Consider the following 121,896-nt stretch of genomic DNA (forward strand, 5'->3'; position numbering starts at 1 on the left):
TTGCAGATACAATTTGTGTCATGTTGACCAAGTAGGACTTGAACCACAGTAAGGCCGTGTCATGAATGCCAAATACATGCTGGAGACGGTGAAGTAATATAGCATGGTCTATTGTGTCAAATGCTGCAGACAAATCAAGGACGGTGAGGACTCTAATCTTTCCCTATCCAATGCAGAGAGAATGTCATTAACTACTTTTAGAAGAGTAGTTTCAGTACTGTGGCAAGGGCGATATGCAGATTGTACATTGCTAAAAAGACTTTGAATTTAGATGAGATACAAACTGGGATAGAACAACCTTTTCTAAGATTTTTTATATGAATGGGATATATAAACTGGGCAGTAGTTCCTTAAATCGTTATGGTCTAGTGTTGGTTTCTTCAGCAGAGGCTTTACAACGGCAGTTTTGAAAAATGATGTGAATTCCCCGGATGAGAGAGTCGTATTAATAACATCAGTTAGCGAAGGCAATACTGGATCAAAGCACTCAAGCAGCAGTGATGTTGGAATTGGATCAAGTTCACATGACTTTGGTGCACTTTTCGTCGCGATTGTACGTACAAAATCCATAGAGACAGGTTCAAATGCTGCTAATGGTTGCCGCTCAAATTATGTATCCCAACTGTATGGTGACGACGAGTCAATTGAAATTGTGGTGTCAAGCTTATCTCTAATGGTTTGTACTTTGTCACGGAAGATATTTGCAAACATGTCCGGAAGGATGACAGGAGAGAAGGTAGTTGGAAGTGGTGTTGATTTGTTCCTTGACATTAGCTTGTTAGTAATCTCGAAGAGCTCTTTGCAGCTGAAACTTTCCATGATCTTAGTAGTGTAGTGGGCTGATTTCGCTGGATGGACTATATTTGTGACATTCTTCTTAGCGACTTCACAGATTTGCTTAAGAATAGTGAGTCTGGTGGAAAGCCAGAGCCTGACAGCTTTAGCAGTGCGAAGCTGGTCCCTCACAATGCTATACCATGGAGAACACTTTTGAATTGATACTCTGCACTTGGTAGCTGGGGCATGTTTGTCAAGCAATGAATGCAGACAGTTATCGAGTTGTTCTGCGGTAGGAGGTAAACAAGTTGTAAGGTTAGCTTGGATGTCGTGCCTTAGTTTGGTTCTATTTATCATACGGAGTTTTCTCTTAGTAGCAGATAAAGGTGGAGGGTTGGGGACTGATACGTCAAGATGGCATATAATGCAAAGGTGATCTGATGCAACGTCATGGGATACCAGGGAGGACCGTAGAATGAAGAATCCAGTCTAAAATGTGACCATGTTTATGGGTGGGTTGGTTAACTGACTGTTTGAGGTTGAAAACATTAATGGAATCTATGAGTTTTGATGTATTTGAGTTTCCGGGACAGTCAAAGTGAAAGTTGAAATCTCCAAGAATAATCAGGTTGCCACCTATCGAATTCCCATAGTCCAGGAGATTCGGAAACTGCTCCAAAATGAGAGTCAGCCAGCTTGTTTTTTTTCTATTAGGAGGAGGGCGGTATAGACAGAAAAAAGGGACTGACCTTTGCTCCATACATCTGCAGATACAACTATTTCTCTATTTGGATCGTAATGTGCTAAAGTTGGTGAAGATATTATTCATTTCTTGATATCACTAAAAGCTTTTTCTTGATCTGGACCCCAAGTCAACGAGTGTTTACCTTTTAAAAGCTCACGTAATGGTTTTAATGTTGGCTAAATTTGCCATGCTGATTTGCCTTACCGAGAAATCGTAATATCTCTGTTAGGCATTTCGGAGTTTCCATTTCAGTTATATCTTTGACTTTTTCCGGAAACAGATCGGCAACCATTTTCGTCATCAACATGAAATCTAATAGATGGTCTCTAAAATTCACAATTTTCAGCGTTCAAATTTACGCCGGCCTTTTGAAATGAGTTCATGACCATTTCTAGACTTTCGTCATGCTGTATCTGCGTTTCCTCAAAAACAAGAACATCGTCCATGAGACGGAGTGTTCAACCATGTCGCTCCAGATTTTCTGATAATCTTTTCTGGAAAAAAAAAAACTCATGCGCGGAACTTATTCCGAATGGAAGACGATTAAAATAAAACCTACCAAAAGGAGTAAAGAAAGTTGCAAGGCGGCGTGAATCTTCCGACAGGTTTATATGCCAAAAGCCTGAGTTTGTGTAAAGTTTGGTGAGAAACTTTGCACCTGCTAGTTTCGCAATGGATTCTTCAACTGATGGTAGTGCGTGGTTCTTTCTTTTACCCGATTCACTCAGTATAGTTAGATCCACGCAAATTCTTACCGTATCGGTTGGTTTCGGGACGACAACCAATGCCCCCCGCGCACCACTTAGTGGGCTCATCTACTTTTGAAATACCACCATTTCCATTCTATCCAGCTCCTCTTGAATTTTATTCAATAAAGGGATAGGAACATTTCTTGGGGTAGATAAGACATAAGGTTCGGCATTGTTGTCCAAGAGTTACGTTATAGAACCATTTTGTTTTCCCTAGACCTTTAAACAATTTTGGGAATTTCTCGCGATAATCCTTATCTAAATGTTTAGCTTTATCGTTTATTTTGCTTGCATTTTGGAAGTTTTTATCTGAGGCATTTACCGAAATATATTTACCTGTTCAATAATCTTGAAAGCCTGAATCAAGGGCCTGCCAAAGAGTGCATGGTTCAGTCTATTAACAACAAATATGTCTTGTACACGGAATGAATTGTTCGATTCCAGTCCACATTCAAATTTTCTCAGAACTTTAAGTTCAGAGTTTCCAGGTCCATACAGTTTTCCATCAGACTTTGATAGTTTTTGGTCTCCGATTTTTCGTAAATCCCTCTCAGGAATTACATCACATCAGCTCCAGTATCAATCTTGAATAAAAGTGAAGCGTTGTTCAATCTCACCCGCGTTGTTCACAGCTGAACCTTTTCTGGGCTCGTAGTCCCTGGAAATCCAGTTTCCGCTCTCGATTCTAATGTAAGAACTGCTGATTTTGACAAACAGCATAACGCTGCCTAGTGACCCCTTTTCTTGCACTTAAGTCATTCTGCTTCCTTTTCTGGACATTGGTCCCGAGAATGATTAACTTTGTTTCCGCATCTCATGCATCCTTTTTTGCTAGCATTATTCTGTTTTAACTTTTGGGATTTTATGTTTCTGCTTCCCATATTTCAATGAAGAGGATTTTACTGCATCCATTTCAGTCATTCGTTCTCCAATTGCTCGATTTGTTTATTATTGCTTTTTCACAGCCTCATTTTGTCGAGCTTGACTAACGGCAGACTGCAAATTGTCCGAGTCTGAATCTCGAAGTTCAACTACAAGTCTATTTCTTATCATTTCATCATGTAGTGGGCCGAAATTACAATGATCTGCTAACACATAGATAGCTGTAACAAAACTGTGCACTGTTTCTCCCTCTTCCTGTTTTCTTTGATTAAATTTTGCCCTTTTAAAACTTACATTCCTCTTTGGAATGAAATATCGCACGAATCTATCTGCCACGGGCTTCCACTCTTTTCTGTCAGGTTGAACGAAGACAAAATGTCATCAGCGTCGCTTCCCATGGAAAAATTCAAGGTATTTACTTGAATTTCTTCCTCTTCTCCACTAAGCCCATACGCTTAACTAAAGCGTTCAAAGCACTGAAACCACTTTTCCCAAGTTTCAGGTCTCGAAAATTCCAATTTGTCAGGATTTGTACATTGAAAGGAAGCCATTTTCAACTCTGATAATTTGAATCCCGAGTTTTTACAGCTGCCAACATGTAATGTCATTTGTTATTGAAGAATAACTGAAGAAGGCGTTCTATACTATTTTGTAAATACAATGTATCACTTAGGAAGGGGAGTAAAGACTGTCCTGAAAACAATTTTCCAAGGGAACATAAACCCTAGTGAATGGATAACATAAACCAGCTGTTGGTGCATATCAGTTCTAATCCAGAGTGGAATATCGGATTACTTTTACTGTCAATTGATATTTCAGAGCTACTTAGATTTTCGCTTACACTGCATTGGGATCAGCCCAGAATACACTCAAATGCCTAGCCCAGATTTTACTTGAGCTGGGATCAGCCTAGCACCAATTCCACTTGAGCTGGGATCAGCCCAGAATACACTGTAATGCTGGGATCATCCTAGTACTGATTGGGAAATCAGTCTTTTACAATGAGCTGGGATCAGCCTTGCACTAATTCTGCTTGAGCTGGGATCAGTCTAGCACCGATTGGGAATCAAGAGTCTTGTACATTCAGATTCTAGTCCATGAGTAGCCCCCACACAGAGAGCCATTTAAAAATATTTTAATTAAGTATTGATGTTATTTTAGTTATGAGTTTGATGTCACAGAATATTTGTAATAATGAAAATAGTGACATGTTTGAGAGAAAGGAAGAGAGAAAGAGACTGAATGCAGATACTCATACAATTCAGTACTGCTTGTTGTGCATAAATTGCATTCATTTAACTTCAGAAAGAAGAAAGAAAAAAAATTCAACTCAGCATCCTGAATGATACCACTCATTTAATACACGGCGAGGAAGAGTGGTCTGTTTGCATGTAAACTGCCATGATGATCCTAGAGACATGCAAATCTGCCAAGTTGGTAGTAGATTTGTGGAATAGTCCATTTTGATATAGGCGATTGAGTGCCATAGGTAAATAAACATCATGTATCATTTAATTTTCTTCAAACTATTTTAATTTTCTACTTAATGTTAGTTTATCATATAATCTGTCTAAAGTGTAAATAAAATATACATGCACTGGGATAATGAATAAAGACATCTAAATGTGAAAGGCGATCACTCCTTCAGAAATAATGAACTCTTTAACATGGCAGCATCAAAGAATTGCTATGAATGAACTAGAGTAACTGTCTTTGTGGATGTATCTTCAGTTGACATCCAAAACAAATAACTCTCACTGCTGCTGTTTCCACATCTGGTTTATTCACTGTGACATCGGCTGCTTGAAATGTGACATTTTTTTCTGTTCACAGGGATAGCAGGATTGGAATCGTAGAAAATCTAACATGAAAACTTTAATAAGCAGACCTAATGGTCTCAATAAATCTGACTTAATCTATTCAAGACACTTAACATGTATCTGTCTAGCAAATGGATACTACACTTTGCTGTTAACACTAAACAAATAATTTGTACACCTCAAAGTTCCAGCCTTTACTCAGACAACTCCTTCAGTTTTTCCAAGTCTGGTTAAATGTCATTGAATCTACACAATTTTCAATTCTTTTTTTTAAAACATAACATTGTCTGCAAATGTTTGAACATTTAAAAAATATCTGATGAAACTATGATGCTTCTTGCCAGATTAAAATATTCCTGTAAAGCCTCATCCTGCATGGCCTCCACAGGGTCCTCACTTCCTGCATGGCCTCCACAGGGTCATCACTTCCTGCATCGCCTCCATATGGGCCTCACTTTCTGCATGGCCTCCATATGGTTCTCACTTTTCATGTCATTCATTCCATCATCAATGTCTCATTCTATTTTGCTTGATATGTACATCACACATCATTCCTTTATCATTTCTTTTAAAGGAATTGTCATTTCTCTGTCCTCTTATTTCGATGGCAGCAGAGTCTTGGCTACTAATGACTCTCAACCTTCTTCCCCTGTCTCTGATTCAGATTCCTGTTCTGGCAGAGCATAACTACCATCTTCACGAGTTAAGATTTCTGAACTTTCTTGAAATTGCTCATTATGATGTCTTCAAGAAAAATGTAAATATTGTACGTTGATTGATTATTTTACATTTTTTCCACTTGCAGGCAACAAGTTTAACCATAAACGGCACAATGCTGACAGAATTTTGTCTGCCTTATCCAATCAGATTGTTGGATTATCAGAACCCCTTGGATTTGTACATATAAACCCTACATATTATAAATCATGTTTATAATGAGAGTTGGATCTTAACAATATGTATAGGATGAAGTTTTCGAGCAACATGTATGCAAAAACCCAATACTTACCAGCTGCATTATGCATTTGGTCTATGGGAATGCCCATGATATGAACAAGAAGCAATTCATTAGCAAAACTAGTGATTTATTTTGTACAATGGAAGTACAAAACAGGAAATCCCACATTCCCACTTCCTAGAAGCGACGCAATAACAAACTAAGCCAATCAGATACAAGATCACCTCATTAGCATGTGTGGATCTTGATCGTTATTGAACTTGTCCAAGATCTTGATGAAACATGACAGAGATATTGATGTGATAAACTTGTATTCCAATCTGGATCAAATTCAACAACAAGGCCTCCAAAGTGGAAAGAAACTTACAAGTAAACATTTTAGGTGGAAAACAGTGGATGACAGACACAGGCCATACTATAAACTCACTTGGCCTTAAATCCAGATGAGCTAATAAAAATGAAAAATGATCTCCACATTGGATTTAACAGTGTCAATAATGAATACAATTAATTAAAAAATACTCATTACTTTTATTAGCTGAACAAACATTTTTACGATAACAGATTGGTTTACATCTAATTTGGGTTGCATGTAATTTAATGTCACATGTACTATTTGATATTACATGTAATTTGGGTTATATGTAATTTGGGGTCACATATAATTTGATGTTAGACATTAAAAAAAAGCCAAGTCACTAAGTGGTCAGCGTGTCAGACTTTTCAAAACCAGAAGGTGCACATTCAAATTCTTCCCAAACCAGGTCAGGTCATTAACTATGGTGTGTCCTCAGGCAAGGCACTCTATTCCTATTGTCTTGGCAGAATTTAACCCATGATATCATGTACTAATGTGATATTAAACTCCATATAAATCTGATGTCAGAATTTCATCCAAAATGTTAGTTAAGTCTGAGGCTGAGAATGAAAATATTTATATAATGAATCTGAAAGTCTCAATAACAGGCGATTTTTGGTAAATATAAGTCCAACATTCAATATATATATATATATATATATATATATATATATATATATATATATATATATATATATATATATATATATATCTATATAGACTGCTCCAGTGGTGTGGGGGTTAGAGTATCTGCCTCAGATGTGGGAGGTCATGGGTTCGATCCCTGGTCGAGTCATACCAGAGACTTACAAAAATAGTACTAACAACTTCCTTGCTTGGCGCTCAGCATTAAGAGGTTAGTGTTAGGACTGGTCGGCCCGGTGTCAGGATAATGTGACTGGGTGGGACATCAAGCTACATGTCTGTGGCATGAAGCCTCAGTGCTAGACATCACTATAAACTGCCACTGTAGACATCGTAGCGATATGACTGAAAAATTGTTAAAGCTACATTAAAAATCCAAATCACACACACACACACACACACACACAATAAATATAACCATAGGCCCCATCAAAAGCTTATTTACAATGTTTATTGTGATACTCCTAAAACATGTTATTAGTAAGTGGCAACACAGATATAACATGGACAGCGTAACCCAAGAAAATGTTATGCTTCCTATAATAGCATTTAAAGACATGTCGGTTATTCGAAATATTAACCATGATAGTAAAACAGAAATCATGGCTTACATTAATTTTTAAACATAGTTCTGACACAAATGATCTTCACTAGCAAAGATCACAATCAAAACAAAAAAGAATTCTTAACAACTGTAAAACTTAAACCAGCAAGGAAAGCCCACACTTAGCTAATTGTAAGAAAAAAGAATGGCTGGCAAGGGAGAGCAAAAGTGCATATATGATCTATACTACTGCAAAAGATAGCTACAGTATGAAGTAAACAATTGAGTTTAAAAAAGTTTTACTTGTATGGTCTGCAAAAACATCACATTAGACCTCAAAATTACACATAAAATTAATTTAATTCAAGGTTAAAAAAGTACATACAATTATATTAACTTTCTAATAAAATCCAATGAGTATTTACATGAAAAATAGTATATACATTACAAAAAAAACTCTATAGCAAATCTTGTGATTATTAAACTATAATTGAAAAAATATGTTCATTGCTTCCAGAATTTAGGATCAACAATTTCTTAAACCCTAATATTCTTAGCAAAATTGTAACAAATGTACAATGTGTTCTTTAATAAACTCTAAGAAATAAGACCCAGTCACCTTTGACAAACTCCAAGACATAAGACCCAGTCACTTATGATAAAAATCAAGGACATGTTTGTTTATCTTGTTGCATTTGCAGGGAGTGTTCTCCACTGAATGACAGACTACCTATAAAATGAAATTTTCTCATGGTTGTTTGTTGTGAATTAAATCAGGCCGACAATGAAGCAGACCTTTAAATATACCAACTCATCAAGGGCATAAAATGCTGAAATAGTCTACAGCAGGTGTTGAATATACCAACTCATCAAGGACATGAAATGCTGAAATAGTCTACAGCACGATTTGAATATACCAACTCATCAAGGACATGAAATGCTGAAATAGTCTACAGCACGATTTGAATATACCAACTCATCAAGGACATGAAATGCTGAAATAATCTACAGCACGATTTGAATATACCAACTCATCAAGGACATGAAATGCTGAAATAGTCTACAGCAGGAGTTGAATATACCAACTCATCAAGGACATGAAATGCTGAAATAATCTACAGCAGGTGTTGAATATACCAACTCATCAAGGACATGAAATGCTGAAATAGTCTACAGCAGGTGTTGAATATACCAACTCATCAAGGACATGAAATGCTGAAATTGTCTACAGCAGGAGTTGAATATACCAACTCATCAAGGACATGAAATGCTGAAATAGTCTACAGCAGGTGTTGAATATACCAACTCATCAAGGACATGAAATGCTGAAATAGTCTACAGCAGGTGTTGAATATACCAACTCATCAAGGACATGAAATGCTGAAATAGTCTACAGCAGGAGTTGAATATACCAACTCATCAAGGACATGAAATGCTGAAATAATCTACAGCAGGTGTTGAATATACCAACTCATCAAGGACATGAAATGCTGAAATTGTCTACAGCAGGAGTTGAATATACCAACTCATCAAGGACATGAAATGCTGAAATAGTCTACAGCAGGAGTTGAATATACCAACTCATCAAGGACATGAAATACTGAAATAGTCTACAGCACGATTTGAATATACCAACTCATCAAGGACATGAAATGCTGAAATAATCTACAGCAGGTGTTGAATATACCAACTCATCAAGGACATAAATGCTGAAATTGTCTACAGCAGGAGTTGAATATACCAACTCATCAAGGACATGAAATGCTGACATTGTCTACAGCACTATTTGAATATACCAACTCATCAAGGACATAAATGCTGAAATTGTCTACAGCAGGAGTTGAATATACCAACTAATCAAGGACATGAAATGCTGAAATAGTCTACAGCAGGAGTTGAATATACCAACTCATCAAGGACATGAAATGCTGAAATAGTCTACAGCAGGAGTTGAATATACCAACTCATCAAGGACATGAAATGCTGAAATAATCTACAGCAGGTGTTGAATACACCAACTCATCAAGGACATGAAATGCTGAAATAGTCTACAGCAGGAGTTGAATATACCAACTCATCAAGGACATGAAATGCTGAAATAATCTACAGCAGGTGTTGAATATACCAACTCATCAAGGACATAAATGCTGAAATTGTCTACAGCAGGAGTTGAATATACCAACTCATCAAGGACATGAAATGCTGAAATAGTCTACAGCAGGTGTTGAATATACCAACTCATCAAGGACATGAAATGCTGAAATAGTCTACAGCAGGTGTTGAATATACCAACTCATCAAGGACATGAAATGCTGAAATAGTCTACAGCAGGAGTTGAATATACCAACTCATCAAGGACATGAAATGCTGAAATAATCTACAGCAGGTGTTGAATATACCAACTCATCAAGGACATGAAATGCTGAAATTGTCTACAGCAGGAGTTGAATATACCAACTCATCAAGGACATGAAATGCTGAAATAGTCTACAGCAGGAGTTGAATATACCAACTCATCAAGGACATGAAATACTGAAATAGTCTACAGCACGATTTGAATATACCAACTCATCAAGGACATGAAATGCTGAAATAATCTACAGCAGGTGTTGAATATACCAACTCATCAAGGACATAAATGCTGAAATTGTCTACAGCAGGAGTTGAATATACCAACTCATCAAGGACATGAAATGCTGACATTGTCTACAGCACTATTTGAATATACCAACTCATCAAGGACATAAATGCTGAAATTGTCTACAGCAGGAGTTGAATATACCAACTAATCAAGGACATGAAATGCTGAAATAGTCTACAGCAGGAGTTGAATATACCAACTCATCAAGGACATGAAATGCTGAAATAGTCTACAGCAGGAGTTGAATATACCAACTCATCAAGGACATGAAATGCTGAAATAATCTACAGCAGGTGTTGAATACACCAACTCATCAAGGACATGAAATGCTGAAATAGTCTACAGCAGGAGTTGAATATACCAACTCATCAAGGACATGAAATGCTGAAATAATCTACAGCAGGTGTTGAATATACCAACTCATCAAGGACATAAATGCTGAAATTGTCTACAGCAGGAGTTGAATATACCAACTCATCAAGGACATGAAATGCTGACATTGTCTACAGCACTATTTGAATATACCAACTCATCAAGGACTGGAAATGCTGAAATTGTCTACAGCTGGAGTTGAATATACCAACTCATCAAGGACATGAAATGCTGAAATAGTCTACAGCAGGAGTCGGCTACCTACAGCACCCATGCCACAAAGTAGAACATCAAGAGGTTTTGTGTAACATGTGAAGGGCAGCTAAAAATCTTGCTTTTAACATTGTTACTCTCTTACTGGTGGCACACAATCATTTTGTAATTAATCTGAAAAAAAGTGGCAATCTGCTATGTAAAAAAGGTTGCCGACCCCTGGTCTACAGCTATTCTGCACTCACTGATACTCCTACATGTAAGATGTCAACACTGATGTACATAACATTGGCTTATTAGATTATGTTGATTTAAGGAATAAGTGAACACATTGTACCAAGAAAACTGCTATTCAGCCCCTCAAGAAACCTCCAAAAACCTAAATGATCATTCAATAAGTCATATTTTAACTGTTGTAATAATCAACTCAATGACAAGTGCTCTCAAATTTTAGGCTTAAGTGCAGGTGTAATCCCGCTTGTTGTCTGTAATTCTCTACAACAGTCTTGATGCACAGTCTTATCGAAGAAAAAAGAATCAGTCACCAAACAGAGCTGTTATTATATTTTTGCCACAGAATGTGAATTTTTTGTCCCATCTGATTGTACTATAGCCTTGGCCATGTTTTTTTCCCCAACAAATGACTTGCACTGTTCTATATTCACAAGAATATAATGTCGGACAATATCCCACTACTGCCAAAGGGCAATACAGCTGTCAAGGAAAGAACCATTTTATGGAATGATGCTCTGACAATACCACTGATGGCAAACAAAGACAAACTAGGAATTTTAAAATATCAGCAAACAAATGTTGCAGCAATGCTTATGATGAATAAAACAACTGATGTACATGGCTTTCCCAAAATTTAACACAGAATCCTATCGCTATTGACAACAATGATTCTGCTGCTGTTTGCTGCAAGTAAAAGGTGCATACATGATCTCATCTATGATTGCAGTCAAGACAAAAATAATGTAATGAAATACTTTGATGGCCTGTTGAAGGCTGAATGGATGACAAACAATGGACATAGGGGATAGCATTATGAATTTCAACATCTAAGACAAAAATATGTGATAACACTTTGCTTTTCTTCCAACCTCTTGAATTTGTGCATGCATTCAAAAACAAATGATTACAATAAATGTACTCCCAAAAATCCACAAGAAAGTTGCATTACTGAGATGATGTGAATCATAACACAAGTCACTTAAGCACTGTAAAGTGTGGCAAAATATAGTAATAAGGTAGGAATGTTAATTATATATACATATGGAAAATACTTCTAATACCTCTTTAAAAACAGTTGCATTGCATTACATCAAGAGATTCATATATATCATGAATAATGTAACATTGACTAGTGTGTACATAATGTATAAGACTTAACAACTGTCCTTAAATACATGAATACTAAAAATGAAACCAACACAAGAATCCATGATAAAAGTTTACAACGAAATAAAAATAATAAAATTACTACCCTTGCACCAATGAAGCTGCGGAGACTGGTTCATGCACTTTTATGGATTTACAAAGATTTATTTACTTATCAGATGAAGAAAATCAGTCTAACATATGCTTGTCTGAATGCACACATTTTCACCTCGACAAAAAAAAGGTAGGTAAAAACATGAGCAACATTAAACAGTAAGCATAAAGTTAACTCTCATAAAAAAACACATTAAAGATCTACTGTGGGGAGTAATCACATTAAAAATTCAAAACCGATTTCAATAGATTAGATCCTGTGACTTTTATGTTTCAACCTCTCACAATGTCATCTATAAACAATTTTATAGGCTGACAGCATTTTCATCTTTGCCAGGTTTATGGCACATAAATGTCAACATAAAATGGATGATCAATAAATAAGACCTGTTTTCAAATTTAAATATTTCACTTCCTCTATCAAATAAAACAGCCAGAGGCTTTGTCAAGTCATGCTACAGGAGTTGTGCTAGTACACAGACTCTTACAGACCTGCCAACCTCTAAAAAGGGCACACAGACTATGAAAGAGCTGCCAACCCCTAAAGAGGACACTCAGACTATGAAATGGGTGCCAACCGTACAGAGGACACACAATGTCCAACCTGCCAACCCTACAGAGAGGACATACACTGACAGACCTGCCAACCTTACACAGGATATACTATGACAAACCTGCCCACACTACAGAGGACACACTAAGACAGACCTGCCAACCCTACAGAGGACACACAATGACAGACCTGCCAACCCTCAGAAAACATGGAATGTCAGACCTGCCAACCTAACAGAGGACACACTATGACAGACCTGCCAACCCAACAGAAGACACAATATGCTATGACAGACCTGCCAACCTAACAGAGGACACACTATGACAGACCTGTCAACCCTACAGAGGACATACAATGACAGACCTGCCAACCCTCAGAAAACATGGAATGACAAACCTGCCAACCTAACAGAGGACACACTGTGACAGACCTGCCAACCTAACGGAGGACACACTATGACAGACCTGCCAACCCTACTGAGGACATACAATGACAGACCTGCCAACCCTCAGAAAACATGGAATGACAGACCTGCCAACAGAAGACACAGACTACTATAGAACAGACAATCCTACAGAGCACACTGACTATGAAAAAGAACTCCTCACTGAGGCAGTTGATATTTTTCCCTAAGTTAAGCCAGTTTTCAGTAAAATATAATGAAATATTATGTACTGCCATTGTTGATGTAGAAAACCTGCAATTTAAAAGTTCAGTAAAATACACTTTGACCTGTATCAGCTCCAGTATAGTTTCAGAAACTGTAGTTCCAAAATCCATTGAAATCTATTACTTCCTGTTAAATCTCTGAACCTGATGTAGACTTTATGTTGCTTTTTTCTTATTGCGACATATACTGAAATCAAAATAATGTTATGTGCAAAAAATGCTACTGTTTCCCTTTCTGCATTTTCCCCAAATAAAGCCAAGTATATTATATATAATATATACTTGTACATCAGTTGATTGTTTGGGCTTTTTAAAGGGCTAATTCTTTGCCTTCAACATCTTATTGTTGGCTGGATATCAATATCAGACTAGGCTTTCTTGATCACATGGGCATTCTGTATGAAGATTAGATTAATGTATTTGAGGTACCCCTCAATTAAATTGTCTGGTTCCCTGACCAACTCTACTAGGTCTAATATGAATACTCACATTTGGACTGAACCTGGACAAGCCAATATCCAAGAATTTTGTATTTTCATACTATCTGCTATTCTGTAAAATGTCAGTAATTTTTATGGTTATTACTGTAAGAATTAATACAATATCATAAGAGTTTGCACCACACACACACACACACACACACACACACACACACACCCAGTTTTACTAAATGAAATTAATCTAAATTGACTTAAGAGTGAAATTTTACTTATCAATCAAATTTAATGAAAACTGAATGAAATGCCAAATACACCCTTCCCTCTATAACTTGCAAGCAATGGGATCCAGAAACATGTTGTTGTTGTAGGGTTTAACACCATTTTTCATACATGGCGGCCAGAATTAATGCTGGAGGAAGAACCCGGGAAATCCCCGGAAAGAACCACTGACCCTCGAGAAGCTACTGGCAAGCTTTCTCACATACCCACATTGGCCGATTCCGAGACACGAACCCACTCAGACTGAGGTGAGATGGCAGTGATCTGTAACGGAGAGTGCTTTAGACCACTTGGCCACTCAGGGCCACTCCAGAAACATGAACCATGGCTAAGTGAGGGGCCAAACTTCATAAGTGACAAATGAAAACGTTGCATCTTTGCTCTGGATAATTCATGATCATTCTCAGAGGTTCCAAACTTGATTTTATCAACCAATCACTTCCATTTAGCATTATGGGATTGTGTACTACTTGCAAGATTTACTCTTCTCCAAAACTGAAGACCCTGACAATGCGCAAAAACTTAGTCTGGTACCCTGATATTCACAAGTTATAAAAAGGATCTTAATAGCTTGTGAAAATGATCAGGGTACCAGACTAGTAAAATCTATGCACCTCCAAAACTGAAGATTTGGTGATGGAAGTACTCCAATGAGCATGAGCAATTTGATGCTTTGCAGAAGCATATGTTAACAAGCTTTTATTAAGAATTTTACTTATAATAAAAATCAAAACATATATTACATTGATCTTAGCAAGTCATCACAACAAATATCTGAAACTATTTTCTTAAGTTCTTAATGCACATGGCCAAAGGTTGACATAGGGATAATATCCAAAACTTGATAGCAAATTGCCAGACAGCAGAAATGCATACTTCGCAGTGATGGGGCAGAGTGAAGTGAATGTATGAGACTGCATGGGAGACTTTATCCGATTTGGTAGAATTATAATCTCCTTTGTCCCAAAAAAAATATCTGGATAGTGGAATTTACTATTATGGATATTAAAGTTAATAAATTGATGATGTGAATCATAACACAAGTTGACTATAGAGTAAGTTCTTAATCTGGGTTCTCAGAGATACACTTGCAGCATGACTGTCTCATGCTTGAATATATGAGGGCATATCACATTTACGATTACACTGATTCAAATTAAATAAAACTGGCAAGACCTTTCTAATTGGCTCCAAGCAGACATTTACCAACATTTTAGTTAATCAACATTTTGTGTTATTTACTGAAAAAAATATTTTTCTTAATATGAACTCTAATGGAATTCTGTGAATTTCATAATGAAGATTACAAATTTATGTTTTTGATGATAAAATAAGAGATATATCTAGCCATCACTTAATCATAATTTCAGCTTAAGTAAACAGTTTGTATTTTATATAAGAAAAACAGAGTGCAATCAATGATTGCATTACACACCTCTACATATCTTATAGCTGTCTCTAGTTGCCATATCAAACATTAAGTATTGTGAAGAAAAGAAGTCCAGACTAAAGTGATCATGATAATGAAATGTTTTCCACTTTTCTATTAACAAAATTTCTCCTTACATACTAGATTTAAAAGTTTAATTTTTCATTTTATAGCCAGTATTATGCTTATGTACCATTTAACCACACACCAACTTGCCTACCCACCAACTTGCCTACCTACCGACCCATTATGACAATGCATACACATAAAACAATATATCAAAGTAGATGTACTACAATGAGATGATAAAAACCAGAGATTAACATTTTTGCAATGTATTTTTTTTTAAACACTGTTTATTAAATCTGCTTCAGAATTTGTTATCATTGTCCACCAAGTGGTAGCTGGAGTTTACTGGATAAAAATCACAGGTTTTGATTACCCTTCAAGTGCCAGGCAGTATAAAAAATTAGCCCTATGGAAGAGCATGAAATATAGGTCACTGATCTATTATTTGAAACAAAAATGTTGAACTTGTCAAGATGCATAGAAGCATTTTTTGTTGTAAGGGTATGGTAATAATTAAATTATTCTAGAGTGAACAGTGTCTGAAAAATGAACATCAAACATAAGCTGTAATCAATGTCAGTGAAGATTAAAATCCAGGACATAACAACTTAGTCTTGCTCATCAAGATGAAGCCTTCAATCCAAGTTTCATGATTCTAGATAAATGAGTACGCACACATCAAGAAAATATCATGTAATCCTGAGCTCAGTCTTAATCCAGCATAATGTTAAATGATGGTCACAGTAACCTATTTTGCATAGAGGTGATACTAAGAGAAATGTATACATTCCTCTATTTTATTACCCAAGCAGGAGCAAAAAAGTCACAAATTTAACCAATAAAGTATAAAATATGGGTCACAGTGACCTTTTTTAAGAGATGCTGAGTATTTATCCAGATGCATCTTCTAAACAAGTTATAACAATTTTATCAATAGGTTAAAAGAACAATCAGGAGTTACATGCAAAAAATTGACATAAGTTAGTAAAATGTAAAATACAGGTCACACTGACCATTTGTTGTAAGGTTGTGGTACTAATAAAGATATATAAAATTATCTAGTTTGATGATTCTGGCATGAATACGGCTTTGTTGTTGTTTTGGGTTTAACACCATTTCTCAGCATAAGATAGGCTATACATGGCAGTCATGGATAAAGAACACTAAAAATCCAGTAAAGAATAAAAAACCTGTGGGAAGCTACTGGTAGCTCACATACCTGCATGACCCAAGCCTGAGACTCATACCTAGATGGACAGAGAAGAGATGGCAGCAATTGGTAAAGGCATGTTTTAGACCACTTGGGGAACCTGACTAATGCTTTAGACTGAACCCAAGCCAGTGAAGTGTGAAATATGGATCACAGTCCTCACAAGAGTAGGTAGCACTTATCATGATTTATCCCTAAACACATTTCATGATTCTACACATAACATATATATAACCTGAAGCACAAAATATCTCTCATGAGCTAAATGCAAAAGCTTAGCCTAAGCAAGAAAAAACTGAATGTAGGTCACAGTGACCTTCTTGGATGTAATGGTAGGGTCCAAATAGACATGCATCATCAACAAACATGTTCTAACAGTCATCTTTACATAGTGGTTACAATACCCATTCTAATTTCGCTTTGGTAGATTTAATATATTGGTCCCTTGCTTTCCACAGTCAGCGACCAAGTGTTTCTCGCTGCTTTTAATGGTCACTGAAGCATATCAATAGCGACTGCTCAATGCATGCAAATAATATGTTTGATGAAGGCATTGTCTAGATTCCGAAACAGCACATAAATTGACATGTAAACATTTCTCATCTCGCTTATACTCACCATACTCCAGTCAACTGTTGATGTAACTCTGAAGAGTAAATATGCCACATTCAAAAGTGTCAGTTTTTATCATTAGTACAAGAGGGTCAAAGCAATTTGTAACCTTAATGATGTTAACAGTTGCCATATTGTCTTAGCAGAAACAAGTTGCCTTTCTGACAATGACAGGAATTTGTTTAAAACTTTAATTTTTTACATTATATTAAAAACATTAATTTATTAAGATATATGAATTCATTCCATTTCATAATAATTGGGGTTATTTAACAAATGAAAAACTTGTCTGTAAATATAGGATCATGTATTAAAAACAATTGCCACATTAAGTTTTTTTTAAAGTCCATTCCCTATTCATCAAGGGTCTCAAACACATGCGGATTCTTTACATCTTGGTAATATCTGGTTAATCCAGATATTGCTTTGAAGTGTCAACATCTCTTTCCAAGCCTAATTTGGAAGCAACCATCTGATCTTGGTAGGGTGGGGTTAAGAAAAAATCCTGACCCAACAGCCATCAAATACCTTCAAAAAATATTTTTGCCCCAATTCTATAAAAAATATTTATCTTGAGATAAAATTATATCATGGCTCTAAAGAAAACACTGGCCCACCCACACCATGAACATTAAATGGTTGATCCCTCTATACAAGTTGTCAAAACAAAGAGTCAGTCCTCTGTTTCACAACTGCCTGTAAGCCATAAATTAGCGATGAAATAAATGTTTTGTCATGATGTCACTGTAATCTTTTTTTACTGTAACTGTATGTTACAAAAAGAGATGCAAGCCCTCACCAAGATGCATGATTCCATATATAAGAATATTTAAAAAGCGTGAAAAAAACCTAATGTACATAATCAAGACCCTTAGCGCCCTCTACAAGGCTATGAGACCCACTTCAAACTGTTGCCTAGGTCCTAGGCCCTAGAAAGTAAGAATGATGTTGTTGCAGGACTTAATGCCATTTTTCAGGACAAGATAGGCTACACATGCCATTTTTCAGGACAAGATAGGCTACACATGGTGGCCAGTAAAAGTGATGGAGAAAGAATCCAGGAAAACATCAGAGAAGAACCACCGACCCACAAGAAGTTACTGGCAAGCTTTCTCACATACCCATGTTGGCCGAGCCTGAGACTCAATCCCATGCAGACAGAGGTGAGATAGCAGTAATCCAGAACGGCGAGTGCTTTAGACCACTCAGGGGCCCTGAGGCAAGAATGATTGAGATTCAGTGTGGCTGTTAAGACGCATACAACACAATGTCAGGGGTGATATAATAGCAGTCTTCTACTTTGTACAGGATGGGCCCTGCGTGGTCATGTGGTTTAAAGTGCTTGCCCTTACCGACACAACCATCTCTCATCTCTGTCCAGTGGGCTTGGCTAGTGTGGGTATTTGAGAAAGCTTGCCAGGGCTTCCCATGGGTTGATGGTTCTTAGTTGGGTTTTGCCCGGTTCTTCCTCCGCCAGCTATACTGGTCACTGTGTCTTACCTATATTGTGCTCAAAAATGGTGTTAAACTCCACAGAACAACATTTTGTACAGGTGAGCTGAAAATGGGATTCACACCTGACTGTACATTACAAGCAGGTTTGCAAGCTATCCAGACCTGCATGCAAACATGAGGGATTGGTGTACATAATTACTCCTACTTGTCATAATGTGCAATAAAAAGTGCAAATAATGAAAATTAAAACACAATGATAAATTTACAGGCGCATTTATTAAGGGATTCATAATACTGTATACTTGGGGATAATAATAATGATAAATCCACAGCGTGAATTAAAACATATTAGGCATGTCTTCTCTGTTTCATCCTAAACATTCAGTCATAGAATAAGAAAATCTTACATTATCCAGGTATGTTAATTTTTTAATTAAATGGCAACAGACCCTCTATCTTCATGGGTTATGAAAGATAAGACAGTGCAAATGATCTGGGTTATTTTTGTATATGCTTTTGCTAACAATAATGCAGAATAATAAGCTATCCATCTTATTATTAACGCAAACTTCTCTACAAAACTTGATCTAGTGATCAACAACCAGACCAAGGGTATGAAAATGAATTAAAACCTGAACATATAAAATACACTAAATAATGCAAATTCACCATGCAATGGTGAAAATAACAATTTCTATCAAAATAAAGCAACATAATTCTTCAAAAAGGCCCACCCATCCAAACAGTCACAGAATACTGAATTTTGAGCTGAAGGCCAACATAGAAGCTGACTATTTTCAGCAGAATTACATCAAGTCCAATCTACTGTATAATGTTATGGAGTAATTTTCACACATTATATGGATAAGCACTTGACACTTATGTACAAAAAGCAAACAGGCTGAATTTCAAAAAATAACTTTGGAAACAAAGCTAATAAACAGAAACTGGAAAACCCCAATACCACTATGACCTAAAATGTATGTAACAGTGACCTACTTTTTCCTGAATATTATACTACTTGCTACAAAATCAAGTTGCATGACTTTGCATTTGCAGGCCAATATGTCCTAATAAACTCAGTTATGTGTCAAAATGTAATTTTACTGGCACAAATATTAATCAGTGTTGCTCAACATGTTAAAAACACTTTACTGGCACAAATATTATTCAATGTTGCTAGACAGGTTGAAACATTCTACTGGCATATATATATTATTCAATGTCGCTAGACAGGTTGAAACAGTCTACTGGCACAAAATATTGTGTTGCTACATGGGTTGAAAACACTATACTGGCACAAATATTATTCAGTGTTGCTACACAGGTTGAAAACACTGCTGTCACAAATATTAATTAGTGTAGCTAGAAAAGTTTAAAACACTCTATCCATAATTGCAAGTAACTGACAGGATTAATTCCATACCACATAACCATCTCTTCTGGAAGATCATAGTATTTTAATGTTCCTTCAAGGTCTCATTATTATTCTTGGATTTCATAAGTAGCTACTTCTTTAACACTTTATCATTAACATCATAAAAAAAACATGTTTTTCAATCAGTAGTAAAGGAAGCAATTGTGGACCCCCTTGCAAATTTCAATTTTGGGGCTCATTCCTATTATAAAAAAGTTGTTTGATTGGACTTTGAACCACCATGGGCCTATCACTATCCCAACAGTTGTGGGTGGGGGGGGCTGCTTGGGTGACTGTAACATCACTAATCAATGAAGAAAACAAAACCACTTATTCATTAACAACCAATGTGGATTGGATCATCTGCTGCAACATCTTCAGATTTTACATTTCTGAACCCATGAATGGATCAACTTAACACTTTCTGTTCTTATTGATAACAAGAAAGCTGCCAATGGCAGTATGGATGCATCATAAGCCACGGCTGGTCTAAATTTTATATGTGGTGTACTAATCTTTGTATATTTTTGAGTTCCTTTGCACAATAGATTGACAAATTTAAATACTAACTTGTGTGATTCCACATACAGTAAGCGACCAAGATAATATCCTAAATTCAAACCCTAACCAAGAGAAATTGAACTAAATGCAAAGATGCAGCACAAATGACTAGACTATGAAATATAGGTCTAAGCATCCTTGTGTTCAATGAATGATGAAGTACTCCTCAATCATGCAATTACATACTAAATTAGGTAGTTCCTAACCAAAGTGACCTACATTTCACTGAAAAGCACTGTACTTCACAACAAACATGTAAAAATGACCTAAATACAAATCCTATCCTAGCTCAACATAATGGACAGACATCATCAATCCATACATTGGATTTATTTTGAAGTTTAAGTATGGAGACATAATTCCACTTACTATATGATTACTTGTAACTTGACTCATTGTAAAAGTAGTGTACTGGATTGTTTTCCTTCTTTACCAGCTAAGTATAGTGTATTGAATTGTTTTCTTTCTTTACCAGGTAAGTATAGTGTACTGGTTTTCTTTCTACCAGTAAGTAGTGTACTGAATTATTTTCTTTCTTTACCAGGAATGTATAGTGTACTGGATTGTTTTCTTTCTTTACCAGGTATGTATAGTGTACTGGATTGTTTTCTTTCTTTACCAGGTAAGTACAGTGTACTGGATTGTTTTCTTTCTTTACCAGGTAATAGTGTACTGGATTGTTTTCCTTCTTTACCAGGTAAGTAAAGTGTACTGGATTGTTTTCTTTCTTTACCAGGTAAGTACAGTGTACTGGATTGTTTTCTTTCTTTACCAGGTAAGTATAGTGTACTGGATTGTTTTCCTTCTTTACCAGATAAGTAGAGTGCACTGGATTGTTTTCTTTCTTTACCAGGAATGTATAGTGTACTGGATTGTTTTCTTTCTTTACCAGGTAAGTAGAGTGCACTGGATTGTTTTCTTTCTTTACCAGGCAAGTAGAATGTACTGAATTGTTTTCTTTCTTCACCAGTAAAGTACAGTTTACTGGATTGTTTTCCTTCTTTACCAGGCAAGTAGAGCGCACTGGATTGTTTTCTTTCTTTACCAGGAATGTATAGTGTACTGGATTGTTTTCTTTCTTTACCAGGTAAGTATAGTGTACTGGATTGTTTTCTTTCTTTACCAGGTAAGTAAAGTGTACTGGATTGTTTTCTTTCTTTACCAGGTAAGTAAAGTGTACTGGATTGTTTTCTTTCTTTACCAGGTAAGTATAGTGTACTGGATTGTTTTCCTTCTTTACCAGGTAAGTAGAGTGCACTGGATTGTTTTCTTTCTTTACCAGGAATGTATAGTGTACTGGATTGTTTTCTTTCTTTACCAGGTAAGTAGATTGCACTGGATTGTTTTCTTTCTTTACCAGGAATGTATAGTGTACTGGATTGTTTTCTTTCTTTACCAGGTAAGTATAGTGTACTGGATTGTTTTCGTTCTTTACCAGGTAAGTACAGTGTACTGGATTGTTTTCTTTCTTTACGAGGTAAGTACAGTGTACTGGATTGTTTTCTTTCTTTACCAGGCAAGTAGAGTGTACTGAATTGTTTTCTTTCTTTACCAGGTAAGTAGAGTGCACTGGATTGTTTTCTTTCTTTACCAGGTAAGTATAGTGTACTGGATTGTTTTCTTTCTTTACCAGGCAAGTAGAGTGTACTGAATTGTTTTCTTTCTTTACCAGGCAAGTAGAGTGTACTGAATTGTTTTCTTTCTTCACCAGTAAAGTACAGTTTACTGGATTGTTTTGCTTCTTTACCAGGCAAGTAGAGTGCACTGGATTGTTTTCCTTCTCAACCAGGTAAGTATAGTGTATTGAATTGTTTTCTTTCTTTACCAGGTAAGTATAGTGTACTGAATTGTCTTCTTTCATTAACAAGTAACTACAGTATACTGGATTGTCTTCTTTCTTTAAGTACAATACAATGGATTGTTTTCTTGTACTGAATTATTTTATTTTTTTACCATGTAAGTACAATGTACTGGATTGTTTTCTTTCTTTACCAGGTAAGTACAGTATAGTGGAATGTTTTCTTTTTCTACCAGGTAAGTGCAGTATACCGAAATGTTTTCTTTCTTTACCAGGTAAGTACAGTATACTGGAATGTTTTCTTTTTCTACCAGGTAAGTGCAGTGTACCGAATTGTTTTCTTTCTTTACCAGGTAACTTGTATTTTTATAAAGATGACCTGAATTCCTTATTGCATAGAACCAATCCATATTTTGGTTGAGTGCAAAATATGGAACGTAGATCTCATTTTCTCCAAAAAGTGAAGCTGTAATTTTACAAACTTTGGATTCATCATGGGAACATTGTATTTACATAAATATAGGGTGGCATGTTACAAAGCTGCAATTTCCAGGTTAACAGTAGAAATGAATTCCAATGATTATAAAAACGCATGATTTTGAATGTTTAGCTATGTACAAAAAAATGAACACTTAAAACAATAAAATCTCATGTTTTTAAATGACTTCCATGACTGTTCCATGAAATAAATGCAGTCTCAAGCCATCTAAATGACTTCTGTTAACTCATCATGACTGTTCCATCTTCTACATATCCCATCAGACTGACTTTGTTGTAATGGCATATCTACGAGACCTTTATATGAGAAATAATTTACATTCTGCTGCCCTTAAGGGGCCGTAATTCTGGGTCCTCATAGCCCCTACTGTAAGGCACATCATCCATTGGATAGTTATCATCCAAAAAGCTGTACATGTGAGTCTCACCATATGGAGGTGCGCTCGGCTCTGGACGATGATAATCATATGGTTCTGTCTCATCCTGATCCTCTGGCTGGCCACAGCAAACTGAATGCAATCTCTACCATGAAAAACATATATTGTAAATTAATATTCAGTACTCCTAAAACTGACTGTTTACCCAATCATTTCAAATTCATTATTACAGATATTTCAAGAAATTTACTTTAAAAAGAATTTGAATTACATATGGCCCTAGTGAAGGCATGAAGTTTTTGAATATAAAACTTGCATGATTTCATTTCATTCACGTGAGTTTTCTACAGACTGACATGAAATTTATCAAGATATAGAGATACACATAACCAACCTTTCCAAATGATCCATGAGCCGACTGGTAACTGTGTATTGCTGCTGCTGGGATTGCAAGAAAGGGGGCACTAGCAAGGACCCAGCATAGGAGGTCAAATGTATCAGGTATTTTCTTCCCAAGATACCCTGGTCGTGTATCAATTGTAGACACAAAACAGTAAAGGAAAAATGCCTGAAAAAAAGATCAATGAGTTCTCATATATTCAATTACATAATGTATATACTCACTTATAAGTCAAGTCCAAATGCAAACTGCATAGACCCAAATCTGCAATCGCAAAATACACCATCAGATCTGGGTCTGTGCAGTTAGGAGTAATCAGTAGAACAAACAACACTGACATGGATCTGCAGGTGCATTAAGCTATGACAGATCAGGATCTTTGGTGATTGCAATCTGACTCGAATTATAAGGGTGTATATATAGTAATTCCTATAGACATGAGGGCTGGATGTCACTCAAGTGGAGAGTTAAAATATGTTATCTTGTTAATGAAAAATCAGAAATATGTTGTGAAAGGAGCATTTTTGTAAATCGTGTTTATCTTAAAATACCCATATAATTACATTAAGATTAGGAATTACTTTCTACTACCTCCAAATCCAGCCATCCCAGCAAGACCCCAAAAAATCTTTCCATCTATATATCATATTGATGACAGGAAGTAATTCTTACGGATTAACTCCCATTTATTCCAGCTAGATGGACCCACTGGTATCCTAGATGTAACCAGTTTAAGCTTGTGTGAAACCTTTAACGTGATGATCACATTGCCAAGTAAAGTCAGAAAGGATTGATAGTAATGAGAACAGATAAGTAGTTTCAGACAAACACAATTTACAAAAAAATTTTACTTTCTCCATCAAATACATTACCTGATCACACTAACATCAGGAGAACATGTTGGAGCAAGAGGAAATGCTAAAGCATCCAACCTCAACTTGCATTATCCTGTAGGAACATGATGATTGTGCTAATGAAACAATGAACTTGTCCTAATGTGAGCTTAGCACATCTGAAGACTATGTGTTTATGCACATACCAAGTAAAGAACTAAGGTATCATGCACCTGGTCATTGCCTTACAACCAAAAACATTGTGGATGAATCCAGTGACAGCTGTAAGGTCATGACCAAGGTTGAGAATGGGTGTAATGTATGGGACAAAGTAACTGTCTCAACAGCTACCTGTGGTCCAATGAGACTAAGTTCTCTCCTCTGCAAGGCCACATCACACAAATATAAGCTGGAGAAAACAGACTTGACATGCCAGCTAAATGACTCCACTCTGTCACAAACTCAGACATTAAAATCAACGACCATTCTCATGGTAACTGCTCATATTACATGAATCGAAATCCTTATGATTTGTACCTGATCATGTCAGAGTTAAAGCTCTTGCTTTCCTGCCTTATAACGTAGTAAGAGCCTTTTATGGCCATTCCAAACATAACATAATGTCATTAACATGACATCTGAAACCTGACACTTCCCATATGCATTCAAAGTGGAGGGGCAGCAGAAATGTGACTTCTATATCAAGTCCCACTAACACTGACTTAGCAATTATATTTTGATGGAAATTATACCAAAGACCAAACAAAACATGTGGCTAATCATTTTCCATGAGACATGGCACTTATTCAGAAAAATATTCACTATTTCCAAAGTAGGTTTTAGTCTTTTTGCCAGAGAAAACTGCTTTCAATTGTAAAATACAGATATATGGACAAGAGGTGTTACTTCCATGCACATTGACAAAGATTTAGTCAGTCATACAAACAGTAGAATGTTAGTAGAACCAACTCCTTCAAACATCAGCATCTATCACTGACAAGAATGTGGACTCATTAGCAATTTTGTATTAGTAGACCGACCGAGGCATGGTGTACCCTTTGCTGTAATTATTCAAATCAATGATTTTATCAAAGTGTGCTATGACTTTATTTATAGCATTGATATGACCAGAAATGGAAAAGCTAAGAATCTTTAACTAGGTTTTTCATGCTGTTCATGGAAGATGTAAAAGTGGCCCATGTTCTATTGTTGTTTTGGGTTCAATACCATTTGCAAAACAGGATATACATGGCAGCCAGTATAACTGGTGGAATAAGAAACCAGGAAAACCCCGGAAAGAACCACTGACCCAAGAGAAGCTACTGGCAGCTTTCTCACATACCCACAAAGGCCAAGCCTGAGATTTGAACCCACACCAACAGAGGCAAGTGCTTTAAACTACCTGGGGCTCTTACCCATGTTCTAGGTAAGCCACATTATACAAAGGTATGTTATGATAAGATATTTTCAGAATACTTCACAAACACACAACAATTAAGGAATTTCATGCTCAACATTATAAGCAGAATAGCTGTAAACTGAGGTACTTCAAGCAACACTATATCAATCTCAATTACCTCTACATGAAAACTGGACTTCAGTAGTTCTCACTTAGTCTTCAAGGCACCTACTACATCTTTGTATCTCACAGCATGTAGAGTGGAAGGGCTTCTGACAATCTGGTTTGTTGTGTGGTGAATACAGTAACTTTACATCTCCAAAATGCAAGGTTAAAGTTTGGGTCCTTTCATATATGGTTACTGACTGTCTTCTAATATCCACAATACAAAGAGAATGTTTGCTTGCCCCAAGAGAATAACCGAAACAATTCATACAGTGGATGAAAATCTCAGTATTTTCATGAGAGGTGAAGCCATGAGCAAAAATACTTACATTTTTCACCCACAAGATGAAATATATCCATTATTCAGGCAGATCGAGCAAACTGTCTTTATATTTTATGCTCAAATGTATTGACTAGCAATATGTATAAAAGACTGAAGTAGCGGCGTTTTTACTGTATCCTGCATGATGATATCAGTGGTTTACCATTTATGTTCTGCTGTTTCATGTACATTTGCACAGAAAATATCAGTAGTAACATAATTCTCCTTCCCAAATCAAAATTAAACAAAATTGGAAAAAAAACTTTGTTGAATTTCAACCCTGGCTGACTCGCACAAGGTGACCATATTTACCACTGGTGCACGAGAGCATCTTTGAACACTTCCAAAATGTCTTCATCATAACGTTATCATTGTCTATTAATGGACAGTGAAAAAATATTAATCGTATTTCACTCCAGATTATTTCTTTCTGAAAATCCAGTAATCATTGCCTAGCTTTAAAAAAAACGGTAGATTCAATAAGATGTTATATGAGTAAAATAAAAAAGGTCTCATTTTGCAAGCAGGATCACTTACAGATGATGTAACTGTGGCACAGCCAGCCCATATACCCATTATAACCCTCTCTGCAATTCCAAACTTCTGCCGCACTGCAAAAAAAGTAAAATTTGATTTCTGAATAGTTCAATCTTAAAATTTCAATGACAATTTTAGCATATTTTAAAATCAAAGCAAATACTCTGACTTTATCTGGTCATTAAAATTTTGAATGAAGAGAGCCTGTCCCATGAAAATAAAAACGTTGAATTTTGATTTGATTCTCATATTTACTCAACCTTGACATACAAACTGTTAGTTTTTGAGTCTGCTGGTCAAAATATTTAACTATATTTATGTTTACAAATCAAGGATACCCAAATTGCAGCCCTGAAATATCCACAGCAAACATGAAAAAGCCTATTTCCACAATGCAAAAAAACACACATAACACTTGCAAAGTTCACTGAAATGACTAAAAAAATCTAATTATATCTTCTATATATGCCTATGTTGTTCTTGTTGTTGTTGTGAGGTTTAATGCCATTTTTCAGCACACGATAGGCTATACATGGCGGCCAGTATTAATGATGGAGGAAGAACCCTTGAAAACCCTGGGAAGAACCACTGACCCATGAGAAGCTCCTGGTAAGCTTTCTCACACACACACATTGGCCGAATCCTATACTCGAACCCACGCAGAGGTGAGATGGCAATGATCCATAACAGCGAGTGCTTTAGACCACTCGGCCACTCGGGGCCCTATTTATGCCTACAAAGGGCTCTACTAAATATCAACTCTTGCCAAAAATTGATAGGCTTCTCTGTCCTGCAGGTTCAAGCAATCCCGAAACTTTTGTCCAAATCTGTGAGGCAGAACTAATGTTATAGTATGGAAGCCATTTTGTTCTTTCAGTCACACCTAATTTAACTTTTGACCTTGAAATCAACAGACTTCTTCCTTATCCCAAGTGCAAGTCATCCACAAAGTTTGGTCAATGTATGTGATGTAAACTAATATTATTGTGCAGAAACTTTTTTTCTTCCTTTAATCACAGTGAACTTTACCATAACCTTTGCCCTACTGACCCCAAAATCAATATGGTTCTTCTGTAGCCAAAGTGCAAGCCATCCACAAAGTTTGGTAACCACAGATGGTGAAGAATGAGTTCTTGTGCAGAATCCATTTTTCTTCTTTTTTGTCACAGAGAACTTGTCCTCAAAGCTTATAACCCCAAAATCACAGTGTTCTTCCCAACCCCAGTACAAGCCAGCCACAAAGTTTGATAGCTGTATAATAATGGGCAACTTAAGTTATTATGTGAAAACAATCTTTGCAAGAGACAAACAAAATGGATGGATCTCATAACATACTACCCTATGCCTTATGGTGGTGGTGGTGGGGAGCAGGTATAAAAACTACTTTCAACATTTGAACTTTTAGTAAATATAAGAAGTTTGTCCTATGGCAGTAATGAAGTTAGATTCATTAGTTCAGCACATTGCTGGCACAGAAGTGCTAAGTTCTTGGTGTATGTTCCACACAAACTGTGCATAATGACATCTAAATTCTGCAGATGAAACTGGATCCTGTTTTGACCAGTTGTCAAATATTGCATAAAGACCAGCTCTTGATGAATACAGACATATATACGTCAAAAGATTCAGGTGACAGGATATTCAAAATGGGGTTTTCTTGAGACTATTGAAATGGCACCAAAAAATGGCAGAATGTTTTACATGTCTTGTTCTCTGGATGTAAATCAACAGCTTAAGGCAGTGCTCAGCTAGTTTCTATGCTGATTCTGAATAAACAAGTCATTCTGCATATCTTTCCTGCAAGAGATCAGCAATAGATATATTTGGTCAAAGTTCCTTCACCATTCCATATGGTAAACTTAAATTTGTGTGTGTGATATACAAAAAATTAATGTAAGAAACTGGGAAATTTATATAAACCAAAACAAATTAAGAATACATCTAAACAGACAACAAAAAAGATTACATGCTTTACCTCACACAATATAAATCTCTAACAATATAGTGAATTGAGAATTGTGCAGATTAACCCCATTGTACTACAAAAATAACCAAACTAGTTATGATTACATGGTAAATAGGCTAGGTGATGACTTTGTTTAGTAACATTGTTCATGATGTATTACCTCATTTGGTTAAGATACCAGTATATACAAACTTTAGTCAAAATATAACATTAAGGAACATTAGGTACAAATTATTTTGATAGAGTGGTTTTTCATATGGATCACATAACTAGATACACTATAATACACAATGACCACAGAGGCAGGTTTGTTTGGCTGTGTAATAAGCAATGACAACAGACTTTATTTTGCTACATACTTATCATATACAATGACCACAGAGACAGTTCTTTTTGGGGGGGCTACATACTTATCATAAACAATGACCACAGAGACAGTTTTTTTTTGGGGGGGGGCTACAAACTTATCATAAACAATGACCACAGAGACAGTTTTTTGGGGGGCTACATACTTATCATAAACAATGACAACAGAGACAGGTTTTTTTTGGGGGGGGGGCTACAAACTTATCATAAACAATGACCACAGAGACAGATTTGTTTAACTACATACTTACCATACACAATGACAAGGGATAATCCATACAATGTTACAGTAATGAAAATCAGCTTGTGAATACACTGATCCATCAGTATGATGTAGTACATTCCGGCCTAAAAAGCAAAACAAATTCATAAAAATTTAGACTTTTATTCATGTATTAAAACGTAAGTTACTATGATTGACACAATAAAGCATATAGATGCTTGTTAATTACATTATCTATCCAACAGATTACAAAGCAACAGTATAAGTGGGCTTTAATATGAAAATAATTTTTGTTGCAAAATAAATCTTATCATTTATCAAACACCTGCACAGGATATATCCCTTTCAAAACATAGCCTGGAAATCTGAGGTAATTAATGCCATTAAAAGTTACTTAATATTGGTTTTTGTTAATGAAAATGCATGCACATCCTACTTTTGCAGTACTGTTTAAGCTGCTAAATGTTTTGTTTCAGCTCCTATCATTCTGTAAAGAATACAATTTATACTTGGTGTACATATGACTGATGTGAGAAGAAAAAGAGTGAATACATGATTATACATGTTTTTTCTGATATCAATATTTGCTTATTTGCTGAATCCTGATGGGGTCAATGAATCCTGAGCCCAATGGACAATGGTTTAACACACCAGAGGGATTCAATGAACACTGAAACCAGAATAAAATATGTATGATAACTAATCTTGAATAAAAACCACCAAAACTGTGAACTCTTCTGATGCAATTTAAAGTTTCCCTCCTGACAATGCTAATCAGGTACACTGGCTTTACTTGCACATTTTCCAGGGAGCTGCACACGTCTATCACCTGATGTAAAACAATCAATGTACATGAATATCTCACAAAAAGCCAACATTAAAGATCTATTGTGAGAGAAAAAATTACAAACCAATCAGCAAAACATCAGTCATTTCTGAGAAATAAAACAACTAGCCAATGTTTGGAAGGTAATTAGGATGAAATTACTCTGATTCTGGATCTTTTTTTGATTGATACACAAACAAGAATACACACCAGTTACTGTGATGCTGACGAGCTGAAACTCACTTCGCATGCATTATTATATTTCAATGACTCTACATCAATCTGATGTATTAAGGAAAGACAGCGCTTATTATTTAACTGCTTTGAAAGTTCTATTTTGTGTAACTGAAAAGCATGTTTTCAGCTGATATACATCATGTGGAACAAATAGTTCTGCACTGAACAAATAGCCATGTATGCAAACAAAAAGCCATGTATGTGAACAAACAGCGATGTATGTGAACAAACAGCCATGTATGTGAACAAATAGTGATGTATGTGAACATATAGCCATGTATGTGAACAAACAGTGATGTATGTGAACAAATAGCCATGTATGTGAACAAATAGCCATGTATGTGAACAAATAGCCATGTATGTGAACAAACAACCAATACATGAGCACACAGTCCTGCATATGAACAAACAGTACTGTATGTACATGCCTTTGTTGTGTGCAGGATACCAGCTCCCACTCCAAGACACATCAGGACAAAAGCTGTAAAGAAGTTAACACAAAGGCGGCGATTCTGAAACACGTCAACAGAGGTTGTTAGTGCATCCACTACATTGTCTGTTATTGTGAAAACTGTGAGCACCTGCAACAGATGGGAAATGTTAAGTTTATTAACTTTATGTGAAGTAATATAAATAATAATAAATTTTCAAGCAACAAACAGTAATCAAACACTTGTATGTATGTTCAGAAAAGTTTGTAATGCTTAATAAAGAGTTGTGAATTTTTAAGAATATAAAAAGACAATCAAGTCAGGATTATTTGTTACATAGAGGATTTGCTGCAGAAACTCCTTTTGACTCTATTTCTAAGATTGCTTATAAATAAAAATATATGAAATTACTTGGAACCTATTAAATATCAGGAAAATAATACAATTACCTGGGTTTGGCACACAGCCAAGCCAAACAAAAAGTTGTCATTAACATAGCAAGTATTTCCCACCACTAATAGCCCAAAATACACATTGTGTGTATATTGTTATGTATATTTAAATTGTTTCGGTTAGTTTTTAAATATTTTTTTATTCCATTACATGCTATTGTAATGTAACATTGTTTACTGGATTTGACATTGTCCAGAATTGAAACTTTGCATCTTGTTGCTGACCTTGTTCCAAAATCAGTGACAGTTTTGGTAAACAACTTTTTTTAATCTGTCTCAGAGTAAGAATCATTGAGCTGAGTCAAGGTTATACCCAGACTACGTCATGTGAGGTACATGTTAATTTGTAAACAAACTTCTATTTTTTCTAGAATGATGAACTCTTGACCCCCATCCAGGAATTTGTTTTGTGTTTTAGTTAGCCTTATAACTGATGTTATGATAAGAATTCTATCAGTCACGCTTTCACACTAATACATCAAGTTGTTTTATGTTGTGACCAGTTTGGGGCTGAATTTTTATTTTCTTCAAATTATTGAAATTCAAGTGATTGTTTTCCCTGGAAATACAAGTGCTCTATATTAATTCTGAAAAAAAGACATTTATACGGAATTCAAAAACTGGAAAAATATTTTCTGTGATTCAAAAACAGACTATTGACACATCAGTACACTGCTGACTACTGCATATGTCATCATCTTCCATCTTGGATTTTCATCGGGATTTGAACAGTGAGTCACTTAGAACTTTTTACTGATAGGACTTGTGTTTCAATTCTTGGATTACAATTTGAATTTAATTCACAATGAGGTAAGTTTTTTTTTTAATTTGTTTTACTTTGTAGTCTAGGGAAATAGATTATTTGTTAAAGTTTGCAAAACTTGTTGTCTTCACTCTCTTCTGTTACTTATTTTAAGAGCATAGACTCATGGCAATATACACATATATATTGTGTGCGTGCGTGCGTGCGTGCGTGTGTGTGTGTGTGTGTGTGTAATATGGCATGTTTGTCATTACTGGTTGGCTACTGAATTCATCTAATCTCTTGCTTATATCAAGTTTCAGTCAATATGGTTAAAATCTATTAAAAAGATAGTGTGTTCACATGCTTGTGAATTAACAATGCCTATGCTTAACATATTCAAGGGGGAATAACTCTACAAAACTCTATGTACAAATGTACTGATCACTGATCTTGTCTGAGATCTTGTTGAAATAAAACTTCACCAAATTTGGTAGATATTTAGAAATGATGTGTATTAGCAGTGCCTATGCTACAGCAATAAAAAAAAGTTGGTAACTGAGATGATGCTTCACTAAAACATTTTTTTTTAAATGTTGAAACTAGTGCATCTACAAGACAATACATTACATATGCCTATTTTAAGATGATCTAAGGCCCATAACTCTAAGACATACACCCAAATTGTGCTCATGATCAAACTCATCCAAGCTGTTGCAATGAAACTGGATGTCCAATTTGGTTGACGTCTAAGAACAAATGTTGCAAAATGTTGGGAGTACTGACACAATCAAGGATCAATCAAATTCAATAACATGAACACATTTACAGGGAAATGGATTTTGTTGTGCTTGACTCACTTAAATATCTGTTCCAAATAAGGAACATTGTACAGAAATTATGGAAAATGGTGCAATAACACAAAGCATAAAAAATGTAAAAGGAAAATGAGAGTTTTTTAAAGTTGGAAGGTCTGCAGTGGTTCAAAGTCATAAAATCTTCCTATCAGACCCTTGATAAAGGTGTATGTTGCCGAGTGACATTTTCTTCTCTGTCATTAGACTCTATTGTGAATTTGAATGAGAAGGCAAGCAAAGATGACTTAAAACAGGTCATAAATATAATAATCAACACTGATGTTGCACACCAATGTTGACTTAATTATTGTCCTTTCTCCTGAACTTTATTTTTCATCATTTGATAATGATGAAAGTTTATTGGCAATATTGACAAATTACTCTGAACTATACTGTTCATCATTTGTTAAGGGCAAATAAAATAATATATGTGGTTCTGGTTACACTGAATATTTTTTAGGGAAAGTGATTACGCCAAAAGTGTAATGGTTGGCATGTATGCATACATGCCAACCCCTGGCCCCTGGCGTGGAAAAAGTGTAATCCAAGTGGACAAAAAGAGTAATCCGAGCAGAAAAAGAGTAATCCACATATAACATGATCCAAATTCAATGAGCATATATACAAAATGATTTATTTACCCCTTCTGGTCTTTAAACATCAATTACTGCTTAGAATTTTCATATATAATATAGCACTTGAAGCTTTAAAAAGCAACAGTCTCTCATAATGCATTTTAAAACACTTTGTACCAACTGAGATTATGAATGTTTTGTACAACAGTAAAGCACTAAGTGCTGGATTAGAGAGCCTGGATCTGAATTCAGTTTTATTTTTGTTAACATTACTAAACAATCTCTCACATTCAGCATTAGAATGGTAAAGAATCAATACTCCTTTCACAACCTGACAAAAAAGAGGAAATATATATCTTCCAGTTATTGGATCTTTTAGCTGGGAAATAAGGGCCATTGATCATCAACTCTGTCCGCATGAAATACATTGTCAGGTAGAATGCCAACTTGATACTTCAGGGGTGCATCATATGACAGGTACAATCTGATATGTACAATGATGGAGAATTTTTTCAAAATATAAAATGCAACTCTTATGAATTCCAGTCATCACCGATGCATTATCAGCTGAAAACTCCATACAGTTCTGCCAACTTATGTTTATTGAAAGCATTATCAAGCAAATAAAAAATGCTTTTTCCAGTGGAATCTACTGTTCATTCTGGTGATGAGAGAAGAGCACTCTGACTTTGCCTTTTTCACTGTCAAAGTCTCTTACACAGACAGGGTACAACTTTTTGTCATCATAATCAATGCTCCTGTCTGTTGCAAGCCACAAGCCACAAACTTACCAGTGGGTTAAGTCCTTCTATGTACAGACAGAACAAGCCACAAACTTACCAGTGGGTTCAGTCCTTCTGTGTACAGACAGCACAAGCCACAAACTTACCAGAGACATTAGTCATGCTATGTACAGACGAAACAAGCGACAAACTTACCAGTGGGTTCAGTCCTTCTGTGTACAGACAACACAAGCCAAAAACTTACCAGAGACATTAGTCCTGCTATGTACAGACAGAGGTAGAAGAGGAAGGCGTAGACATGAGGGATCTCCAGACTATGAAAAGCTGAGGCCATCGTGGTGAATGGAACTGAAAAACCTGCATACAAAAAAAACTGATCTGGTCAGATCCAACGATGGGGGTACATTCTTATCAAATCAGACCAGTTTACTGTGTGATATAAATCATTATCATTTTATCAGTTGTTTATACAATACTCAAATTCTAGCAATTACTTACACATAGGTTTTGTTGTATATACATCATGTTTGTACTTGAAATCAAACATTTGTATGAATTCAAACAGAATTCATTTGCATGAGCTCAAAGTGAATTTATTTGTGTGGGCTCAAACATAATTTATTTGGATCAGCTCAAAGTGAATTTATTTGTATGGGCTCAAACATAATTTATTTGGATCAGCTCAAAGTGAATTTATTTGTGTGGGCTCAAACATAATTTATTTGGATCAGCTCAAAGTGAATTTATTTATGTGGGCTCAAACATAATTTATTTGGATCAGCTCAAAGTGAATTTATTTGTGTGGGCTCAAACATAATTTATTTGGATCAGCTCAAAGTGAATTTATTTGTGTGGGCTCAAACATAATTTATTTGGATCAGCTCAAAGTGAATTTATTTGTGTGGGCTCAAACATAATTTATTTGGATCAGCTCAAAGTGAATTTATTTGTGTGGGCTCAAACATAATTTATTTGGATCAGCTCAAAGTGAATTTACTTGTGTGGGCTCAAACATAATTTATCTGGATCAGCTCAAAAAGAATTCTCTTGCATGAGCTCAAACATAATTCATCTGTAGGAGTTCAAAAAATTTGTAGGAGTTCAAACAATTAAACAATTAATTTGTAGGAGTTCAAACAATTCATTTGTAGGAGTTCAAACAATTAATATGCAGGAGTTCAAACAATTAATTTGTAGGAGTTCAAACAGTTAAACAATTCATAGGTAGGAGTTCAAACAATTAATTTGTAGGAGTTCAAACAATTAAACAATTCATAGTTATGAGTTCAAACATAATTCATCTGTAGGAGTTCAAACAATTAATTTCTAGGAGTTCAAACAATTAAACAATTCAAAGGTAGGAGTGCAACAATTCATTTACATGGGACCAAACAATTCATTTGCATGAGCTAAAAGTAATGTAGCAGTATTATACTGTACATAAAACACCAATGTGGTCATGAGCTAAATACAAAAACAAAAGTCAGTAAAATAATTAATGAACGTCAAATGACTTTTTGTTGTATGGGTATGGTATAAAAATAACCATTTGGTTTTTAGCTAAACCCCAAACATAACTCAAGCTAGTATAATGTAACTTCATTTTAAATGTAGGTCACATTGACATTCTTTATTGATATACCTGGATCTCTCTCCTTATTGAATTCGTCTGAGAGCTTGATGATATCATCATGTAGTCCAAGTCTGATCAAAATCTGATCTGAAATATGTCCTCCTGAGTGATAACAGGGTCAACCAATCATATGCCAGATTACCTCATGAATATGAATGGATACAGGATCAAACCGAACCAAGATCTTGAAGACTTAAAGTGCATATCCTAAGTTTGATCAAAACTGGATCAGAAATAAGGCTTGCAAAGTTGTAACAAGCTCAGCCAATCAGATGCAAGATCAATTCATTAATAAGTGTGTATCTTGCTCATTATTAAGCTCATCCATGATCTTGATGATACAAGCCCACATTCCAAGTTTGATCAAAAGTGGGTCAAATATATGACCAGGAGGTATCAATCTCAGCCAGTCATATACAAGATATCTTCATATGTGTGGGTCTCGCTCATTCTTGAATTCATCCAAAATCCTAATAATATAAGCAAACATTCCAGGTTTGATCAAAACTGGATCAGAAATATGCATGCCTCCAAGGTGGCAACAAAGTCAAACAATCATTAAGTGCAGATCTCACTCATGATCAAATTAGTCTGAGATCTTGATAATACAAATCGACATTGCAAGTCTGATTGAGACAGAATCAGAAAATGGCTTTTATTGTGGTAACAACACAACTGTATACAAGACAGGCTATGAATAACAGATGCATAAGCTCAAGGAGAACAGAGTACATGAACCTCTATTATCCACAAGGCTAAATAATGACCGTTTTCTTTGTACCTCACAGATAATATCATGAATTAAGTAATTAGAAATGGATATACACCATAAATCATCATACATCATAATTTCCTGAATTGCTTTTTGATGGATAGATGCAGAAACAAATCCGATTTGTCCTGAAGACTCTTTCAAGGCCACAAGTTTAACCTGAATTTATCAATTCCAAAAGTATTAATTGTGATATATTTATCAAAAGACACTTAATCCATCAAACCAACTATTGTTTAGGTATCAGCAAAGTACATATCACCTATGAAGAGTAGAAAGACTGTGTCAGCCAAAATCACCCCACCTTTTTTTTAAAATGGAAAATGTTTGGTGTGTCTCTGTCTCTTGCTCTCACTTGTACCATTGGTGCCTTAAGGTGCATAGAAAATATATATTTGTGACAAGCCGGTGCAACTGTTGATACAATGCAATTAGCTCTGCAGAGTTGTCAATTCCAGGTCATACCATTTGCTGCCGACTTGATGCCTACTCTTGACCAATGTGACACTACACTATAAGTAAAAATTGTTTTCAAAAACATTTTGATTCATGAAAGTGCTGATGTCAGACTCTTTTTGGTTGGCTTACAAGCACTCACTCAGAAAATGGTGTTAAATAAAAAGAAAAAGCACAACAAGTCTGGAAAGGCTAAGGTCAACCTTGAATCTGCCGATGGTAAAGCTTATAATGGCTTAGAATCAGATCATGATAAACCCAACTATGGAGTTCCAAACCAATGGAACAAAAGTTCCAAATAAGATGGCTCAAGTTGCACAGTGGATTCTAAGCAAGGTTTTAATTGCAAGAATATTATTACAACTTCTCTCCATTTATTAACTCAATACTGTGAACAGCTGAGGGAGAGATGTCTCAATTTAACTTTCTGTGTTGCCTTGAGGAGCGGAAAGAATTAGAAAAATTTCCATCAAACCAAATTTTACGACAGAAATAATTCACCTTACCATAAACAGCAGATGTTTTGACAAGTGTCACTGTTCACTGTGGACTTTAAAACCTCCCCAAAATAACAAAACATCATTTAATTTAACCCTTCAATAATTAACAGGCCTTTCTCTGTCATACATTACCATTGACTTTCTGTGTTGCCTTGAGAAGTGTAATAAATGAGAAAAATTTCCATCAAACCCAATTTTACGTTCTCAGTCATACATTACCAAATGTCTTAAACTACTATCTGGCAGATGTGACTATCCATCTCCTTAAGAAAATTAGGATTAATTTTGTCAAGTGTTAAAGAGTTACTGTTCAATGTAACGCACAGTTTTGGTGATACATTTCCCGCCATGGTCTTGCAAATATGTTAATAATTACAGAGGAATCTTTAATCAAATATCTATAAGAGGTTACCTGATTAAAAATGTCCTTTGTTTATTATGGATCTTTAAATAGCTATCTTACTTATAGGAGCCCCCAGGTCTTGTTACGTTGAAGCACTAAGGTAGTCTAATGTATGCCAAGTAGAAACCCCCAGGTCTTGTTGACACATTAACCCCTGGAGGTTTCATCTGAAATTTGAGTAGAAAACACATTTTGAAAGCAATTTTTGTTGGCTATTTGGCTCGCACATGAACAGATGGGTAAAAGGTTGGGGTTTTTTTTATATTGCTTAATGGACCCATTACTTTTGTATCGAGACCAAATGTGTATCATACATGACCTCGACGCTACAGAGCTCAGCCGTAGGCTACTAACTCCTGCCACTTAAACTCGTCACCAGGGGTTAATGTGTTAAGCTGATGTTGTTGTAGGGTTTAATGCCATTTGTCAGCACACGATAGGCTATACATGGAGGCCAGTATTAATGGTGGAGGAAGAACCTGGGAAAACCCCCAATAAGAACCACCGACCCAAAAGAAACTACTGGTAAGGTTTTTCACATACCCACATTGGCCAAATCTGAGATTCAAACAAATAAAGACAGAGGTGAGATGGCAGTGATCTGTAATGGAGAGTGCTTTAGACCACACAGGGCCTCTTGTTAAGCTGAAAAACTCAGGTAGTCTAATGGATGCCAAGTAGAATTTCTTCAGGTCCTGTAAAGTTGAAGCACTCAGGTAGTCTAATGTATGCTAAGTAGAAACCCCCAGGTCTTGAAGCTTTCAAATATGCCATGTAGAAACCCCCAGGTCTTGATGAAGCTTTCATATATGCCATGTAGAAATCCCCAGGTCTTGTTGAAGCTTTCTTTCAAATATGCCATGTAGAAATCCTAAGGTCTTGTTGAAGCTTTCAAATATGCCATGTAGAAATCCTAAGGTCTTGTTGAAGCTTTCAAATATGCCATGTAGAAATCCTAAGGTCTTGTTGAAGCTTTCAGATATGCCATGTAGAAATCCCCAGGTCTTGTTGAAGCTTTCAAATATGCCATGTAGAAATCCCCAGGTCTTGTTGAAGCTTTCAAACATGCCATGTAGAAATCCCCAGGTCTTGTTAAGCTGAAGCACTCAAGCAGTCTAATGTATGCCGAGTAGAACCCCCCACGTCTTATTTAGTTGTAGCATTCGAGTAACCTATTGTTTGCACAGTAGGAACCCCAAAGCTTTGTTATATTGCTGCACTCATGAAGCCTGATGAATTAACAGTAAATGTGTGTGTGATTTAGACTTTTAATAAAGCTTTAACAATTTTAGTCATATCATCATGATGTCTGCAGTGTGGCAGTTTATAGTGATGTCTAGTACTGGGGCATCATTATTCTGACACCAGGCCAGCCAGAACCTAACACTAACCTCTTCATGCTGAGTGCCAAGTGAGGTAGCATCTAGTACCAATTTTATAAGTCTTTGGAAGACTCAATCCAGGTTTAAGCCCATGACCTCCCACATCCAAGGCGAATGTTGTAACAACTTAGGCCTGTGGAGTGGTCCCCAGTTAGAGTTATAGCACTCAAATAATCTGATGTATATCCAACAGCAGACTCCAGGTCTCCTTAACTTACAGCACTTAACCTCATGTATATCCAGTAGGAATCCCCAGTTCTCATTAAGTTACAGCACTTAAGTAACCTGATGTGTATCCAGTAGAAGCCCCTAGGTCTCATTAGGTTATAGCACTTAAGTAACCTGAGATATATATCCAGTAGGAGCCCCCAGGTCTCAATAAGTAACCTGATGTATATCCAGTAAGATCCCCCAGGTCTCATTAAGTTATAGCACTTAAGTAACCCAATTATATCCAGTAGGAGTCCCTAGGTCTCATTAAGTTATAGCACTTAAGTAACCTGAGATATATATCCAGTAGGATCCCCCAGGTCTCATTATGTTATAGCACTTAAGTAACCTGATGTATATCCAGCAGAAGCCCCCCCCGGTCTCATTAAGTTATAGCACTTAAGTAACCTGATGTGCATCTAGTAGGAGCCTCCAGGTCTCATTAAGTTATAGCACTCAAGTAACCTGATGAATATCCAGTAGAAGCCCCAATGTCTCATTAAGTTATAGCACTTACTTAACCTGATGTATAACCAGCAGAAGCCCCCAGGTCTCATTAAGTTATAGCACTTAAGTAACCTGATGTATATCCAGTAGGAGCCCCTATGTCTCATTAAGTTATAGCACTTATTTAAACTGATGTATAACCAGCAGAAGCCCCCAGGTCTCATTAAGTTATAGCACTTAAGTAACCTGATGTATATCCAGTAGGAGCCCCAAGGTCTCATTAAGTTATAGCACTTAAATAACCTGATGTATATCCAGTGGAAGCCCCCAGGTCTCATTAAGTTACAGCACTCAAGTAGCCTGATGTATATCCAGTAGAAGCCCCCAGGTCTCATTAAGTTATAGCACTCAAGTAACCTGATGTGTATCTAGTAGGAGCCCCCAGGTCTCATTAAGTTATAGCACTCAAGTAGCCTGATGTATATCCAGTAGAAGCCCCCAAGTCTCTTTAAGTTATAGCACTTAAGTAACCTGATGTGTATCTAGTAGGAGCTCCCAGATCTCATTAAGTTATAGCACTCAAGTAACCTGATGTATATCCAGTAGAAGCCCCCAGGTCTCATTAAGTTATAGCACTTAAGTAACCTGATGTATATCCAGTAGGAGCCCCCAGGTCTCATTAAATTATAGCACTTAAGTAACCTGATGTATATCCAGCAGGAACCCCCAGGTCTCATTTCAATGCAGCACAAGTATCCTTATGTGTGTCCAGTAGGAGCCCCAAGGTCTTGTTAAGTTACAGCCCTCAAGTAACATGATGTATATCCAGTAGGAGCCCCTAGATTTTGTTAATCTGTGACACTTAAGTAACCTGATGTATATCCAGTAGGACCCCCTAGATTTTATTAAGCTGTGGCACTCAAGGTAGCCTGATGAAAGCCACATATGGTCACTGTCAAAGATGAACAGCTATTTTTAACTTGCAGCTATGTTAAATATTGTCACGATAAATTAATACTGAATTTTCCCAAATAAGCAAACTTTCCAACATAGATTCAGTCTTACTGAAAACTAAATTTTAAGACTTGTATCTGAGTAGTATTTATTATAAAAGCTGCAAGATTCTGAATAAAGGTCCTAAATCCAGATTAGGTCAATAGTTGATCATCATCAATCTCTAGTGATTCTTGAATCAGTAATTATTATATCTTCATTCATAATTTCTGATCAAATGCATACTGAATGTGCAACAAATGTATGTTTGGTAAACAGTTTTAAACACTTCTACCCCATAAAGATACACTGAACCATGCAATGAATATCATGTCCACAACACAATACCCTGGTTTAGCTAAATGAATAATATTCCAGTATTGAGAATTCCTTACCTTATTTGAATGTATCTTCTTAATAAAAGCAATGCAAACTTTTTATTTTGGCAGGGTTCTTTGCGGCTGAACGTACATGTGTGATTTGGATTTTTAATGTAGCTTTAAAAAATGTTCAGTCATAAGATATCTGCAGAATGACAGTTTATAGTGATGTCTAGCACTGGGGCACAATGCCACAAACATGAAGCATCATATTTCACCCACGTTGTCCTGACACCAGGCCGACCAGTCCTAGCAATAACCTCTTAATGCTGAGCAGTAAACAAGGCAGCCACTTGTATAATTTTTATATGTCTTTGTTATGACTCAGCCATAGTTTGAACCCGTGACCTCCAGCATCAGAGGCTGATGCTCTAACCACTAGGCCACCGTAGTGGTAAATCATGGACGTGTAAATCATCCCAAAACTTTGATGAAGGTACATGGTGGAGAACTAAACGTCCTATGCAGAAACCATTCTTATTCTTTCAGTCACAGTGACCCTAACTTTTAACCTCAAATCAACAGAATTCTTCCTTCCTCCAGGAACAAACCATCCACAAAGATTGGTCCAGGTCTGTGATGACGAATTTTCTGCTTAGAAACTGTTTTCTTTCTTCGAGTCATAATGACCTTGATATTTAACCTTTTGACCCAAAATCATTAAAGGTTTTTCCTATCCCCAAGTGCAAGCAATTAATAACGTTTGGTCGAGGTCTGTGGTACATAACTGATGTTATTTTGCAGAAACCATTTTTATTTTTTCAATCACTGTGACTGAGTTTTGGCCCCAAAATCAAAAGGATTTGTATTTACCCATGTTTAGCCACTCACAACGTTTAGGAACTGCCAAGAGTGAAGAATGTGAGTTTATTGTACAGAAACAGAACTGGCAATGGATGGACGGACAGACATGCATTATAATATATCTTAATATTAACTGTCCTGATTGGGAACAGTACCTGGTTTGTCTGTCTCAGTCAGACAAGCATATGACTAGACTAATAGGTCTATTCTAGCTAGGCTGATTAGTAAATGACCTTTATATATCTACCCTGCTAAATTCTAACCCCTAATTCTGACATATGTCTCACCCTATGAAATACTGCAAACTCAGACCCCTAAACTTTCTAAAATTGAAGTGTGTATACATATATACGAAATGTTGGGCAAAAGGTTTAAAAACCATCCAACCAAATAATTCAAACTGTTCTCTAATTAGCATCCCATAAAATTTTTTTAGAAACACACTTTTGTGTTAAGGCCTAAAATTAGGGGGAAAAAAAAACAGAATCTTATACCTAAATGGCATAGGTCTATGGCTTCTCTGCCAAAGAAAGACTTGCCTTCAGCAAGCAAGCTGACCACACTGACCGCTGATGTGGCTTTTTTTACCTGTCCAGAGCAGTATACTTGACACACCTCCTGCATAAGCCAATCAGAAAGTGTCTCACAAAGCACAAGGCAATTATGAATTGAAAAGTACAACTTTCAACTATGAGGCCAAAAGCTTCAAGTCATTCTGCGAAATGTTTTGAAACACATACTTTATATATAAACAAGAATGCACAAGACCTAAGCAAAGAAGACGATACAAGTTTCTGGACATCATCTGCAAGGTCAGTCAAGTCGATGCTAAGTAATCAAGTTTCAAGATATGTGGTTTATTTCTGCCGTGACACTCTGCCAAATGATGGGCATATAAAATGTTGGTTGATAGAAATTTTATAACTTGGAACAAAAAGCATGAGATCACAATCGCATACAGTACCTTGATTTCAGCATGTACATTACTAGAATTTGTTCACTCCATAAAACAACAGCCTAATTAAAATAACTAATTATAAATGCTCTAACTTTATTCACTGGCCTGTTGCATAGTTCCTGAATCAACTTAATAACATCTCATGGAATATTATATGACTGTACTGCAAAAGGTTAACTCTTCAATGTAAACAATCTGTCATTTCCTGGGTGTAACCTGTATATAAATAATTTCATTTTATTTTACAGACAAAAAATAATGTCAACCGTGACATGATCAGCAGGATATTATTAATAAACCTTAAAAACTGCACAAATATTGAAACATTCTGAAAAATAGACTTCACTTGCTATTTTTAAAATACCGGCTATAAGCGGTGTTTTTGTTAACTTTCACAAAAAGGACCATACTGGGCAATCTAAGTGGATTCAGAGGTAAAATTACAGCTATACATAGCAACCCCTGTCTAACACGGACAAAATGACAGTTTACCTGGAAATTTGATGAAACTGTTGACCAAGTGTAGAATTTTCATTGCAGCATTAATACATGTCATCTGATTGCAACATATTTTATATATTGTAAATGCTAATAAACTTATCTATAATGGTCATGTTTTCTTTTTATATTTGATGCAATATTAATGGAATTATTACATAATAATCATCGAAAGTAACAGATTTCACACGTCATTGGAAATAAGCACTGATAATGCCACTGTCATGTGATACCTCTCTTCTTTGTTTAAAAATGCGGGTTATTAAAACCTTATGAATATTCATGAAATTTTCAATCCAATCAGAGATGTAAACAATTCAGTGAGTGGTTGTTGCACGTTCCTATGATATGCCTACACAGAGAAATAATCCCTCAAACTATACGCAGATTTGGCCAAAAGTTTGGCAATTTAAATAAATGCATCATATATCATCAAAATCAGCATATTCCAAGCTTTATTTTGCTACCAAATTTATAAATCGGAAATGTTTATAAACCAACCACAACGAGCATTGAATTTGTAAAACATTTGAATCTCCCAGTGTTGGCATTGACTGCCATATTTAAATTTTCGAACAGCTGATAATGTTATCTTTTCCACAACTGATGTTCCAAAATTAAACTTATTATTAATTTTGTACAAACTGGTGTGCCAGAAGAACATGCTAAGATGATTTTTTTAAAATACTTTTTATTGTATTAATGCTTGTTGTATGGTTTAGACAATATACAGTCACAAAATGAACATGCAAAGCTTAGATTTTCTTCCAATATAAATAGGGTCAAGTTGTCGATGCAGTAAATATCTGAACTGACAAACAGTCATCGGTTTTAAATATGTTCAGCCTTATATCCATTATGTTATTGCATTTGTTTAAATTTTGTAATGGGACATTGTCTGAGTGTGTGTGTGATTTACATTTTTAACATACTTTAACAATTTTTCAGCTACGATGTCTGCAGTTTGACAGTTTATAGTGATATCTAGCACTGGGGTTTCATGCCACAGACATGTAGCATGATGTCCCACCCAGTCATATTATCCTGATACCAGGCCGACCAGTCCTAACACTAACCTCTTAATGCTGAGCACCAAGCAAGGCAGCTGTTAGTACCATTTTTCTAAGTCTTTGGTATGACTTGGCTGGGGATGTGACATTGTCTGATAAAATAATGACAAAAAAATTGCATCACTATCAGGCAAATGCAATGTTTCAGTCTGACAATTTGTTTGTTTTTTACTTTGATGAGCGTAGCAAAGTAATTACACGCACACTTAAAGTGGGTTCTTAAATTTCCAATGTGTTGATAACATTTTATAGGATCATTGTTTCCAAAATACAAAACAAAAAAATACAAAGTCTCAAAGTAATAAATTATTTTGCAGGTATATGATATTGAAACGTTAGTTCTAAGTGAAAGAAGGCAGCATTCCCTGGTCCATTCTGCAAGGAGCTAAAAAAATATAACATCCCAGGATTTAGAAGATGAAACCAACATAAATCCTAATCATGAAATTAGGCCTTACAAAATTGTTTCAATGACAAATATGAATAAACATTGCATTTTTTTGTTTTTGAAGTTGCTTTACACACATATGAACTATTGCTAATGTGATATATTTGTATTAAGTTAACTGTCATAAAAGTTGTGAAATGTTTATATGCTTTTCATTTATAAATGAAAATACTGAAGTCACACAACAGATTTAATGAGAGCAATGAATTCACCATGAAAAATTGAAATCAGGATATCAAATGTCATAATAATATCTCAACAAAAAATAAATTAATAACATTTTTTGGGGAAAGAACATTTTACTTCATTTCCATGACTGCCACATAATCTGAATACATTTATAGAAGACACAAAGTCTAGAAAAGTTGCATAACTTTTTCTCTAACAGAGATATTTTTAAAAAAATTAAACTATTTTGGAAAGCTGTTAAACAGATCTATATGAATAAATCAAGTTTTTGGAGTTATTTCAATATCAGAAAAATTACTGGGGTTGAACTCTGCTACAAAGTAGTTAAAAACCAATCATTTAAGTCAAATAATGAGCTTCAGAGGAAATGTAAAACAGGGACAAACCATCAGTCATTACTTGTACATTTGATATTGACCTAACTGTCTAATAATATGTGACAAAAATCAACCTGTGAAGATGGATGGCAAATGTTAGTGCAAGAAGTGATTCCCTTCAAAGGTAAACCAGTTGCTCTACTGACACACACATTGCAAATACCAATGCAGTGAGTGCATACAGACTAATGACTCATCCTTCTTAAAGTACAAGGCAATTACTTCTTGGTAAGTGTCAACAGGAAGACAGGCAAATACCGATATGGAACTTCTTTTTTTCTTGGATACTAACAAATAAAGTGTATTAAAAAAACAATGTTGCTTTAATTATCAAGAATCACTGCACTCCATATTTTTTTCTACTCATCATTCTAAATGTGTTATAATGAATCATTTAACAAATATATCCTGCTTTCTATGTCTATATATCTTAATTTGTTATGGCATAAAATTACCAGTTTATATCATATTAGATTTTATATTAAATGGCATACAGTTATTACCAGTTTATGTCCATTGCATTTTAAAAGGCATACAGTTATTACCAGTTTATGTCCATTGCATTTTAAAAGGCATACAGTTATTACCAGTTTATGTCCATTGCATTTTAAATGGCATACAGTTATTACCAGTTTATGTCCATAGCATTTTAAACAACATAACAGTTATTACCAGTTTATGTCCATAGCATTTTAAATGGCATACAGTTATTACCAGTTTATGTCCATTGCATTTTAAACAACATACAGTTATTACTAGTTTATGTCTGTTGCATTTTAAATGACATATGGTTATTACCAATTTATGTCCATTGCATTTTAAATGACATGCAGTTATCACCAGTTTATGTCCATTGCATTTTAAATGGCATGCAGTTATCACCAGTTTATGTTCATTGCATTTTAAAAGGCATGCAGTTATCACCAGTTTCTGTCCATTGCATTTTAAATGGCATGCAGTTATCACCAGTTTATGTCCATAGCATTTTAAATGGCATACAGTTATTACCAGTTTATGTCCATTGCATTTTAAATGGCATACAGTTATTACCAGTTTATGTCCATTGCATTTTAAATGGCATACAGTTATTACCAGTTTATGTCCATTGCATTTTAAATGGCATACAGTTATTACCAGTTTATGTCCATAGCATTTTAAACAACATACAGTTATTACCAGTTTATGTCCATAGCATTTTAAATGGCATACAGTTATTACCAGTTTATGTCCATTGCATTTTAAATGGCATACAGTTATTACCAGTTTATGTCCATTGCATTTTAAATGGCATACAGTTATTACCAGTTTATGTCCATAGCATTTTAAACAACATACAGTTATTACCAGTTTATGTCCATAGCATTTTTAATGGCATACAGTTATTACCAGTTTATGTCCATTGCATTTTAAACAACATACAGTTATTACCAGTTTATGTCCATAGCATTTTAAATGGCATACAGTTATTACCAGTTTATGTCCATTGCATTTTAAACAACATACAGTTATTACTAGTTTATGTCTGTTGCATTTTAAATGACATATGGTTATTACCAATTTATGTCCATTGCATTTTAAATGACATGCAGTTATCACCAGTTTATGTCCATTGCATTTTAAATGGCATGCAGTTATCACCAGTTTATGTTCATTGCATTTTATATGGCATGCAGTTATCACCAGTTTCTGTCCATTGCATTTTAAATGGCATGCAGTTATCACCAGTTTATGTCTGTTGCATTTTAAATGGCATACGGTTATTACCAGTTTTTATATCAGTTTTGTTTAAAATGGCATACAGTAATTGCCAGTTTATATCATCAGTTTTATTTTCAATAGCATACAGTTATTACCAGTTAACACCATATCAGTTTCATTTTAAATGGCACACAGTTATTACCAGTTAATACCATGTCAGTTTCATTTTAAATGGTGTAGCTATTACCAGTTAATACTATATCAATTTCATTTATATAGCATACATTTATTACCAGTTTAAAACATGCCAGTTTTTATTTTAAATGACATACAGTTAAATGTCAGTTAAATGGCATAGTTATTACCAGTTAATACTACTTCAATTTCATTTATATGGCATACATTTATTACCAGTTTAAAACAAGCCAGTTTTTATTTTAAATGACATACGGTTAATTGTCATTTTATATCATCAGTTTCATTTTATATGACATATAGTTATTACCCGTTTTTATATCATCAGTTTCATTTTATATGACATAGAGTTATTACCCGTTTTTATATCAGTTTCATTTTATATGACATAGAGTTATTACCCGTTTTTATATCAGTTTCATTTTATACAACATACAGTTATTACCCATTTTTATATCATCAGTTTCATTTTATATGACATACAATTATTACCCATTTTTATATCTTCAGTTTCATTTTACATGGCATGCAGATACTGTTATTGCCAGTTAATACTATGTCAGTTTCATTTTAAATGGCATACTGTTATATTATCAGTTAATATCGTGTCAGTTTCATATTAAATGGCATACTGTTATTATGTGTTAATACAATGTCAATTTCATTTAAATAGTTCTTACCAGAAAATGCCATGTCATTTTCATTTTAAGTGGCATGTTTAAATGTAAACAATGTGAAGATATTTACACACACTTTATAATTCTAAAAATAAAAAAGTACAAGTCCTAAAATTAAACTAAATTTTATAAAAGAATGAATAAACCAAAGAAAGTGCAAATCTGATTAGATCATCTATGTATGGAAAGATACATGCTTACAAAATTTAAATTATCTCTGTCAAGTGTTTTTGTGTATAATCATGTTAACATGTTACCTAGGATGTATGGCAGTAAGGATGGACTGGACCAAAGCTAGATAACCCACTTTAAGCAGTTTAATGGTTTTGGTGTTATGGGGTTTAGTGCCATTTTTTCAACACATTATAGGCAATACTTGACAGCCAGTATGTGTGATGAAGGAAGAACCCGGAACAACCACGAGAAGAACCACTGACCCATCGGAAGCTACTGGCAAGCTTTCTCGCATACCTACAGTGATCAAGCTAAGACTCAAACCCACACTGACAGAGGTGAGATCGGAGTGATCTGCAAAGGCAAGCACTTAAGACCACTTGGCCACCAATGGCTCCTTTGAGCACCTTCATTAAACAGTATAGTATCTAGGACTTGCATCACATTTTCAAAAATCCTACCATCTTTGATGATCATTAAATCATCCTTAAAGGCCTAAACAAATTATAATTTATGAGAGATATATGAGTACAGACAATTTGTTAGGCTTTTCAGTTCAATAAAAGGATGGTTCAACCTTTGATGCATTTCACTGACCTTTGTAATATTACATTTTTGGATCAGCGGACACCTACTCACCACAGACTGAATACATCAGTCCCATGAGTCCACTAAAAGCAAGTTTTTACTGTAAAGATAGTGTACTTTAGACTAATTCAGACTGATGTTTGGAGTGCAAGGGAGCAGTCATTTTAGTTAGCTGTGTGCTTAGATTTACAATTTCCACAAGTACATTATCCAAAGAAATTTCAGCCACAGTACATGAAACTAACATAGAGGTATACCAACATTCTCTCCACTGTGCATGTTGCAAACGTAAACAACTTCACCATAGACTCACCACTTTCTCACAAGTTCATAATATCTGTAGAGTGCCCCCTTAAGGAACATATAAGTGTTAATATATGAATTAATTTTGTCTGTATGGCTGAAACATTTAAGATGCAAGCATCAAAACAGTACTTGTGAAAAATTCTCCTGTATTTCCCCCCCCCCCAATGAACAATATTTATTAGTGTCAGAGTCCTACACAAGCCCAGCCCACCCCCAATTTTATGAAGAAAAGTGAGATATTTTAAAAATGCACAGTACATTTTGTCATCAACATAGGATCCATTGTTATGCTGAAAGACATAATATGAAATTTTCCACAACTGTTCCTCAGATGTCACCGATAAATTTTACAGTTTGAAAATGGATGAAACAGATGAGGTTCATGGAGGTCAAAGGCCACAGATTAAAATATTTGGTTATTGTTTACCATGGATGAAAGTGTATTTGCTTTGTCATCATTTATTTCTTAATTTCAATACAAATACTTAACAATTTCACTATATATTTCTTTCACTTAATGCAAAGGTTTTAAATTTAAGTTGACTTCACCAATGTATTATAAGATGTCAAATTTTCCCATAATTAAGGTCATTACACACATACTACCTCAAGGTATATTGTGTAAGCAATAGCAAAATAAGCATAATTTGCTTATTTTTATGCATACAATCTGTGTTAATATACCAATTTGTTTAGAACATCATACATAATGATATGAAAATAAGAAAAAAATTGCAAAAATTTTCATATTTGTTTCAAGGTGGCATTCACCAGTCTTGTATTTTGCTTACGGTAACAAGACTGTCTCAGCAAGGCAGTTGATTTTTTCCAGTTTTTAATAAGATGTAATAAAATATGTTATGTTGGAAAACATGTATTTTAAAAGTTGGGATTCAAAACTGACGTAGCCAACCAGTCCTAATAATAACCTCTTAATGCTGAGTGCCTAGCAAGGTAGCTGTATGTATCATTTTTATAAGTCTTTGGTAAGACTTGGCTGGGGATCGAACCCACGACATCCTGTCATGCATCCAAGGCAGACGTTCTAAACACTAGGCCACTGGAGCAGTCCTAAGGTATTATGATTTGGTAATGTATTTGAAGACAAAGGATGGCCTCCAGAGTGGTCAATAACTCAGCCAACCAGATGCAATAGTATTTCATTAATATACATGGACCTTGTTCATTATCAAACTATTCAGATATCTAAATTTTTATTGTAAAAGCAGATCAGAGTGATAACAAGCTCTGCTGATAAGATGCAAGATCTTGATGATATAAGCAAATATTCAGAGTTTTATCAAAATCAAGTCAGAAGTATAGCCTCCAGAGAGGTAACTAGGTTAACCAGTCAGATGCAAGATCACCTCATTTGAATTTTTGTGGATATCACAGATCATGAAAATAATCTGAGATCTTGATGATCTTAGAAAATATTCAGAGTTTTATCAAAATCATGTCAGAAGTATAGCCTCCAGAGAGGTAACTAGGTTAACCAATCAGATGCAAGATCGCCTCATAATAATGCATGCATCTCACTCATTATCAAACTTGTTTAAGACTTTGATGACCTCATGCATGGATTGCACTTATTATCAAACTTGTGTGAGATTTTGATGATATCATGCTTGGATCTCACTCATTATCAAACTTGTTTGAGATTTTGATGACCTCATACATGGATTGCACTTACTATCAAACTTGTGTGAGATTTTGATGATATCATGCTTGGATCTCACTCATTATCAAACTAGTTTGAGATTTTGATGACCTCATACATGGATTGCACTTACTATCAAACTTGTGTGAGATTTTGATGATATCATGCTTGGATCTCACTCATTATCAAATTTGTTTGAGATTTTGACTACATAAACCCATATTCCAAATTTTAAAAATTTGATCATGAAATATAGACTGGAGAGCATTAATAAAGAATTGTTGATGAAACTACATAATGCATGTAGCATGATGCATAACAGATGAGGTCATACAACAGGCTAACTAAAGATACAATAGCATGAAATATGGATCACAATTACCTATTTTTTAATCAGTATGTATTACTTAACAAAATGCATGCCTTAACCAAGTTTCATGATTCCAGGTTTAACGATATCTATATATGGTGCAAGTATTGTTATTCCTGGTTTAACAATATCTATACATGGTGCAAGTATCATGATTCCTGGTTTAACGATATCTATACATGGTGCAAGTATCATAATTCCCAGATTAATGGTATCTATACATGGTACAAGTATCATGATTCCTGGTTTAACAATATCTATACATGGTGCAATTATCATAATTCCCAGATAAATGGTATCTATACACGGTGCAAGTATCATGATTCCCAGATTAATGGTATCTATACATGGTGCAAGTATCATGATTCCTGGTTTAACAATATCTATACATGGTGCAATTATCATAATTCCCAGATTAATGGTATCTATACACGGTGCAAGTATCATGATTCCCAGATTAATGGTATCTATACATGGTGCAAGTATCATGATTCCTGGTTTAACGATATCTATACATGGTGCATTATCATAATTCCCAGATTAATGGTATATATACATGGTGCAAGTATCATGATTCCTGGTTTAACGATATCTATACATGGTGCAATTATCATAATTAACAGATTAATGGTATCTATACATGGTGCAAGTATCATGATTCCCAGATTAATGGTATCTATACATGGTGCATTATCATAATTCCCAGATTAATGGTATCTATACATGGTGCAATTATCATAATTCCCAGATTAATGTTATCTATACATGGTGCAAGTATCATGATTCCCAGATTAATGGTATCTATACATGGTGCATTATCATAATTCCCAGATTAATGGCATCTATACATGGTGCAATTATCATAATTCCCAGATTAATGTTATCTATACATGGTGCAAGTATCATGATTCCCAGATTAATGGTATCTATACATCAGGGGTGTCAAACTCAATCGCTCAGCGGGCCAAAACTCAAATCACAAGTAAGGTTGCGGGCCGAACAGGATAAACATTCAATAAGTGGAAAATTAAACCTTTTTTAAACATTAATATAAATTAAAACAGAAAAAAGTTTTAATAATAAAAAATCATTGACATACCCATTTTCGCTCTTATGCCAATTTGTCAGAGCAGGATGTTTGGCAAGGCTGCTAATTAGGGAATTTAATTTGCACTTTATATCGCAGGGCCATTAAAAAATATTTTTGCCTAAAATTCTCTCTCGGGCCGGATATAATTGTACGCCGGGGCTGATGTGGTCCGCGGGCCTTGAGTTTGACACATGTGCTATACATGGTGCAAGTATCATGATTCCTGGTTTAACGATATCTATACATGGTGCAATTATCATAATTTCCAGATTAATGGTATCTATACATGGTGCAAGTATCATGATTCCTGGTTTAACGATATCTATACATGGTGCAATTATCATAATTCCCAGATTAATGTTATCTATACATGGTGCAAGTATCATAATTCCCAGATTAATGGCATCTATACATGGTACAAGTATCATGATTCCTGGTTTAATGATATCTATACAGGGTGTAATTATCATAATTCCCAGATTAATGGTATCTATACATGGTGCATGTATCATGATTCCCAGATCAATGGCATCTATACAGGGTGCAAGTATCATGATTCCTGGTTTAGCGATATCTATACATGGTACAATTATCATAATTCCCAGATTAATGTTATCTATACATGGTGCAATTATCATAATTCCCAGATTAATGGTATCTATACATGGTACAAGTATCATGATTCCTGGTTTAACGATATCTATACAGGGTGTAATTATTATAATTTCCAGATTAATGGCATCTATACAGGGTGCAAGTATCATAATTCCCAGTTTAATAATATCTGTACAGGGTGCAAGTATCATGATTCCCAGTTTAATAATATCTGTACAGGGTGCAAGTTCTTGAGTGCAGGATTAACACTATGATACATGGTGTTAACAACCCAAATCAAATGCAAAAACTTAACTAAGAATGCACTAAGGTACATGTATGTACAAAAGTTAGCACTCTCCCCAGGTCAAAGTGATCAAGTTTTGGTCACTCTTGTGTGATACTTCCAAATACCAATTATCATAAGCGTAGTAAAATAGCCTCTGAGAAATGGAAGGGAGAAACATAATATTGAGAGGGTAATTAACAAATTAAATGAAGGAAGGATGGATGGAAGGATGGAAGAAATAAACACACAAATATGCAAAATGTTACATCCCCTACCAACTTCATTGGAATGGAGATAATAAATTATAATTTACTGCGAATGAAATGCAATGAAGGTGAAAAACTGATTAGGAACTAATGACCACTGGATAATAAAGATGTCACCAGTTTTCTTAACTCAGAACAAAGTAAACAACTGAGGTTCACAATATTTGTGTATGATAAAGCAAATTTCAGCAAGAAAACCAAGAGTATATTTACCTGCAATGATATAACTCCTGCAAATCCCCAAACTAAAAAAGATGCACAAACGTAATGGTATTTTTGAGGCTTCTTAAGAGTACGAGCTGAATTCACAACACAGAGTAGTAACACATGATTAACAGGATTCAGCAACAAATATCCCTATCCAAAGCTAGAAAATTCTCATCTGACTTTCATCATGGTACAAAGCTGTTAACTGTAAGAATCTTACTTCTGTTTTTGTAGTGCATATGAGGTGACATCTCCCTGAGGTTGCCCATATATGGAGCCATAGTGAGCTGTGGAAGCTGGAGTGAGACTGCATACACCAGGACCACAATCAACCAGGAGCTAAAAGAAAGAAATATAATTTTTAAAAACACTAAGCTTCACCAATTCATTATGCAATACAACATGAAATAGAATACTAATCACTTTCAATCTCTTACGTAAGACAGCAAACTCAATTTGTAACTTTTACTGATGTAATATATAATGACTGCCCACGATGAAAAACTGAGATATCATACTGTGTGAAAACTTTCAAAATCAGAACGTAGTAAACAAGTACAACATATGCTCCTGTCAAGCTTTTAGTAGTCTCCAGTAACCACTGTAAACATGGATCAGCAGGCAGAAAATAGACAATCACAGACATAATATAATAAGTTGCTAAAAAAAGAAGTATATTTCTTTTCCTATTTTTTGTTCTTCAAATTGTTGTTCTTAAAATTGGCTTCATAATCTTTTTATATTGTCCAGCCCTAAAAGCCAGATTTGATGGGTGAATTTTATTTATCTTGGTGTGACAGCTTGCATGAGCAATAATATAGTTCATTCACCAGTAACTACCTTGATTAGCCACTACAGCTGTAGCCTCATATTAAATGCATGCAGTCTTGTCATTTACTCCCTACTCACTCACATGTTCAACATACATTTAACCTGTTGAGGGTAACCTAACACAATGTAAAATATATATTCATTATTATGGAGTTTAAACCAATGCAATATACAATACATATTCACTGTTATGGAGTTGAACCCAGTGCAATATAAAATACATATTCATAAATATGGAATTTAACCCAATGCAATAGACAATATATATTCATTATTATGTAGTTTAAACCAATGCAATATGCAATATATATTCATTATTATGGAGTTTAAACCAATGCAATGTATAATATATATTCATTATTATGTAGTTTAAACCAATGCAATATGCAATATATATTCATTATTATGGAGTTTAAACCAATGCAATATATAATATATATTCATTATTATTGAGTTTAAACCAATGCAATATGCAATATATATTCATTATTATTGAGTTTAAATCAATGCAATATATAATATATATTCATTATTATTGAGTTTAAACAAATGCAATATACAATATATATTCATTATTATGGAGTTTACCATTAAATATTAATATTTATTCCAGTCACTAATTGCACTGATCAGAACAAATAATTTGTGTAGACTAAGACTAAATATGTGTCAGCATAACATTAAATTTAGGTCACAGTGATCTTCTATGGCTTCAAGGATATATTACTAACCGAGATTCATCCACAACTGGAACAGTACCAGGTATATGAACTTTAAATGAACAAAACCACTAAAACATGAAATATAGGTCACACAGACATCTTTTCTTTTAAAGATATGAAACTTACAAAGATTCACAGCATCATCAATTTCATGATTCTAGCACAAACAGTGCCTGAGAAATGAATAACCAATATTTAACCCATGTCTATGAAGCACAAAATATGGGCCATAATGACTTACTTCTGCAATCAGGGAGGAGCATCTATCAAGATGCATCCCCATGCCAAGTTGCATAATGATGGCTGGGATAGTATGTACATAGCATGCAAAAAAATCTATAAATGAAAATTATCAAATGTATGTCACAGTGATCTTCTTTTGATGCACAGGTGTGCTACTAATAATCAAGCATACAATCAACAAGTATAATTATTCCAGTCTGAACAGAGCTTCAAAATCTTTATTAAAAAAACCAAAATTTAATCAGTCAGTAAAGCATGAAATATTGTAACAATGACCTACTTCTATGATGATGGTATCGTTCTAATCCACAGTCATTCTCTTGCCAAGTTTCACGAGTCCAGGTGTAACAGCATGTGTAAAGAGTGAAAAACAAACCTATGAGTTAAACACAAAAATGTAACCCAAGCTACTAAAACATGAAAGGTAAGACACAGTGTCCTTCTTGTGTTTTATAGGTGGGGTACAAACAGAGTTTGACGATTCTGACATGAAAAACTGTCCTTAAGAAATAGGCTTAAACCACTAAATCAAATCTCATGATTCAGGATAGAACAGAATGCATACAATCATCAAGTGTCATAATTCCAGATATAACAGCATGCATACAATCATCAAGTGTCATGAATCAAAGTCTAACAGTATGCAAACAGGGTGCAAGACCGTTAACCAAAATTGAACAAATAATGTACATATAAATTTGTCCCCTTGTATCCCTCCACGGGTAGTAAAATTGACTCCATTCTGTTGCGCAGACCCAAGAAAGAAAGAATGGTTAAGCTTCAGCCAGGCTGTGCATATGTATACAATTTTATATGTGCATATACCAAAGACAGTGGCACTACAATATCTTGTCTCTACTTCAAACAGGTAAGTAATATAGTAAACTAAAAAAACTTTATTTCCTGTTATGTGTTCTTTTAGAATGTTGGCAAGTAAGCAATCTATGCAAACTACAAAAAAATACCCAAATTCATTGACTTTGACCTTCAAGACAGCACCTCCAACATGTACATGAAACACCTTGTAAAGATGATGCTAAATAATACCAGGTTTCTCAAATGGCCTTAAAGTTCTGGAGTGGAAGGAGGAGTTTGATAAAACAAAAAATATCGACCCAACACTTTGACCTAAGATATAGGACCCAACATAGTAGATTACACACCTTCAGGTGACGATGTACAAGTATACCAAGTTTTATCTCTTAATCTCAAACAACATTAACATAAGCACAAGGAAAAGGATGATTAAAAATGTTAAATATGAAGATAGAACCTCAATATCGTACTAGACACATATTCTACAAATGAAGTATTTCAAGTTTTATTCCTTAATCACAACTGGCTCTAAAGTGCAGAAACTAAAGTGTGACAGAAGGATGCACAGACATCAGACAGACGGAAATGTGGATACCATGTATCCCACCTTTTCAAATGAAAAGACAGGCACAAAACAAAAGCAAAAATCATAGGGAAGGCATTATTTTCACAGCTATATAAAAGATAGATACTTCATGGTGTGATTGTTTTTAAGCTTCAGAATCAGCAACTGATCTTTATTATAATACCAATGCTAAACCTTGCACACAGTTCACTTCCCATTCACTATATTCAAACTGTGAGTCTGCTACACTTGTACACAAATTTGACAAAATCAAACTACTGGTGCACAACCATACCAAATTCCCAAACAAAATGGGGGGGGGGGTTGGTTTCTGAGACTCAAAACATGTTTTCAATTCCCAAGGTGACATCAGTACATGTGATAAAAGAAGCAACACTGTATAATCAAGAATTACTTATCTATTCATATAAGCATATAGGAAATGACTAGAAATTCCATATTGAATAAAATAAAATAAAATAATATAATCATCTTCAAAAAGAAAGTTATTGGAAGACTAAGCTTTGTCAAATATCATCACCAGTTACTGGTAGACTAAGCTCTGTTGAATATCATCACCAGTTACTGGTAGACTAAGCCCTGTCGAATATCATCACCAGTTACATTAAATAAAACAAGAGTCCCATGAAGGAATTCATGCTCTACTGTAAAAAAAGAATTGCCAGCGATTCAAACTAAAACCATTTCTTCTTTTTAACTGTTGAGTGCTGAACCATCTCGAATATTCTTGAACAAGGAGATGTCCAAATTAGCCATTGATGCAGTCATACTGGATTTAAGATTGGTACAATTTTCATTTTAGGACAAACTAGACAGCATTAGAATACTTTTGATAAAAATCCAATTCCAATATGAGACAAGATTTTCAATATTTTCATTGTGGCAGCCATACTTGGATGTCTAAAGGCACCATTTATCATTTAGGATCAACTAGATATCACAAAAAGTCTTCTGGAGAAAACCCTATGTTGATATGACCATCAATTGTGAAGTAGTGATTACAATTTTTGAAGATGGCTGCAATGGTGGCCATATTGGATGTCAGATTGTCAACATTTGTATTCAGGACCAACTAGATATCATCATTACTCTTCTGTTGAAAACTCCATGGTGATACAAGTTTCCATTTAGGGAGAGCTGCAATGACAAGATTATATGTGATGGTTCTGGGCTTACTTACACATTCCTGCTGATCTTCCCTGTTCCTGTCATCTTGCCCATTGTGGGAAGAATGGCTGTCCAGACAGGAAGTGAGTGCATCACCAATACAAAACCCTCAGTCCAACTCTGGAACAATAAACCAAACAGCAAGTATTTCTGTAACTTCTTTGACCTGTCAATTAAAGTCAGCTGTATCACTATCTGCTAATGAACTTAAAACTAGCAGTCTTTTTGTCAATTCAGTCTGTTCAAGGATTTGTAATTCTATTTTTTGTAAAAAGAAAAAGGAATTAGTTTTTTAAAAAATAATAATTAAAAGAAAGAAATCGGTCTGACACTCTAATTGCTAAAAACACAGATTTGTACACTAGTCACAAAAAATCAATAAAGTTGACTAATTGGAAGGAAATTTATGTAATTATTTAAGAATAAAACCTGGTATACAAATGAGATAGAATTAAGTTTAAAGTACCAACAAATGTCTCTATGGTAAGGATTTGTGAATTTCTATTTTTATTTCTCCAAATACATATCAATGGGTCCTAATTTATAACTTTTCTGCCAAAGATATTTCAAATTATATTGTCAAGTGACACTGACAAAAATGGGTTGACTTACATTCATTTGACTGGTGTGTTTATATAAAAATAATAATAATAATAATAATAATAATAATAAAAATAATAATACTGTAGTAACATTTATTTTCTTTGGGCTCAATTTTTGTGGTTCTGTAAAATAAGGCATTTTCGTGGATACTTAAATTCATGGTTTTACCTGTCAAAGTTTGCATATTAGTAGGTATTTAATTTCATGGTTTAACCTCTACAAATACCCAAACTAAAAAATACAAAAAAATAAAACTATGCCGATGCAAACAGCTGTCACTTTAATGTTTAAAATAACACTAACACCTGTATGAGCACAAATCAAAGACCGGGCAAGTTCAATACTTATACCATGTATCCAACCAAGTGAATAACATCAGTCGAAGCCAACAACACTAAAACAATACTTCCATCTCTATGCGCACAAATAAAACACCTGTCAAGATTAATCACTTTTGACTTTTTTCATATGAGTGCTCAACATCAAAGGAAGAAGACGCAATCAACAACACTAGGCCAATCGGTTATTAAAGTACATATGAATGATTTCTTACTTAAACCACTGTCCATCAAGTTTCACCATCAATACTTTCTGACGATCATGGCATTAACACAGTGGCTTAAGAGTGGTAAAATTCAACTTAGACCCCAACCCTGTTCCTGGACTTCCTCACCCATCAGAAGCTGCAAACACGGCGCAGGCGCTTGCTTACCAGGCAGCAATTTGGGGATTATTTACCTGAGAAGCATTTGTGAGTAAAATGAGACTTCACTGACACGATGGTGATACGGTGGTTTTGTCCAAAAATCTTGAAGTGCGAGCTTTAATACTCAGCTGTAATTAGTGCATATACATAGAGTTTCATTAATAACAGTGTTTCAAGATATAGTTAAAATATTTTTTCAGGATTGTTGTTCTTTTGGATTAAAAATGCTTGGATAAAATTAAATGTGCTTTCAGAAAGATTTAAATGTTTCAACAATAGTTGTACTCAAATGAAGGATCAATTTGAAAAAGTATTAAATTTAATTTTCATATACTGTTATTTTGTATTATTTTGTTTTGTTTTTTCTTTCATTTTCAGTATTACTATTGTTTGAATGCTTATGCTTTTTCTCTATTTTCTCTCTATCCTTACTTACCTCACATATCAACTTCAGGTATTGAGTTTAAAATTACAGCTATCGGATACCTTGCTGAACGTGTGCATTGAAACAATATAAAAAGATGTGTAATTCTTGTTTCAAAAGGTTAAAATAAAAAAACTGAAACAAATACATGTAAAAACTAATATTTAGTTACCAGATTACAGTACTGACCTTGATTTATCAAATGCTAATAGCTGTGTTGATCTATATGAATGAAACACTGTAAGAAAATGGAAGGGGGGGGGGCATCATCCTACGTGGCTCATTTTTCATTGGGGATTCAAATTCGTGGTTCGGAAAAACAATGAATACCATGAAAACTGGTTCCCCATGAAAACTGATGATACTGCAGTAATAATAATAATAATAATGATAATAATAATAATAATGATAATAATAAAATTAATAATAATATGGATTTAGTACAGTGCCTAATCTCTAGAAGCTATAAGTGCTTAAAATAATTAGATAAAACATCAAAACATATGACAAGATTACAAAAGCAAACAACATAAAATTACAAAACAAAAACATGCCGACAATAAATAAGGGAGTAAACATTATTAAGTCTTTAAATTCTGTTTTTCCTGTTAAAGTTTTAGGAGCACTCCTGAATGAGATCACAGGGTACTTATGTCTAAGATCTATGGGCAATTTGTTCTATTTAGCTGGGGCTGGGTATGCAAAAGAACATTGTTCCTCTGAAAAAAACTTACCCAATTACATTAACATTATGAAATAACCTCTAGTACCCCTAAATCCTGCCTGCAGAAAAGGTGAAACAAAATTCTTTTCAACCAAATAGCATGTAAAGGGAAGTAACTCTTACATATTAACTCCCCTTGCCCCAGCAAGTACCCACTCGTATAACAGATGCTTACCAGTTATAGCATGAGCAAAAACCTATAACAGGATGCTTACATTTGCAGGGTATGGTGGAAGAATTTGATAGCAATGTGACTGGTTATGCGAATTTGTATAAACGTAAATTTTAAAAATATAAAAAAAGGTTCTTTCTGCATAATGTACATAATCCAATTACATTAATATTTGAAGATTGGTAAAAGCATGAGGATGAAGTGCCTCAATAACTTGTACTTATGATGGTGTTATGTCTTTTTTATCCCACTGTGTGCAAGTTATAGAAAAACAGGTGCAATATACAATAGACATACTCTCTGAGAAATTAAAGTTCTTTACCTTTAGCAGGCACACCTAAAATACTGCCATTTTGCACCCCTCAATGTGTCCATATATCTTAATAATGGCAAGGGGGATAAAACAAGCGACTCTTGATGTTAATATCTAAACTCACTGTTATAAGGTCTGTTGTGTCTGAAAAATCGGTGAGCTGCTCCACATTCAAACTATACAGCTGCTCCAAGAATGAGTTGGTTGGTCCTCGGTCCAGATTGGCGTACCCATAACCCATCACAACAAACATCAGGCTCAGAAAACCAGGACCAAGGATAAACAATATCTGTACAAGGTAACAAAATGAAACAAACTTGTCAATATCAATGTCCACAGGGGAACCATTAACATTCTATCATCATTGAAATCAAGATCATTTAACAAATAGTTGCAAATCAGGATCTTCATTGTTTGACCCAAATTACATGGTATATATGGTAATAAATAATTTTAAAATTTTTTAATCTTGCATCTCAAAGCAAAGGCCAAATTTCACCAAACTGCATCAGCTGTTTCTAAGTCCTTTCATTCAGAATGTAACATTCTGGCAGATTAGGCTGGATCTAATATCAACAAATGTCTACATTAAAAAAGTCTCTTCTTTTTCAAATGCTACTCCTATCATATATGTCGTACTTTTCAAATATTCACAAAATGAACCACAGAGTTGCCCCCCCCCTGCCAAAATGATTCCCAGGTAGAACTCTCACTTCTCTTGAAAAAACACTGTCACCACAAAATGAGCTCTTGAATTTTCTGGCAGAAATATCATCTCTTTGTCTTTACCTCATTTTTCAAGAAACTCACAAAAAGAAACAGAAAATATAGATAGAACAAATAATCACAGTCAGAGGGACTGACATTCTACTAACCAAAAATAATTTACAGCAATTCAAGATACCATTTCTTCCTTCAAACAGTCAAGTGTTGAAACCATCTAAGATATTCTTTGGCCATAATAAGATTTTCAAATCAGCTGCTGTAGTACACATATTAGATGTCTGCTTAGCACTATTTTCATTTAAGAAAAAGTAGATCTCATTAAGTCTTTTGGTGAAAACCCCATGTCATAATAGTGATCCGTTCACAGGTAGAATTCTGTGTCAAGATTTCTAAGACAGTAATTGTGGCAGCCAAATTGGATGTATGACTTGCATCATTTTCATTTAGGACCAACTCAGTATCATATGAAATTAATTGGTGAAAACACCATGTTGATGAGGCCATCCATTTTGAGAGGAGTAGATATATCAATATTTTCAAGCTATGACTTTCTTTTCAGAAGTAGCAATAATAAAACTGTGGTGGCCATTACAAACATCAAATTGGCACCATTTTCATATATGACCATGCAGACACGATAAAAAGTCTGATTGTAAAAAAACTCATGTTGAGAAGAGATCCTTGCAGGAGAAGCAGTGATAACAAACTTATCAAGATGACTGCTGCAGTGGCCATAATGTCTGCCAATCGGCACCATTTTCATTTACTACCAACAAAACATAATCAAAAGTCTTTTAGTGAAAACCCCATGTAGATACAGCTGTCCATTCAGGAGGAGAGAAAATATTTTCAAGATCAGTCTTGCGGCATCCATATTAGCCATAAGGATTGGCACCATTTTCATGCATGACAATGTAGACATCATAAGAAGTCTTTCAATGAAAAGTCCATGCTGATATGACCATCCATTCAGGATTAGTAGTGATAATAAGATTTTCAAAATGGATGCTGTAGTGGTCATAGTGGACAACAGATCAGTACCATTTTTATTCAGGACCAAATAAACATCACAAGAAATCTTTTAGTGAAAATCCTGTGTTATGATCATCCATTCAGGAGGAGTAGTGATAACAAGATTTTCAAAATGGTCGTTGTGGTTGCTATACTGGATGTTCATGGAGCACCATCTTCATTTACAACCAATCTGACGAGATAAATATGCAATCCTCCAAGAAGTTTAGGAAAAGTAGTGTGTGTGGGTGGTTTGGATTTTTAACGTAACTTTAAAAAAAATCAGTCATATCGCTACAATGTCTGCAGTGTGACAGTTTATAGTGATGTCTAGCACTGGGGCATCATGCCACAGACATGTAGCATGATGTCCCACCCAGTCACATTATCTTGACACCAGGCCGACCAGTCCTAACACTAATTTCATAATGCTGAGTGCCAAGCAAGGCAGCTGTTAGTACCATTTTGTAAGACTTTGGTATGACTCGGCTGGGGATCGAACCCATGACCTCCTGCATCCAAGGCGGACACTCTCATCTCTAGGCCACCAGAGCGGTAGGAAGAGTAGTGATAACAAGCTTGTGATAATGGATGGATCGACAACAGACCATCCCTTGAGCTCTTCCAAACTATAACTGGTAGAGCTGAAAAAGATACTGTAGAATGACACTGTCTTTTATCAGAGCTGCCTTCTTACTGAGGAAAATGAGAGGACTTAAAAGTAAATGAGGGGGATCATTTTATTCATTTAAATAAATTGAAACTTACAAAAATAGTGCTTATTATGTACTTTATACAATGTAAACTATCAAAAAGTTAGACTTCAGTATGCAATAAAATTAAAAAATTTCATGAATATTGCGTTGTGACCTTGTAATTTCATGGAAGTATAGGACTTTGCATCAGCCAATAACTTACAGAATCCTTTGTACATACCCATCCACAAATCCTGCCTCCAAAAGCCACAAAGAGGAATATCAAACACCATGTGATAACCAGGGCAATCGGAGTCAGTGAAATTCCAACATTTTCAAAAGTTTTGTTGAATTGCCAAACGGGAAATCCAGATATATTCTCAATATTATCGGACAGCTGGAGATACTCAAAACTGCAAAATAATTTCTGAAATTGCTCACAATTTTCAGATCATTTTTCAAGTGCTAAAACAATGCGTTTTGTAAGTGAATCATCTAATAACTAAATTACAAAATTACTCTTTAACTTCCCTGGAAATATAGGTACAAAAAATTTATTTTTAACATTATAAAATTAATTTTGTCATTCAGGATGCTCCTAACAACTGAAAATCCTGTGAACACTGTACACATATGTTTGTTCAAACAGTCATTTATATAGCTTTCTCTAGAAACTTTCTCATCAATTATTATTTGTGAACACCTCACAGTCTCATTCAGCATATTTTACTGGATGGAACTTTACAGCTGCACCCTTCCTTGTTTACTGTTAGTATGTTGATGCAAGGAAGCTAAACCCACTGTTTAATCATCGACAGATAATAATAATAATAATAATAATAATAATAATGATTTATCACAAAAGAAAATGCTCTATGCTATACATTGGATTAGATGATAACTTTACAAATCTATCATTCTCATATTAAAATTGTGCATCATGTCTTAATTATTTACGAACATGATGAGAGAGTCACATACTTAAAAAACTGACTTTCAGGTGAAGAATACTCCTTGAATGGATCAGGTTTAGACTGCTGCAGCCCAGTCCTAACAAAAGATGAAATTCAAATATCAACAAAGATTTATATCCTCCACAACTAAAGACCACTCCCACAATATCAACCACACTTATTAAGTCCTATTTACTACGTATACAGGCATAGTGATTATCCAAAGTAAGTATTAGCTTTCAAAAAAGCTTGAAGGCTTTGCTATATTCAATTCACTGTATTGTTTTGAAAGAAAGAATGTTTTAAAAGATTTTAGTGGCTTATATTACATCCATATCTTTAGACAGGTAATCTTCACTTTAAAAACTTTCAAAAATATCTCTCTGAATAATCAATCAAAAGCTTCTTTCATTAAGATGGAATACTTTTTAGTATTGTCATTATTGTCTCTTCCTTTTTATCACGAGTTAAGTATATTTAGTTTGCTGCACTGGTAAATATTCTTCTCTGCTTCTTCAAAGCCTTTGAAAATGGGTCTATATGAGCCTTTGTATCTGAATATTCATCAATTTATTCACTGTTTCTGATGTTAAGATGTGTGAATTCTGTTTTATGAATTAAATCCCCTCACAATCTGCTCTTTGTAAAGAGAGAAAAGCTGCATTTTTGCCCAATTTAGACAAATTAGAGAACTAGTCTTCATGATATCCAAACACATTTTTCCACAATTCAACCATGTTGTTCTTGGGATATTGCTATTGTAGGATCGCATTTTATGCATGGCAGTATGCAACCAAGGTTGAAGCCTTCAAACATAGGTTAACCATTTTCATTACTGTGTGGTTTATCTTTTGTATGTTCTCGACAGAAAACACATAGCATCTCTCCTATTTTGTGTTCTTTCTAAAAACCGATTGTATGTAATCAACCATGTGTCTCTGAATTTCAGTTCCTTTCTTTTCTTTTCACAGCCTCTGGATCCACATGCTGTGGATGATCTTACTCTACAGAAATCGGCTATCTGCCATTTCAACATTCATCAAACTTACTGCTTGTTACTCTTTATACAATTCTGTTATGGCTGATCAATGGATCAATTTGTTATACCCCTCTAGGTGGCGATTTAGTCAGAACCTCTCAAAAGTTTCTGCAAAACGTTTGCAGCAGATCTCAATCATACAGATCTTTGAATTCAACCACTAAATCTACCTTGGCAGAACTAGACTGAGATCATCAGCAAAATGGATGACCAGTACTGAATTTGACATACCGTTATTTTCCATTTTTGGCTTTAATAAAAATGAAATGCAAGGAAAAACAGCATGCACTGGGTACAACAAAATTGCAGGAACCACAAATAATCTGAATGACCTTTCCCCCATTGGTTTTAAGAAGTTGCATGAATAGTGATTTTTTCCCTAAGTCTATGTATTATATCTGATCCTGCATCAAGATGATAACAATTACAAAGGACAAATATACGCAGGAACAGAGACTCAAGGAATTACAACAATATCTTTGCAAGCAAAACCACCCAGAACAAATTATCAGTCAAGGAATACTGAGTTCAAAAAGAAACAACTGTGATAATTTTAACCTACCATCCAATAGAATTCCTGTAATTACAACTTATAATAGCACATGGAAGTCTAATATCTTCTAAATGGTATGTGTTTGTGTGCGTGATTTGGATTTTTTAACATATCTTCAACAATATTTCAGTATTCTGTATAGATTATTTATAATGAGGAATTATTGAACCACTGATACAAATATTCTTAAGTATTCATATTTGTTAATTAATACAAGTCTTAACATATACAGTGTGCAAAACATTAATAATATAAAAATATATAAATAATCTTGAGGTATGCAAACAAAAACAAGAAGCTAAAGTGGCCTCATATTGCTCAGCTGCCTGACATCTGCCTAACAGACCTATGCAAGAGCAACTGACCAAGAAATATGGATCAGCAAGATGTTTTGTTAAAAAAAAATTCCATCACTATTCACTACTTACTTTATTAAAAGAAATATTCCAAAGTTTCTCTAGTTTTCTATCAAATTCCATATTTTATGTCAGAACTGCATCATTTGTCAAATATTGAAAGATTCTACACCATGAATCTTAGTATCAGAGTTGATCTGATCAGACTCAGCAATTTTTGGGGATAAGTTGTGTATGTAAAGATTTTGTCCACTTTTAATGTTACATTAGCATCATCTTTACAAACTTGGTCAAATTCAGTTGCACAGATTTTGAGAAGTAATTTTTGTAATGTTTTTATTTTAATTAATAATGGTCTTTTTATGTCAGATCATCTTCACTGGTATTGATTTCTATTGAATTATTTGCAAAGAATCAAAAGGCCTTCATTCCAGGAAGTTTTATGTAGAATCTGAACAGATTCCATTCACTGAATTTGGTGAAAAAGTCATTTAAATGTTTGGTTTGAATAATGGCAGCCATATCTTAAGGCAGTTCAACATAATTTCTATAAATCTGAAAGCCCTTAATGTCAGGATGCTTTTGGTCAAATTTAGTCACATTCTTTTGATTGGGTTTCAGTAAGATGGCATTTATGGTTTTTTCTACTGTTTGTAATGGTAGCTATATTTGATGATGGATGAGCATTATTTCAACAAATTTTGAAAGGCGTTTAATCCAGGATGATATCCATCAACTTTGTTCAAATTGATCTGATATGTTCTTTTCCTAAGTCTTTTTAATTATTTTATCCTTTTAATAATGGTGGACACATTTAATGGTGAACTAGCATCACTGGAACAATTCTGAAACTGCTTAGTCGTGTTGATTTCTTTCAAATCTTTACTGTGATTATTGTGAAATTGTAAGTAACAACTGTGAACAGACAATGCACATGACATAATAGATCATACCATAAAATCACTTGGTCTTACAGCCTGGTGACCAAAATCTAGTCAGTTTATAACAGACAGACAAAGGGCCGGAAAAAGGATGATCACACGAAATGAAGACTTGCCCCTATAGATCAATTTCGGGCAAAGTAATGTATCTCAATGGAGTGAAAGTGCATCTGAGACATTGAGGATAGGATCTATTCCAGGACTGATAAGTTAGAGGTAAACTCCCACCCATTTGAAGAAAAGGGGCAATTTCCTAAATATAAGAGTGGCCTAATGACAACAATGGTAGGATCTGAAAATATCATGCATGATGTTTGAGTATTAAGTTGATTTTTCATCATGTTTTGTCGAGGAATTAGTGTGTGTATGTGATTTGGTTTTATAACATAGCTTTAACAATTTTTCAGACATATCACTATAATGTCTGCAGTGTGGCAGTTTATAGTGATGTCTAGCACTGGGGCATCATGCCACAGACATGTAGCATTATGTCCAACCCAGTCACATTATCCTGACACCAGGCTGACCAGTCCTAACACTAACCTCTTAATGCTGAGTGCCAAGCAAGGCAACTGTTAATACCATTTTTATAAGTCTTTGGTATGACTCAACCGGGGATCAAACCCACGACCTCCCTCATCCTAGGTGGACTCTCTAACCAGAGCAGTCTCTAGGAATTAGTGTGAATTCCATAATCACATTGTAAAAAAGACCGTGAGGCATGTGGCTTTGAGTCCATGAAATATGTTGGTTAATATGAACATCATTATCCTAACCATCAGTAAGATTGATACAAAATGTCTATGTGGATATGCAGTTACCATAGGTAAGACTGATACAAAATGTCCATGTGGATATGCAGCCATCATAACTAAGACTGATACAAAATGTCTATGTGGATATGCTGCCACCATAACTAAGATTGATACAAAATGTCTATGTGGATATGCAGTTACCATAGCTAAGACTGATACAAAATGTCTATGTGAATATGCAGTTACCATAGCTAAGACTGATACAAAATGTCCATGTGGATATGCAGCCACCATAACTAAGACTGATACAAAATGTCTATGTGAATATGCTGCCACCATAACTAAGATTGATACAAAATGTCTATGTGGATATGCAACCACTATAACTAAGACTGATACAAAATGTCCATGTGGATATGCAGTTACCATAGCTAAGACTGATACAAAATGTCCATGTGGATATGCAGCCATCATAACTAAGATTGATACAAAATGTCTATGTGGATATGCAACCACTATAACTAAGACTGATACAAAATGTTTATGTGGATATGCAGTTACCATAGCTAAGACTGATACAAAATGTCCATGTGGATATGCAGCCATCATAACTAAGACTGATACAAAATGTCTATGTGGATATGCAGCCATCATAACTAAGACTGATACAAAATGTCTATGTAGATATGCTGCCACCATAACTAGGACTGATACAAAATGTCTATGTGGATATGCAGCCATCATAACTAAGACTGATACAAAATGTCTATGTAGATATGCTGCCACCATAACTAGGACTGATACAAAATGTCTATGTGAATATGCAGCCACCATAACTAAGACTGATACAAAATGTATATGTGAATATGCTGCCACCATAACTAAGATTGATACAAAATGTCTATGTGGATATGCAACCACTATAACTGAGACTGATACAAAATGTCCACGTGGATATGCAGCCATGACAAATAAAATTATATAATATCCACTTACATAAATTTGTCATCCTGCTGTTTTGAGACACATTCAGGTGTGTTCCAGGCATTGTCACAGAGTCCCCATGGGTAGGGTTCCTGGATAATGGAAATGGCAGCATACATGGCATAGTGAGAGATGAGTGGAGCCATGTACACACATGTCAGGAACAAATGAACCAGGAGAGCTATTCCAACACCTAAAATACATGGAATTTTATTAGTAAAAACATGATCTGTGCCAATATGATTTGATAACTTCAAAAATGTAGAGCCTTCCCATGCACATATGGACCTGATTATATATCCTCATCTTCTTTGGAATTGTGTGGAATTGTGCAGAATTGTGTGGAATTGCCCCCTCCCCCCCCATGCAGAACATGTATATCTCACATCACATTTACTGTTATTGTATGATGTGATGTCAAATTATATTTAAATCCATACTAACACATTTCCATAATATAATGAAATAAATTGTAGCACTGTCTTGCAATTTTTTAATTAGGCAGATATTTGGCAATGTGATGTCACATCTTCATATTTGCTTTGTTGTTGTTGTTGTGGGGTTTAACATCATTTTTCAGCACACAATAGGCTATGCATGGCGGTCATTATTAATGGTGGAGGAAGAACCCGGGAAAACCCCGGGAAGAACTACCAACCCACGAGAAGCTTCATATTTGCAATGAATGCTCCTGTATAAACAATCTTCAACACTCCTAATGATGAAAATATGAAAAGTTTTAAGCCAGTGTTCTGTTGTTCAAAGGCTATTTATAAACCAATATGATTATGTGCACTGATAATGCTTTTTGTAATTAGAAATGTAACAGAAACTCACAAAATGAAATGCATTTTGTCTCCTGTTTGCTGTGATGAGGTCACCAAAAGTATACAATGATGAAGTCTGAATGTGACCCATAACTGCAGCGTTACTAGGTAGGCATGGAAACCAACAGAGTTTAATGTGTCTATTTCAAAGGGCACTGGAGTACAAGTGCAGAAAAGGGGAAGAAATTGATCATTGTCCTTAACCTTAAGTATAAAATAATGACTGATATATGAGATGCTGTCAAATAGAAAAATGTAAGTGAACAGTTTCATATCATACCTGATCGTACAACAGATTTTACATATAAACCAGAAACAAAAGCCACCATGGAATATACACATGACATACACCATAAAGACATACACCCAAATGAGGAATGTCTTCAAGAGATAATATACAAGCATATCAAATTTCATTCATATTTTAAGCAAGCCATATGTTAGCAGAGGGAAAATTGTTACTAAAACTTAAACTTGTTAGTTGTTGAGGGAGAGGTGAACAGTCTATCAAAATATTTTAGCATATCTTTAGCCATATTATCTTATCAATATAAAATATAGCAATTGTTTGCTAAGAGATGAAAATATAAAGTTTTGGTAACAATTTTACCCCACCCAAACAAGGACAATGATTTCAACTTCCATACTACATCATGTAAAAAATTACAAAATAAACTGTGGCTGCTTTCCTCCAATACCTGGGATTCTCAAACTAAAAATAACACAAACAGCCACCAACTGTGATGGATTTTAATGTCAAATTATTGATGAAAAATTTATATAACAAATATCCCCAAGTCACCATGCTCACTTGTTTGTATTTCATTCTTAGAAACACAGTATTTATGAAACATTTTCAATTAACATCCCATCCCAGTTACAAATTTTCATAACTGTAGTTGTTTGCATTACATCTTAAATAATACATATATTTTACATAATACATATATCTTACATAATACATATATCTTACATAATACATATATCTTACATACATACATGTATTTTACATAATACATACATCTTACATAATACATATATTTTACATAATACATATATCTTACATACATACATGTATTTTACATAATACATACATCTTACATAATACATATATCTTACATACATACATGTATTTTACATAATACATACATCTTACATAATACATATATTTTACATAATACATATATCTTACATACATACATGTATTTTACATAATACATACATCTTACATAATACATATATCTTACATACATACATGTATTTTACATAATACATACATCTTACATACATACATCTTACATAATACATATATTTTACATAATACATACATCTTACATAATACATATATCTTACATTCATACATCTTGCATAATACATATATCTTACATACATACATCTTACATAATACATATATTTTACATAATACATATATCTTACATAATACATATATCTTACATACATACATGTATTTTACATAATACATACATCTTACATAATACATATATTTTACATAATACATGTATCTTACATACATACATGTATTTTACATAATACATACATCTTACATAATACATATATCTTACATACATACATGTATTTTACATAATACATACATCTTACATACATACATCTTACATAATACATATATTTTACATAATACATACATCTTACATAATACATATATCTTACATTCATACATCTTGCATAATACATATATCTTACATACATACATCTTACATAATACATATATTTTACATAATACATACATCTTACATAATACATATATCTTACATTCATACATCTTACATAATACCTATATCTTACATACATACATCTTACATAATACATATATCTTACATGCATACATCTTACATTATATATATATATATATATATATATATATATATATATATATATATATATATATATATATATATATATATATATATATATATATCTTACATAATACATATATCTTACATACATACATCTTACAATATATATATATATATATATATATCTTACATACATACATCTTACATAATACATATATCTTACATACATACATATATCTTACATATATACATCTTACATACATACATCTTAAATAATACATATATCTTACATACATACAGTGTATATAACATGGTAGTTGGGAGCCATAGAACCTGACCACGCTATAGACCGAACTGTGTTATAAGCAACCTGGTTGTTGTTGTTGTTGTTGTTGTGGGGTTTAACGCCATTTTTCAGCACACGATAGGCTATACATGGCAGCCAGTATTAATGGTGGAGGAAGAACCCGGGAAAACACCGGAAAGAACCACCAACCCACGAGAAGCTACTGGCAAGCTTTCTCACATACCCACATTGGCTGAATCCTAGACTCGAACCGCCACAGACAGAGGTGAGATGGCAGTGATCCGTAACGAAAAGCGCTTTAGACCACTCGGCCACTCGGGGCCCCATAAGCAACCTGGTCATTTAGCTGATGAAAATTACGCATGTACCCAAAAAAATACGGGGAGGGGGTGTAGGTAATAAATGCGGACAGTAAAATACGTGCTTCATCAACACAGTTACCATCTTAAATCAATGCATATTAAATGAGAAATGAGAAATACACCTGTAGTGAAAACAGAGAAGACATATATAATAGTTTACTTTATTTAATGAACCACGAATTGGTACATATATATGCGAATACTGTTTATATATACATGTCTAATGTATAGCATAAATAGTATCAACACCGTGTACTCACCTGCGAACCTCATCATATACATTGAATCCACAATACAAGTGATTCCATCGAAAATATGCATACACACAGCTTTAAAATATTCAATAATTTTGTCACAGGTCATATTGGTCTGAATTCAGTGGAAAAATATAGCACAATCATGAAACGAATGATGAAGCACATTTACTTTTCAGTACATCCCAAGTTGGTAAAAGTTAGTTTACTTTTAAGCCAACGTTGGTAGCGTTCGTAAGCATAACCATTTTCTCTACAAAAAGAAAACTTTCATGGCACAGACAACGTGTTCCAGTCACGTTGGAACATGCAAAAATCCATCAGATTCCATCACTTTCATTTAAGTTTGGTACTGACTTCCTTTGATGAAAAGTTTTTTGTTTTTATTGAAAGATTGTAGTTGGCTTTCTTTGATGAAGGGTGCATCCGTTATTTAAGTCACCACTAAAGGACAGCTTTGGAGAACCAAACAAATGCCCATTTCTTATTGCGGCAGCAACATCAAATAATTGTATTGCATGATTGACTGATTTTTTTTCTCCATTTAATGAGTAAGTTTTTTTTATAACAATCAGTGCTTCAAAGGTAATCTGTTTCCTTTGAAATTTCAACAAACTATTTTATCTGGGTACATTTTTAAAAAGGAATTGGTAGTCGTTTGGACTATTCTAGTTACTGTCCCTCCATGCCTTTTGAATAAACCAAGAAGTAAGATTTAGATTGTTTTTCTTCTTTTTCTTTTCTTTTACATTTGTGGTAGCAGCATGATGCTGCCTTCCATGCATGCGTCTGAAAATTAACACAGGGTCAACGAACAATAGAGATGCAGGTGTTCAAGTTTGATGACAGGGATTATTACAGAAAATGTGAGTGTTCTGAAGGATTTAATTCAGAGTGAAAAGAAGAGGAATTTTAATTACCATCCACATACATATGTCAGTCTTTGTAAATATATTAATTATGGGCGAGCGGCCGAAAATCCGATGAAAGATAGATTACGAGATAATACCTCGTCCGGTTGATCTCCATTACCAGAAATGTCAACAACAAAAAAGCGGATATTTCACAACATACAGTATTGATGCTAGATGTCACAATAAGCGGATTATAATATAACAATGCACTGTTTAGATGGTTTGTCATTATGGACAAACAATTTGTTTACGTAACAATATATAAATTTCAGTGCATTTTATATCCAGTTTGCGGCTTCCTTTCATGTGGCCTCTGAATTTCTGCACTCCAAACCAATGGTTGTATATCAAAGATTAAACAGCCAACAACGTCGCCAATAAAAAAAAATTCCACATGGTAATGTTTTGCTGCCAATAAGGAAAAACAATCCAAATTTGCGACATTGGCGAAGACCTACGCGATCCCAGAAAAACTTTTCATGTGTCATTTTTCGTACTTTTAAGAAGAAAAACTACTTTTTCGTCTACGAGAAAAATATACATAAAATTTCAGAAGCCACGAATACGATCGTCTTGTATTATTCATACACGATCTCTTCCCCAAAATGATAATAAAGCTTTTTATATTTTTTTTCGTACTTTTAAGAAAGATTTTTTTTTGTACAAGAAAAATACATGTATATGAAATTTTGGGAGCCACACCACGACCACGTTATATCCAAATTCGTGTTATAACGGAGCACACTATAGTGGGGTCACACTGCACATCTCACATAATATATATATATATCTTACATACATACCTGTTACATAATATATATATCTTACATACATACATCTTACATATATATATATATATATATATATATATATATATATATATATATATATATATATATATATTACATACATACATCTTACATTATAATAAACTTTTAGTGGGCATAAAAAGTTCATTTAAAAAAATGAGTATGCTTCCTACAATTGTGTAAATTCTTTTTTTTGATAGAAATCAAAATTATGGCCTATTTTATTTCATTTCCTTTTGAAGTTTTTTAACTGATGATTGGAAGTTCTAAAAGGAAAAATACTGGAGATCAATCATGAATCTGACTGCCCAATTCTCTTACCTTTAAAAATAGGAAAATATGTTGCCAGCAGACCTACTATTCCCCTCTGTTCATGGTTGCCCAATTTGAGCTGGATAAAGATTGGAGGGACACAAAGGAGAAACAGAAACACATACAGTGCCAGTAAAGTCATGCCTGAAAAACAAAAATAATACATGTCATATGCGGATATTTCTACTGTAAAGAAACGCAAGTTACGTGTACTAGTAGCTATGGATCCAGACTGACCTTGACCTATGGGCTCTAATGATGTCTACGCTTCACATATTTGGATCAAAGAATATAAAAACAAACATAAGGAAAATGACAAACCAACTTGCAGGTCTCAAGTCAGGTTTAGCTGTAACAATGGTTGCTGATGATGTCTGGCTTCCTAAAAATTATTCCTGTCAATCTATTCACAATATATGAATGTGGCAGATGATCCTGTCAAAAGAGTTACTTTCACTGAGATTATGTATTGGTTAAGTGAGTACCAATATGCTGAGCATGTAACAAATGGAAAACTGAAAATAAAATAATAAAGTTTCTAATTTCCATCAACTTTATTCATTCATCCATTATTCTAATGTACAAACAGTTTTCTACAGAACCAGTGGGGCCCAGAGTGGCTGAGTGGTCTAAAGCACTATCCGTTATGGATCATTGCCATCTCACCTCTGTCTGCATGGGTTCGAATCTTGGATTCAGCCAATGTCGGTATGTGAGAAAGCCTGCCAGTAGCTTCTCGTGGGTCAGTGTTTCTTTCCGGGGTTTTCCAGGTTCTTCTTCCACCATTAACACTGGCTGCCATGTATAGCCTATCATGTGCTAAAAAATGGTGTTAAACCCGATAACAACAACTACAGAGCCAATGGTGTGTCATCTGCATACAAGTCATGCTGTATTACAACTGTCTGACATACACATACTGTGACACAAAACTTTCACTCTGTTCACAGATGACAATGTCACCCTCGTAAAATGATGCCTATGTCTTACTGTGATAATGTAGGTCACTCAGAGACAAATCTGAAAATAAAAACAATTAACTTATCTAATGACTTTGGTTGTCATGCACATTAGTTGGTATATGATAAATAATTTGACAATGTAATATCCTTGTGTGTCAAATATACATGTAGACATTTTTGTGTGTGCAAAGACAGCAATAACGTGCAAGATTATATATATATATATATATATATATATATATATATATATATATATATATATATATATATATATGTTATAGGAATTAGAACTAAAAAATAAGTAGAAAATATTTTATTAGTTTTTTTCCATTACTTTAAAGTATTCAAAACACACCGAAGCTGAATGATATAACGTTTATTTGTAACATCAGCTTGATCACTCAGCAGGTCAACAACTTCTCCCTTGAAGCTCACACAGAATGTGTTCCAAAAACATAGACCAAGGCATAAGTGAGGGTACGAATTACTGAGGTACTGCACCTCAAAAAAAATTAAGAAAGGGACAGACATCAAAAGTGGGTGGGTGTGAGGTAAATAGTCAAAAACTCATTTTATAAGCTCTCTGTGAATAATTGTCAATAGATACCCTTTTCTAATGAAGCTGATTTTTCACTTTTATGCATAAATTGCCCTATGTTCAAGATAATGCACCTGTGAAACATCGTTAAAAACAGTACTCCTTTATGTTTCTGTATCTATCTGATGTGTACCAGTGAAAGCATTATATTACCTGACAGTTTTTTGCATATAAATGTGGATACATTCTGATGTCATTGCTGATTCAGAACTAGATTTTATATTTTTCAAAAAGAGGGATATATATTTTAAGAAATAACGATGTTTGAATACGATTTTCTGTTGTTCAAGCAGAAAAATTCTGACTGATTTAACTGCTAGAAAATGTAAACCTCTAAGCACCAATTTGGGAATATTAAGTTCAGAGCAAACTTTGGATCTCCCTTTTCCATAGTAACCATATCTATGAAACTAGATACTTTATGTAACTAACAAACTATTTAAATCAGTGTATGACTGGTTAACAGAAATGAGTAAACTGACACATTAGCATGACTGCTCTTACAGAGATAGGATCTGCATATGTTTTAACTTCCGCCCCCTTTAACATGATTTGACACAAAAGATATAATTAGATGATAATACAAAGCTGGTATACATTAAACTGATTGTAACAAACACTTCCCTAAGTCTCAGATCAAAAGACAGTTGGCATTTAATTTGGTTCACATGTCTGAATACATTAGGATGCATCCCATTTATGATGATTACACTGAAACTGGATTAAGAGTTTAAACTGAAACACAAATTTCACTGGTATTTACTTATTTTCACTCATAAATATTTCATCCTACATTTACACTTTTCATTGTATTGAGAACTCTGTTTTGAAAGAGAAAATTTAACAAAAATGTATGACTTCTTACTAAAAACATTTCTAATTTCATGATCCTGATTCAAAACTTCTGGGTACTACACTTCATTTTTAATGATAAAACAAGCTTTATGTCAGGCTTTTATTTATAATTTTGATCATACTTTATCCAGATTCAGCATGTGGGGCTCATTATTGTGGGTATATTTCATACAAAATAAAGGGATCCACACTTGCCCTCACATTATAAGCAGGTTCATGAGTTACTCGAGCAAGTTAAAATGAGGAGTGGTGTAGCTGGCTATGTGTACACTGAAATATACAATGGATAAAAATACAGGTTTTGTAAATATTATATCTCTAATCAAGAATCAGACATAATCTATGAATAAGTTGATCAAGAAACCACAATTGGGTGAACAATTCTCAAGCCTTCATTTATTTTTAAAAATAGGTAAATATTTATGTGACTTGTTCAAATTTGTTGTTACCACTACAAACACTGGTATTGCACCTTACCTGATGGCATGCGGGTAAAGGACATACTAGCTGGGTACAGCGCTATAAATGCTATCTGTAGCAAGTTCCATGGTGCTACTACAGTCTCTGCCATTTTGATTATGTAATAATAAATAATGCACACACTTCAAATCACTGATATAGTTCCTGTAGTTTTCTTCTTAGTCTAGTTAGGTCCATGTCATTCCTGAATGCCTGAAATCATAAAAATCAATATCAGCAGAAACAACAACAATAATAAATAAAGATGGAAATATGTTCACAGAACATAAATGAGCTGCAATCCCATCTTTTACAAAATATGAATTCCTTTGCAAAACTGAATTAACTTATTAACCTCATGTGTCATGAAGTTGTACCCTATTTCTGAGCTCTGTAATACCAACATCAGTTACAATACACCAAAGTGGTCAGTATTAACGAACAGTAGACAGGTGTAGTTCCTCAGTGATGACAATAACATTAGACGTTCAACTTGCATTACAAAATACAGCAGGAACCCCAAAAAATTTGAGACCGGTTTGTGTACAAAAATTACCAGTTTAAAAACTGGAGTTTCTGTCAGGAATTTAGACCTTTTGGTCTCAAATCTAAAGCAGAACAATCTGTACTGCACAAAGACAGGTAAACTTTTGCAAAAAGACAGATAAGTTTGAGATCTGGAGTCAAGAGTGACCAGGACATGAACATCATGGGTCCAATATGATTAAAAGAGAAGTCCAATTTTCACTCTTCTGTACACACATGAGCAAAATAGCCAATCAAAAATGTCTTTTATAAAATCTAAGCATCTGACAAAATGAAAATCTCTCAGAAATAGATGTGTTGGATGCATTCAGTAATGGCATAATTGCAGTTCAAACCCCATTTCAGGTGAAAATCAAGAAAATCCTGAGGTTTGAATGTGTTAAACACAAACTTACCTAATGACAAGAAACAAGGTCACAGTGAATTATTATTAGTACAAATATTTCTTACCTTGCAAACTATTACAGTGTCCTATCAAACAATCAAGCATCGTTTTACAATGGAAGGAGAATTATAAGCAGAGATCACGCATGTTTTTACAAGTTCACTGCTCTTGTGCAGCTACAAGCTGACATCAAGAGATTTGATTTCCTCTCCTCTCCTCCTCCAAATTCAATCCTATCAGTACCCCCTGTCTTTCTGGTACAGCTGACAATGATTGTAATTGCTTTGCAATCAGACTGAAGGCCAGTAATTTGAGTCAGCTCAAGTATCTAGGATATCTAAATATTACACACACTAAAACATGACACTAATTGTAATTCTAGCTTAAAACTAGGAGTGAATTTTCTCCACTCCCCTGTTAACCTGTCTTTGCATGCAGTGCAAGGTTCAACATGGCCAGGTCTATTCCTTTTTATCTCTCCAACTCAAGAGTGAGAATGAGGTCTGAATGGCAAATTAACTTTCCTTGTTACTAATTGTACCTCAGCAACACTGTATATGTGTCACCCAAACAAGATCTGAACTTGGAAGCAATCATTTTCTGCTACAGGAAAATCAATAATCAGGCTCAGAACACTTCCATCCCAGCTCCAGGGAGGAGTTAAATACTGAGCTAATGTTGTAGTGCAGTTCTGTCTATGGGAGAATCAAGAGTTTTATATGACTTTATGGGGTAATTACAGGCCCATTAGCAAAACATGGCCCATGGGCCATTTTTTGTGGCCTGTGCTCATACAAATCAGTTGTATAATTATAATATAATTACTATAATAGATATCATGTTTGGCCCACGAACTTAACATATAATGTTCTTGAGCACAGTGTTGAAAATGTTGGATTACCCTCATCTTCACTAGCAACTTAGGTTCTGATATGATAAACCTATGTACACCTTGGCAGACCGACATATATATTGGTACTTTAAACTAACGACATCTTTTGGATTTCATGAGTTGCCTCTCTTAGTATGTAAAGCCAACTATGCATCGTCCATCAACCAAAAATGGTGGAGGCAACTGACCTTAAATGGATACATTGTAAGTTTAACATCGAAAGTATAACTATGTACCAGGGGGAAGCAATTACAGGTTTATTTGAGTGAAAGGTACTTGTGCAGAAAAAGACCAGCAGTGGTAAATTCTTATCAATCAGACCATTCAAGCTGTGTGCTCCCCTCGTCTCGATCATATTGGAATAGAGTTCAAAACAGAACAACTTAATTTTTATTAGATGCAGTGGCTTGCTGCCACATCCAATGAAATTCACAGATCCAAAGCACAGAAATATCTGCTCGATACACCAAGGTGTTGATAGGGTTATCACATCAGAACCTTGGCTAGCAAAGACTGGATCACCCTGTACTAGGCTACAATATCCCAAGGTAGTCCACTTCTATAAAATCAACTAATGCCTGGGCAGCACCATTTTCATTTAGGACCAGACAGGTCTTGGGATGAATGTGTGTGTAAGGACATAGCAATAATCCAAGTAGTTTAGTATAGCAATAATCCAAGTAGTTTAGTGTAGCAATAATCTAAGTAGTTTAGCATAGCAATAATCTAAGAAGTTTAGTATAGCAATAATCTAAGTAGTTTAGTGTAGCAATAATCTAAGTAGTTTAGTGTAGCAATAATCTAAGTAGTTAAGTTTAGCAATAATCCAAGTAGTTTAGTATAGCAATAATCTAAGTAGTTTAGTGTAGCAATAATCCACGTAGTTTAGTGTAGCAATAATCTAAGTAGTTTAGTGTAGCAATAATCCAAGTAGTTTAGTGTAGCAATAATCTAAGTAGTTTAGTATAGCAATAATCTAATTAGTTTAGTGTAGCAATAATCTAAGTAGTTTAGTGTAGCAATAATCTAAGTAGTTAAGTTTAGCAATAATCCAAGTAGTTTAGTATAGCAATAATCTAAGTAGTTTAGTGTAGCAATAATCCACGTAGTTTAGTGTAGCAATAATCTAAGTAGTTTAGTGTAGCAATAATCCAAGTAGTTTAGTGTAGCAATAATCTAAGTAGTTTAGTATAGCAATAATCTAAGTAGTTTAGTGTAGCAATAATCTAAGTAGTTTAGTGTAGCAATAATCTAAGTAGTTTAGTGTAGCAATAATCTAAGTAGTTTAGTATAGCAATAATCTAAGTAGTTTAGTACAGCAATAATCTAAGTAGTTTAGTACAGCAATAATCTAAGTAGTTTAGTTTAGCAATAATCTAATTAGTTTAGTGTAGCAATAATCCAAGTAGTTTAGTGTAGCAATAATCTAATTAGTTTAGTGTAGCAATAATCTAAGTAGTTTAGTGTAGCACTAATCCAAGTACTTTAACAAAAGTAGTAATAACAAAGCATCTACTAATGAATGGACAGACGGACAAATTATTATGAATGACACCCAACAGGCCATCTTGTAGGCTCTTCTGTTCTGTGATCATTAGCGCCAAAAATGTCTCAGTACAAGTTGCAAATTTTTATGGAATCAGTGATTAAATACATGATGATACAAACTGGCAATCTGTACATAAGCATAAGGCCAAAATCACATGACACCCTTTACCTAAAATATTGTTGGTCTTCAACCAAACAATAAATATGTTATCCGCAACCAATTTGTCAAATCTGTATATATGCCATTAGAAAAAATATGTTAAAATTTATACTGGACAGAAACTAATTGTTGAACAGGAGATTTCTGGGGTGCCTAAATTTTGAGAAGTAATACATTTTTGCTCGGAATGGCCAACATTCTATGTATTTCTCTTAAATGTTTACTATCTTAACTTGAATAATGAGTTTGATGGAAGCCTCCAAACCTCATGTGAACCAAGAAACATCTGAATGTTTAATAAAACTTTATGATATCATTCAAAACAAATACTGGATGATTTTGAACATTATGCATGCAGCAAAAGTAAAACCAAATGGAAGACATTATAAATCTCCAAACTGGTAGTTGAGGATTTACACCTGAAATTTCTTTTCATGCTCGTATGCCTTGATGTACAACAATCACAATTCATGTTCTGCAGACCAAAGTGGTCAACAAATTAGCATAAAACTAAACTCAGTTCATTTGTAATACAGAAGTGATAACAACTTAAACAAGAGACCCTTGAAAGGAATGGTTGCTCTGATGGCAAAAAAGAATTCCCCGGAATCCATGTCCCTTTCCTTTCAACTGTTGCGAAATGAAAATATTTTCATATTCTCAAGAACTTCCAAAATACTATATTTGGTTACAACAATTTTTTTTCTTTAAGTCTCCGTTAGTAAGCTCATATGATACAAGTATATGCTTTAGAAAATTCTTTGTCAAGGAATTTTACCTTGAACCTGATATCATAGATAGAAAATCAATGAACCTGTCTTGGACAATGTTAAGAAATTCCCACATGCTAAGTTAGGATAAATCTATAACAGATATTTTTGAGCAAATAAACAAAGTTAGTGAAGTGGCATAATTCGAGATATTCCATTCATGCATGTTTGAGTTAACATGCACACAAGCCAGGACAGCAAAAACTCTTTGACCACAAAACCAATGTGCTGACTATCAAATTATTCACTGGAATATATAAAGACAAAGTTTCATAAATATAACTTTTAAATGTACAAAGAGTCTTCTAAGGAGAAACTATAGTATTTCAAATGAATTTCCAGGGATTCATGACAAGACAATTTCTCCTTTTTAACTGCTAATTGTAACAAAGAAACTATCTTGAGCAATTAAATTTTCAACTAAACACTGCCAGCCATACTGGATTTAAGATTGTCACCATTTTAATTAGGGTGAATGACACAACACCAGAAGACTTTTGGTGAAAATTCCATGCTGATTTTATTATGACTCTATGGTCTTATACTAAGTAACTGAAAAGTGACAAAACCAACAAGTTTTGTAAAATTCAGCAAATAATGTATATCCCTGTAATGCAAAGTGAAAATTTAAAAAGAACTTAGAGCATTGCAAATTAAATCCCAAATAGTCCAAAAAGTAATATAAATAAAGTGCTGAAAGTGTTGCTGTGCTTGTGTCTTGAATCTACTAATATACCACTGACCTAAAGTGTGATGATGTGCTAACTGTCTTCACAATAATATAATCCAATATGTCCTTGTCAGAATTCACTATAATTCCAAATTAATGTTTCTGTCCAAGAATATTCCTGAGCACTTTGTAATACCAGATAATAAAAATTTGAATAAATTATTCCACACAAATAAAAAAACGAACACAATAATACAGATGATTCTGCTTCTGATGTTATTGCAAGATTGAATAATTTTTCAAATAAACAAGATTATATTTAAAAATATGAGATGCAAATGTATAGCCTGGATGTAGATCCAAAATACACTGCTAGAAAACTCTAAGGTGTAAACAGATAAAATCTGTTACTAAAATTATTATTATAAAGAACCTGGGAAATGGCAGGTACAATAAATTCTTTATGGGGATATTCCAATATACTAAACCCAGACCCAAAAAAGCATATTTAACATTAATGATAATGATCCTAATATTTAACCCACACTTCTAGAGAAATATTAAATTTGCATTATTGTTTACAAAATAAGTTTGTGACAAGGTACAAAATGAACTAGATTTTGGACAAATCCAAAATACATTAAAAAACACTAACAAATACAAATTATATATATATAGACACACATATATATATATATGACCATGAATTGAGGAGAATTACTAACAAGATTTTCAATATGTTTATTTTGGCAGCCATCTGTGAGACCAGATTGACAATATTGTTATTCAGGACCAGTTCGATATTATAATTGATCTTCTAATTGAAACCAGATATTGCTAAGACTTTCCATTTAGGAGGAGCAGCATTAGCAAAATTTTCAAGATGGCTGCCATAGTGTCCATACTGGATGTCAGATCAGCACCATTTTCAATTAGTATCAACTAGGTATTATAAATTAACTCTTGTGGTGAAAACCCACTGTTGACATGACTTTTTATCTAGGAGGAAAAGATTTTCAAAGGACCACTGTGGTAGCCATATTGGATGTCAAATGGGCACAATTTTTATTTACAACCAAACAGATGCCAAAAGAAATCTTTGGTGAAAATATCTTGTCAATATGACTTTCACTTCAGGAGTAGCAATAATAGATTTAAGATGACTGCCACAGTGACTACATGAAACATCAGATCAGCACCATTTTCATTTCGAACCAACCAAATGTACAAGAAATCATTTTAGTGAAAAGCCCATACTGATATGACTATCCTTTCAGGAGGTGTAGTGAGTACAAAATTCTCAAGATGGCTGCCATGATGGTCATACTGGATTGTTGCCATCTTTATTTATTAACAACTAGACATAGCTTGAATGCTCACATTAATCAACACATTTTTTATGAACAATATGGTAAAGTGAGAGCGCAAGGTGATCATCACCTCACCCATTCCTGCAGCAACAGACATTGGATGTGTTTTGCAACACAGTCATGGATCCTGAAGTTCAATCTATATTCTAGGGCACCTGCCCTAAGCTGAAAGCTGGGTAATTAATTTAACAACACTTCAGAGACTGAAAAACTTTCAAGCATACATAGTTTTCATTCACCAAAAAAATGTTTGAAATTGTTTTGAGCATGTGTTTACTAAAGGTGAAGGAATGGGCATATCAAATGGTATAAAAGTTGTTATTTCACATTCTAATGGCAGCAACTCAAATGTTAGGGATGCATTAACAAAGCAAAATCCAATAGTTGACAAACTGTATATGCTTGTACAATCAAATATTTAATTTGGTGGCATTCAGTTTCTGGTTTTGATTAAAATTTAAGATAGGGCAACCTGAGCTACTGTATACTGCAGGTGCTTGCTGAATATCCAATATTGTTGCAAATCTTCTCCTCAGTATAAAGCATCAAAGAGCCACAATAAAGTTTAATATAGCATAGTTTTCAAACACCATTTGGGGCACAAAATTAGACTTTTTAATATTTAGGTGAGGGGTGGGCGGATGGGGGAGTGATTTTCTATACAGTTGGGATATATTTGCTTATTTTTTTTTACTTTTACCTCAAGATAAGCTTCTTTCCTTCAATTAATGTAGGGGAGATAATAAGTTATTTTTTTAAATAAATCACAGCAAAGATATTTAATCAAGCTTTCTGACCACCACCCTACAATTAAATGGTCAGTCCCATGTGTCAATTGAAATGAAGTTGATGGAACAAAACCCATCAAAGGCACATAAAGGTTATAAGGCAACGTAAAAACAAATTTACATCAACATATGCTGATTTGTTCCCGAGTCATGCTGGTTACAAGCTACATCCTATGTGAAGATATGAAGTTAAAACTCAAGTGCCGTAGTCTGATCCATACTAAACTTAACAACATAAACCCAAAACTAGCACTTAGAGACAATGTACACACTAAACATAATAATAATAATAATAATAATAATAATAATAATAATAATAAAGTGTGTGTATGTGATTTATATTTTTAATGTAACTTTGACAATTTTTCAGTCATATCACTACCATTTCTGCAGTATGGCAGTTTATAGTGATGTCTAGCACTGGGGCATGATGTCCCACCCAGTCACATTATTCTGACACCAGGCTGACTAGTCTTAACACTACCATCTTAATGCTGAGCACCTAGTGAGGCAGCTGTTAGTCCTATTTTTATAAGTCTTTGGTATGAGCCTGCCAGGGTTTGAACCCATGATCTCCCACATCCAATGTGAATGTTCTAACCACTAGGCCACTGGATCGGTCAATAATAATAAATGATGATGATGATAATAATAATAATAATATAATTAGCTTTAGAACTAGTCTACCTTGCTTCCTAAAGAATATGTTGAACGGTTCCTGAGCTATGCTGGTTAGAAGGATCTACTTTCGTAGAGATTCAAAATTGATAAGTTCAGTGTTATATGAGCTATGACATAGCAACACAAGGTTGTCTTTAAGTGCCACTGCAATTGGAGTAAATTGCCTTGACCAAGACACAACAAGGTAGCCAACCCTAGGTGATCCTAGAGTAAGATTTGAACCCACACCCTTTCAGTTACTGGTCCAGCACATAACCACTGAGCCCCAACAGATCTTAAAATATGCAGAGTGTGCAATTGAGATTTTTAATTGATCCATCAAAACTGAACTATAAAAGATGAGACCTTCAAAAAGGCTATGTACATGTGTCAATTCACCTACGAAATGGCATCCAGTTATATGCAAGGGTTGCACAGCTATGCCAGTTACAAGCAACATCACTAATGAAGATATTACATTGACTGCCAAGGGCCATAACTCTATTTAAACTGGAAATAATTAGACAAAACCTATGCAAGACACTACACACACCTATACAAATAGTTCCTGGACTATTTTGATCACAAGGATTTGGTGTAGTGGAGATGTCATAGTGACTGAAAATAGTAACTCCATTAAAACAGGACATGACAAAGCAAAACCTTTCAAAGGCACATATACATGCAATAAGCAATTCACCTGCCAAATATCTGTGAATGACAACCACAACCCTCGCCTCTGATTCAATACACAGGAATACCAAGAGTCTCCTTGTTAAGCTACATAACATAATACAATGGGGGTGGGGGCAAAGGAATTAGGCGATACTCAAATCTTGCTAATACTTTACCAAAAGAAATAAGTTCCATGGAAGCCTGCCTCCATATGCTCATCTGTATAATCAATGTTGCTGACTTTCAAAAACTTTATTGCAGAACTTGAACCATGGTAAAAGTGACTACATGTACTGTATGTATATCACTGGCCTATGCAGGCGAGACAAAAATAGAAGAAAACCATGTGAAATAAAGAAAACACAGGACACTTTATAGCAATTCACTCAAATACAATGTTTATGGTGATATATTTTCAAGCTAGGATTGGGGATGGGGAATGTTTGGGAAATCGAGTGTAGATGAATTGGGGAACAGTGAAGGAAGACAAGCTAAATATTTTTGAGAAAAATATTTAATGGAGTTACTGAACAGGCAAGTAAAGAAACAATATCTGTAGCTATTCAATTAATGAATGATGTTTTCTTGCAGCTGTAAATATAAAAAAATAGAAACAAATTCTTGACTATTACAAAACATTTAGAGAGGGTTTGCAAACATTTCTGTTCACTACTGAGTCAAAAGTGAGGGTACATGTAGGCTTGCTTTGGGCAACCCTGTCTGCAACAGGTTTCTAGAGTAGGATGGGCTTACTTTTAAGCATGGGAATATAAAAAAAGAAATAGGTAATGGAGTATTAACCAGCTGACACAGCAGTTGTATAATAAGATGAGTTGCTATTTGTTCTACTCATCAAGCGAACTAAAGATAATTTGATGAAATTAGTAGGTCAGTTTATGAAATGAGTGGCTTTCTAAATGTTAAAGGCATATACAATAATTTATTACAATTACTTACATGAGCTTTGGCAATACTGCAAGAGTGAATGTTTCAACTGAATGCAATTACAATTATAATGTAATAAGATGGTGTTGTCAGAAATGTCACTAGGCTTGTTTCGCATAAGCTATCCCACAACAACTAATCACTTGAACACTGGTTATTCAAGTCATTAATTCTGACAAGTATGAACCAAACTTATCACAGACTGAAGTCTAAATTCAGCTAAATCAAGCTGCATACAATGTATACACTAATGTCAATGATACCTGATAAGAACTAGCAACAATTACGACATGCTAATGTGCAATGTACCAGATGGGACTTAGCAAAAATGATTACACGCTAATGTGAATCATACCTTATAGGGATTAACACAAATGATTACATGCTAATGTGCATTATACCAGATAAGAATCAGCACAAATGATTACATGCAAATGTGCATTATACCAGATAAGAATCAGAAAAAATGATTACACGCTAATGTGAATCATACCTTATAGGGATTAGCACAAATGATTACACGCTAATGTGCATTATACCAGATAAGAATCAGCACAAATGATTACATGCAAATGTGCATTATACCAGATAAGAATCAGCAAAAATGATTACACGTTAATGTGAATCACACCGGACAGGAATCAGCAATCTCTACCTGCTAAAAGATCAAACCAGGTCCCTTTGACACAAGCCTTTTCTTTGTAAATAATGAACTTAAAACAAATGTTTCTGAGGACAACTATATGAATATTACTATATTATGACAGCAAAGAAATTATGTAATAGAAGTCAGGATTGAACAAAGTACAGTGGAATAGTGCTCACTTTGCACCTGTACATCCCTTAGTTCAGCACTTGCAACATCAAAGTGGTCAGTAATTTCCTTTAGTTCCAGTTAACATGTACATACCACACTTAGGTTGTCAAGAAAGTCATATGCTGTTGGAATCTGTCAAAATTAATTTAAGTAAAAATAATAAGTTTTAAAAGTTAGTACATGCAAACTCTGAAAACAGACAAGGATACAGAAAAGCCACAAAACAAAAACAGTCCTACTTATAGGCAATAGCAGCATAAACTGCACACACACACACACAGAGTCATCAAGTGACCAATTCTTCAATGTAACAGCAATGCGACATTTACCTCCAAAACAGGGGCCCCAAGTTGCCAAGTGGTCTGAAGCACTCTCCATTACGGATCACTTCCGTCTCACCTCTGTCTGTGTGGGTTCGAGTCTTGGATTCCGCCAATGTTGGTATGTGAGAAAGCTTGCCAGTAGCTTCTCGTGGGTCAGTGGTTCTTTCTGGGGGTTTCCCAGGTTCTTCCTCCACCAATAATACTGGCCACCATGTATAGCCTATCGTGTGCTGGAAAATGGCGTTAAACCCCACAACAACAACCTCCAAAACAACTTGTTGGTGGACTTTACTCTAGCCCTGACCATGCATTTGCATTACAGTAAATGGAATTAACCTGCAATGGCCTGGTATTGCATTCTGGGCAGACTATAATATGTCCCCACAAGAACCTGGTACAGCACCTAGGAGAGGTTATAATATATCCCCAGAAGCACCTGGTACTGCATCCAAGTGAGGATATAATAGGGCACTGGTACTGCATCAAGGGGAGGCTATAATATACCCCACAAGCACCTGGTACTACATCCAGGGGAGGCTATAATATGCCCCACAAGCACCTTGAAGAGCATCCAGTGGAGGCCATAATATACCCCCCACAAGCACCTGGTACAGCATCCAAGGGCATGCTATAAGGTATGTAGAGCATAATTTATGGCTACAGCCACTCCCAGCATTTCAAGAAAGTCAGAGCATAGTTCATGGCTACTGACACTCCCAGCATTTTAAGGTAGGCAGAGCCTAATTTATGGCTACTGACACTCCCAGCATTTTAAGGTAGGCAGAGCCTAATTCATAGCTACTTCCACTCCCAGCATTTCAAGGAAGTCTGAGCATAATTCATGGCTACTGCCACTCCCTGCATTTCAAGGAAGTCAGAGCATAATTCATGGCTACTGCCACTCCCAGCATTTCAAGGAAGTCAGAGCATAGTTCATGGCTACTGACACTCCCAGCATTTTAAGGTAGGCAGAGCATAATTCATGGCTAGTGACACTCCCAGCATTTTCAAGGACAAGGCTGTGCTCTAAGACAAAATCCAGACTTATGTAACTTATGTTACTTTCCAGCAACACCATCAGGTCCAACATAGAGATTCGTCGCTGGTGTGAGATGCAGAAATCTTCAGAGTTTAATGACTTTTGTATCCATAGAAATTCTGCTTTAAGAGTCCTTTTCTTTAAACAGGCTAAAGCATCAACTGCTGCTATGAGGCAATATTTTCGTGCCAAGTAGGTACTGTATATTTCAATACAGTAATGTTAAATCTGAATGATGTGGATCAATACTACATAAAAAATGTTAGTTCCTGAAATTTATATATACATAACAAATGATCAATATTGTACTGATAATAAATCCATTCACACTGACTAAACTTAATGGATAATTATGCATGACAAAAAAACAATAATGATATGATATGGATGCTTGATTCAACAGATGCCTGCTAAAATTGATTATGTAAATGAGATAAACTAGGAATAAAACATTTAAACCAGCAAAATTACAAAAACATAATTACCTTCCAAGAGCTGCTTCAAGATAAACATTTCTTAAGAAACATTAAATATACATGGTAAATGTCATGATGCACAGTGGTTGAATATTTACTTATAGTTCACAAAACAAGAGTCCCTCCATATCCTAATGCTCAACTGGCTAAAAAAAAAACATCAACATAAGACCATTTCTTTCTTTTAAGTCTCGAGTGTTTAACCATCTCTGACATTGAACAGTGATAACATGATTTTCAAATCAGCTGCTGTGGTGAACATAGCGGATGTCCACTTGGCACCATTTTCGATTAGGACCAATAAGGCATCGTAAGAAGTATTCTGGTGGAAACACCATGTTGACCTGACTTTCCGTTGTGGAGGAGCCATGATAACAGGATTTTAAGATGGATGCCATGGTGACCATATTTGATATTAAATTGGTACCATGTCTACTTAGTACCAACAAGATACCATATGAAGTCAATTGGTTAAAGTACAATGTCGGTATGACCAGCCATCTAAAAGAAGTGATAATAACAAGATTTTCAATTTGGCCATTGTGGCGGTCATATCAGATCACTACCATTTTCATTCACGACTAACTAGACATCATAAGATGTTTTTCAGTAATAATAACAATAATAATGACCTAATTTAAGGAGAGTAACACAATTAGCTAAGAACTAATCAACCCTGAGGCCCTCATACAAAGGAATTGAGTTATTTTAGCTGCATCTCTGAAGCCACTGGATATATTGGGTTTGTTAGAAGGAAATAGAGTGGGCATTTCTAATCTCAACTGGAATACTATTCCAGAGCAGAGTTCTAAAGCATTGGAAACTTTTTTTAAATAACTCCTTATTTGGTCTGGGAATTTTATACTGTTTGGTAGACATGGATCACAGGTGGGTAGTATTACCAGGTAGCCTATACTGGAATAGTGATTGTAAATATTCAGGAGCACTATTATGGGATATCCTGTACATTAATTTGGCTTTTCTCAATCAGATTCGGTCTTTAATAGGTAATATTTTTAACTTAGCTAAATTTTCCTTGCTTTCTTTCTGGATTGATATTAGCCCTAATGCTCTTTTTTGAAGAAGTGCCAGCTTTGCTATGTTTTTATCATTTAAATTACCCCATACTGTATTATAGAAGTCTAAATAGGGTTGTATGTAACTGTTATAAAATAGTTTTCTGTGCCTTTCAGGGAGAAAATGTCTTATTCTACTGAGAAGCCATAAACTTGAATCAACTTTTTTACTGATGTGTTTGATATGTTCAGTCCATGATAGGTTATTATCTACCAGAACACCATTTAGTCTATCATGACAGACCATTTGCAAATTTTTATCCTTTTGCCATGTTGAGATATGTAATATTTTAGTTTTACCAGTATTTACCACCATGCCACTACATGTGCACCAGTTTTCCAGTTTGTTTAGGGCATTCTGTAAAGAAATTTCGAGTTCATGCTTTGTGTTTTGGATGTCTGACAATGTTGTGTCATCTGCATAGAGATCTGTTGATGAATTTGAATCTCTGAGTAAAAGTGGTATGTCATTAATAAATAAAATAAATAGTAATGGACCTAGAACAGAGCCTTGTGGTACTCCATATCTAATTGTTCCAGGTTCAGACAGAACAATATTTATATAAACATGTTGTGTTCTCCCACTTAAGTAAGAAGTAAACCATCTAACTGTTACTTTCATCACATTGGCAGATTTTCAGTTTCTTCAAAAGGATTTCATGATCCACCATGTCAAAAGCTTTCCTGAAACCTACAAATACAGATCCTATTATTCTACCTTGGTCAAATGCCTGAAGCCATTTATCAGTTAGGGAGATCAAGGCAGTCTCACAGGAATATTTCTGTCTAAAGCTTGATTGATTTGGGTGTAACAGCAAGTGTTTGGTTAAAAAAGACATGAATGAGTCATGGACATGTTTTTCAATCAATTTTGACAAGTTTGGTAGTACATGTATTGAGATTGGCTGGTAGTTATCAGCATCATCCTTAGAACCAGATTTGTGAATAGGAGTTACTTTTGCAGTTTTCCATATTCTGGGGACAGAAGAGGTTGCAATACTTTAATTGATTATGAATGTTATGCTATCTACCATAGCAGAGGTAGAAGATTTAATGAGTCATGGACCAATCTGATCAAGTCGTGTAGCTTTCTTGGTATCAAGTTCACTGAGACATTTTTAACAAAGTTTTTTATACTGGTGGGATAGAGAAACATAACTCCTTAGAGATTTTGCTGCTGCAGAACTTTTTCACTTCATTAAACTTGTTTTCTATCACTAGTTCTTTTAACTTTGTGGTAATGTTGGTAAAAAAATCATTGAAAACATTTGCAGTGTCAGTGTCATCAGTGACTATGGTGTCATTTACCAGAAGTGAGTGAATTTTATTTGTCTGATCTTTGTGTGTTCCTCCAGTGAGTTCATTGAAGACTTTCCAAATGGAGTTTGTGTTGCTCTTTTTGTTTTCAAGTAATGATTGATAATAAGTTCTTTTAGCTTTTTTAATCATACTTGTTATTTATTTCTCCATACTTTATATTGTGCATGGTCTCGTGCTTTCATAGCATCTAGGATTTCAGTAGTTCATTGAAGACCTTCCAAATGGAGTTTGTGTTGCTCTTTTTGTTTTCAAGTAATGATTGATAATAAGTTCTTTTAGCTTTTTTAATGATACTTGTTATTTATTTCTCCATACTTTATATTGTGCATGGTCTCGTGCTTTCATAGCATTTAGGATTTCAGTAGTTCATTGAAGACCTTCCAAATGGAGTTTGTGTTGCTCTTTTTGTTTTCAAGTAATGATTGATAATAAGTTCTTTTAGCTTTTTTAATCATACTTGTTATTTATTTCTCCATACTTTATATTGTGCATGGTCTCGTGCTTTCATAGCATCTAGGATTTCAGTAGTAAGCCAATTAGGCTGAATTTCAGTCTTTATTCAATGTATGTATTTTCAGTGGTGCATGCTTAGAGACTACATCCATGAATAAGTCAGTCCACACCCTCAGAGCTTCATCTATATCATCCAAATTTTGGATCATATTCCATGGAACTTTATATAGGTCATTGAGAAATTGTTCTTCATTAAAAATTTTGAACAATTTGTTGGTGATCATTTTGTGTGTATTTTTCTTATTTTTGTTGCATTTAACCTTTCTTGTCAAAAAAGTAGGATAGTGATCGCTAAGACCAACATTTGGTACATTAACACAAGCCACATTATCTGGTAGGTTGGTATAACTATGATCAATAAGAGTGCTTTCTGTTACCCTGTAGGTTCATTTACCAGCTTGTCTAGGCCTAATGATTCAACAAATTCCATCTAGTTGTTCCTTTTCTGAATACTGAGAAGGTCCTTATTTCTATCTCCGAGTATATGTTTCTTTCTCCTGTGCTAGAACATTTTCAATTATTTTTCAAAAGTTATCATTCCAAACTGCTTTGGAGGAAGGTGGCCTATAAATGAAACCAACTAGGAATGACTTTGCATTATTTTGAAAAATTTCCGCCCATATACTCTTAATTTCATTTGACTCCAAGTCACCTTTCTGCATTTACATCTTCCCTAATGTATGCAACAAGACCTCCCCCTGCTGTCTCTCTGTCCCTGTGTAATGGTTTATTGTAGCCTTGACAGTGAAATAGATCATCATTGTGGTTAGCATTTAGTTTGGTTTCAGTGAGTCCTAAAACATGCATATTATTTTCCTTGGAAGACAACATTAACTTAATCTGGTCTGTTGTTCCCACTATACCTTGTAAATTTAAGTGACCTCTGTTAAAACACTTTGTATTTAGATTCATATCAATTATGTGTATGTCATCATGCAATAGGGTACTCTATGAGATTGTCTCCATACTACTTTTATCATTCTGACATCCTATTTCTATATTTAAATGTTCATATATATTAGCATCTTCAAAGTCACATCCAAACCCTGAAAATCTGTTAACTTTTGCGTTTACAATAGTGTCCACTGAACAGTTAGACACAAGAGTCTGACTCGGTACATTTAAATTTGATGTAAATGAAGCATTGGCATTCTCCTCTTAGCCAGCTTCCTAATATGTATAATGCATTGATGGACAAAGTCTTTGTTTGTGTCCATATTTATGGCATCTGAAGCACTCAATCTATTTGCCATGATGGCATACCTCTATCATGTGCCCAGTTTCTCCACAGTAGAGACAGTACTCTTCATTATAGGGCCAGAAAATGGGGGCATACATGTTAATATTTCTTAGTAGTTGAGAGGTTCCTTTTCTGCTTAAATGAATTTTGTCTCTGTGGTAGAGACTTAGGTTGACATCCTGGTTCTGAAGAAAGAAAGATGTGTATTGTGGAATGTACTGCAGGTTGAAGTCTTCACATTATAAAGGTCAATTATCAGATCATTGATTTCTTTCGCTTTGGTGTCCACTTGAGGAGGTAGTCCTGATATCAATATTTTACATTTATTTGGGCTGCAATACCTAGCAGCATACAGTAAACATTCAAAATCTGTTCTGAGATTTTCAGTGAAAAGACCATTCATTCAGAAGAAATAGTGATAACAAGATCAAGAAGATGGCCACTGGAAGGCATACTGAAGGTCTGAATGGACCATCTAGGCATCATTAAAAGTCTTTCAGTGAAAGTATGGTTTTGATATGATCATGTATTGATGACGAATACTGATAACAAAATATCTGAAGATTGCTGCAATTATAGACATATTGAAAGTCAGATCTGCACAATTTTTATTTAGGACCAGCTTGACATAAGAAGTCTTTTGATATGACCAAAGATTCGTAAGAAGTAGGGATACAAACATTTTCATGTTAGCCATGGTTAAACCCAGTGGACATCAGATCAGCTCATCTGCATATGACCAACATCATAAATCTTCTGGTGAAAACCCCATGGCAATATGACTTTCCATTCAGGAGAAGTAGTGATAAAAAATTTTCAGAATGGCAACTGTAGTGGCAATATTGGGCATCAGATCGGCCTCAATTTCATTTAGGACACCATAAAAAGTCTTTCAGTGAAAACCCATCAATGATAGGACCATCCATTCAAGGAGAAGTGATCAAAATTTCAAAATGGTCACTGGGGCAGCCAGACTGAATACCCAAGCGGCACCATTTTTATTTAGGACCAACTAGACCAGATACATGTATGTACAACCTAAAGCCACTTAGGGCTGGCCCATGGCCCATGACCTGATTTTATATGCTTATTTACATCATTAGGTTATGGTTTAAATATCACTTACCTGGCACATGTCCAAGAGTACAATGCATATGCCTGAATTAGACCATGAGATGAATGTGTGTCATGTTTCATGGCAATATTCCATGTAGTTTAGAATTACTGATTACAAACTTGTCCTAACAGATGGATGGATGACAGATGACATAAAACTGACCTTGCCATATGCAATTCTGTTCAACAACCAGTAGAGATGAAAAGCAGATAGTAAGCAACTATCTGTCTTCAAATGTCATCTGTATTACTGTTTAAGGCTGATTTGACTTGATATACTTCTGTACATTTTCTAACAACTCTGTAGTTCAAGTAACTGTATTTACTCGTTTATAAGAGGAATCCAACTGCAAACTACACAGACCCAGATCTGCCAAAGAACAATGCTCCGGCTGATCTGACACTGTGCAGTTTGTTAGAAGTAATCAGAAGAACAAGCAATATAGACCCTACTGCAGATTAGGATCTTCGCTGTTTGCATTTTGACTCCACTTCTAAGTGAATACACATGGTATCCCATTCACAACCAATGCTATTTCACTGCATGCCATGACTGGTGACGCTGATAGCACTAAATGTTTTGATAACACACCTCTAATCTCAAGTACTGTAAATGTAATGAGTAAATAAGTACAAGAGTGTCCTACTTCTCCAATGAAATGCCCACATTATAAAGCTCACGTATCCACTGTGAGAAGCTTGTAGCAGAACATGGTGGGATTTCCCAAAAAAAGCACGCTCCCAATTTTTGCCCAGCGGTGAACAGAAATGCATGCAAACATTCACAATGTTTTGCTAGAAAGGACAAAAAAATCTTCTCCATTTTTAAAATCTAAGCAACATGAACAATCTCAATCATTCAAAAAATAGTTATATTGTTTTCGAAGATGATGTTATGTTGCTCTATTAAAACTAAATAAAATAATTAATTTCAAAACTTATCAGCTGTCAAAAAATTCTTAAATGTGAATGAACTACATATTACATGGTTTTAGTACAGAACAGTACAAGGGACTGACCATTTAATGGTAGGTGGGAGGGAGAGGTGAGCAAGGAGACTGGGACTTTTGTTTGTAATTCCAGTCCCCAATTAGCTGAAAAAATACCGTTGCTCTGATTAGTACCAATTTTTTTAAAACTAATAACCCATCATATTATTTGAAATAATTTAAAGATGAATAATATCGCAGCTGGAATAAAATGAAAAATATCCCATCTGTGAGTGAGCATTTTGTAGCATACCTGTTTATTGCTACTGAAAGCTCAAGAACATCTCCTATTCAGACAGGTAATAAGCTACCTTTTGTTTCAATTCTACTAATCACGTCACCTGGAATATCATATTGATAACTTAATTCTCATAATAATTTTGAGAACACTGTACTTTCATGGCTAACATTTCATCATATGTGGTGTAGACAAAATCTTCATAATATAGAAAAATAATTGAACCTATTTATAGAAACCTAACATCAAATGAATCATAAATATAACTACATTCCAATGTTTGTAAATTCACCCTAAAATATAAAATACAAAAATGAGAGTATTTTTATTTTATTGCTGTGTTATTTTTAAAAATAATGTCAAATACATTTCCAGATTGGGGCCCCAAGTGGTCTAAAGTGCTCACCATCATGGGTCAGTGCCATCTCACCTCTGCATGGGATTGAGTCTGGGGTTCACCCAATGTGGATATGTGAGAAAGCTTGCCTGTTGCTTCTTGTGGGTCTGTAAGGAAGCAAATTTCTGTCGATCTATGAAGGGCACATTAACTTGGGCCAGAGAACAATTAATTAGATTTATGGGGACAGGTGCTTACTAAATTGCTATACTACAACGATTTCTAATGTCTTTGTCGAGAGAGGAAGTGATTCTTAATTAAGCCTTTGTTTATTTAACTGCCAGACAAACTGGAAGGAAGAGGTTAACTTCGATATGTATCTAAAATGTCAGATTTAAAACTGACCAGAATCAGTTATTCGGAAATCTAGAAATCAGGCTGACTACAATTTTGGCACCTAGTTATAAAAGGGGGTAGATATGTTTAGTCCTGATTGGTTATGCTAAATAAGGGTCGTGGTTCCCACATGAAATTTCTTGGTCTTTAATATTGCCCCATCAAAAATCTAGACAGTCTACATTTTTCCTGCAAGAGTGAAAGAATACAGGAGACTCCACAATTAAATTTGGAACAAATTCTCTCAAACATTTGTCAAAGGGACCGGATGTCTGGAAAGTCAATGGACACAATTCTGACAGTAGAAGCGAACAAAGCTTGAAAGCACAAGGTATTTGCTTCAATCTCATGTAATTTGTTGATACCAGTATAATGATTTCCTTGAATTTAATTGCTTATACATGTATTTGCATGAATTTATTTGTTTAAATTCGTAGATCAAATTTTTTTATACGAGTATAAATGTGTCGAGTTCATCTATCTGAATTCGTACAATGATCTTCTTTATATAAGTTTGACAAATTGTTTGAATTTGTCGTCTTGATTGTTATATGAACCTAAGAATTGCATGCATTACTTTAGTTGATACGAGTTACAAGAATCTGTTTGAATTCACTGATCTTAGATGATTTCACATATGCTACAGACTCAAATGTGTGTATTTGCTGAAAATAATGTAGTTTCATTCATTCATTTGTGTAACTGAGATGCAAATGGAACTGTTCTCGTGTGATGTTAATGGGAGTCAGGATGGAATAGCCGTTAGGAAGTACATTAATCTTACGAAACTAGGTTTGTTTATGGTCTGCCATGTTTAGCTTGACCGGATAGCCTTTGGTATCTGTTTGATTTCTGATAGATCGATATCTGACATAACGAGAGGGGAGTAATGATCTATGCTCAGAATGGACAAAAGACAGAAGATTTAGGTTGCTTCTCTGTTTATTTTGAAAGGGGAAATAGCTTCACTGATGTATCCATCTACCTACTGATCCGAGTATCTACGTATCTAAATATCTAGGTACTTACGTATCCACCTACCCACACGAAGTCTGAGGGCTGAAAAGAGGCGAGACAGTAGGGAGGATGGAGAAGAGAAAAAGCAAAAGGACCTAGAGGAACAACCAGTGTCGTTGGAGTGAACTGGAAATCAGCAGGTTATGAAGTTGTTCAATGCAATGAACCAATTCTAATATTGAAAACAGATTGGCTATTTATATAAATATATTTGTGTTTGAAATTCGATGATTGAATTATTTCAAAGAAAAGTGTATCTTCCTAATTTAATGTATTTTCACAGTTGTTTATGTAATTGATCAAACTGTTGTTTCTCATGTTTGGGGGCTCGTGTCATTCTGTTCTATATATCTGCTCAAATCTGTTTTTATTCCAGCTTTAAGTTTCACACTTTGTTTTAATATTTACTCGATCTGGGCAATAACACAGAGGGCGATCATCTACTAGATAAAGAGAACCACTATACATGGCGGACACCTTGTAAGATGGTAGAATCTGCCAATCAACCTCACCAAGCGGCAAGCACTACAGGATCTTCTTTTCAGGGTTTCCCGGGTTCTTCCTCCACCATTTATACTGGCTGCCATGTATAGCCTATCTTGTGCTAAAACATGGCATCAAACCCTACAACAACAACATTTCCAGATCAGCCACCACTGTTATGCACAGGTACAGATTTTAGTACTAAAAATCACAGATGACCTGACTATAGCTTGGAAATCTGCAAGGATATTTCTTTAAATAAAAAGTAATGTTCTCTTGGCATGCTTTATAACAATGGTGTATTTTATCTACATGTAAGGACAAAAAAATGTGTTTCCTATTGCACAGGTTTTAAAATTATGGTAGACAGTTCACTTTTCAACATTATATATATATTTAATGTGATTTTTTTAAATATGTTATTTTACCATCAGGGAAAGAAAAATCACCACTGAGAAACTGGGACAGTTCGCTGACTGGAAACATATTTTTTAGCCTAAAAGTAAATAAAGTAAATAATTTTATGTAATGGAACAGCTCTAACTTTGCTATCAATACCTGCAGTTTAATGAATAGTGAAGAGACAGACGTTCATATTAATCTGGACAATTTATCTCTAACATAAAAATAACAGATCCAAGAATAAGTCTATCCATAACTTTCCAAAAATTATATTTAGGATGTTTCCTTGAACTTATCATGGTAGAAATAAGGCTCCACATCATATACTTGTACAGTACATATCCAGTTACATCCTGCAAATACACTGTTGTAAAATAAACAACCATATATACACGCTTATAAATCAATTCTAACTGCAACACAGACCCTGATCTGCCATCACACAATGCACCAGCAGAGCAGGATCTATGTCTTTTGTTTTACTGATAACTCCTAACAAAAACTGTAATGGCCCAAACTGCCAGCATATTATAAGAAAACAGATATAGGCCTGTGCAGTTTGGATGTGACGTGTGAGTGAGTAAATGTGGTAGATCCAGTGAATGTCAGAGAAACATGTATCTTGCACACTGGTACACAGAGACATTCACCAAAAGATAACATAGGCTATTGTAGTACTTTCAATATTAACAACTAAACCATAGGGTGGGGCCTCAGATAGTTCAATTATTTTCCACTAAATGTAGCAATGTAGCTTCATCTGGTAACAACCACATGGAACTTTTAAACAACAAATCAGACAAATGCAGCAAAATAAATATCAACTTCAATAAATTTATGAAGGGAAAGTCAAAATCCAATCATGTTTGGCGTTGACATGCATAAAACATGATATTGCTCAACAAACTCTTTCAATCTGAAGTGAAGCAATGATATGTGGGGAAGGATCTATAAGAGATATTCAGATGTGCAATTAACCAAATTAAACAGATGTCATTTTCACATATTTACTCAGATTTACTTGGCCATGCACTCAGTTTAAGACAGACATTTATTTCTTTGAAAAATGTATCTTTTCTAAGTAAAAAATTAGACATAGATTGTCTTGTTTGTACTGGTACACATAAACACTGAAATGCATATAGGGGTAGGAAAAACTGTCTGCATCAATTTACTAAAAGCAATGTCATGGATGTGTGCTTTCTCCTAGATACAGGAATAGGGTATCCATCAGTGACCCATTTTGTTTAAAGCTAACATAGCTTCATATTATCATGTGTGACTGCTCCATGAGCAAGCAAAAATTCAAATGGACAAGATGGTTAAAATACCGTTAACTTACTTTGACCATCTATCAGCACAGCACAGCACATTAACTTGACCAATGGTATCCTCCAGTATCACATGTGCACCTTGCTTTCAAAGAATCAAAGGGATATTTTGAGAGTCCAAACATATGTGTGTGTTATGTCCTTGAGCTTTTCCTATACCATTAAAACTTGACAAATAAAACTTTAGTCAATGATGGTCCATTGGCTGTAGACTGTGACAGCACCCCTAGCGGTGGAAGTGGAAGTGATTTTACATTTTACAAAAATTTAAAACTCTATAACTATTCAGACTTTGCCCTAGAATCATCTAAACCCTTAACAGGCATGAAAATCACCAGATATGTAATCCCTGGATCAGAACCTGGAAAATACTGAGATCCCCACTTTATAACCTTATTTCCACCTGCTGGACATGAAAAGACCATCACCAACATAATAATGGCCTCTCAAGACCAGTCATTGTGGTCAGTCACGACAGGTTATAATGCCATATAATCAATATATCTGTAATTTATTCTGGCCTCTCAAGACAGATTTTACAATCTCTCTTTCACAAGAGCCCCGAGTGGCCGACTGGTCTAAAGTGTTCTCTGTTATGGATCACTGCCATCTCACCTGTCTGCATGGATTTGAGTCTCGGATTCGACCAATGTGGGTATGCGAGAACGCTTGCCATTAGCTTCTCGTGGGTCAGTGGTTCTTTCCAGGGTTTTCCTCCACCATCGTGCGCTGAAAAATGGCTTTAAACCCCACAACAACTCTCTCTCTCTCTCTCTCTCTCTCTCTATATACACACACACACACACACATGTATATATACACACACACATCAAAACTGACATTTACCCATGGGACATTCTCTGTCATCAGGGTCATAGAAAAGAAACTCATGAAACAACAAAGCATGGTTGATTCACTGCATCTTGATTACACAACTTTAATGCAAAAATAGTACTTAGTTTTATATTTGAGAAACACATCACTGTCGATTATCCAGCCTCAAAAGAATAATTTGCTTCTTATTTGATCATCCTGATAACTAAAACTGAAAACAATCACAAAACTTATCAATTATAATTCTCAGACATTTGTAAATAATGCTTTGTCTGACACAATATTGTCTTAAACTTTGATCCACCCTTCTCAACCCCATTATCCTTACTACACGTTTGTCATTTGGATTTTTTTAAACATAGCTTTAACAATGTTTCAGTCATATCGCTACAATGCCTGTAGTGTGGCAGTTTATAGAGATGTCTACCACTGGGGCATCATACCATAGCATGATGTCCCACCTAGTCACATTATCCTGACACCAGGCCAACCATCCTAACACTAACCTCTTAATGCTGAGCACCTAGTGAGGCAGCTGTTAATACCATTTTTATAAGTCTTTGTTATGACTCGGGCAGGGTTCGAACCTGCAACCTCCCACATTTGAGGCAGATGCTCTAACCAGAAGGCTACTGGAGTGGTGATTAAGAGTTTGTAATTACACATGTACTTTATGGATTTTGATGTCATCCTGGTTTTGACTGCATTCTCAGTTAAACCTGTATATAAAGAACAATCAATATAACATACAGTATTATCCTTTATGTACCTTAGCAGTGAAATATGTTCTGAAACTTCAAAGGTTTTAATGTCTTTTATGACCAGATGCCTGTATATACAAGTGTCTTCTAATTAATGTAAACCTAAATGAAGTGATTTTATTTTAGTTAAAACACCAGTTTGACTCCCAGCCAGGGATTATACATGAGGCCAACAGTTATAGGTATCACTTGCACAAAAAATTATTATATAGACACACATGCTACTGCGTTTAATGAACTTCCATCAAGTCTTTTCGGAGTAAAGAGTACATGCAGAGAGCTAAGAAGATGGATATACAGATGGAAAATACCACAACATGGGGACTACAGAATTTTTCTTCAGGTCTAAATTATACAAAATAGTATTTAAAATTAACATCGAAATAGACCGAGGACTATACTGAAAGGTCAACCAATTCTTCTAATATTCACTGGCAAAAATAAAAGCATAATAATGAACATTTTATATGACCATAATTTTATTCACAATGAAATACTTCTCAAAATGTTAAGTGAAACACAAGTGCAAATAGGAAGGAAATTGTATCTTGTATTAAAGGTATGTGTACTTACTACCACAAAAGTATAACAAGTATACGTCATGCTATCATATTTTGAAACTTGTACCACTACATACCAGTCAGAACGGGAAGAATTTAAAACCATATAAAAGGTAAATTTTAAATTTTTGGTAATGGCAGTGTTTTATCTACCCATGCCTCATGTGTCAAATATGCAGACTTTTCCAATTTGATGCATAGAAACTGTCACCGGTACATAAATCAATGCAACCCAATGTTTATGTTTTGCCTTTTAGCAAAAAACAATGGTTCTGTCTAAAATTGTCACCAGGACGTAAATTGGCGCACCTCAATATTATATGTTTTGCTGATTAACATAAAATTAAGGTTTGGTCTAACTACATGTACTTTAATGGCTAGATTACAATTCTCCCAAACTGGGAAAACATGCACACACCAGTTTCTTGCACTAATGTTATCATAACAGTTTAATACATAGGGTTAAAACTGAGTGTGGAGCCTGGAGCTGACCATATGTGACCTGTAACTGTCACATCATTTGAAGCAACAGCATGTTAGAACCATATAATCACCCCACCCAAGAAAGAGGGTGAAAATAAATGCATGATTTTAAAGTGATTCTCACGAGAAACTATTATCTTATGCGCACCTTTGTCACGCAATGAAGCAACAATTTCCAGTTGCTTAGTTGTATGCCTTGCATTATTATAAGATCTGCCAGTGTTCGAATGAAAATGGCGTCCAATAAAAAGTATTAAAATAGATCTGAAACAAACGAAATTATCTTTTCGACCACGTTTATGACCGACCGATGATAATAGTATTGTTATCGAACCAGTGAAGCCTTCATCATCCAAAGATTAGGCAACTGCTACTCGTAAGATAAAACATAATTTGTGCAGCAATGGTTGAAAACATAGCGGCTATTTTTTTCAAAAAGAAGTCAAGTGAAGAATGTAACAGTGAAAATGCCTTTTTGTTTTGCAAGATATGTTCAAAGGCTAAAACAAATATGACAAATGTGCAAAAAACAATAACTTTCAGAATAGTACACTGGCAAGGCATGTTGGGTTGCCAGATCACAAACTGATGATTGAAGGTCAACAACACCAGGCAGATTTGAATGCTGGTTTACAAAAACAATCTCCCAAGCAAGACATAGCAGTGAAAGTGCTACTTAAGTGTGTACATTGACTGAGCGTAGAAGACATCCCTTTTTTAAATACAAATCTCTTCTTAATTTAATACATGACTTAACGGATGAAGAAATGATGCCATTGGTATTTTGAATAATTCTGCCAATCAGTATGACTCAGCTACTACCTGTTCAGAGTTACTGGAGAGCCAATCAAACGTTAAGGATAGTCTTATACGTGACTGCAAAATTCATCAAAAAGGGTTAATGTTACGGGCAAACACAGATAGTGAAATGGATTAAAATGGATGCCTTAATTACAATAAAAAATGTTTGGGGGGTAGGTTATAACTGATGGACAATTCATTTAAATGACCTGGAACCCCAAACCATCACATGATCCAGATCCATCTTGTCTTTATAAAATAAATATAGCCATTCAGTGCTGATGCAGTAGTTTCACAATACACCCACGTCATCATGCATAAAAGTATGCAGTGTTTATTTTTGTAATTTTATCTATTAGATTAGAAAAAAACACTAGACCATAACAATTTAAAAAACTACCGCCCAGTTTCTAATCTCCCATTCATTTCAAAAATCTTAGAAAAGGTTGTTCTATCCCAGCTTGTATCTCATCTAAATTCAAACAGTCTTTTTAGCAATGTACAATCTGCATATCGCCCTTGCCACAGTACTGAAACTACTCTTCTAAAAGTAGTTAATGACATTCTCTCTGCATTGGATAACGGAAAGATTACAGTCCTCACCCTCCTTGATTTGTCTGTAGCATTTGACACAATAGACCATGATATATTACTTCACCGTCTCCAGCATGTATTTGGCATTCATGATACAGCCTTACTGTGGTTCAAGTCCTACGTGGTCAACAGGACACAAATTGTATCTGCAAATGGAATACACTCCAACCCAGTTGATCTATGTTGTGGTGTTCCACAGGGGTCTGTTCTTGGACCTGTTCTCTTCATTATATACACTCAGTCGCTCTCAAGCGTCATAGATCATCATCTAGTGTCTCATCAATTGTACGCTGATGACACCCAAATATACAAATCTAGCCACCCAACTGAAGTTGATGCTACCATCCAAGGTGTAGAGAGGTGCATTTCTGATGTGAAATCATGGATGACTTGTAACAAGCTGCAGATGAATGATGATGATACAACTGAGGCCATTCTGATCACAACACAAAGACTTTCTCCTTCACATCCTTTACCTAAAACAATAAATATCAGCAATGCCAACATTAAATTCACACAATCAGTACGAAACCTAGGTGTTACTCTGGACAGTACTCTCACATTGCACCAACATGTCATGAACATATGCAAGGCTGCATATCTTGAGCTGAGACGCATCAGCTCAATTCACAAATATCTTTCAGTTGATGCCACTAAAACACTTGTGTGTTCATTAGTACTTTCAAGACTGGACTATTGTAACTCAATTCTGTCTGGTTCATCTCAATATCTACTCCAGAAACTTCAAAAAGTTCAAAACACAGCTACTCGGATCATACTTAGATTACCACGATCAGAGCACACCTCCCCGCTGCTCTGTACCCTACACTGGCTATCCATTCGATCCAGAATCAAACACAAAATTTGTTTTCTGTGCTACGTTTCACTGTCGGACTCTAGTCCAACATACCTATCTGACCTCACTCATGTGTACACACCAGCAAGATACTTATGCTCCTCTTCTGAAAATCGTATACTCATTATTCCAAGTATGAAAACAAAGTCATATGGACAGCATTCTTCTGCATACCAGGGCCCAGCAACGTGGAATTAATTGCCCACTGAACTTAGACACAAAGACACAGTGATCACATTCAAGAGGGCTCTCAAAACTCACTTATTTCAACAGCAAGAACAAACTTAAAGACCTAATAATGTTTCCTACCTGAAATATTCTCAGCATGTTTTTTATTTTTTTAATGTTTTTCTAATTTCATGTTGTTTGTTTTTGTAATAATATTAGTGCGTTTCTTATCTTATAGGTGTTGTCTAAAGTTGTAAAGCGCTTAGAGCTTCTAAAGATTAGGCGCTATACAAAGTCCTCATTATTATTATTATTATTATTAACGTACTTACTTTTAAGTCAAGTCCATCTGCAAACTGTACAAACCCAGATCTGCCATCACATAATGCACTGGCAGACCTGGGTCAGTGCAGTTCATTAGGAGTAATTAGTAGAACAAACAATATAGACCAAGATGTTCAATGTGGCAATATTACATTTCATACAGAAGAAAGGCTGGTAACACTGCCAGCCATACTGGACGTCACATCAGAACCATTTTCATGTAGGATGATGCTGTTGTTGTTGATGTAGGGTTTTATGCCATTTTTCAGCACACGATAGGCTATACATGGCATCATCAAAAAACTGACAACTCTTCAAACCTTAACTAGAATGTTAAGAAGTCTGTAATTTGTTTTCAACAAGTCTGGTTATTGTGTCCAAAAAAACTGAATTTGGGGACTTCTGCTTTATTTTTATTGAATAATGAACGTTGTCCGTTTATTTATATCAAGTCATCCAGATTTTCTCTTCCATGTTGCTACTTCATTTCTATATCATTGATGCAGCATACCCACTGGTACAGTGTAAGTTCCACTGATTCTAAAAGTTGACCCTAATGGGGTCCATCTTTGAATGAATGCAATTCCATTGCTTGAGAGACACTGAATACAAAGTTTTATTGAGTCTTACATGTATGACTAGCTCCATAACATTAAGTTTAAAAATACCGGCAAGTGGCATGATCTTGCTTACAATGCTTCCTTACATGCCTTCAATGAGCACTATATTATCATACAGAGATGTGATGCCTAAGGCAACAAGCACTGTATCCAGCAGTGACAGTTCACTTACTTTGCTTTTGACAAGGTAATCTGTCACTGCCTGAAGATAGAATGGTAAATTGTGGACATGTAGACTGTTGAAATGACCAAGGTATTCTGATATCCTTGCCCTGGGATGTCCATTACCAGAAATTAGCATGATGTCCCACCAGGTCACATCCTGGCACCAGGCTCTTAATACTAACCTATTAACCCTTAAAATGCTATATTGTTTTGCTCCCTCAGTGCTGAATTGTTTGGGGGGAAAACGAGAAGAAAACTGCAGTTTTTAAATTGCACATATTTCATCAATAAATATACACAATAGATACACATAACCTATATGAATAATGATGGTGGATGTGTCAACTTTAAGATTAGCATCAAGGCATATGTGTAAGTTTAACATACTTGCATGTACAGGTTCAAATACAGGTAAAATGACAAGTTATGATTGTATTTCATCTGTATTTTTGTTTGTTTTTTAATGGAAAAGTTCAAATATATGAAAGGAATGTTATATTCTTTAGTAGTTCAACCATGTACATGTACATGTTATGTGTGTCACAATCTTATATCTAAATTGTGAAAAGCACAGGTAAAGAAAAGGTAACAGTTTTGTTAACATTCACTCCATGAATGTCAGAGGTTGTTGTTGTTATTGTTGTGGGGTTTAACGCCATTTTTCAGCACATGATAGGCTATACATGGCGGCCAGTATTAATGGTGGAGGAAGAACCCGGGAAAACCCCGGGAAGAACGACCGACCCACAAGAAGCTACTGGCAAGCTTTCTCATATACCCCCATTGTCCGAATCCGAGACTCAAACCCACGCAGACAGAGGTGAGATGGCAATGATCCATAACGGAGAGTGCTTTAGACCACTCGGCCACCCCACTTTGTTTGTAATTTACATGTATGTCAAGCTGCTATTTTTTCATGCGACTGTTCTCCTCAAGTCTGCTCCATGAACTCTGATCTGCATAACAATTTTTTTGATCTAACTCGTCATAAAAAAGTCCTAAATAGTCAACAGGTTCCGTATACACCATCTGGTCATTTAATTTTGAAGTACCAGTGAATGGGGGGGGGGGGGGGTGACATGTATGCCATCTTTTCTCGTCCAGCCAGCAACTCCAGTTCCATGTCAATTCCTGGTCCAAAATCACTCATGGGTATTTCCAACAACACTTCACCAGCTCCAATAATTTCATATTCCTCAATCATTCAAGATCAATGTCATCATCACTATCTGAAGTTAGTATTTGTTGCAAGAAATCACCATCGTATTCAGAGTCAGACATTTTTATTTTTTCCAGATACCAACTAACCAAGTGCTCAGAAATGAGTATTTTGTAAAACTTCTTTGCTAAATGCTTTGTACAACGGAATGCTTGTTCTGGGCCTCTATAAACCAATAAAATATAATTTTACAAGCAGTCATGGCAAGTTGAAGTAACAGGATGTGTACATTGTTGCCTACCTGGAAAACGACTAAACTCGTGACAAGCACTACGAGACCTTGACCAACAGCGCACCTAGCACTTTAAGGGTCAATGCTGAGCACCAAGCGAGGCAGCTGTTAGCACCATTTTTTATGTCCAATTAGATAACTGAAACATTCTGTTCCTAAACTTAAAATTACATATGTTTGTAGTTCTGGATGGTATCACCATTGCCTTAGTTGCTGTCAATAAAGAAACAATTAATTATCTGGGGTATAATCAACAACACACCAGTCAACTTTTCAAAAGCCAAGTAGGGAGACTGAATAAACAAAATAGGGAGATTAGGGTCAAACATTGGAAGGTTTGTTGTGACATTTTTAAGCCTCACCATCACTAATTATTAACTGATCTTCCTAGCCCAATGTGAAATTCCTAAAGGATGCACAATTCCTTCTTGAGACAAACCTTATTTTCCCAAAGGATTTGCCCTTTTTTCAGATTCTGGTCATCTGTGGCCAAACTGCACAATAGCTAAAGGACAGTCTTAAGTAAACAAGCAAGAAAGCCAGCATAAGTAATTAATAGTTAATCTTATCAATGCAAGAAACCATGTTCTACAGTGTGTTATGTAATCACCGGCAATCGATTGGCAAATAAAGGACACACTATTTTGGGGCAACAAAAGGTGCCTTAGTAGGCAGGCTCACAAATTACACAATACAGTACATGTGGCAACTATTTTCCTCCCACCATATTTCCTTATTGTCAACTCATAAGGCATTAAACACTGTTTACTATAAAATATTTTTATTCAAAGTGGAGTTTTCATTTCTTCATTTAAATTGATGATGGTAATTACCGTTCGTATATAGAGTACAGTAATACCAGGTGTTTACTTGTGTAGGTTTCTCTGATGAGAATGTAGCTCAAGCATTCACAGTGACCATTTTTGGGATTGAAATTAATTGCTGACAATTTTCTTGTGGTTGTGTTGTTTGCTCTGGTTTATTTTCTAATTTGTATATTTTTGTAGAGGTAAAAAAATCATAAATTTAGTTGAATAATGTTTAAACTTAACACTCTATTTAGTGAAGAAGTGAATTCTTTCAAGTTTGATAATCATTTTGTCACAACAATATTCAATAAAACATGGTTTCTATGTATTGCATACATCAGTATATGTAGGACTTATTTTTTGGAGAAATGAAAATCGAAAGAGATAATGTAATAATCGGAGTTCTCTGCAAAATGAGGGAGCTATATGGACTCAGGAAGTAGGCACAGAACAAACCCACATGAGAGTTGACAGGTAGTATGCAATAGTTATACAACTTTTAATAACGGGGCCCCGCGTGGCCGAGTGGTCTAAAGCGCTCTTCGTTACGGATCACTGCCATCTCACCTCTGTCTGTGGCGGTTCGAGTCTAGGATTCAGCCAATGTGGGTATGTGAGAAAGCTTGCCAGTAGCTTCTCGTGGGTCGGTGGTTCTTTCCGGGGTTTTCTCGGGTTCTTCCTCCACCATTAATACTGGCCGTCATGTATAGCCTATCGTGTGCTGAAAAATGGCGTTAAACCCCACAACAACAACAGCAACAACTTTTAATAACATTGATGGTGATGGAGGTCAATACTAACTACAGTATTCACACACTGTCCCATTTGTTTGTAACACTATCAACTTATCGATGTTTCAAATGAAAATGGAAGCTCTCAATGTAAGCAAGCAGACAGACTACTCGCTGTCCTTCCCTGGTTTATTATACAGTCCATTTCAGCAAAAACTGTCTTACCAGCAATAAATAGTTTAAAACAACTGAAAAATGGGAGGAACACCTGGATGAATGTGTTCAAAGAGGTGTAGTTCTGAAATTGTTTAGATTATCAAACACAGAAGAAAACCATAACAGCTGTTGCTTGAAAATTGACTTCCCCATGCAAATATGGTGACAATGTTACTAAAGAAACCCCTATAATTTGAAAAACGAACAAGCTGATGGTGTTAAGTACCACCTGGTGACAATCAGATTAAAAATTATGAACTGATGAATGAAATAACTAAGTTTTTTGCAATTTTAAAAACAAATTGTTGATGCTTTTGTTTTTAAAATCAGTTAAGAGTACAAATAAATGGAAAGGTATACAAATAATGCAGGTTGCCATTTTATCATCGAAGTTTAAACCAATTAGGTGCCTTTGACAAAGACTAAGTGACTGTCAAATGTGTTTAAAGACTAATTAATATTATTTGTTGTCAGTTTATTGCATTTATCTTTATCAATCACAGAATCGACCGACACGCATTTTTTGTTTTAAATATTTTTCTTTCATATTAATCGTAATTACTGCGTCAATACTCTTTTTTTTAAAATCAAGAAACCCTGACAGTAGAAATTCCACAGGGGCTCGTGTCTTTGCTTACAATTTAACTATCATACACATAATAGTATAAGGATTGACAGATAAATTGTAAACAAAGTTACGAGCCCCTGTGAGAAAATCTCCCGAACTTACATAATATAAAAGACAGAGTTCATGCAGAGCAACTCATATTTTACTTGCCTGTCAAACTAATCATCCTTTGTGGCCTTAGCAATCCATCTATCGATATCACAAAATTTCTGCCTTTGTCTGTGTTGTCGTAATTGGACTTTCCTGGTAGTACTCGGGAGAATCCACTTCCGGATTAGATAGTTTGACAACTACGTACGCGCAATTAACTTTAAAGAATTTTACGGAAATGTTTCATTGATGCGGACGCTTGGGAATTTATTATTTTTGAAAACTAATAATAATAATAATAATAATAATAATAATAATAATAATAACTTAACAAGCCAATAAAGGAATATCTGAACTCCTTGAAAGCATCTTTCCTTTCTGGTGTCTTTCGTGAAGAAATGAAGAAGGCAGATTTAATCATGGTTTCCACAAGAGAGACACTATTGGTTTCAAGCCTAACAAAGAAAATAGTCAGGCTGACAGTATGGATTTCACAAATTATATGGATTATTTACCACAGATGCAAATATATGAACTGATAATTAGAAAATGTGGATTTTATTTCTTGAGCATAATTCTGAAATTTCCTTTCTTTAATAATTCTGCATCTACTTGCTTTTTTTATTTCAAAATATATAGATATTTGAAAATATTGCACCTAATGAATGAATTGCTGAAAAAATACCAATGAAATGTTAAATATTTTCAGTACTAAACAGACAAGGAAAAAAATGACAATGGAGTTATGGACGGATTGCATGGTTAATTGTTTGTCTAAATGGTAAAGTACTTTGCAAATGGGTAACAGTGACTTAGTTTGGATTGAAAAGTGTGGTACTTTCCATGAATCATCTGTATACCAAGGTATATGACTCAGGATGCAATTGTGCCTGAGAAAGTGCACCTTACACAAAGGTTAATGCAGGTCACTGGATTGTGATATAGTACAATTCAGTAAGCATCAGCCCATCAAATTACATGACTCTTTCGATTAAAGTTTGAGAAACTAAGCTATATCAAATATATTGCAGATTACTGTGTTGGAAAATATATAGGTCACAATGATTTAATTCTGAATGAAGGGTGTATTTTTATCCATGTTAAAGGATTCTTCAAGCAATAAGGTCAGAAAAAGTGAGTTTAGGCCAAAGGTAGGTACAACTCAATGACTATTGACATATCTGAACACAAAGCTCTGAGCGATAGTGTGACAAAATGACCTTAATACAGACCCTGACATTGAGAAAATGAGCTTAAAAAAGATTAACTAAATCACTAAACAGTTAAATACAAGTCATGGTGACCTATTTTCAATGAATGGTATAGTTAGTACTCCATATGATACATTTAATGCCAATATATTTATTCCATTCTATTAGAAAATTATCTATATGCAAACTCTAACCTCAATGTTGATATTGTACAGATTCAAGACATATATAATTAATCTAAAATATGAATAATATTAATAACAAACTTAAATAAAATAATATAAGCAGATGAAAAACTTTATCCAAAACCTTAAAACAAATTTTCTGTGAATGTGACCTTGATTGTAAGGTCATTGACGTGAGCAAGCAAATCAATGAGTGAACTGTCTTAACTTCATAAATAATCTATCAATGGGTTTAGGAAATATAAGCAAATGAAAAATCTAACCAAAATTTGATGCAAACTTTCTACAACTAGTCTTAACCCCAAGGTACAAAGGGATAGTATCCATATAAAACAATGAGAATCTATCATAAGCATATAGAACAATGAACAGTCTCATGAGGATCTATCATGTGCAAATCAAACAATGAATGATCTCATGAGAATCTATCATGAGCAAATCAAACAATGAACGGTCTCATGAGAATCTATCATGAGCTTATAGAATAATGAACCATCTCATGAGAATCCATCATGACCTTATAGAATAATGAACAGTCTCATGAGAATGAGAATCTATCATGAGCATATAGAACAATGAACAGTCTCATGAGAATATATCATGATCAAATCAAACAATGAATGATCTCATGAGAATATATCATGATCAAATCAAACAATTAATGGTCTCATGAGAATCTATCATGAGCAAATCAAACAATGAATAGTCTCATGAGAATCTATCATGAGCATATAGAACAATGAACAGTCTCATGAGAATCTAATATGAGCAAATAGAATAATGAACAGTTTCATGAGAATCTATCATGAGCAAATCAAACAATGAACATTCTCATGAGAATCTATCATGAGCTTATAGAATAATGAACCGTCTCATGAGAATCCATCATGAGAAAATATAACAATTAATGGTCTCATGAGAATCTATCATGAGCTTATAGAATAATGAACAGTCTCATGAGAATCTATCATGAGCAAATCAAACAATGAACATTCTCATGAGAATCTATCATGAGCTTATAGAATAATGAACCATCTCATGAGAATCCATCATGAGCAAATTAAACAATGAATGGTCTCATGAGAATCTATCATGAGCTTATAGAATAATGAACAGTCTCGTGAGAATCCATCATAAGCAAATAGAACAATTAATGGTCTCATGAGAATCTATCATGAGCAAATTAAATAATGAACAGTCTCATGAGAATCTATCGTGGGTTTTAGAAAACGTAAGTATATGCTACAAATTTAACCAAAACATTTATGCAATTACTCTTGATACTGCCCCTTAGACCCTAAGGTAAAATGGGTGAGGGAGCATCAGGTCTTCTCAGAGTAAAACCTTAAAACAAATTTCATACTGATCCATTAAAGCCTTCAGAACTTACCAAGTGGCATTTGTGGCAAGACAGTATATGGAATGGATTGACATGATAATAGTGTATGCCCTCAAGGTGGGAGGGACCGCATACAAAATGCTGTAATGGGTATGCAAACAAATAGTACAGATGTACAGATTTAGGAACAAATGAAATACAGGACTCTTCTAAGTATACAAAAGCTTTAGATGTATTTGAAATTTAACTGACAGTTGGGAGAAAGACATCTATCCCTCAGAAGATCAATTTTACTGAGCTCCAAGGCAATAGCTATCATGTAAAATACAGAAACAATAACCTTGGTGACAGCTATCAGAAATGGAATAATATTTTGATCTGTCAGTACTATAACAACAGCTGTGGACATTTATGCAAATCATGTGACTAGATCACAATCACAGTTTACTGGCAAATTCAGGTATATAAACTCAGACCCTTGAAAAGTTTTCACTTTTAGTAATCAAATAGAACACTGATGAAGGTCCTGAATTTTTATATTTTTCTAATCTTGGTCTAAATCTTCTAAATAAATTGTTCATTGTTGAAATGTGGCATGACATAGTTCCTCATAATTGTTTTGTAAAAAGCCACTGGAGTACTCAAGATTCTATGCCTTTTTCTCAACATTACTTCCATTAGTTTTACAGCATATATGAACAGAATATTTTTTTCTAATGCTATGTATATTTAACTGACCAGAAACTTTTATTTTGTAAACAAATAATACATGTACATAGATAATATTTCTATCTGAGTATGGACTAAATGTTCAGATCATTATTAATGTAAACATGTTTATATTAATCTGAGTCTAGGACAATGGAATTCACCCATGGAATAGCCTTTTTGTACCTGATGTTTCTCAAGTTCTTTATTATAATTTTAGCAACAGATCTTATATTGTTGATAACTTAGAATGTTCTAGAAATGAAATTTTTACCTTCAGCCTGGTTCTATTTTTGTGTCTTAGCTTATAATATAATTTGTATACTTTAGAAATTATTCCTTCTTGTATTTAACATCTAAGGCAGAATCAGTCTTATTGTTGTGTTCAGTATTTCATTTGGGTGGAATTATTTATTCAATTATTATTTAATGAAAATACAAAGTGCTCATCTGTAATATATTTGAGATAAAACATTAATTTGGAATTATAGTGATTTCAGACAAGATTATTTTTTTAAAACTCTATTAGCACATTATCACATTGGCCACTGGCACATTAACATATTCGATACTAGATGCACATCAACACATTCAGTGTTGGAACTTATTTGGAATACCACTGGGATTCAGTTGGAGCTTTATACATTCAAATTTTTTATACAACTGTTAAGATTACATCGGATTTAATTCACAATACTGTAAGTACTTTTTAAATTTTCACTTTGTTTTCAAGGGAAATAAATTATTTATTGAATTTTAAAAAACTTGTTGGTTTTCACTCTTTTCTGTTACTTAGTTTAAGACTGTATAGTTGTAGTACTATTAACCGAAGACATTACTGACATGCAATGTTTGTATTACCTGTATACTTCAGCAATTTTCAATTTTATTGCTGGTACATGTATTTGACGATTAAATGTAATTCCTTCACTGGACATCTTTCCAATTTCATAAACCAACATGTCATTGATGTTTTCTACAAGATTTAGTTAAGTACCGTTAAGCCATTTAACATGTCTGATGAAATATATTCATTATTTCTTGCCAGAATCTCAGTCATTATATTGTCATGAAAATTGTGTTAAATTAAATAATTTGTAAATGCATGTGAAAGAAAGGAGTTAGGCTTTTTTGAATTATTCTGGCACTACAAAGCTCTTAATGAATTTAAATCAATAAATAACAAAAATAGTTGAACAGTTTGCTGTAAGGTTACTCATGCTTGGAGAAGTATGCTTTCTTGTTTGCTCATATTTTGACCAACCATATGGATTACATTAGTTGTTGTTGTGGGGTTTAATGCCATTTCTCAGTGCAACATATTAGGCTATATATGGTGGCCAATATATATGTTGGAGTAAGAACCTATAAAAACTCAATAAGAATCACTTTGCTACTGGCAGCTTTCTCACATACCCACATTGGCAGAGTCCAAAACTCGAACCTATGACATGCCATGAAGATTGTTGTTGTTGTTGTTCTGGGGTTTAACACCATTTTTCAGCACATGATAGGCTATACATGGTGGCCAGTATTAATGGTGGAGGAAGAACCCAGGAAACCCCCCGGAAAAAAACACCAACCCACGAGAAACGACTGGCAAGCTTTTTCACGTATCCACATTGGCTGAATCCGAGATTGAACCCACACAGTCAGAGGTGAGATGGCAGTGATCCGTAACAGAGAGCACTTTAGACCACTCGGCCACTTGGGGCCCCCCATGCCAAGAAAAGATGAGAAAGCAATGATCCATAAAGGCAAGCACTTTAGAGCAATCAGCCACTCAGAGCCCCAGTTACAATGATACCAGATATGTTTGTCAATAAAGCAGGCAATGATACCAGATATGTTTGTCAGTAAATCAGGCAATGATAACGGATGTGTTTGTCAGTAAATCAGGCAATGATACTATATGTATTTTTCAGTAAATCTGGCAATGATACCAGATATGTTTGTCAGTAAATCAGGCAATGATACCAGATGTGTTTGTCAGTAAATCAGGCAATGATACCAGATATATTTGTCAGTAAATCAGGCAATGATACCAGGTGTGTTTGCCAGTAAATCAGGCAATGATACCAGATGTGTATCTGTGGAAATCAGGCATTGATACAAAATTTGTATCCAAATCATAAAGAGTTCAAAGTTTGATCTTTTTAGGTCCACATGTATGTATGTATGCATATATGTATGTATGTATGCATGCATGGATGGATGGATGGATGGATGGATGTATGTATGTATGTATGGTATGTATGTATGCATGTATGCATGCATGCATGCATGGATGCATGGATGCATGCATGCATGTATGTATGTATGTATATTATGGCAAATTAGGGCAGTTGATTTTTACATCAAAAGTCAATTTCAAAGGTCAAGGGGACTCAAAGAAGGAAAACAGTTTACACAAAATAACTCAAGACTTGTGCCACAAATTAGTACCAAACTTTGTGGATGACTCATCTTTAAGACATGAAAGGCATTTGTCGATCTTGAGTTGAATAAGTCTATTGGTCAAAATCACTGAGTCTGATGGGAAGGAATGGTTTTCATGATGCATTTCAAGTTCTTTGCCTTTTACCATCCCAAATACTCTAGATGGCTTGAATTTAAGATGAGGAAGAATCATGTTGATTTTTTTTATTCGTAAGATCAAGTAGCCAACAAATAAAATAGGCTTTTACATAAAAATATAATAATGCTATTGGATGTATGGGTTGTGTATAATGTACCATTTTCTTTATTCCTACTAAATATACATTTTTGGAACAAAACATTTACTGGCATTGTATAGCCTGGGCTGTGCTAATGTGCTATTTAATACACATACATACATACATACATACATACAAACATACATACATACATACATACATACATACATACATACATACATACATACATACATACATACATACATATATGATTATAATGACTGTAAGATTTATAAAAAAGTGTAAGCTACAAACAACAGTAACCTTTAACAAAGACAATCATATCCAGAAAATGATTATCATTTACTAGTATTAAAAGCAGGAGTTATGGATTATGAAATCAAAAGACAAATGATGTACTTGACCACTAAATTGAAGCCCTTTAATAAGATTTTTCATGATTACGTTATTAGTTTTGTGTGTATGTTTACAAAAGATAAACAATACAAACCTCTGAAATGACTATATACATCCATGATTATTCCCTTGGAAAAAAGAATGATTAATCTCAGTGGAAAGACACATGACTTTGGCACTGCAGTGGCAGTTAGTGAAATGTACTTTAGTCTGGTTTACAGTATATAACAAATGACACTATCCCCATGACCTGCAAAATTTTGGAAAGCAAATTTTTCAGTAAATTATGTTTATCCTAGAATACTTACGTGATCACATTAATGCTAGGAATATATGCCCTACTAAATCCCAAAATCAAAATTCATCTTTCCTGTCTATATAATTGACAAAGGGCAATATGTCTTGCCCATAACTTTCCCTTGCTCTTGACAAATGGCTCTGGTTTAAAACTGAGTGGACCATCATGTAATTGGATGTTTGCATTTCAGTGAGGATGGGAGGGAAGTTAATGTACTGAAAAATGTCCTTTCCCCAATCACATGAACATTAAAACAGGCAAAGGGAATACTGAGCATCGAACGTATACCTTGGGTAACTTCTGATGGGAATATTGGATTCCCCATAAGAAGGCTAACTGAACAATACAACCAGAGGAGACATGGCTTATGTATGGAAAGATGAAATGAGATCTTACCACATAAAATGTCCAGGTGAATCCAGTGAAAGATGTTCATGGTGCCCATCCAAAGGTTGTGCTGTATCAACTGGGTATGGCAGCCACTTGCATGATTGAGACTGGGTCTACTAGAATCATACATTATTGCTGTGGATCCAAGTCCCATAGATAAAACTTGAGAAGGTTGACTGTGCATGTCAACTGACTGGCTTCAACAACAAATTTGATTTGAGATATGACTGTCAAGACATGGCCTGCAGAGATTGCTCTTATCTCATGAGCCAAGATTTTCATGAGGTGACTCTGTTCTATTAATGTCAGAGTATGCAGCAAGTATTATCTACTTCAACCATAATGGGAGGACTTGAAGGATTATATCCTCATTCCAAAGTCTGACTGTGAGATCCACAAACTGTCTCAGTCTGCTTCCGATTCAGTCTGTTCTGAAGCCTCTTAGTTTGTATCGATATATGACAGCAACCTATTCCTGGCAATAAAATCAGGGTACATCATAATAACTGCATAGCCATCTGATCAAAATTGAAGGGAGGCTTGATCAAGAGAGAGAATGTAATTCACTGACTCTGTATGCCAAAGCATACACTATCAGAAAACAGGTTTTGTACACACAAAAAAGCTTCAGCAAGGTCCTGGCCAAAGGTCTAACATTGTTTAAATTCAGCCAAGTCAGAACACAGGAAGCATTCCATTTAGGAAAATAATGTGAGTTAGGCATATGCAAGTCAAATTTGGACAGTCAGAGAGGTCTATATTATGACCAAGATACTCTCTACCATGATGAAGCAACATGCCTTTAATAGTAATCAGAGAGGTCTATATTATGACCAAGATCCTCTCTACCATGATGAAGCAACAAGCCTTTAATAGTAATCAGAGAGGTCTATATTATGACCAAGATACTCTCTACCATGATGAAGCAACATGCCTTTAATAGTAATCAGAGAGGTCTATATTATGACCAAGATACTCTCTACCATGATGAAGCAACATGCCTTTAATAGTAATCAGAGAGGTCTATATTATGACCAAGATACTCTCTACCATGATGAAGCAACATGCCTTTAATAGTAATCAGAGAGGTCTATATTATGACCAAGATACTCTCTACCATGATGAAGCAACATGCCTTTAATAGTAATCAGAGAGGTCTATATTATGACCAAGATCCTCTCTACCATGATGAAGCAACATGCCTTTAATAGTAATCAGAGAGGTCTATATTATGAACAAGATCCTCTCTACCATGATGAAGCAACATGTCTTTAATAGTAATCAGAGAGGTCTATATTATGAACAAGATCCTCTCTACCATGATGAAGCAACATGCCTTTAATAGTAATCAGAGAGTTCTATATTATGACCAAGATCCTCTCTACCATGATGAAGCAACATGCCTTTAATATATTAATCAGAGGTCTATATTATGACCAAGATCCTCTCTACCATGATGAAGCAACATGCCTTTAATAGTAATCAGAGAGGTCTATATTATGACCAAGATACTCTCTACCATGATGAAGCAACATGCCTTTAATAGTAATCAGAGACGTCTATATTATGACCAAGATTCTCTCTACCATGATGAAGCAACATGCCTTTAATAGTAATCAGAGAGTTCTATATTATGACCAAGATCCTCTCTACCATGATGAAGCAACATGCCTTTAATATATTAATCAGAGGTCTATATTATGACCAAGATCCTCTCTACCATGATGAAGCAACATGCCTTTAATAGTAATCAGAGAGGTCTATAGTATAACCAAGATTCTCTCTACCATGATGAAGCAACATGCCTTTAATAGTAATCAGAGAGGTCTATATTATGACCAAGATCCTCTCTACCATGATGAAGCAACATGCCTTTAATAGTAATCAGAGAGGTCTATATTATGACCAGGATACTCTCTACCATGATGAAGCAACATGCCTTTAATAGTAATCAGAGAGGTCTATATTATGACCAAGATCCTCTCTACCATGATGAAGCAACATGTCTTTAATAGTAATCAGAGAGTTCTATATTATGACCAAGATCCTCTCTACCATGATGAAGCAACATGCCTTTAATATATTAATCAGAGGTCTATATTATGACCAAGATCCATTCTACCATGATGAAGCAACATGCCTTTAATAGTAATCAGAGAGGTCTATATTATGACCAGGATACTCTCTACCATGATGAAGCAACATGCCTTTAATAGTAATCAGAGAGGTCTATATTATGACCAAGATCCTCTCTACCATGATGAAGCAACATGTCTTTAATAGTAATCAGAGAGGTCTATATTATGAACAAGTTTCTCTCTACCATGATGAAGCAACAAGCCTTTAGTAGTAATCAGAGAGGTCTATATTATGACCAGGATACTCTCTACCATGATGAAGCAACATGCCTTTAATAGTAATCAGAGAGGTCTATATTATGACCAAGATACTCTCTACCATGATGAAGCAACAAGCCTTTAGTAGTAATCAGAGAGGTCTATATTATGAACAAGATACTCTCTACCATGATGAAGCAACAAGCCTTTAATAGTAATCAGAGAGGTCTATATTATGACCAGGATACTCTCTACCATGATGAAGCAACATGCCTTTAATAGTAATCAGAGAGGTCTATATTATGACCAAGATACTCTCTACCATGATGAAGCAACATGCCTTTAATAGTAATCAGAGAGGTCTATATTATGACCAAGATCCTCTCTACCATGATGAAGCAACATGTGTTTAATAGTAATCAGAGAGTTCTATATTATGACCAAGATCCTCTCTACCATGATGAAGCAACATGCCTTTAATATATTAATCAGAGGTCTATATTATGACCAAGATCCTCTCTACCATGATGAAGCAACATGCCTTTAATAGTAATCAGAGAGGTCTATATTATGACCAGGATACTCTCTACCATGATGAAGCAACATGCCTTTAATAGTAATCAGAGAGGTCTATATTATGAACAAGATCCTCTCTACCATGATGAAGCAACATGTCTTTAATAGTAATCAGAGAGGTCTATATTATGACCAAGATCCTCTCTACCATGATGAAGCAACATGTGTTTAATAGTAATCAGAGAGTTCTATATTATGACCAAGATCCTCTCTACCATGATGAAGCAACATGCCTTTAATATATTAATCAGAGGTCTATATTATGACCAAGATCCTCTCTACCATGATGAAGCAACATGCCTTTAATAGTAATCAGAGAGGTCTATATTATGACCAGGATACTCTCTACCATGATGAAGCAACATGCCTTTAATAGTAATCAGAGAGGTCTATATTATGACCAAGATACTCTCTACCATGATGAAGCAACAAGCCTTTAGTAGTAATCAGAGAGGTCTATATTATGAACAAGATACTCTCTACCATGATGAAGCAACAAGCCTTTAATAGTAATCAGAGAGGTCTATATTATGACCAGGATACTCTCTACCATGATGAAGCAACATGCCTTTAATAGTAATCAGAGAGGTCTATATTATGACCAAGATACTCTCTACCATGATGAAGCAACATGCCTTTAATAGTAATCAGAGAGGTCTATATTATGACCAAGATCCTCTCTACCATGATGAAGCAACATGTGTTTAATAGTAATCAGAGAGTTCTATATTATGACCAAGATCCTCTCTACCATGATGAAGCAACATGCCTTTAATATATTAATCAGAGGTCTATATTATGACCAAGATCCTCTCTACCATGATGAAGCAACATGCCTTTAATAGTAATCAGAGAGGTCTATATTATGACCAGGATACTCTCTACCATGATGAAGCAACATGCCTTTAATAGTAATCAGAGAGGTCTATATTATGACCAAGATCCTCTCTACCATGATGAAGCAACATGTCTTTAATAGTAATCAGAGAGGTCTATATTATGACCAAGATCCTCTCTACCATGATGAAGCAACATGTGTTTAATAGTAATCAGAGAGTTCTATATTATGACCAAGATCC

At 34.8% G+C, this 121,896-nt stretch overlaps 2 protein-coding genes across 6 annotated transcripts; both read right to left on the bottom strand.

Annotated features, from left to right (window-relative positions):
* Positions 1 to 7,366: 7,366 nt before the first annotated feature.
* Positions 7,367 to 23,486, bottom strand: LOC149794097 (uncharacterized). Its single transcript, XM_089968067.1, has 2 exons — positions 13,047 to 23,486; positions 7,367 to 13,007 (listed from the first exon to the last, which is right to left on the bottom strand). Exon 1 carries the CDS (start codon positions 22,751 to 22,753, stop codon positions 21,329 to 21,331), a length of 1,425 nt encoding a protein of 474 aa, XP_089824193.1. The 5' UTR covers positions 22,754 to 23,486; the 3' UTR covers positions 7,367 to 13,007; positions 13,047 to 21,328.
* LOC149794098 (sodium- and chloride-dependent glycine transporter 2-like) lies at positions 23,332 to 110,871 on the bottom strand. Of its 5 annotated transcripts, none has more exons than XM_089968062.1 (15): positions 110,761 to 110,871; positions 78,106 to 78,300; positions 75,223 to 75,357; positions 69,606 to 69,786; positions 64,994 to 65,062; positions 64,254 to 64,425; positions 61,705 to 61,869; positions 58,652 to 58,758; positions 54,494 to 54,612; positions 34,884 to 34,996; positions 31,268 to 31,420; positions 29,805 to 29,901; positions 27,222 to 27,295; positions 23,960 to 24,133; positions 23,332 to 23,710 (listed from the first exon to the last, which is right to left on the bottom strand). In XM_089968062.1, exons 2-15 carry the CDS (start codon positions 78,197 to 78,199, stop codon positions 23,504 to 23,506), a joined length of 1,860 nt encoding a protein of 619 aa, XP_089824188.1. In that variant the 5' UTR covers positions 78,200 to 78,300; positions 110,761 to 110,871; the 3' UTR covers positions 23,332 to 23,503. The 5 variants fall into 5 exon arrangements, with proteins under 5 accessions (XP_089824188.1, XP_089824192.1, XP_089824190.1 ...); XM_089968066.1 differs by lacking the exon at positions 110,761 to 110,871 and adding an exon at positions 95,580 to 95,668; XM_089968064.1 differs by lacking the exon at positions 110,761 to 110,871 and adding an exon at positions 95,427 to 95,532.
* Positions 110,872 to 121,896: the final 11,025 nt, after the last annotated feature.

This window comes from Sinohyriopsis cumingii, chromosome 8 (genome assembly GCF_028554795.1).
Source record: "Sinohyriopsis cumingii isolate HCF-2022 chromosome 8, ASM2855479v2, whole genome shotgun sequence".
NCBI classification, from domain to species: Eukaryota; Metazoa; Mollusca; class Bivalvia; order Unionida; family Unionidae; genus Sinohyriopsis; species Sinohyriopsis cumingii.

Excerpts from the sequence above, each read along its gene's own strand:
- LOC149794097 (XM_089968067.1), bottom strand. The coding sequence starts at position 22,753 with ATGAAAGAAGACAATTCAGTACACTATACTTACCTGGTAAAGAAAGAA.
- LOC149794098 (XM_089968062.1), bottom strand. The coding sequence starts at position 78,199 with ATGGCAGAGACTGTAGTAGCACCATGGAACTTGCTACAGATAGCATTT. Across the intron at positions 65,063-69,605 it reads CAGCAGGATGACAAATTTAT|GACTGGGCTGCAGCAGTCTA; the intron begins GTAAGTGGATAT and ends ATCTTTTGTTAG. Across the intron at positions 23,711-23,959 it reads CTCATGGATCATTTGGAAAG|AGATTGCATTCAGTTTGCTG; the intron begins GTTGGTTATGTG and ends TTTTCATGGTAG.